The sequence below is a fragment of the Calypte anna genome, chromosome 4A, assembly GCF_003957555.1.
Source record: "Calypte anna isolate BGI_N300 chromosome 4A, bCalAnn1_v1.p, whole genome shotgun sequence".
NCBI lineage: Eukaryota > Metazoa > Chordata > Aves > Apodiformes > Trochilidae > Calypte > Calypte anna.
Window position 1 is genome coordinate 22,297,486 of NC_044248.1, and position 144,179 is coordinate 22,441,664.

At 39.1% G+C, this 144,179-nt stretch overlaps 4 protein-coding genes and 1 long non-coding RNA gene across 8 annotated transcripts; 1 reads left to right on the plus strand and 4 right to left on the minus strand.

Annotated features, from left to right (window-relative positions):
- Positions 1-2,219: 2,219 nt before the first annotated feature.
- LOC103526735 (coagulation factor XI) lies at positions 2,220-18,128 on the minus strand. The gene is given in 23 exon segments (XM_030450211.1): positions 2,220-2,820; positions 2,852-2,924; positions 2,927-2,950; positions 2,953-2,988; positions 2,991-3,000; positions 4,364-4,505; positions 5,883-5,976; positions 6,240-6,415; positions 7,432-7,618; positions 7,960-8,075; positions 8,205-8,364; positions 8,453-8,562; positions 9,373-9,532; positions 11,929-12,038; positions 12,618-12,652; positions 12,654-12,701; positions 12,703-12,726; positions 12,728-12,780; positions 14,317-14,426; positions 15,046-15,187; positions 15,190-15,207; positions 17,433-17,491; positions 18,060-18,128. Coding segments are annotated over 23 exon segments (1,896 nt in total). The 5' UTR covers positions 18,068-18,128; the 3' UTR covers positions 2,220-2,819.
- A 188-nt stretch (positions 18,129-18,316) lies between these two features.
- LOC115598246 lies at positions 18,317-19,417 on the plus strand. Its single transcript, XR_003987524.1, has 2 exons — positions 18,317-18,451; positions 18,546-19,417. It is a non-coding gene; the product is annotated as an uncharacterized LOC115598246 (long non-coding RNA).
- A 5,000-nt stretch (positions 19,418-24,417) lies between these two features.
- LOC103526736 (cytochrome P450 4V2) lies at positions 24,418-40,364 on the minus strand. Of its 3 annotated transcripts, none has more exons than XM_008491851.2 (11): positions 39,991-40,364; positions 36,767-36,879; positions 34,809-34,894; positions 32,437-32,627; positions 31,956-32,025; positions 30,866-30,992; positions 29,269-29,460; positions 27,829-27,931; positions 27,356-27,490; positions 27,012-27,191; positions 24,418-25,342 (listed from the first exon to the last, which is right to left on the minus strand). In XM_008491851.2, exons 1-11 carry the CDS (start codon positions 40,199-40,201, stop codon positions 25,167-25,169), a joined length of 1,584 nt encoding a protein of 527 aa, XP_008490073.1. In that variant the 5' UTR covers positions 40,202-40,364; the 3' UTR covers positions 24,418-25,166. The 3 variants fall into 3 exon arrangements, with proteins under 3 accessions (XP_008490073.1, XP_030305647.1, XP_030305648.1); XM_030449787.1 differs by lacking the exon at positions 39,991-40,364 and adding an exon at positions 37,679-37,810; XM_030449788.1 differs by lacking the exon at positions 36,767-36,879 and having other exon boundaries at positions 39,991-40,068.
- Positions 40,365-45,350: 4,986 nt separating this feature from the next.
- FAM149A (family with sequence similarity 149 member A) lies at positions 45,351-61,691 on the minus strand. 2 transcript variants are annotated; one of them, XM_030449856.1, is made up of 14 exons: positions 61,600-61,691; positions 59,001-59,111; positions 58,408-58,540; positions 56,869-57,011; positions 54,597-54,722; positions 54,272-54,448; positions 52,277-52,467; positions 50,853-50,983; positions 49,704-49,807; positions 48,748-48,975; positions 48,309-48,429; positions 47,454-47,582; positions 46,953-47,031; positions 45,351-46,688 (listed from the first exon to the last, which is right to left on the minus strand). In XM_030449856.1, exons 1-14 carry the CDS (start codon positions 61,668-61,670, stop codon positions 46,615-46,617), a joined length of 1,818 nt encoding a protein of 605 aa, XP_030305716.1. In that variant the 5' UTR covers positions 61,671-61,691; the 3' UTR covers positions 45,351-46,614. The 2 variants fall into 2 exon arrangements, with proteins under 2 accessions (XP_030305716.1, XP_030305717.1); XM_030449857.1 differs by lacking the exon at positions 47,454-47,582.
- A 14,564-nt stretch (positions 61,692-76,255) lies between these two features.
- Positions 76,256-82,670, minus strand: TLR3 (toll like receptor 3). Its single transcript, XM_008491852.2, is given in 5 exon segments — positions 76,256-76,484; positions 77,156-77,489; positions 77,492-78,980; positions 80,620-80,811; positions 82,227-82,670. Coding segments are annotated over 5 exon segments (2,685 nt in total). The 5' UTR covers positions 82,668-82,670.
- Positions 82,671-144,179: the final 61,509 nt, after the last annotated feature.

Sequence of the window (144,179 nt, forward strand, 5' to 3'; positions counted from 1 at the left end):
TTATAGAGTTCTAAAAATTATTTTGCCCCAGGGAGGCAGTGAAGAAGGGAGAATAAATAAAGGTCATAAACTGCTTCTCATTTAGTGCAAGATATCTAATAATACCAGAGAGTCTATCCAACATAATACGTAGTTTCTGTCTGTGGGTCCAGAAGTTTCAATGAAGTACATATTATGCTCGTGTATATAGCCACAGAAAGGGCAGACAATCCCTCACATAATTCTTCTTAAATGAAATTATAAAGACTTTGTATACCTACCAAGAACTCCTACATTCTCCACATAATATTTATCCCTGTTATTTGCCTTTCGCTATCAGGAATTTGTTACGTATGCACAGACAAGTGAAAATATATTGGAGTAAGATATTTTATTAGGTCAACAGCTGCTCATGAAGGATTTATTCAGTCACTGAGATACCTTATCCTTTCCACAGGGTCAGCTAAGTTTCCTTTGGCATATTGGTCAGGTCACACCTCAAGAATCAAAACATGTAGACCTGAGGTCTACAGAGCACTCCTGAGGTGCCATTCCCCATTCTTCTTCATTATTCCAGTAGCCACAACCTGGAGAGCTGTATCAGAAAACAAAATAAAACAACACAAAACATAACAACAACAACAACAAAAACACCAAACAAAAAAAACAAAGAAAAAATTAATAAAAGGCAATGCCACAAAACAAAACAAAAAGCATATGCATTTTTCTTGCATTTAGGAAAGAAGCTGATGACAGTAGTTATAAGAAAGCATTAAAAGGTTATCAGTTTGACATTGTGTATGCTCTTTAGCAAATACCCAGCTGGTGTATAGACAGAGAGTTATTTTGGGTGGTCTCAAGATGATCCTTCTTAGAGAGTTCCAGTCTGTTTTCATCCTGAAGCAATTCCTTTGTTTCTTCAGCAGCTCTTTTCCAGCTGTCTTCATTCTTTCCCCATGAGGACATGAACCACATTTGAATGCCAGGAAACTTTCTGGGTTTTTTTCATTTTCTATTTTTTCCTACTCTTTCTCAGGCCCTTACTTAAGTCTCTCAGTTCTTGACACCATGTCTGAGATGTGCTGATATTTAGAGCGTTTGTAGAGCAGAGCATGAAAAAGACATCAGCCCCCACCTTTATCTCCTATTCTGCTTCTGCAGTGTTGGCAAAAAATCCCAGTAGAGTGATATTCATTCCCAGTACAGTGATGTGCTTTCCCTCTCCTCCTTGATCCAACCCCCTCACCACATGCCAGACGTCACTTGTGGCTCCCTGAGGAGCCTGCGTGGGGGACTCCCAAAGCAGGAGATTGCACTGTGCACCACCAGTGTTGACAGATCACATTCCTGGGAGCCCACTATGGAAGGCAGCACACTTCTTTCCCAAGATGTGCCTGCAGCAGCACCATTCCCTCTCTCCTCCTGTTACATTTGAACCATTTTCATATCTGCTTTGCATTTCGATTCTTTAAAAACAGACAAAACCAAACAACCCTGCCTTTGAATACAGATTTGGAATTTCAGGTGTGTTGGCTACAGTCATTTAACACTGCACACCTTGAAAAGCTCTTTGGACACTTACCCAGAGATACAACTGTCTGTAAGCTTTTAGTTGTGGAACTGTATTTTTCCAGGGTGTTATTTACAAATAAAGCATAAAAAAAATTAATGCAGAAGTAATTTTTAGCAGCTTGATTGTTTTCTCCCAGAATTTGGCGTTTCATTTCTAACACTATGACCTTATTTACTTGTAAAGCCAGTCCTGCTGTTCACCTCCACAACATACAGTGTGTGTGTGTGGCAGTTATGAGTAGCCCTCCAGAACACATTCCAGCAATTAAGGTAACTGTGATGATTGGAAAAGAGCTGATGAAGTTTGGCAAAGACAGTGCTAAGTCCTGCGCCTGTCTTTCTCATTCAGTGTGAAATGCTCCCTCTCACTATGGGAAAGCAATAAAGCTTTTAGTTCTGCTTCTCACATTACTGTTAATTTTGGCCATGAAGTGCATTTGCTACCTGACACAAAATAAGGAGAAAAGAAAAAAAGGAGGTAAAGGAAAAGAAGAAAGCAGTTCCTTTAATCAAGAGGGTTAGGGATCTGGAAAATAAAAATATATTGTGTTAAAAATCAATGACATAAATTTATCTAAAGGGATTAATCTTTTATTGACTTTTTGGATAGTCTGCTTCAAGGGAATTAGACCCACATTATCAATCCATCACAAAACTTTCCACTAAAATTAGAATAATGTAAGTGAAAGACAGCGCTGTTACCACTTGGAAAATTGTTACCAAAAAACTTGCTGAGGCCTCTGGTTTTGTTCTTTAGCTCAGTACCAACATTTTTTCAGCTAATTCCCTGAGGAAAAAGTTTATACAACTATCTAGGCTCTCCCTTCCTAAGCTTCCTTACCCAAGCCCCTCAGCAATTTTCTAACTGGTTGGCCCATTTCAACCCAATGGCGACAAGGGAAAGAACTCTTCATTGCTGTGTCCAAACCTCAGAAGTCAGAAGCAGTTCCAGAGGTCCATACACTCCCTCCAGCATCATCCATTTGCATTTTATGCTAGCAAGAACAGAAGAAGTCAATGGTTCAGACATTTTTTTTTTTCTCTGCCAAATCAGTGACCACGGGGTTTATTTGTATTATGGCTTTTTATTTAGTCATAGCAAATGTCACTCATTCCTGCTTTTCTCCTGTTTTTTTTTTAATCAAGTCTTATTGCATTACAGGCTAACAGAAACAGCATTTAAAAAGTGCTACTACACTTCATCCCATTGCTCCTAGGGTTATTATTTCACGACGTCACTTTGAGACAGCAGGTTACTCTCATGCTAGTACGGTAGATTTTTGGTATTTGTTTATTTTGCTAGTTCTTTTTAGAATCCGTCCTGGAGTATTCAGCAACTTTTGTGTAGACACCTGGCTGCCTGGGGGGCGAGCGCCCTTACCCCAGCTGGTGATGCCACCAGGTACCACACCTCCTCGTGCTTGCATGATAGCGGCCTCCTGAATCTCCCTGGGTCACAGGAGAAAAGACAGAGCATGCAATGAAGAGCCCACATCAGTAAAAAAAGTGCCTGGATTAAACCCAGCATTATTCAGCCTTAATGCCAGCATAACTCCCTAGACTTAAATAACTTTCACCTAAGGGTAATTAAGAGAGTAGTGAGGAAAATTTTCTGGTTTTCAAGTAAATTGACTTGTAAATATTTTACAGTCATTGCAAATGATTTCCACTTACTATGAAAGCTCAGAACTACTGTTTTGGGGAGTTTTTTTCTATTGGTCTATATTCACTGGTTTAAAACTCAGTGAAGGCTACATGTGCAAGTGAGAAAAACAGTAAATTTGCCAATATTTTCTCTGATGATCTTGCTTTTAGCATGCAAACCTCAGTTATTGATGTGGCCTATGATGTTTCAGTGACCCCACCACCCTCAGGATAAAACTCCTTTCTTTTTTATTTTCCTATTCCTAACTGATCTTTCTGAACATAAGATTCTTTACTGTATTTGTTATGAATAGCTGAGACAACAGTAAATATGTTATTTTTTATAAAATGGCATCTTTCTGGTACACTGTATCAGATAAAGAAAGCTTAATTTGCATAGAGGAAAAATTACTTCCCAGCTCCAAGTATTTTTCTTCCTTATTACTCAATACTGATCATAGTAACAGAAATTTTTTTAACATAAAATTGTAACTGGTAAGTGCTTAAAGTGAAAATACTGTATGTTATAGAAAATTCAATCTTATTATTCATAGTATTTTCTTCTTGCATAAATTAGCTTCAAATATGTAAATTAATGAAAGTGTATGAGTTTACACAAAAACAGATAATTTGTCTCACTGTTGTGACATTTTCAGCTCTTAACAATGAACACGCCAGTCTGCTCACCTGTTTGCCTTCCATTCCCCTTGCATTTTAGTAGTATTGTTAGCAGTGTCCCTTCTGGTTTGTACCCAGTGAATACTCTAAAATAGGCTTACTTATACTGTATTTCATGTCAAGAAATAAAATCATCACATAGAATATATGGGTTTTTGAGAAATACTTTGAGATGCTATACTTGCTCTCTTTGGATTTCTGATACTCTGAAGGAATACTGATTTATTCCCAAAATATATGCTTATTTATATATACACACACTCCGAGTTTCTTATCCAGGGAGCCAATCCCTAAAGATTTCAGTGGCACATAATAAGAAATACTTTGTATATACCTGGTTTACAGTGCTTTTGACACACAAAGTGACAAGTTAATCAACTGCTCTATTAATAACCATATTTTTCTAACTGCAATTTAGAAATACAGAATTCAGTTACACATTTGAATGAATGTTTGGAGCATATTGCTATATCCTAGTTCTTTTCATTACCTTACAAGCATCCCTTCCACCTTCATCGTATCCAGCACAGATCACTTTGTCACCTATTCTGTGCTTCCGGTACCTTGCCTGGCATTCTTCTTTTGACATGAGGGGAACAGTAGCCTTCTGAAGAATATCTCCTACACGACCTATGTAATAGGTGGTATGAACAGAGAATATTTGCTTATAGGTAATAAAGTTAAAATTAGTTTCTAGAAATGCCCATAGAGTAATATGACAACGAGGCCACTGCTTTTGGAGTGATTTTAAATGTTAATGACACTGCTTTTTCTTTTTTTGTATTAGTAAGCAATCTGAATTGTCTGCTATTTTGAATGTTTTTATGATGCCATTCCAGGTCTCATGACTGGGCCAGCTTCAAAACTCCCTTGTAATTTGCAATGTATACTTGTACTATAGCTGTTAGTACGACCTTTGGAACATGAATGCCCATTAAGAATGTTGCTTTGGGTTATTAACAAGTATTTCTTAGTCATGTCTTACAATAGATTTGGAACCTTCCAGCTGCCAAATCTGTGCTGCTCCATGCCCTAGAAGTTTACAGGATGGAGAAATTTGCACGTAAGGTAAATAACAGTATTTGAGAGCATCCTTTTAGTGGAAATCAACAGAAGAAATCAGCCCAATATGCCTAAACTTTTTAGATTTCACATTGAACTCTAACCTGAAAATTGAAGGTGTATGAAGGAAAAATGCTGTTTAAATTAGGTGCGTGTGTATGTATATATATTATTATGTATATACACACACACACAATACTACACATAAAATATAAATGAATAAATGCATGTAAAAACAGACTTTGATAATTTACAAGTATTTGGTCTACATCCATACAAATCAGAGGAGTTTAAATCCCACCTGCTATCAAAACACAAAAGCCAGTGGCATTTTTTATGATCAGTCTTCAGAATCATAAAAGCAACATACTTCAGTCTCCAGTTTCTAAAGTCATATGAATACAACCACATAAAAAAACCCAAAACCTGGGTTCTGTGCATACTATAATTCAAAACGTCACAGTTGAGTGTTAGGCCAGTTGTCTTTTTTCAGCTGAGAGCATGAAAAGGAGGATATGTACTGTTTTTGCAAACAGACTAAGCTAGAATCTGTCCAGAAATACTTTAAGAAAAAAATTTGATTGCTGTACAGGATATTTTTAAGATTTCATTCTTACAGATTTCAAATTATTGTATCAAGCAATTTAGAAAATCTAAATTTTGTCTCAGAGCATGGGTTATTACATCTTCCTTATATGCTTTATGATGTCTTACTAGAAGTTAGGAATTACATTACATTAAAGTGCTGACCAGATAGCAATATTGTAGACAAGAGCATAGTGGAATTTTCTATTAAAAAGAAAAGGGGGTTCTTTTTTTTCTTTATTTTAGTTTATGGGGGTTTTTTGTTGGTTTTTTTTTTTATTTTTTAGAGGGGGAGATGTTGGGATTTTTAACTACCTGAATTTTGCCAAATACAGAACTCACTGTTTGAATATTTTTGTGTACTTTTTCTTTACTGTACCCATCCAGTTATCCAGCAGTCATTATAAAGTACATTAGTGTCTTCTTTTGATGGCAGGCAAATAGGTAGTTGAAGATCTAAATATGATTAAAATATTAGTCTGACCAGCAGAGACCAATTGCAACATTGAGGTTTTGTGGGCACATATGTGACCCCTCATGATAGCCTCCATGTTATTCTGTCTTCCTTGCTATATTACTCTCACATTCCACCCAGTTTCTTTTCAAATTCTCCTCTAATAAGATTTACCTCTAAATAAGATCCCAAGTAACAGCAATTAAAGGAGCAGTGCCTGTGTGTCTGAACATTTTCAGAATTTCCTCCGAAAAACACCACATACCAGTGAAATTCATAGGCTTATCAAGTTTCAATAAAGCAATGTCATATCCAGTCTGTGCATATTTATACTGAGGGTGAACAATAATCTCTTCCACCTTGAAGAAGGGTGTATCCTCATTTATTTCTGATTGTTTTAAAATACCAGCATAAACACGCCAAATGTTGGGATTCTCAAGGCTGAGGGAAAAAGAAAAACAATAAATCTGTGGCAAAAGATATGCACTGATTTAGAAGTTGTATAAAGACTGAGTGTACAGTGAACTGTTAGATTTGTCTGTTTCCGTCATGTCTTCTTCTACCTGTTCCTTTCCCTATTCATATTTTCATCCCTACGTCAGTTTTCTCTTTCCTAAATGTTCAGATCAGACTTCCTACCTTCTTCATCCTCCTCTACCTTCTGCCCTCTCTTATTCTCTCTCTTTTTTTTTTTTTTTAATATGTATATACCCCAAAGTAGAAAGTGAAATTCTTTCCATCCATTCCAACACAACATCTTTTCTACAAATTAAAATAGGGTTGGGAATATAAGCTCAAGCAGAGCCTATTCTGACACTTACTTGTTAGGGAAATGACACTAGCCGTGTGTCATACTGATTAGAGCATGTAATTTCATGGGCCTATATGAAAAATTCCAGTTAATCTTTATTATTTCAACCTCACTTTGAGTAAGTTTACAGGATATTTCACTGTGATATTCTACCATGATCACAACATAGAAGTTTTGGCACATGCAATAGAGAAGATGCAAAACTTGTCTTAATTAAGCTTTCCAAATATATCTGAATAATTTCTATTACTAAATACCAACTAGTCTTATTAAATTCAAGTTTGACAGAAAGACCTCTGAGATACATTCTTTGAAGTTCTTTGAAACAGATTTTCCTTGATAGAAGGTACAGTATTACAGTAAGAAAAAGCTTATATTGCCTGAGAATGTCATCTATCTTGGTATCTGCTTTATAATTTAGTCTTCCAGATGTATGCAAATACTTTATCATCAGTAGGACAGTGCTGTGTTACTGTGTACGGAGTTCCAGTTACATTAAGGATATGAGGTCTACCACAGAAGCTACATAAAAGAGCTTCTTTTGTTCTAGTACTCATTTTTATTTTTCTGAAAGGTGGATCTCAACTTACCTCACACACTGGATGAAATTTTTGGTTTTATTTGTACCTGTCCATTCAGGCCTCACCTGATGACACAGTGAGCAGCTGTAAGAATCCAGAGGCTGCTGATGATAGAGCCCCCGCAGAGGTGTCTCCGGCGAGACAGCTTCACATGCAAGCTGACCTGCCAGGGCCATTCCCCAGGGGAGGAGTCTGTCCCTCCAATAATTCGAATAGTTCCTGCTGCATGCACACTGCAGAAATAATTTAAAACTGTGCTTAGAGATAATTTGCACTCACCAGTGAAAAATGCAGATGACACTACTGCTGGACACTGAATAGGGACTTACCTATTTCAAAGAAAGTGATACCCGATCCATTACAAACCTTTTATGATATATGATAATGAAGTTTATGAAAACCAAGTTTACAGTGTTATTGTTGGTGTTTACAACTTGCAGACCTGTCTGTCTTCACTTTGTCAGAACATTCTTTAACTTCACAAGGTGACCCATTGTGACAGGGCAACCAATGCAATACGACCAAATAATAATAAAGAAAAACTCTACTGGAGTCACTTAAGCCCTTTTTTACATGAAAGAGATTTTACTTACCAGTACTGGCTTTTTTTTTACATAGTCTTAGTGAGTATCCAGAGATTCTTCCTGGACCGTGTACTATTTTCACTGGAGATCCATTTGAGGACATTCTTAGGTGGCACTCACACTTTCTGGCAATAAATTTATATAAATATTTTGTTTGTACTTTTTTTTTTTTTTTTTTTTTTTTTTTTAATGAAGAACACACAATACTCCTTCACCAAGGCAGTAATTTGAACATTTTAGAAAATATGTCTCACCTTTCCTCATTGCATGAATCTTGGAGTGGAAAGTAGGTAAAAAATTGGCAGCGGATCATGTCTGTGCAAAGCTGCTGACAGGCCCTATGTCCTTTGGCGTAAGTGACATTGAGTTCATGTCCCAAAAAATCCATATGCACGTAAATGCGAGAATTGCAGGCTGTAAAAATGAGTGCATTCCAAGCGTCAGGAAGTCTATTGATTTGATTTATTCAAAATTAGCATTTGAATTGTAATTTATTGTTTACCCGGAAAGGATCTTCTGCAGTTTAGGAGACCAAAGCCTGATACAGCATTTTCTTGTGATACAAGTGCCTCTGGTATCCCACTTGTTGATGTCTTCAAAAGGCAAAGATTTCTAAAATTAAATTTTTTTTTTACAATAACTACATCTGTTCTCACATCCTGAAATAGATTGTTTAGGTAGTGGTAAGGGAAGGTTCTTCCTTAAATGTGTTTTCTCTCCCAGGTCTCAACTTGTGAAAGTATTTCATGTGAAAACACGTTCACTAAAGTTCATTAGTTCACAAAACTTCATTGAATTCACTAGTAAATTTGTCGTTTTGTGAAATGACATGTGACTATACTGCTAAAGGTTGTACACTATTTAGGTATATTTAGAAGAGGTTACTTCAGATAATACAGATCATCTCATCTTTGCTTCTCCCTGAAATTCCCTTGAAACTTTATTCTTCTGTGTGGAATGCAGATTTTTAATGATTCTCTCTCTACCAAGTCTGAAGGAAAGAAACTCAATAGAAACATTTTTAAACCTGTTAACTTCATGGAAAATCTTTTCAAGTAAATAACTTAATACTGCTAGGAAAACCAATTACTCTTAATAACTTAATGAAATTCAGCTTTAGGTCTTTAAAGCAATCTGGAGGCTGACTCTCTCTTTGATGTCTACAATTCTTTTCAGGTTGACAGCAGACATACAGCTGCAAGACAAAATGCCTGATTTCACTAGAGAACAGATGAAATGCTCACAGGAAATTCTAGACTTAGGAATTCAAACCATAAAAAGCTCTGCTTTACTGAAAATAGCCTTTTAACAAAAATATACAATATATAATGTATCAGAAAATAGTGGTTAAAAAAAACCCTGTGTGGTCTTTAGAAATAAAAAAGACTACATAAAGAATTAGTTAGTTAGTGTCGTAGTCACCTTTGGGATTCTATTTGCCATTCCTTGGTAAAGAATGTAAAGAACAAGCACTTTGGAAAATATGTACAAATAGTTTGGCAGACAGAGATATCGGGAGTGAAAAAACTTGTAATATTCGTTCCTGAGAATTCTTGATCTTCAAAAATGTCCATTTGACAATCTGTATAAAATAAGAACAAAATGTAAAAATTCTGAGGATTTTATTATTTCATCATAATGCTAAAGTTTAAGGGTGAATAATTTTTATTCTTATTCCTATTTTTCTTCCTTTGTGACAGATAGGCTAGAAATATAACAACACATATAAATCAAAAAATATGTTGCAAGAACATTTCTAAGTCTGCAAATTCATGGAGAGGATTAAGAGCAGGTAGAATTTTGGTATAAGAAGTGACATATAGAACACAGAACCTTGCTAATCCAGAATGGAAGGCTTTAAATTAGTAATAGTGGAGATCAGTGTACAAATTCTAATGTTAGGAATAAATAATATTAATCTAGGCAAAAGGCAGGAATACAGACATTTTGGTTATGGATATGCAATAGCACGTGTGCATGAAGACAAAGTCAGAAAGGCAAAGCACAAAATAAAAGGCCAAATCAGAAGGGATAAATTACTGAAAGAAAAATATTGAATAGCATTCAATTGTATTAAGAAAGGAGTTTAAGTTTGGCTAATGGGAGAAAGAAAGTTAATGGCAAAGGGCACAAGAAAGGCTAAAAGTGCTAATCTTTCTTTCTTTTTTCCTCTCTTCTTGTGAAAAAGGCTGCAGTTAGAATGGGTCAACAGTATTAGCATTACTGAGCAGAGGGGAGAGGGAACAGTAGAACAGGAAGAGAGAAGTCTGTTTAATATTGGTATTTTCAGTGGTCTTAGACTCTAACTGAAGCAATCTCAGTTTTTCTTGGTTCAATCTGGCTTTTGGTTGCCTGTGATTTCAAAAAACTTTGACAGGAATGCCTCTATTTTTTAAAGTATTACACTGGAACATATACAATGTAGGATTACATTGTATCTGAATACAGTCATAGAAAACCTAGAACAAACATTATAATAAACACATTTCGTATGTTCACCAACACAACAAGGCACAGGTGGTACTGACTTTAATGACTACATTTGGCAAATCTCTGTCTGGACAGGTATAATTGATCTGTCTTGGATTAGGACAGATAACCCTCTTAGATGACCTCTTTTATCCATTAGTACTGTCTAGGCTTTTATGATCCATGATTTATTTCTTTTCTCTCCTCTTGCCTTTCTCACAAGACACAGAAAGCAAGGATAGACAGGGAACAAGGGTGACATCCAAGTTGTTTCAGAAATTCTGGTTTGATTTGTGATGTATCTGTACTGCCATGTGTGTTAACATGTCATAAAGTGTAAATGTCTGATAAAAGTCTCAAATGGCTTTTAATATTTTTTTTTTTTATTAAAAATGTATAGTTTATACATATGGTACAGTGCCCTGATTCTTCTCAAGATCTGGGAGCAGGACCCTTCTGAATACTGTGATTTCATTTGGACAATAAATATCTGTCTTTCTAGTAAATCTTAATGCTGGATTGGAAAAAATAATCCTGCCTCCATTCTTTTTCATACACATTGTGAGGAAACAGCTATAATTGGTTTATTCTCTGTAGAAATTTTTCTTCCTTTCCTATTTTTTATTACCCTTCATTATTCTTTAAGTGACTTTATCATACAGATCTGAACACAACTTCTTTTTCAATAGCCTTCCAAAGCTTATTCTTTCAGTAGGACTAGCAGAGGCTGAAGAAAATATATTGATACAGAGGAAAAAAAAAAAAGGTGCAAAATCTCTACAGAATGTGTGCCAACGGGCATACGAGAGTATCTGTGAGCTAAAATAGGGCTATATGGAAGCACCAAGAACATTATCACTACTAAGAAGGGAAAAACACTGCACAGGATGGGGTAGATTTAAAAAAGGGAAAAAAAAACCCACAGAGAAAAAAAAACAATTCAAAGATGTTTCAATTGGGAATAAGAAGGTGTAATACAAAGTGTTTGATCTTGCACTCTTGAGAGTTTTGCCTGAGTAATGACTGCAAAAAGAAGCACAAACACTGCTTTCAACACAAATCATCCACAACACAGAATACATCCCTTCCTCTTAGCTAGTTGTATTAGAAGGCTGCAGGTCTTCATTAAAATTTCTAAGTGCTTACAGAGTATACAAACAGAAGTTAGAAAGCTTTATATTCCTCCTGATCTTTGACCTTTGATGGGCTTTTATCTTTAATTTTGTATCCACACTATAAAGATAGAATTCAATTTCATCAAGCTAACCTTATGAAAGAATTCTTTTAGATCTTCAAAGAGGGTAAATGTTTTTGTGAGACAAAAGATAAAATGGAAAAATTAAAAAATATCTGACCTCCTTTGTGCCTGAGAGTACTAACAAGATTTTCAAGAATAAGTTTATATTTGAATTATTTTACATAATGAAACTTTTATATGTCATGGATAGACTGCACCTCATCATCCATAACTCTTAAAACTAAACTGAATCAGAGATTTTAAATAGTTACCTATTTCAGAAAGCTGGCATGGCTTTAAAGAGAATCCAGACACAACCCCATCAAGGACCCTTATGCTGGTTGGAGTTCCTACACTGGTATGTTTCAAGAAGCATTTTTTACTGAGTGACAGAGAATAAAGAAAGTGGTAAGAGAACAGGCCATTTTCTTTGGTCTACACCATCCTGGCCCAATAATTCCTACCATGGTGCATGTTCTGGCCATGAGCCAGAGCAATCTCCAATCTCCAGAACAATCTTTAAATGAGGAATAGGACTGTCAGAATGTTGCTTAACTTGTAAAATTGAGCAGATTAATGGCTCAAAAATAGGCCTGATAAAAATAAAAGGATTTCTCTAGCTGCTCTGATGATGCTACTTTAGGAGCAATAAGCAGAGCAAGATTTAACAAAACAGTAATGTTGCCCACCTGCCAGTATAATTTGCATTTCAATATCTTCAGAGTATTTTAATCTTTTCAGTGCTAATGATAATCAAGCCTTATCTTTCTCACTGATGGAAAAATGAAAACCAATTTACTACTGACATTTTTCTATCTCTAAGTTTGAATAAAACATTGAAAGGATGACAAGTTCAAGGAAAAATTATTTCACTGAGTTAGTTCTCACACCTTAGACTGCTCTGAGATTTATTCTACTTAAGCACAGTACTCTCCATGGAAAGATATCAAACTGTATTTACCAAAAGCTTGCATTGTGAAACATTTCTGAGGCATATGGTAAAAAAATGGCAATGCTTGTCATTAGTACACCTTTTCTGGCACATGTTGATAGCTGTCAGCCACAGTAATAATCATAAATTTCCCCTTCCATATCCAGTCCTATGTGAACATCTGGGCTGCAAGCTGTGAAAAAGAGAGATGAAGTTCTGAAAACATGCTTGGATTCTTTTCCCCACCTCACACCCAAGTTGCTCAAAAGAGAAGACATTGTATGACACAGCCCTCGTAATCTAGATTCCACATTCAGTTACATCATACTGCACATATACTTCCAGTAACAAAATCAGAAATACCTTTGACAGTACCTGTGCCTACATAAAGGAGGAGCTCTGACCTCTATAGCCGAGAACATGATCATCATTAAAGCAAGACCTCATGATTCATACTGAAACATTCTCACAGAGTGGCTTGAAAGGCAAAATCTGTCCTCATAAGCAAAAGACACCTCCCATTCAAGTTAGAAGATTTAATTTACATTTCACAGAGGGAGAACGGTGACTGTGGGGTTTGAGCGAGCTATCCCCCATGAGGGATGCAGGGTTTGCCTCATGGTCAGTGGGGTCTCTTCAAAGAACATGAGTCAGTCATTGGTGGGATTTTTAAATGTATATGGTTAGGTTTTCATTTCAGTGATGTTAGTCTAATTCTAGAGTAGTTTCAGTACCAAGCAGTCCCATATAGCATGAAAGTAACATCTCCCTGAAATGTTTTCCTGGGACAAAGCTACTCAGAATATAAACGTAAAAGGAGTTGGCAGGGGAAGAGCATTTAAAAGTCCTGCTCCGACTGCTCTGAAAGCCAAGTGGCAATCAAAAGCAAACACAAGTTATTTGTCAATATCTGCAATGGAGAACTTGCATATAGTAAGACCCTCAATAAGCTCTTATTGAGGTGGTGTATCAATAAAACTAATGAATTAGCCAGAAATTCACAAAAGACACAATTTCTCCTCAAAGTCAGGAAGTGAATTATTTTGCCTTATTCTGTTTTCCTGCAGTATCATGTGATGCTTCAAGCTGATCTCTTGATGACATCAGATATGAGTTTAAAACATTTAAAAAAAAACATTTAATAGGATTTTAAATAGGTCTGCTGATAACTCACACTTCTTTTTCAATAGCCATGCTGACACAAAGACTCACTGCACAGCAAACATACACTAAAAACGGAGCTGCTGATGAACTCTTACAGAGAGTCATGATGGTAGCAACATGACATAGCAGTCACGTTGTGACAGTGCCCTTCTGCTTTGCTGGGCATCTGCTCCACAGAGTTGTAAAGCAGGGTCACACATACCATGTGAGCAGGTTGCTGGGAGTGGAACTGTAGCAGTAAATTAATTAATCTTTAGAACTGGAGCTACCAGTTAAGGCATGTGCTCCTATCTGCCAGTAGACACCAAAGTAGTGACTGGAGGAGTGTCCTTTCCCTGTTGCCTCCTCTGGGAACATCAGTGAGGGCTGGTGGATAGTTGGGTGTGAAGGGTGAAACCAGTGGGAGGTCTTGTAAGATGTGTTTGAAAAAGATCTGGCAAAAACCAAACAAACCACTGCTTGGCTGCTTCCCTGATTCTGTTACTGTTCTCAAGATGCTAATTCTCCAACATCTGTTAACATGATACAAAGCATAAATGCATACATGTGAAAAAATGTGTCTTACCACTAATTTGGATGTCACACTGTTTTAAGGAATGTTCCGGAAACAGGCTCCTTCCATACCCACTTTTGGCCAGCATTTCTGTATCACTGTCTTTTAAGTAGCAGGAAAACCTGTGTTTTAAAATGCAGCAACTCACAGCTTTTGCAGTGCAACACAGACTTTTGATTGCTTCTGGGGTGAAATGCAAAGCTGTCCAATATCCCACAACATTAAAATTTAGAACAACATGTGCAACATGGAGAAAAGGCAGGGTAAAGCTGTGTCTGCTTCATTGGCACTGGGGACAGATGAGCTCACTCAGTGATATAGGAGCTCCAAGAAGTCTCACTAAAGGAAGAAGCAGAGCCAAGGTTTGGAGGACAGAAATTACACTGTACATAGAGAGGGACAAGAACCTCAAACCTCTCAGGCTCCTGAAGCTCTTATATAGGAGAAAAATATGGGAAAGAGAGAGGATGGGGGACAGTGGAGGGGACCATTGGAGATGTGAAACTGCTTGCATTGCTCCTCAACAACAAATATGTGGCACAGTCAGTTCCATCTCCTTGAAAGGGCTGGTATGTGGGTGTGAAAGATTAAGCATTACCACATTATCTTTAAATTTAAACAATATTCTCTTTAGATCACTGGTTTTAAAGATACTTGACATTGCTTTACATAGAAAACCTGTAGTTTTCCTAAAATTAGCATAAGAGACCAGCAAAAGCCACAGAAACATGAACATTTTACCTTTTTGCAGGATCTTTAGTCCACCCCACTGGCAAATAGGTGAAAAGCAGACAGGTAGGATGATAAGTACACACCACCTGGCAATAATTGGCATTTGGTGTAAAAACCGTGGTGAGGTCTCCTCCTTGGAAGTATGTATTTCATAGATCTGAGTCACACATTCTGACACAGAGTAACAAAATAGGTTAATTATTAGGGATGGGAGCGCACACTGTTCACTAGGAGAGGGTGAAGTCACTGAACCTCTTTGTCACTGCCTCTCAGATGGTCCTTTGTCAGGAGAAGGGGGTCAGGGAGGTAAGTAACACAGTTCCACTGAGAGTCTCTAATTTAATCTCCACCAGAAATAAATCTCCCTGGCATGTCTCCCCCTGATCCCACCTTGTGCCCGATGCTGGCGCTGGAAGCTTGAGCTGAAGCAGAAGGTTGAGCAGAAGGATGGGCCACAGAGCAGACTTGCATGGCAGAGAAAGGAGAGACCTTCTCATGACAGGCCTCAGGAGCACCAGAAGCATCTTCTGAGAGAACCCACCCATGCTGCAGAGCCCTGCAGTGAACATCCCTAAACAACAGCGTCTTCCCATCGTTCAAAACAAAGGTGCTAATAAGATCTCTTGGTAAACACACAAGAGGCCTGACTCTACAGACAGGCCTACTCTTGAAGGTGACCTCTCAGGGGTAGCAAATATTATCTGATAAAGTGCTTTTTCTTAGCTAAAAGATAAAGAGGAAATACTGTTTTTACAGGGTAGAAGAAAGCCCAACTGAACACATTTTGTTTAGCTGCTTAACTTGTTACTCTAGAACTACGGTACTGTACCAAAAGCTATTTACAATAAAACAAATGGAACTATCATATTGGATTTTACAGCTTTAAAAATACCGCAAGTCAATTTTTTTAATTAATGTGATTATAAGAGATACTTAGGTAACTTTGTTTCCTGCACAGGGGTAAAACATAGAATGTATCCTGAAGAAAGTAAACAGGAAGAAATTATTAGACATGTGTGCAAGATATGCTAATACCTTTTAAAAGCTTGTTTCTTGTAAATACAAAATTTGTAGGCTATGAACATCCACATTTAATATACATTCAAGATCTTTCTTTAAAAATTGGTATTTTCTTTCTTTGCATAACTGTCATTAAGAGAAAAGCATTTTCTATTACTTAGAATATTAAGTGAATTCTAAAGTCAAAAGAATACTGCAATGATTTGCTGTATCACATACTTTCTATTTTATTTACCTTCTTTTAGTATAAATTAACACCAAAGAAACCTTCATTTATGCTGTAAAACTATGTCCATAAAAATGTCAGTACTGAATACTGAATAAAAGCATGTTTTCTAGGCCTCAAAATGTGCCATGATTCTAGTTTTGCTGAGAATTCAATGCATGTAAACAATTTCCTTAAATAATACCTCATTAATCAAACAGATTTTGCTAAAAGCTGAGTTATCTAATTGCCCTCTGAGAAATAGTTAATACATCACTGAACATAAACCAGTGTTAGGTCTTAGCTATCAGCACAGGCAACTTCAGGGAAATGCAATGCAATTTTTGACTTGCTAACTGCACGAGGTAAATCATTAACACAGACTGACATTGAAAAATGTACACAATCACCAGTTTTCCAGAATGTCAAGAGCATTCTAAAAAATAATTTACAATGAAACAATTGGTTCTGGAATTATTCATGCTTATGGTAATGCTCTTTAAAGCATGAGGGTAAGCAGGTTGTACACAGATACTTTAAATATCAGTAAAGGCAATGGGTGAGTAAGACTGAAGGGTGCTGAGCTTTTTTTATTTAAAAAAATGAAAATAAAGAGGGGTGTTGGCTCTGAAGCTCAGCTGCTGTCCTCATGTGAGGCTGCCTGGGGAAAGGGCCGAGGCTCCAGCAGGCAGCACACACTGCTGCAAACTTCAGAGAACTCTGACCTGTGCTGGGAGGGATTCAGGCGAGAGGAAAGTCAGAGGAGAAGCACAGGGCATCTCCCTGCTTACTGGGCCCACCATCAACTGCAAAATTCTCCTTTTGTGAGCTGCTGCTAAAGCTGCTAACCTTGCTGTTGGGTGCAGGGCACTGAGCATCACTGATTTCCCAGTTACCATCTGAATGCAGCCTCAGACAGGGAAAACTCCCCCAGCGTGGTTGTGGCTGAGGCAACAGCACGGGGGAGGTGGCAGGGGCAGCATCAGTGAAACCCCATTGGAAAGATCCTGGTCACAGGCAGCAGGGCCATCTGAGTTACCCAGACTTAACTTGGAGTGCAACACAGCAGAAGCATGACAGCTCTTGTGACTAGGCTACAGTTAACTCCCCTTCTAGAAGACCTGTACTGCTCTGTGTATCTATCTTAAGAATTATATATATATTCACTTACCACTTTCAACAGAAGCAAGTAAGAAAATGAAAGAAAAAGTCTGATAAATCCAAATCATCCTAAAAAAATATAAAATCGTTCTTCAGGATACATTTAATAAAGGGCATATAATTAGTTTTATAAAGCAATGCAAGGCTTATCACTTATATAGACTTTTACTCTTATATCACTAATTCAATGACATTGAGAATTACAAATGACAGCTTTGATGGCATATATTAAGTAGCATAGAAGTGCAACAAAGGTTTTTCATTTACTTACAGTTGCAGGAAGCAATAAATTTTATATAAACAGTTGGAGAATTTCAGCTTCATTTCACAGCAGAATATTTATTCTTGCTTAGACTGGGAGCAATATTCCATTAAAATGTCATTATCAGTCTTGACTCTGTCCTGGTAGTTGAGTTGATACTATTATCATAATAGCAAACTAATTACTTGCACTCATTGCTTCTGGTATATTAGAATTTTTAAACTTTTTTCTTTTTTTTCCCAAACATTACAACTTAAGCTGTGAAAGACTCAGATAAATTAACCCGACAGCATAATCCATAAATAGATAAGTATACACTGTCTTGTTGCTATGAAAACTTTTAACTGAATATCAGCTGCAATATTAATTACATACCTGAACATAGAGTAGTTCTGGATGAATGGATAAGATTTATGCTCTAAGAAAAAACAAAAAAACCAACAACAACAAGCATCAAAAAAGAAATAACCATCCAAACCAACAGGTTTTGTTAAACATTACTGTGCCTGCAATGTTAACTTATCTTTAATATTTACTTTGGGTACTCTTCGTGTCAATATTGTTACTCACCTTCGCCCACATTTTCAGAGAATACATCATTCAGACTGCACTGAAATCCATGTCAGGTTTTACACCATATCCGCCTCTCAATGACATTTTAAAATAAGAGGCAAATCCCTGTTTCAGAACAGCCAGAGTATCTGCTACAAGCACAAGAACCTATATCGATGGGAATTGAGATTCATCTCAAGCAAATCCTGAGCCAGGTTGAGTGGGGAAATCCACATGAAATAACTAAGACAGTGACTCAGCCCCAAGTAAATGATAACTCTTCACACTCTTTTTCTTCTTTTCTTTTAGATTGAATATGCTGGAAAGACAGATACATATGCTCTACTCAAACGAAAAATCAAGATCAAAACATTTCACCCATGACCCTTTTGAGCATCCTGACGATTAAAATGACTTCCCCGTGTTTTATGGGCCAGCAAGGTCTCCAGCTCTTTCTTACAGAGGAAGAACTGTCTCAGAGATGGTCTTCATGCTCTCCTATGTATCGATTTGTTTTGCCCTGATGTGCTTGTAGGAGAGAACTCTAATGTTTTCAGTAGAGCAGCTTTCATTTTTATGTACTCTCTTCTGTTGTAAATGTGCAACAGTAACAAGGGTGAGTGCTAGAAGGCTTTGCTGCAAAGCACATTCCTGGTTTATTGCTGTAGAATGAAGTGTTTTGAGACTAAAATGCTTGTACAGTTCTGACCTTCAGCACAGAAGAGGAGATTTTCCATCAGCCGCTGTGTGGTACCACGGGAGCAGAGCTCTGGGAAACCACACCAGTCCCAGTAAACAGCATGGAAGCCTTCTGTATAAACACACGTGTGTCTCTTCTTCTCTCTTTTCTCATCTATAAAATTATTAAAATACATTATATCTCCGGTAAAATATCACATTTACTCGAAGCTACAGAATTTTCATAATCCTGAAGGTAATCACAAAACCTACCATGTATCTGACTATTTATAAAAAAAAAAAAACAAGCTAAAATTATTAGATTTTGTGTTGCTAAACCCACACTACTTTTTAATTTTATTTTATTTTGTGTGTGTGCCTGTGCATTTCATTTGGTGGTACAAAGGGATTAGAACTCTCCAAGGGCTTTTAATATCTTCTCTTAAGTTTTCATCTGGGCTTTCCAGCTCAAATACTGCAAAGTGTTATTCCAGCTCATTATTGGCTTATTAAAAAAACCACAAAAAATCCCCAATAACTAATAATAATAATAATTTTTAAAAATCTCCACCACCACACTTTTGGAAAAATATTGGAAAAAGGGTTACTGTTCAAATTGTCAAAAAAAGCCAAGGTAGATTCATAGTAACGTGCACCGAGATCATGTGTCTCAAAATAAAATATGAAGTCAGAGCCATTAATCAGAAGTTTCTGTAGGATTTAATTTCTGTAATCCATTATCTCTGTTTCAGACGTTTTTGTCAGGAAATGGAATTTTTTGGTTATAGCTGTTTGTTTCATAAGCAAGCTAATATGGGGAAGAAAAAAAAAAAAGGAACAAAAAAATACTTTCTTAAAGCTGCAGTTCTCAAATTTAGATACCACAGTCCTTTCAAAAGCATGCATGAGTTTCACTACATCTGCATGGGATATCAGTAAGTTCACAGACAACACCAAGTTGGGCAGAAGTGTTGATCTGCATGAAGGAAGGGAGGCTCTACAGAGAGACTTGGAGAGACTGGATCAATGGGCAAACCTCAACACTATGAGCTTCAACAAGGCCACGGGTCAGGTCCTGCACTTGGGCCACAACAACCCCATGGAACACCACAGGCTTGGGGAAGCATGGCTGGAAAGCTGCCAGGCAGAAAAGGACCTGGGGGCTCTAATTAACAAGCGGATGAATGTGAGCCAGCAGTGTGCCTGGGTGGCTAAGAAAGCCAATGGCATCCTGGCTTGTATTAGAAATAGTGTGGCCAGCAAAAGCAGGGAGGTGATTGTCCCCCTGTCCTCAGCACTGGTGAGGCTGCACCTTGAGAATTGTGTCCAGTTTTGGTCATCTCAATCAGAGATATCGAGGTGCTGGAGTGAGTGCAGAGGAGGGCAATGAAGCTGGGCCTGGAGAATAAAAGTTATGAAGAACAATTGAAGAGATGGGAGTGTTCAGTCTGAGAAAGGAGAGGCTGAGGGGAGACCTCATTGCTCCCTCTAACTACCTGACAAGACACTGTAGAGAGGTTGGTGCTGGTCTCTGAGGCAATTAGTGATAGAACAAGCAGGAATGGCTTCAAGCTGCAACAGTGTAGGTTAAGACTGGACAGCAAGAAAAAATTTTTCACAGAAAGTGGTCAGACACTGGGATAGGCTGCCCAAGGAGGGGTTGAATCACCATCCCTGGAGGTGGTGGCCTCGATGATCCCAAGAGTCTTTTTCAAGCTGAAAGATTCTATGATTCAATGATTAATTGGATTTGACAGTAAAACGAAGAAATAGGGCAGCAATGCTGTTCAAAAGAATCATAATGAGCTCACTCACTTTGGAAAATAAATGCATTTTCTTTCAGTGAGTCTGCTACTCAGATGGCAAATCTTCCCTTGTTTACACCCCTGCACTGTGGCTCCAATCAGCATGGCTGTGCCTTCTGTATAGAGACACGAATGCTTTATGAACTCTGTTCCTGAATTATTGTTTATTATATATTTGCATATATTTATTACGGAACAAATGACACAATATGCTGATACACAGCTATTATCACTGTTTACTGAATTGCACTAGAATCCAAAGAGTGTACATGATTTAAACTAGAAGAGCTAGAAGTTTAAAATGCATAGAATACCAAAACCATCTGGCACTCCTTAGGCTCATTAAGTCTCTACATGTAGAGCTTTGGTTATCTGAAACCCCTTATTGCATTTATTTAGCTATCAATTATACTTTGGCAACTAAATCAGGATACTGAAATTAAGATTAGTTATTCAGATGGTAGAGTTGAAACTAGAGTTCATGAAGTACATAATTTGGGGTTAATTCTATGAAACAAAATGGGGTTTCTGCTTCTGTTTTGATGGTTTCATTTTAACTTGGTATTTAAAATAAATAAAAACCTGCTTAAATCCAAACTGCCAGCAAATTATGCAAGATGAAATCTCCCTGGCAGTGGAATTGTCTACTAGCTTGATGCTGCTTTCTGCTGATTTGCACCGTAATTTATGCAAAATCTCACTCATCCATATAGGTGGCTGGAATTAACAAGTTGTTTCACCTCAGGAAATGACTACAGTCTGGTCTAGGTCTAATTCTGCCTGCCAAAACAAAATCCCCCATTTCTTAAGACAATCCTATTGGAAAAGTAGCATCAACATGGGAGAAGATTGGAGCCATGACATGAAACAAGGGGAAGAGCAACTCAGAGGGGATGAGGGGAGGAAGGCACCAGGAAGACAGGAACAACACAAGTTCTCATTTTGATTTAGCATTGTGAACATCCTTCCATCTGAATGAGGATGCTATAGACATATCATGAACCTAGTTCTGAATGCTCCAGCAGAAAAAAAGCCCAAATATTCTAAAGGATTCTCTGTGTATCTTTAATCCTGCATGCTTATTATTATGTGTATGAGAAAGGACAGAATTCTAAATACTGACAAATGCTGCTAAAACAAGTTCTGAAAATTACATCTTGATCTTTCCTTCTTACAATGAACAAGCTGGAGCTTTTTCAGATGACACCATCTGAGTGAAGAATTCACTTTCTCACTAGGCCAAAGTCTTCCAGTGCTTGACCTCATTCACCCAAAACAGCTGCAAAAAGATGGCTAGGATAAATTATTCACTGATTTGTGGAAAGTGCTGGATTGCATACTGTATTGGAATAAAAGCAGTATAGTAGCTCCATACTCTGCAGTTACATGTCACCAACAGGTTTCCTAGAAACATAGCCCAGAAATAATTCCACATCAAAAGTCAAGTAAGAAATAAATGCAGATCAAATTCAGTTTCATATTAAAAATTAGAAGACAATTGCAAATCTTAAACAGCAAATTATTACTTTTTTTTTTCTACCAAGGCCTTTTAAAACACTTTTTTTTCTTATATGTAGATACATTTTTTTTCTTAAAAAAGGAGAATAACTTAATTGCCCACGGCCTTGCTCCCTGAAGCTAAAACACCTGATGCTGGTTATTGCGGGACATCAGAGAAAACAAAATCTTTTAACGTATTAAAGCATTCCAATGTCTTCAGCAGGCCCTCTCAGCTGCCAAACATCAACTCCTGAACAAGTTATGTGTGTTCCTGAACTACTAGCCTGGAGCCAGGTCAGAAGGTTTGGCCATAAAGGTTTTTTGATAAATTCCTGTCTTTCTTTATGCAAAATAATTTGTCTTTGCAATGAACACTTTCTGTCTCTACAAGCTACAGTCAAGGCAAGCATCAAAAAAGTCTGCTGGTAAGCAAAAGATTGAATTACACTTAGCAGAGAACTCACCTTTTTACGAAGTATCTCAGTATTCTTTTTTAATTTTTTTTTTCAGGAGAAGAGTTAATTTATTTTTTAATCCATGGAAATTATGAAGATGATCTTCTAAATATGACCTGTGAACTGTGGTAGTACTATCCTGGGAGGTTTGCCAATGAGTAACACCAATACAGAAATCTACCCTGCAGGTAGAAAGTTCCTGTTCTTTCAGTATCAATTTCTTCAATATTTACTTAGTAGCCTTAGGTTGCTTCGAAACTAGTTTTCACAACAGGTGAAGGGTCACTGCCTTTTCAGAAATGCTCTGAACACAGAGACTACAACACCAGTAATCTTGGAAAAGATGCTGTGTACATCATTAAATAGGGATTTTTGGTAGTTTGCTTTTGTAACTCTGTGCCAGCATTTGAACTTGTGGACTTTCAAAAATATTTTTTTTTCATTAAAGTTTTGTGCAGTTTTTCTCTCAATTATTTTTCTTGTTCCCATTAGGCATTATAAAAATTTACAATTTACTTGGGAACCCACTACATAAGAAGCTATCATATAAAAAAAACCACAAGCAAAAATAATAGTTGGTGAGATGTCACATAAAATTACTTCTTTGTGGAGATAATTGTTGTTTCCAAAAAACAGATGGAACAGAAAAAAAAAGAAACAAAAACATGTAATTTGTTTTATCTGAATTCATGTAAGAGGGTAATCTTGAAAGTTTTACCTTATCATAAATTACCTTATCATAAAGTTTTACCTTATCATAAATTACCTTATCATAAAGAATATAAGTTTTACAACCAGCCCCATAAACCTAAACTCTTGCTATTAACTATCAAGGAAACCTCTTTGAAATGAATATTTGATTTATGTAGACTAAGCAGTTCAATCCTCTCTTTATAAGATCATCAGAAACCGGTAAAACCTAGGTTTAGCAAAATTTAAAGAACTTGTCATGTTCAAGGAAACCTCTAGTTTACCTGGAAAACATAGGAATTATTGTCTCTCTATTCAGATGTCCTACAAACCACAGCAGTATCCCAAGTACTAAAACACTGAGTGTTGTTAAAAGGGCACAAGGAAACAAAAAAAGCACAGAATTTGTAAAGATCAACAAACTGAGTAATGACAGATTACTCCTTTCTTACTTTACTTTCTTACTTTACAGTAATGACAGATTACTCCTTTCTTACTTTACTTTCTTACTTACTACAGATCAATCACTAGAGGAGGACCAGCCCACAGTAGTTGTATCAGCTCTGACCTCCAGCTTTTTAACCCATCATCCCTCTCTGCAGGTCACCCACAGCCCCAGAACAACCTTAAAGGTGATAGCACACCTAAAAACCCCACCAGCAGCCATGGTGACAAGAGAAACTGTTGCTTCAGCACATAAACAGAATTATGGCTATTGGAGTGCACCCTTCTTGGTGAGGACCAGGGGTCACACTGGGGCAGTGCACAGAAGCCAAAAATAGTGCCAGAGCATAGGGTAGAAATAAAGGGCAGCTAGAGGACCTCAGCTTAGTCTTGCATCATCACCTTCTTCAGTGCTTACAGTGCTGTGTGGCTTGTTAAAAGATTCTGATCTGTCCTGAGGGTAAAACCAGAAACTTTCACAAGAGCTTCATTCCATCACTGTAATTCCTCTTTAATGTCAATTAGTAATTTATTCTCTTCAGGACCCTAGAAGGCAAGAGCAGATTGGCTCATTGTTTCAGCTTCAACTAACTGTAAAATATGGTTGACTTGACAATAAGATTTTATTATCCATCAGTAATTTACCTGAATCCAGGCATGTAATTTTTACAGACATAATTACATTCCATATTGAGGCATGGTAGAAGTTTATTCTCAATATTTGTAGCAATAGAGTATTTCTGCCATTATGAAATCCTGTGTGTAATTTGCACACATGGTATGATTACATAGGTTAATGCATATGGTACACTTTGCTAAAAAATAATTCAGAGCACTCGTGACTAAAGAACTACTGTAAATGGTTACAAAGGAGTGACATTATCAGAAGATTTCTGCTTTGTCTTCACATATACAGCTATTGCCAAAACAGAAAAAAAAAACATGTGCCAAGTGGAAGAATTGATCACTTGTACCTCTCAGAACTCAAGTATCCTGAAAACTATACAAAGACTGAGACCATCCATTACTTCACAAATGCTATGGGATATAACCAGATCACTCCACCACTACAATAATTTAAAGGGTTTTTACACTGTTGCAAGAGAATAGTTTCATCAGAGTAGATAAGGCACCAAGATTTGATGTTTAAAGACTTGCACTTCAAAGACAAACATGAAGTTCACATGTACTAGAAAAGTAGAGCAATTTAGGGCTATTACAACATCTTCTTTAACGAAATGATCAGTAACAACCTTTGTTTCAACACATTGCTGGACTGCAATCAAAATTTGATTTTAAAACATATCTCAGTCTAATATATTGGGTGTTTTTTTAAGAATGAAATCTTGAATTTCCTTTCATTCTGATCCAGTGTTTGGCCTTCTCTTCAGCTTAACCCAGATGCCCTTATTTGGACGAAGAATCAGTTCTCCAGTTATACGAAGCTCTTCTGGCTCATGACACGAGTCCACCCAAAAGCGCCGCAGGATGAGGGCTAGAAGAGTTTTCTCCTCCATTAGTGCAAAGCGCTGACCTGAGAGTTACAGGGCACCAAAAGAAAAAAAAAGATGGAACATGTTCTTGTCAGGTAGCATCAACAGCTGCTGCATTTGCATGCTCACAGTTATACCTCACAGGAACACAGGACAGCAAGGACTGTGCATCTGTCTTGAAAACAGAACTGGTCAAAATTGAGGTCACACAGATACTACTGAAACTAGCACCTCTCTCTGCATGACAACTCTGGCCTTCCTGGGACAATCCACAGCACACCTTCCTTCCCATAGTACACAAAACTCAAAGACCAAAGAGAAAACAGTCAACACTTTACATGGAACTCAAACAAATGTAGACTTGTCACATCTCTCAAATGAACTAGGCAGGGGGGAATGGATGACAGAGCAGCACAAGAGAAAGTGCAGCACAGGAACTGTGAGGAGAGACAAATCCCACTGTTCCAGATATGTAGAAGGGAGCAAAGGAGATACAACTGCAGAGAATTACAGAAAGACCTTTATTCAGTGAACGCGAAGCATCACACACCCACTGATGACTTGGTAGCAGAGAAGGCAAAGTTCAACATCTCAAAGAAAGGTGGAGGAGGAGAGGAGAGAACAGAGAAATATGAGGGAAACAAAACCAAGTCACAACACAAGCAGTTCACTCAAACTGAAAAGGGGAACAGGACATAGAACTCAGTGCTCAATATTTTTTCTGCAGTCTCTGTGTAATAGGCACAGGTGGATGTCTGTACACATGTGCACAGTGATGATGAACATGATATACACAGGATTAACAAACCACCTCTCCTGCACATGTTCTTGTCGTGGTCCAAGAACCAGCTAGAAATGTAATATTAAATTAGATTCCTTTTTGGAAAATGGGAATATCTGTTCTGCTGTTCTTATGGAAAAGGCACTTGCATCCAATGAGGCAAATTAAAAAAAAAAAAAAAAAAAAAAAAGAGAGAAAAAAGCAATGCCACCCCCACCAAAAGAAAACAAACAGAACCAAAATCCCCAAAGAAGTTTTATTTCCTATTATTGTGAATGGCCTGGCAACTGCTGAATGTTCCTTATTTGCACTTAAGATCAGTGCAGGGACAGCCCTTCCATGTGCTCTGCAATGTGAACAATAATGCCTCTTCTATAAGCACAGATAAATGTCAGGTGTCTCGGTGGCACTTGAAAAGCTAACAAGTTTTGGGATGACAGGGAAAACACCAGAGCACCAAAGGTCTCAGAAAGAGGGAAAGAATTTATCAGTTGCAGAATGCATATTTGGGAACATACATTCCAGCCACGATCATGAGATTGACAGACAAGATGTTTCCAGAGCAAAACAAGTGCAGGACATTTGCTTTCTCTCATGCTGTCTTGCCAGCACCAAGGATGACAAATTTTAAGTATTCCTGTCCTAACATAGGAGCTCATTAAAATGCTGCCAGGCTGCACCGACAGTGAGGAGGGAACACCAGTCTGATCAACATTGGCTCCTCAGAAGAAAAGAAACCCTTGGGAAGAATCAAACCATGGCAGCCCAAGCACCTGGCTTGCAGGGGAGACTGTGCCCAGAATCTGAGTGGAGGGCATGAGGCAAGGAGCCAGCAGGTTAAGGCATCTGATACACTCACAGCTGCCACACATTTACCACACCAAAAGCAGCACTGTCACATTTCAAGGGCTTCCTCTTCAGCCACCTACCAATACAGTTCCTGGGACCAGCTGAGAAGGGCACATATGCATACGGGTGCCTTCCTTTACAATTTTCAGGGAAGAATCTCTCGGGTCTGAACTCATCTGGGTCAGGGAAGATTTCGGGGTCTCTGTGCAGGGCATAGGTTAGAACAAGAGCAGTTGTGCCTTTTGGTACTTGAAATCCTCCTGAAGAGAAAAGGGAAAGGGAGAAGGGTCAAAACAAGAGCAAGTGACCTTTTATACACAAGAGCACAGTCAAAAATAAGACAGTGCTGCCCTCTGCTTGGGAAAGCCCTCCACTGAGGTGATGCTATCAGGACAAGAAGTGGCAAACACAGGACACTACTTACTAATACAGCAATCCTCTCTCAAGGCACGGGCAAACATTGGAACTGAAGGGAAGAGTCGAAGGGCTTCTTTCACAACACACTCAAGGTATCGAAGGTTCTTCAAATCATCCGTTGTAACAGGCCGTTCAGTGTTGCCTGTGGAAAAATAGGAGGATTAGCAAAGGCAAACTACCTATTTTTTTGTTAAACAAACTCATCCCAGCTCCCTCCAGGAACTCTCATCACACACCAAGATCACACAGAAGAGGGTTCTACACATACATCAGACTTGCATACTTGACTCAGAGACATGAGGTTGTCTGTGCTCTCCTACAGCACCCATCCCATGCATCTGTAGCTGTTGAAAGCTCCAGAAGGGCCAACAAAGCATGTTCCCACCTCCCTTTCTACATCTCGGCTTATCATGTACCACATTCCCATGTGCAAATGGGATCGACACCACAACCCCAATGAAGAAGGGAATTGTAACATACCAAACACCTCATCCAGTTCTCTGTGGACCTGCTTCTGGGCTTCAGGATTACGTCCAAGTAAGTACAGGGCCCAGTTCATAGCAGCTGCTGTTGTATCATGGCCCTGAAAGTCCAGATTTAAAAAGACATTTCCTTTAAGACTATCCTCGTGCAGTTAGGTCTCATAAATACTTAGGAGTGCAGGTAGTATGGAAAGTGAGATTACTAGTTCCACAAACACAAGAAAGAAAAAAAAATAAAATCAAGGGTAAAGAACTCCATCCAACTCATTAATTATCAGGATGTAAGATGACCCATCATTCTGTCAGGTGCCTGAAAACTGACCAAAGGGAAAATGTTGAGATAATCCAAGGAACAATTAATCTCCTCTGTCTCCCACAAGATGCATGAACTATCAGTACCTAGGCAGTGAATCCGATGCATACTCATTGGTTTTGTACTGTCCAGTGTAGGGGACCAACAACTACTGCAGCAGAGAGACAATAGACACAATCTATAACCTTTATAAAACTTCCTAAAGAAGGGTGTATGAAGACACAGTACAGGGGCCATAGGAAGAAATACTCCTTGGTTTCCTACAAGAAGGGGATCAGCTGCTACAGTTCTCAGTACCACATAAAATTTAGAAAGGAAAAAAAAATAAAAAAACAAAAACAAAAAAACACCAAAACAAAACAAAAAACACCAGATAACCAAAACACACAAAAAAGAGGGAAACAGAAAAGGGAACAGTTGACCAACAAAGGATCACAGTACCAATAAAGCACACCTGTTGTATAGTTTAGAATGCTGCATCTCTTCAAAATCCAGCATGGAAGAGTTTATCTAGGCTACAACAGCAATAATATAGCTCTGATTTATGCTTTTTTGAGAAAGAGTTGAGGTCTACCTAATAGAATTGTGCAAAAAAATTTGTATTAGTCTTGTGGAGACCCTTCACTGGACAGGGAACCAGACATGACAAGACAGTATACAGCTGATGACAGAACTAAGAAGTTACAGCCAACACGGCAAGGGACAAACCATGAGGACAGCTGACAAAATGAAAATCAAAACAATGAACAATGAAACCATTTAGAGCTCCCTTTAGCATTAATGAGGTTTACAGCAGGAGTTGACAGTCCATGGCCCACATCAGCCATTAAGCTCTTATTAGAGCTTGCATTAGAACCTGCTTGCATGGCAGGGCCTGCCACCTGTAATGCCCAACACTTTGCCAAGGCACACAATTCTGGATCAAATGCTTCTATCCTACAGAAATTTCCTCTTGGCTTCCAGGGCTAAAATTATGTTAAAAGCAACCTCCTTAACTAAGAAAAGGAGGAGTCACCACCTGCAAATGGTGAATCTTGAGTTCTGGGAAAACCACAGAAAAAAAAAACAAAAAACAACAAATCAAACCAAACAAAAAAGCAACAAACCAACATGTTCCTTGGGTACCTCAAACATGAAAGTATCCACTTCCTCACGAATGTCCCTGTAGCTCAATTTATTCCCTTCATCATCTGTTGCACACAGCAGCATATCCAGGAAAACTTTTCTCTTTCTGAAGCCATTTTCTTCACAGTTGCCATCAGTATCACATTTCATTTGCCTGGTGTTTTTGAGTTCTGCAGCTTTTTCAGCAATGACCTGAAATTAGAACTATTACATTAGATATGATGCATGCAGCACATGTGCACAGTTTAATATACAAACATTTCTGCAGCTTATTAAAACAAACATCCACCTGTAGCAGTCCACATGAATAAGTTAGGATAGCTGTTACCATTAACTCATGAACTTTAACTGACTTTTTGTGTTAGCTTGTGAAATACAACCAACTGCTCTTGTTGTGAGCAACAAACTGAATCTTGAACAGCCTTTATGTGACCAAAAAGACAGTCAAACTATGTAAATATATGTAGAATACCTGGAATAAGCCAATAATGAATGCCAGCACTAGCAATAGTGAATTTAAAAATATCACCACAACTTGAAAACACTGATCACCAATAAGATATTCTGTAAACTACCCAATAACTAAGGAAAGGATCTCATCTCCAGCCTCTGGGGAATCCAAGAGATTGAAGAGAAGCAATGGCACCCCAAAACCCTGCCTTAGGACTACACCTAACACACCTAGAACCACTATGCTAAAGCTTTCCAAATTTTCTTCAGTATGAGAGCAATGGTTGAACTTCCCTTTTCTAGGTGAAACCACAGCCCCAGTGACAGACACAGATTTTGTGCTGTCACCACCACTGTAACAGCAAAACAAAACTCTGCAATGAACCAGTATGGCTACCAGCAAGAAAATAATAAAGGCTCTAGAGTATGCAATCCTGTTCAGAGGAAGCTCTGAACAGGAAAAAAATGTGTATTGCTCATGAAATGAGTTTCCCTTACTGGACTTACACAGAGACACACATTAAGCCACCTTCTCAGTGCTTTCTCTCAGCACTACATGAGGTGATATTACTATTACTGTTCCTTTGTCACATATTCAGGACAGCAACCAAGCATGGGAAGACAGCAAGTGTTACTGTAGGTCCCTTTAAGAGCCTCTCTCAATCCCAGTAAAAAGAAGCAAAACATCAACTACTTAAGAACAATGCAGAGTAATTGTGCGTTATTATATGTAGCGAAAATTCAGAGATTATTTCCTTTGTTGTGGGCATTGACACAATGACATCACAGTGTACATACCTGTATTTCAGGGAAAGCAGCCTCTCTAGTAATATCCTAACAGTAGCTTTAGAAGGGCAGCCACTGGCATAGGAACCATTTGGTGAGAGAAAGGGGTGTTACTTGCACAGTCTGACACAGCACAAAATGTGTCAATACTTAAATGTGACAGAGCTGCTGACATAGAAGTCAGTTCTTTTCATCTTTTCAGGGAATTCCTTGGCATCCCAAAAGAGATAATTTTCCTCTTAGTAGATATGTACAAGGGGAGGCTGAACCTCATCCCCATTTGGAAGCTCTCTACTGAGTGTAACTTTGCTCCAACAACTACAATGTACCATTAAAAAAAAAGGAAAGTAAGAATCTATACTGTATCTGTAAAATTGTGAAGGATCTTGAGGCTCCTCTCATGCTCTCTTCCTTCCTTTAACCGCATATATACAAGATCAGGCCAGAGCCAAGGGCTCATCTGTCGCCGTTGGATTAGATCGCTCATCCTAGGGGCACAACAATTACATTGTGTAATGCAGAAACCAAATTTATAGCAGCACACTTTCAAGAACTATAGAAAGAGTTATATATGCCCCAGTGGAGCTGAACTTTACAACTGTATAAGTTTAAAACAAGACATCTCAAGGAAAGTATGTTCATATTTGTTTTCTGATCTAAACCATCTCAAAATTTGTCACCTGCCCCAACTTCACAATTTCTATCTTTAAGTATCGATCTCCGAGATGGAGAGCATGATTTCATTTAGTCAGAATCCTCCTGAAACAGACATACTAAGTCAACCAGTCCAGTCCCACTCCATTAACCATGCTGAAAAGACATTTACATGCTAAAAAGACTACTCATGCCAAGGCTCCAAAATACCTGCCCTGAGACTTCCAACACCTACTTGACTGTCCAGGTAACATGTATGCTAGACGGCACACAAAAAGCACTTAAAGGAAAAAACATTAGATTTCAGGTGTGTTCAAACACAAGTATATTGCATTTGGAAGGGCTGATTGTCATTGATATGCAGTTCTTGCACATGCTTTTTGTTGCAGAAAGACTGAGGAGTAATTATTACAGTTAGGCCAACTTCAAACTCACTTGCAGGACAATTTGGGAAAGGTCAAGGAGCAGATGACAATTAAATCCTCAAATTCCATCCCTTTTTTTGTAATACACCTGTCTCAGAAAACCCCAAGGGCTAGGGGTGAGATGCCACAAGCAGCTACATCTCATCTAGGCTGACACATCAGCCTAATGTCCTGTATCAATGGATTAACTGACACCTCATCAAAACCTCAATCTCCCATTGCATATACTCGTATGAGAAAATACATCAAAATCTGCAGGAGTTCTTCCTGCTTTCTTGGCTTTCTTTCTACCTCCATCTGTGAGCTTCCAGCTCTCCTTCCTGACATGAGCAACCCTGAACTACAAAGTGGCCAAGGAAAATTTCTGTTTACCTGTAGACAGCACGGACATACTCAGAATCCTTGTTCTGCTGAGCACCCACGTTCTTGCCCATTGCCGTTTCTAGAAGGAAGAAATGATCAATGAATCACAAGTGCAAAGTGAAATGCAGTGTGCCTATACACAATGAATTACTACTTCTAGTTTCTGTCACCACACCATCCCTTTGATGGGTGAATATACCCTTTCCAGGTTATGACCTCATTAGTATTTCCATTTTCAAGAACCCTGCTTCTCAACATGACCTCACTTCAGACTGCTACCTCTGCCCTGGCCATCCCCCAAACTCACCTGCCCAGAGGCTCACAAGATACACTAAAGAAAAGGGTGCCCTTGGAAGGATGGAAATGCATTCACTCAATACACAGAGACATTCCTCTTCAACTGTCTCCTCAGTCATGGAGCACGATACAGCTGTACTGATGAGCCTCTGCATCATTCACAGCCCCACCACAATAACTGAAGAGTACATACCACAAATGATATCAAGGGCACACAGAGTGATGTCCAGAAAGATATCAAATGGTTCCTTGTCAACATGCTCCTCGAGTTTCTCCAACAAAATACCTCCTTGTTCATTCATAACCTCTAGGAAGTCAGTTAAGATTGCGAAGTGGAATGTGGGAGTTATCATTTTCCTACGTGACCGCCACTTGTCCCCAGTGCTGTGAAATTAACATGGAGAAGGGAGGGTTAAAAACTCCAATTCAGAAATAAAACCCTCACCATCACAAGAAGCACATAGTAAAAACTGCAGACTGGAATACCTTCACAGATAGACATATTGTACATGATCCTTCAAACATTCCACAGAACTCCTCAAGAAGAGTAAAATGGAAATATTTCTTGCTCCCACACCTCTGAAGCACAAGCCACCATTTCTATAGCTGCTCTCAACAAAAGGAGGTGTCAACAAGCCTTTAGGCAACACAGCTTCTTGGCTGCCCAATGCATAGGATCAGAGGGATAGAGCAGAAGCCATCTACAGGACAAGCTGGCTATACAACAGCAAGGTCTTGACTCATCACACTGTTTCTGTGAATCAGTGCCAGCCTTCACCCACTGACCAGGCAAAAAGGATTGCAGAGAAGTAGGGTCCACAGATATTACACACATGCCTGCCCTACTCTGTACTTTCATACTGATTACTGTCTTAAGGGCCATGAATGAAACTCGGCATAAAAAACATTTCTAATCCCCTCACATAAACTTGCACATGCCACACCACATGATCACACCTAGATTTCACAATACTGTGACTCCATCATGAAGCATCAGTTCACCTCTGAGGTTTCCAAACAAGCAACAAAGCTCCACTGCTAACAGGGGGACCACCTTCTTGCAGAAAACACAGGAGATGCACAAAGGCACTGGAGCCACTCTACACTCAGCTTGCTCTGACTCTTGAATATCTGCAGCCTCCAGACCAAAGATTCTTTGACAGATCCGGGACTGGAGAACACCAGATCATTAAATTACTGCTCCTCCCTTTGTCCACTCCTGACTTGTGCTCTTACCCAGTCTCACACCTTATGAACCTCCACTTCATGAGGGAAAAGAAGGACAAGGTGCAGATACTCTCCCATCCTACCCCAAAGCATCACCAGCCTTAGGCCCATTCTACTGATCTGCAGCATCACCAGCTAAGACAAGTGATACACACAGTCACAATTCTGCCACATTCAAACCACTTGACACACATATCAATGTTAAAAATATCCAGTGTGCAGAACTGCAGACTAAATGACACCACTTGCCAGAGGATACAGCTTGCCCAAATTCACATTCATTTGAAGGCTCTGGACCAAAAGGTAAAAAAAGCCAAATTTGCCAATAAACAGACAATGCCAAAGGAAAGGTGGGCCCATGCCAACCTCATGAAGTTCAGTAAGGCCAAGTGCAAGGTCCTGCATGCAGATTGGGGCAATCCCAAACACAAATACAGGTCGGGCAGAAGACATATTTGGAAAAGCCCTGAGTAAAAGAACCCGAGGGTGTTCGCTGATGAGAAGCTCAACATGGTCCAACAAGGTGAACTGAAGCCCAAAAAGCCAGCCCATAGCCAGGGCTGCATCACCAGCAGCATTGCCAGCAGGTCAAGGGAGGTGATTCACCCTCTCTACTCCACTCTTGTGAGACCCCACCTAAAGTACTGTGCCCAATTCTTGAGCCCCAACGCAAGGAGGACATGGAGCTGCTGGAGTGAGCCCAGGAGGCTCACAAAGATAATCAGACAGCTACAGCACATCTCCTGGGAGGACAGGGCTGAGAGAGTTCGGGTTGTTCAGCCCGGAGAAGAAAAGGCTCTGGAGAGACCTTATAGTAGTGCTTCGGTATATAAAGGGGGCTTAAAGAAAGATGGGGACAGAGTTTTTAATAGGGCTTCTAGCAACAGGACATGGGATTATGGTTTTAAAGTGGGAGAGGGTAGATTTATATAAGATATAAAAAAAAATTCTTCACTGCGAGGGTGGTGATACACTGGAAGTATATCTGGAAGTATATACTGGAAGGCTGCCCAGAGAAGTTGTGAATGCACTCTGGAAGTGCTCAAGGCCAGGATGGACAGGACATCAAGATAACTGGCCTAGTGGGAGGTGTTCCTGCCCAAGCAGAGGGAGTTGGAACTAGATGATTTTTAAAGTCCCTTCCAACCTAAACCATTCAATGATTCTATGACTTTTATTGGATATTAGCTGATAAAAAGGAACTAAGAGCATTGCAAGGAATAAGATTTCTAAATCTCTATCCAGGGACACTCACAGCATCTTGACCAACAAGCTCTCTTCCTATTATATAGCCTATGAATTTCAGAAAGATGGCAATGCATCTACATTTCACTATACCTTGTCAGGAGTCCAGTGCCCAGCCATGGATGCATGAATGTATACAGGTAAGATTTTTCAATATGTTTTGAACTATTCAGAATAACCTGTCAAAAAAAAAAAAAAAAGTCACTAGTTAGGTAGAGAGAGATTTCTTCAGATGAGATTACTTCACAAAACCTCAAGTTCCTTCACAAAAACGCTGTAGTAAAATGCACAGTATTTCCATAAAACCTGGTACATAGGGGTGTGTTGGGTTAGTGCAGTGCTGTTTGGGAAGTGGCGGGGGGCACTGAGGTGGCTCCTGCAAGACGCTGCTGAGAGCTCCCCTAGCTCCAATTCTGGACCTGCCTCTGGCCAAGGCTGAGCAGATACAGGAAGCTGGATGTGCTTTTGCAAGTAACATATTCAAGAAAGGGAAAACAAAAGTGTAAAAATAAAGAAATAAAGACCCGCAGAGCAGAAGAAAGGAGGAGGTGAAAGCAATGTCAGAGCAAAGACAACAAGGTGAGTGAGGAAGGAGGGGGACGAGCTGCCTAAGCAGAGATTTCTGCCTGTGGCGAGATGGCAGCTGTCCCCACACAGCCCATGGAGGACCACAGTGGAGCAGTCCCTGAAGTACCATGGTGGGAAACGTGTTTTTGCAGCCCCCAAAGTATCGCAGTGGGCATATGCAGAGCTGCAGTCTGTGCAGGATCATGCAGAGGGGCAGATATGGATCTGCAGCCATGGAGGACCCGGTCCCAGAGGAGGTGACTGCTCCTGAGGCAGCCGTGACTCTCTGTGCAGCCCAGGCTGGAGCAGTTCCTGAGGGACTGCACCTGTGGGAGGGACTCATGTCAGAGGGTTCATGAAGGACTCTCCCATGAGAGGGACCCTGCGTTGGAGTGGGGAAACAATGTGAGGAGTCCTCCCCCTGAGGAGGAAGGAGCGGCAGAAACACCGTGTGGGGAACTGACCCTGACCCCCCCCCTGCCCATCCCCTGTGCCCTGAGGGGGAGGCAGCAGTGAAGGGATGGGGACCGGGAAGAACAGAGAGGTGGGGTGAAGGTATTAAATCTAGTCATGTTTTCTCTTTCTCCTGATAGATTAAATTATGGTTTTTTCTTCCTCAACTGAGTTGGTCTGGTTTTGCCCAGTGCTGTAACTGGGGAATGCAAACCCCCCAGTCCTTGTCTCACTGAAGGAGCCTTTGGGTGGATTTTCTCCTCCTGTCCCACAGTGGGGATGGGCAGTGAGTGAGGAGAGTCCTGGTTGGTACCGGCTGGGCCTGACCTGCAGCAAGGGGGGGGGGGAACACTGAGTTCACACCCTCAAGTCTTTCATCAAATATCCTAGCCCTAAGAAACAATGAAATACTAAAAAAACTATCACTCCCACTCTCCACACCTTTCCGAAAAAAATAATTCTGTATTACAAAGTCTGAGGCACAGCTCAGAGAAAACATAATGGTTTCCAGTCTTAACCAAACTCACAATTAGTATCATCCCTTCATCAAAACCTTCAACAGAGAAACAGCTCTCTTTTTCCAGTTCCCAGTTTCACTGTCAGCAGCAAAACTAAAGATTACATTTCATAGTATCAAGACAGATCCATTAAGTTCTCATGCAGAATTCAGTCAGACTCAAGCACTGAACCTGAATTTCATAATGTTCTACCCCTATTTCAGTGGTGCCATCTTCTCCTTTCTGACCTTGGGAGAAACAGCTTTCACTCATGTAAAAATAAAACTAACAAAGTTGTTTCTTTGCATAAAGCACACAAACCCACTGCTTTCATTTGTTGACAATCTTCAGTATTTATTTTTTTCCAAGACTGGCCTTTTTATATTCTTCCACTTTCAGCCTCTCTTTAGCATCGGGCCAGAGAACAATCTCAAGTAAAATCAGTCCAGATCCTTTTTTGCAAAAATTACATTGAGAGAATCAAAACTAACAGGTTGGACACTGCTTTGCCTGGCAGCAGACAAACATACTTACCTCCACACTGTCAGGGTGATACAAAACCATGACAGGCACTGGTCCTAACCAAAGTTTGAACAATGGCCTACTTCTGAACTCTTCAACGTAAGTCTGTATTTGTTTAAAAAAACCTGGAATAAAAAAAGCAGATGACAATTTTTTAAAGGAGCTTCTACTAAGTAAGCAAGACTTCTATAATGAACTGTTTTCCACCATTTATATTGTATTTTTATCATGCTACTATGGCCAGCATATTTTGCACCTACCTATTAGCTGTACTGTAGGAGCATTTCTTCATGGCTACACTCTTGAAGGTGCTCTATTCTAGAGAAATCCCTCTAAGCTGTAAGGCAGTTTGATTCAACTTGTGTCAAAACACTGCATCATGAGCCTTCTGTGTTGCAATGGTCACCAGTAGAGCCAAATCAAACTTTATTAGGGCTATGCTTACATTCTGGCATGCCTGACACTAGCCAAAATGCTGTAAGCAAGATGTTTCCTTCCTTTTCAAGTACAGCACCAAGCCTTTACCATCTAAGACATCAGTGACAAGTACTACATTTGTGGTGCACACACACGTGCTGCCATGCACAGCAGTAGCAGAGCATTGTGCAAGAATCAGTATCACTAGAAATTGCTGCTTGCTGATAGCTGCACCTCTGAAGAAGTCTTTTGACCTCTTATACTATTACTGTTTCTCTGCAAACAAATTAATTCTCACTCCAACATGCTTAAATCATCTCACTCTCTTGCAGCCCTAATGATCAGTGATGGTATGCAATTCTAGACAGAATTAAAGTTCATTCTTCTCCTTTTAGAACCCTTGCTGAAGAGTAAGTCACCACTTGCAGAGCCACTGTGGATCTGGCAGCTCATGTCCCCATCTCTAGTTGCACAAAGACTCCTAGGATTATTTATATCATGAGTTACCTGAGAGATACCACTATTGTCCAGATGCCAGTTGGACTTCATACCAGTGAGCTCAGCAATCCAGTGAGTTCTCCAATCAGACAGGAAAGCTGGAAAGGGACTTTTTACAGGGGGATGTAGTGATAGAACAAGGGGGAACAGTTTCAAACTGAAAAAGGGTAGATTTAGATTATGTATTAGGGAGAAATTCTATACTTTGAGGATGGGGGGACACTGGCACAGGTTGCCCAAGGAGGTTGTGGATACCCCCTCCCTGGAAGTGTTCAAGGCTAGGTTGGAAATGGTTTCGAACAACCTGGTCTAATGGGAGATGCCCCTGCTCATGGCAGGGGGTTCAACTACGTGATCTTTAAGGTCCCTTCTAACCAAAACCATTCTATGATCCCATGATTATCCAATTTCCCAGTCCACATCTTGTCAGTTTAGCTATGCATAAAGCATGGGAGATGGTATCAAAGACCTCACTGAGTCAAATCAAACACCATCGACTGCTCTTCCCTTGACCACATATCCAGTTACCTCATCACAGAGGGTAATCAGGTTCATTCTGCAATTCTAGAGGAAGTGGCTGCTATCAGGATGTTCAATGCCTTCGCCCTTTTAGAAACCAGACTAAACAATAAATTACTTCAAGGGAGGCAATAATTGAATTTTCAACTCTGCAGAGTTGAAAACTCAAAGGTCCCCAAATCAAAGGGAAAAAAAAAAAAAACAAGTGAGAATGAAAAGAACAAGATAGTTTCCTAATAGATACCCAAACACAGCGTTTCCTAGACTCAGGTGAAGTTATAATGACAGCACCCAAAAGTCATGAGTGTCAATTATTTTGGTGCTTTTAAAGTATATTTTTCCAAACTTTGCTGTGATTAAAATATCACAATTTTCAAGCATTTGCCTACTATTATCAATAAATAAAATCACCAGATGCAACAAAACCTTATCCTTTTTTCTGAAACCTATTTTTAGGGGTCACATTTTTAATGAAAAAATATTAGAAAGCATAAACAAACAAGAACAAAGATGAATGGTCACAGACTCAACTAAAGTTTGGAGGCTGTGCGGCTCCTGCTAATAAGTATTATGTAACTCCACAGAACATAAGAGTCTCCATCAAATTGCTTTCTGGAGAGAGAAGCAATTTTGGGTTTTCTGGTTGGTTTTATTATTTAAGGAGAAGAAAAAAAAAAAGGAAAAAAAATTTAAAATAGTAAAATAGTTTGATTCTCAGCTCATATACACACCGTCACTATTATCCTGCTACTGTTTCCCCGAAGTCAGCTTCAGGAAAAGCTGCTTGCCCTTGCTTCCACCCAAGAAAAATCTCTTCTATCTATATTGAGATACAGGGATGGATCCAGAGGAAACAGGTAAGCGTATACCCCTGTGAAGAGAGGACCATGTCTCTGCATGTGTCAGCAGTGGGCAATAAGCACAGTGCTGCAGTTGTCCCTGGCTGCATCATACTCCCATGACCCAGTTCTCTTTCAGTGGCACACCTGGCAGCAGAGCCAGAACAGGCATACACAGGGCAGCCCGCTTTACACGGCCATCACAAACACACCCCGAAGAGTCTGCTGGTCCACTGACAGCACAGCCAGAGGTGCTTTCATACCACAGATTCCTCAAGAAATGTACTCCTGTGCAAAACCAAGTACCTATCAGAGAGGGAATATGTAGCACCCTTGTGCGTTCTCAAGCACCTGGCAAAAAGGTACCACTGATCAATGTAAGCACAGAAAAGTTTGCTTTTGAGGGATGTACTGTAAATATGCAGCAAGTTCTTTTGTAGCTAATGCATCAACCTAAGGCACAGCTAATTCCAAAAAAACTACCTGATGAAGTTCTTTGCACATGCTCACTTGGGGAAGATCATTGTTTACAAAAGTTTTATTTCTTCCCAACCTAAAAGCCTTCTTCACATGCAGCTAGTAGACAGAGGGACACAGTATTCTGTCTTGTGAAACAGCACTTCCTGCAAGAGCACCCAGCTCGCCCCCTTGTCCCAAAACTTTCCACAGTACCCATGCTCTATCTCACCAAAAACTGGAAACAGGTCCAAGTCCAGCAAGAGCATCTGGAAGCCACTAGCAGACTGATCCTCTAGCTAATCTTTGATAATAACCCTGCATTTTTGCAGTTCCTTTCCCCTCTGCTGCCCACTTCTCTCACAGTTCCTCTCTGTAGATAGCCCACAGCCCCAGAGAGACCTAAAGCCCATGCCAAACTCCCTCCCCAGCTCAACCACCCAAGCAGCTCACCAGCTCTTCCAGCAAAGCCCCATGCAGCGCAGGGACCTCTCCAGCGGCCCTTACCTTCTCCATCCCGCTCTAAGAGTAGAGCATTTCCCAGCACAGGATAGCAGGGACTGACACCGGGAATCGGCTTCATCATCCTCCATTGCCTCCAGTAAGCCATCAGGGACGGCAGGGCACACGCAGCCACAACCACCAACAGCAGAACGGCAACACTGGACCCCAGGTGCAGCAGCTGGGGTGCCGCAGCGGATCCCTGCAGGACCTCCATCGCCGCCTTCCCGCCTCCTGCTCCGAGCCTTGATCCCTCAGCTGCCTGCTCCGGGCTCTGCCTGCCCCGGGCTCCGCCTGCACCCGCAAAGCAGCGGCTGCCCCAGCAGAGTGCGCCGGGACCCGGGCAACAGGAGCGGGAGGCGGAGCTGTCACGAGGCCCCGAGACACAGCTTACTGCCAGGAAAATAAACAAAGATATAAAACACAGACACGCAGAGAGGCTGCCTGCAAGTACTTGATGGCAGCAGAGCGGCTGCAGGGAACAGTGCCGTTTCCTTACCCCCACTTGGCTACTCTGACTCAAGTGAAGAGCGAGGAATTTCTCCACAGGCCTGTGCAATACCTCAGAAAGAAAAGACAAACCGCTGTCAAGAGAAAAGCCATCTTTCTCCTGATTTGGGGAGGATGGGTTTTCACAACACTGCCTTTTTCCATCCGTTTTCAGATGTTCAGGAACACCACCACATTGCCATACATAACTGCTTCAGTGCTCTCCAACATGATGCATGAAGGGTTTCAAGTGCTTTGGATGGAGAGCACGTTCCTTAAGCTGGGGTGACGATTCAAACGGGTTACACAAACCACAGCCCATAGAGACCCACGATCAAGAGCAGCACTGCAAAGCACACTGATGCTTCTCTGCTCAGCTATCCTTTTCTGATCTCAGTGTTAAACTCTCAGTCACAGCCTACTGGGTGCCAGCAACACAACTGGCAGCACCAGGACATGTCACAACTTGCGAAGTGTTTGGGTAAAGGTGGTGCTACCTGCCACAAACCCGGCTGCCCTTCCTGTCTAAGGACGTACACCAGGGTTTCTTCTCAGTGCTGCAGGGCTGCTTAGCACCCGCTTCTCAAAGCATCCAGTGATTAGAAACCTTGTGGTCAAACAAAGACCTCTCTTCAGTGGTCAAACTGAAGATGCAAACCCAATTTACAAAATTTCATCCCCTAAATATACCATAGAAGCTTCTTATAGCGATGGTAATTTTTTTCCCCTATTTAGTACCAAAATTGACTACACCAGCATTTTTAGTAAACAAACAAACAGCATAAATAAAGAAACTAAGACAGAGCACTGGAACATGCTGCCCAGGGAGGTTTTTGAGTCTCCTTCTCTGAAGACATTCAAAATCCACCTGGATGTGCTCTTATATGGCCTGCTGTAGGTGACGCTGCTCTGGCAGGGTGGTGTTTGGATTAGATGATCTTTCGAGGTCCCTTCCAACCCTTAACTTTCTATGATTCTATGATAAGAAACACAAATAGAGAAAGTTCAGAACATCAGAAGCTAAGAAGGGCTGATGACCCTTGGCAGCAGAGGGGAGTAAATTTTGGCATTTCATTTCTGCAATCTCCTAGCAACCACTTTATCGTGAACACTGACTGTTGCATTTTTCTGGATAGTAAACAGCTAGAATTGAACTTTGCTACTCCTGCTGTTATTTGTAATGGTTTATGGCAGAAATTAGCAGATACATACTCTGTCTTGTAAACACGTGAGGCAAGCTATGTTGCAATCCATCTCTTTTGTTCGGATGACATCCTGCAAAGGAAGCAAGCACAAAGGACTAAGAAACTTAACTTCCGCCTTCATAACATGAAAATAAGCTGGGAAACTATGGGCTCTTCTTTATAAAAACCTTGCAGTATTTTGTCTTATGGAGTTGATAATTACATGAAGAGGAAAATTTTAAGTCAAAATCTGTGTTTCTGACTGCTGATAACTTCTTCAGCAGGAAGAAGTGTAAAAACCAGTGAAACAGTAGCAACAAGGAGAAAAGCCACAGGGAAAGCAATAAGGAACACAGTAGAACAAGCACTACAAAATCCTGCCAGCAGCTGGCAATGGTGAAGCTGCTCCTAACAAAAAGCAGCAACTATGCTGGAATAAGATGTAAAAGATATATCGCAGAAAGAAGAAATGAGAGGTCGGGCATCTCTTAGGCTTAATTATGTCACCAAGACTCACTAACATCATAAAACTTGGAGGATGTTCTGTAGGAAAGGAGTCTTCTACCAGATTGTGATTAGCATTCCTTTTTCACACAAAAAGCTATTTGGTTGGTATTGAGTTTCAGCGGGCATCCCCTTCCTCATGAATCTTTGCTTTTGTGAATGTGTGTAACATTGCAAATCTACAGTCACCTAAGTGGAAGCCTATCTGCCACGCTGACAGAAGGCATGCACCTTGTCAGGTGGCAACATCAGCCCACATGCATAGGCTTGTGCTGCTCTCTATACTACAGGTCTGGATGCTTTGAAGCCAATAAAATCATCATTATTGCAAGGAAAAAAAAAAAACAAAAGCAAAGCAAGGCTAAAATGGGTCTGATATAACAGAAGGACAAAAGAGAAAATACAGAACTGAAAAAACGTGGTGTACTCTTTACATTAGTCCTTCACCTCAGCCAAGACATACTTCAAAAAACATACAGCATCCAAACTAAGAAAGACTAATCAGCTGCTAACTTAGCAATGACTACAATTAATTTGCCATTAGGGAGGGTTTTTCTTCAGAAGACTTTCCCTCTTTCTCAACATACACAATTACTACGTGATTAAACTTTCTATAGAAAGTTACCTGGACTGGAAAAAATAAGTCAATTTGCAGTCCACAACAATGATTATCTGCACAAAGAAAATATACCACAGCATGTCTCCATTTGAAAAGACAGCACCAGTGGTCACCAGCTCAGAGATCTACCCCATCCTCCGTGGAATGTTAGGGCCCAATGCTGAACTTCACACCCCTGCAGCCCAAAAATTTAGGCTTCTAAGCCCAAAGCTTGTGGAAGACTCCATTTTCTATGGATTCTCTTTCCTCATACAGGTAAAATAGATCAACTGCACTGGGGAGACAAAGACCACAGCTATGTTTGTTTTTCAGAGCCAAACAGATAGCTGGAATGCTCTGTCAAGTTCACCTCAGCCTTGCAATGGTTTCTGCAGCCTGGTCTTCACTGCTGTGTTCAGTGGCTATCATTTGAGACACTTTCACATCAAATTTTATGCAAATGAATTATCACAGAATACAAAAGTTTTGCTGACCCTTTAAGAAATCAGAATCTTCCATTCCAGGAAGATGCATGCCAGGATAATAACATGCTTTGTAACACAGCAGGTTGTAACTTGGGCCACCACCCGTTCCCCAAACAAAGCCTCTTGTTGTAAAGCTATTTTGATAATTCCCCAGGGATGTTGTCATTAATACTAAGCAGCTAACAAAGGATCACATCTGTGCTTACCATTTGTGTGTCAGGGGAAACGCATACACCCAAGTTAGATGGCTGCAAGCCATTGCACAGTCACAGGTGGAGATTCTGTTCATTGTTCAGTGGTTTGGCTAGATTCTACAGGGTTCCTCCTTGCTAAACTCTACCGAGTTTGAAGGAAACATTTAGCAGCATGCTATGCACCATGAGGCAAGCCAGAGGTCATGGAGCATGAATAAAGGGTCAGCTTAAGATATGAAGATATGAAGAACTCCTGTGTCTGGGTTCTGGGGGGGTTGCCCTTAAATCATTTTCACAGAGACACGACCAGCCTGGCTGATAGGCCAGTCCTGCAGAAGGTCTGTGATGGAGCCTGGAACTGGCAGCATTTCTCACAGAGGCAACCTGAGCAGCAACCCTGCTGCCAACACTTTGCCACCTACACCCAGCTGAAAAGCTTAATGCAAAACCACTGCAAGACTGACAGAGAAAATGGAGGTGAAATTTTCTCCACATCACTCCTTAGTGAAACCAGAGACAACAGCTACAAAAGGATGGCTACATAGAAACTATCAACAATGTTAATCATCTGGAAAGTATACCTTTCCTTACAATTTTTCAGGGAAGACTTGCTCAGGCCTGAACTTTTCTTTGTCAGGAAACATCTTGGAGTCTCTAAGCAGGATATACCTTACAACAAGAACATCTGTGCCTTTTGGTACCAGACCTCCTACTGTGCAGAAAAGGGAAAGTGAGGAGAAGCCTAAAAACAGCAGCAAGTAAGTGACTTTCTGTAAGTTGCTACCCAGAAAAAAAGAGAAAATCCCTGCCCTTTACTTGGGAAACCTTCTCAGTTATCTTCCCTGCAGACCCTCCAGTACCCATCCCAAACACCTCTAGCTATTTAAAGTGCTAGACTGGCCACAAGACAAGTTCCTACCTCCAGTTCTTCAGCCTTGATAAAGGAAGAATGGAGTATGTACCAAACACCTCATTCAGTTCTCAGTGAACCTTCTTCTATGCTTTAAGATTATATCCAAGTGAGTACACAGGCCAGTTCATAGCAGCTGCTGTTCTATCATCATCCTAGAGGTCCAGATTTACAAAGTCATTCACTTCAACACTCTTCTGGTGCACAAGCAGGCTTCATAAATACTTGGGTGTGCAGGCAAAGTGAGATAATTAGTTCCACAGTCACAAGAAAAAATAAAATAATGAGTGAAGAACTCTATCCAGCTCATCAGGATGTCAGATCATCCATGACTGTCAGGTGCCCAAAAACTGACCGAAAGGAAAAAGTGTTAAAATAGTTTTGGCAGTCAGCAAACATTCCTCTTCCCTCTCTGCTGCCACCTGAGGGCACCCTTTTGCAGCTCTACTGATGAGCGAATCCTTCCTCTCCTTCTAAGCTTCAGAAGCAGATGTTTGTTGCTCTGCTCTTCTCTTCATTCAGAAGCCCAGTGACGGAATTCCAAGGCTCTGCAGTGCCTGGCAATCTTTCCTTTCACAAAGTGCTAGATGATGAACCACTCTCCAGTGTGTGGTTCCCACTTCGGCTGTTACAGAATCAAACTGTCACATATTCATCTTTTCATTTAGTCCACAATTTAAGATCTGGGTTGCCATGAAGTGCCACAAGATGGTGAGGGACACATTTTGCCATCATTTCTCTGTATTCATGTCAGTGTCCATGTAGTAGAGGAGGGAACATTTCTGAGATAAAAATTACATTTTGGACATATCTCTGAAGAAGATTTAAATGCGAATTTTGAATATTTTGTCATCTTTGACCCAAGATTTCTGAAGAAGCTGCATCACACTGACCTGCAACTACATGAAATCAACCTGCAACTCCAGACCAAAAGCATTCTGGTTTCTCAGATAATGTATCACAATACCACTAGTGAATGAACGCAGTATATGCAAAGGAGAAAAATACTAAGCAAGTAAGTAAAAAATGCTTTCATTTACTCAAAAGAATGAAGCATTTGATGACCATTTACACAAAGCAGAAATTTGATAAACCATATACATACAAAATGTATGTTACAAATGCTTTGCCTTGAATTATCAGTCCTTGAACATTCATAGAAAGAAGTGAGGAGAACTGGGAAACTGCACAACTTGAGCAAATAATTCAAGCTTTTCTCCTTCTCCCTCCTTTTCCCCTTCAAAAGCTCTTCAAATACATCTACTTAAACTGCTGGCTATCTGGTGCAAAGAGGAACCCCTGACTGCAAATGCACACAAAATGCCACTCGCTAGGGACCTGATCTGGGATGTGATCTCTGGGCAGAACGCGATTTCAATCTCCTCTTTGATCTTCTCATTTGGGTCTGCACAAAAAGGTATTGTACACTGCTTTCATCAGTTAAGTACATATTTCCACTTTAAAACTTCAAAGGCTTGGATACTAAAAATTATGATTAATTTGTACATAAACATGGAGTTTGTTATAAAAAACTCAAGGAGTAGGAATTGTCTTACTGACTGGTCAGCACACGGATTCAGTTGTTGAGAAGCTAGAAAACCCATTTGTCCTGACATGGAAAACATTGCTTCCTGTATAAAGCATATTCCAGCAGTTCCCATAATAACTGATGAAAAAAACATAAGCAGAAGCAGTGAATTAATTCCATCTCACAATAATTAAAGAAAGAAAAAGATAGGACAGATAATATTTAAGAGAACAACTGCAATAATTAGACAGACTGAAAAAAGCAATATATATTCAAACAGAAGTTAAATACCACAAACTCCCTCTTAAAAACATAGATTTTATATAGGATGGACATTTGGATCAACTAGAACATCTTTAATGCTGAGGAAACAGAAAAAAGTGGGAACTTCACAGCCTAAACATACCTTATTTGCTTCTGCAGGCAGAATAACAATTCCCTAAGAAAAGACAGAAAAAGGAGGAATGCCTGAGAAGAAAGTACAGCTGCAGCAGCAGCATTTTGACTCTGTAAACAGAAGTGATGCCCAAAACTCTGGGATCTCAACCATTTGATTTTATCTTTTAATCTGGTCAGGTAACTTCAAAATAAGGCAATGTAGGCATCAGGAGGATTGCAAGGCTCAGAAGAAACCAGCATACTGCAGATATTCTTTGCTACACAAGATACTAGCTGGCAAATTCAGTGCTTCAGTCTCCCGGTCAGTGCAGAGGGGAGTCTGTTTCTTCATCAGCTGGGTTAAGAAGCAATTGGAAATCTCTTCCTTGAGGTTGGAGGATTTCTCTGAAGGGATCTGTAATAATGGTGTGAGCCTAGAAAACATAAAACATTGTTTGTTAATTGTGGTAGTATCACAAAGATAAGGGGGAATCCTTTTCCTTCCCAGGCATCACAAAGCTTTGCAGGGTTCCTAATAGGGCTACCTCAGACCAATTGAAATTATATTTCAAAACCAAACAAGTGATTTTGCCAAGCACACCTACTCTTTCATGCCAAGATTGCCTTCCCTTGGCACTTCTCAGCTGTACTATGTTTTGTTGGCCTTTTCCCTTTTAAGTGGTTCTTACTTTGCCTACCTATTAATAATCCTTGACCTGTCCCTCTGTGGTTATCAAAATCCTTTGGAGTCAGTGATCTCTTCTGAGGTATGTCTGTCTGTAAAAAGGAAAAACATGCTGTCAGCCAGTATGGTATGCTTATCTACTGTTGTTCTATGTTGTATGCTTATCTATGTTGTTCTATCTACTGTGATCTATGTTTGATCACAGTTTTTATGATACAGTCCTAGAAAGCTGCCAAGCTTCAAGCAGTATGAAAACTTCACACTTCTAGTGCACAGACACCCTCAAAAGAACTTCCTGATGCATTAGACTTGAAAAAAATCCCTTCTTCATACACTAGTTGTCCTTTTAAAGGTTACCGCCCCCTATCAAAAGCCTTTCAACATTGTGCTCTCTACAGGTAGCAGAAATCCATGTACACCAGGAATCAGAAGAGGCTCAGTAAATGAGACCCAACAGTGGGCATAAATGGAAGCTTCTTCACTTTCCCATGTCTCTGCTTACACTGTAACATACCCTGAATGTGTGAGTTGTGCTCGGCCTTGAAAATTGAGCAGTAACAACAGTCCTTCCCCTGAGTGGTCGTTGCTCTGTACCACCAGGCACCGCACTTGACACTCTGCTGTGAGCATATTGTCCCCGACACTGAGAGAAATTAAGAGCATTGAGAAAATGTAGCAGTTTAATTGGTTATAATAGCAATCTTTCCACTGCCATACCAAAAAATACAAAATAAGTACATTATAATTTCACTAACCAAAGGCACCAATTTAAGGTAATTTACATGTACTAATGTTTTTAAACAGATTTGAGACTGCTCCCTAATACTAGTCTATAATCCCAGAAAGACATATTACTTAAAATAATAATAGCCTTTACATGTCTCTCAAATCAAATTATCATTCAGAGGCAAAATATCAAAATGCCAGTTTGCTTTCACTTGGTGACTTACTACTTCCTTATTCTTACAAAATGTGGAAGTATCAGTAAGATTTATATCCATTTCTCCTTCAGTCAAGACAATTTTCTACTTCTTATAAACTAGCATTGGTGAATAGAACACTAAAAAGAATTATATAAATTCAGGTGAGTGTAAGTGTAAGGTCCCTATCTGGTTGGGTGGCTGCTTTTCTCTTTTTTTTTTTTTCTAAACAGATTTTTCTGTTTTCAGTGTTTTCATTCTGATGTGTTTGTGACCTGAAGCTTTAAAGTGTGTCCTAGTGGTACCCCAATGTAACACATGAGAGCATATTAAGACCACGTATTTAATACGAACCAACACAAACTGTAAGATTGCTCATTTCAACACACAGCAATTTACCTCCAAAGAGCCTGAAGTTTTTCACCAGTACAAAAGTGAACAGTACTTACAGTGCTCTGCTGCCATCGAGGTAGTGAAAGACACCGTTCAACAGCCTCTGAATTTATTGGTGGCAGCTTGTTCTGGGTTGTGGGTGTGCGAGCAGAAGATAAACGATCTGAGCTGCCAACCCTACAGAATTTTAAGAGTTCCACTTTTAGGAAAATTCATATTAAAGACCTCTTCACTGCAGTAATATGAAGTTATTAAACAGTGCAATTCTTTATAGAGCTCAGCTACAGAAAGTAACAGCAACTAATATAACAATAAACCTCAAACAAACCAGTGCCTCTCCTCAAAAAATATTATTTTGCTTCCTTTCTTATTCCCTCTCAATTCTAGCATGAGTAATTAACCCCTGGTTAGTTCTCATAAATTTTGCAAAATCCTTCACTTGTAAAATTTCAGTAAAGTTATGAGGAAAGCAAAGAATAAAATGAAAAAACTCACAATTTAGTCCCCCTAAGGATTTCATCATTGTATATATTAGGAGCTTTTGAGGAGAGTTGGTCAGAAGTGAGAGAAGGTAACCTACAATGGTTTGGTAGCTTCCTAGAAGATGCCAGCAGCACCCGAGACGATGAGAGAACACCATTATCTGCAATTCTACCCAATCTAGTGTGCACTGAATTTGGAGCACTGGAGACAACACTATGCTGCTTGTTTTCTTGCTCATGCCTAGGGAAAAACAAAGAAAAACAGGATAGGGAATGAGGACAAAGACAAAAAAAGGAGAAAAGATTTTATAAGAGGGTCTCATTACAGCTTCTACAATTTAATGTCATATCTCTGTTTACACACAGTACTGCCTTCTTTTTGTAACTGTAGAACACCTTTTATATATTAAAAAATATGTCGCATGTAGTGAAATGAGGCAACCAGGTGCCACTAATTGCCAGGGAGTGAGCATGAGCTTGTGTTAAGCCCACCTGTGCCTGATTAGGGCAGGCCCCCAACTGCGCATGAGCAGGATTAGGGGGCCAATGAAAGGCCTAAGGGTGAGGCTCGAGTGGCCGGTTAGCACGCGGTATTTATACAGTAAACCTGAGCAATGCTGAGGCTGGGGGTTCGAGCCTCACCCTAAGGGTGAAGAGCTCTGGTGGCACAACCAAGTTAGTGTGGTGCTGAGACAAAGCTCCAGTGTTGCAATCAGGTTAGTGCGGTGCTCATAGAAGCAGTAGAAAGCCAAGCAATGCCAAGGTCCTGAGATCAGGAGTGAGCCAAGCCTGTGCTTCAAGTCTCACCTTTTACTGACTCCCTAATCCTGCTCATGCGCAGTTAGGGCCCGCCCTAATCAGGCACAAGTGGGCTTAACACAAGCTCATGCCCACTACCTGGCAATTAGTGGCACCTGGTTGCCACATTTCACTACATCGCATATTTAAAATGTCAGTACCAACACCTACTGTACTTTTTCTGCTATGGCAGCATGCCTCTTCTGGAGTGGTTTTGCTTGAACTGTCATCACACCATTCAAATCAGTACATAAATTGCTGGAGAAACGATGAACCTAGTAGAAGCAAAAAATACACATTAACCACAAGATTTTTTTGAAGAAAGACCTCAAAAAGTCCACAATTAGCAGATATTTCCATTTTTTCTTAGGAGAGTTTATGTTAAAATGATTCAGCAGAATTCTCAGCACTAGGTGGAGCAAATAGGTTATTTTGCTTATTTTAAAGATATTCCTACAAAGAAAACTTGGGCAAATAGGTTATTGAATTAGAACTCTATTTTCAATATAAGCTTTAGTTGAAGCCAGAGTTCGGATTCTCCAAAATTTCACTCTTGCCTCAGCATGGCACAGATCAGGGGCACAAAGCCTGGGCACTGCTTATCTAAACTTTTACTTTTGGCTGCTGGGATCACTACAGAACCTAGAACACCAACAGGGAGCACCAAGTTTGCTGTTAACTGGAGACAGGAGAAAAAAACAGATTAACAAAACCCCAACAAAACAGAAGCAGTGGCTGAAAAATTAAAAACATGCACAATGGGAACCAGGGAACAGAGGAAGAAGGCAGCAAGCAGGACCAAAAAGGCCATTTTACCAATACAAACATGAGCTTCCACAGTGACAGGTAAGGCCTAGTGCCAGCAAGCTTCTAGACATACATCCATGTCCCCTTTTATAAGAGACAAAGGAAATGAAAAGGAAAGTCACAGGGTTATGAGTAAAGCTCTCCACATTGCAACTTTGTATCACTGCAGTTCACAGAAGAGACTGATTGGTTTTCTTAATTCTACCAAGAGGAATAGGCTGGACCACATCAGAAGCAGAATTATGTTGTAAAGAAAAAACACAGTCTAGCAAGTGTTTATGGTAAGCCAAGTTGAGTAATACCTTTACAGTTCCTTTATGAACCACCAAAGAACACGAATAACAAACAAGTCATGCACATTTAATGAACCTTCTTTTTCAATAACATAGAAAATATTAACTTTACCTAACTGGAAACTAAACTAAACTAATGAAAGCTTTTCTAGTTTCAAGCAGGACTCTTGTTCAAGGTTAGCAGACAAAAGAACACCATTTGAAAGAAACATATTTTTACCTGTGAAGAAACAAAAGATACAGTTCGCATTTCAGAGCCTCTGGAAAGAGGAATGATTCCAGCATCTGCTGTAATACGAATGACTGGCAAATGGGACAGTTTTGTTGTAAGAGCTTTCAGTTTTTCCATCCCTTTGTCACCATAAAACATCAAAAAAAAGAAGAGAATAAGAAGTATTTTGTACATTTACCAGCCATTATTTGGTGGGATTCAAACAATGTAACACTTCACAGTAAATGAAGACTTTCATATAGTTTAAAGTTTCCACGATATATAAAATCTATCACAAATGTTTTTCTGAAAGTATTCCCATTTGATTATTCATTCTCTGCCACTGACAAACAGGTTGGTTCATATAGGTAGAGTTGGAAGATGTTTAAGAAAAAAAAGCCTATTGATCTTATCCTTATCTGACAGCAGCTACACCCTCTTTCATTTTGGGTGTATACCATCATCTCATCTGTATTATAAACCCTAATTTTTTTAACATTCCTAGTTGATATACTTTGGTTATATATATTTGGTTTAAGTTTATGCCCTTCATAAAAGATCACAACTACCATAAAACTGCAAAGCTATCCACCCTAAAACTATAATATGGAGTGCAACAATTCACTTGTAAAGAAAAAAAACCTTTTATATTTAAGTAAAACCTGAAATACTAGGTTCTGATGCTGCAAGTGTTCTGAGAAATTTTCATAGAATCATTTGTCATTTTTTCCTTTGTTGTAGACTTACGTTTGAGGATTAATGTACCTTATAAGTGAGATAATTTCCAAAACCCACCCCCAGGCATTCTTTTGTTACTGTCCTCTCAAAATACATTGAAAGAAGAAATAAAATTTGTTCTCAGCTTTTACAGACAACACATGCACACTTACTAGAAATTCACTTCTAGTTAATTTGAGTCTTTTGCTTATCACCACAGTCCATTAAAATGCAAAATCATAAAGTAAAATTACATGCACTATCGTTTACTCATTCTCTAATGAACTCCTGCACTGTCAGCAAGGCTGTATTTCTCATTTTAACAATCTGACTACCTAAGGGTTCTTTTCATTAACAAAGCTCACACAACAATGACTAAGAGACTTTGATTCCTAGGTTCCAGGCTCAGAGGTTCAGACCATGCTGTTAGTGATTCCCTGCAAACAGCATCAATTTGCATCCTGAGCCAGTGATTAAGAACTATGATTTTTAACATGCTCTTCTATAATGCTGCTCTTTCAATCAGTATTTTAACTCTTTGTTTGTTTGTTTGTCTTTTGTTTTCTTGGATACCTCTCACAAAAAACTCCAGATTTCCCAAACTTCAATTAAGGGAGGGGAGTGGGGGAGTGGGAATATATACAATTAAAAACAAACAAACAAACACTTTTCTGAGTTAAGAGTCAAAAAATACCATATCTGAAAATATCAGGTACCTGTGAGACTAGTTTCCCAATTTTTTTTAATCAATTCCTCCAATATTCCAATTACAATGCTCCAGATATGATCAAATATTTCAGAAGCCACAGCATCTTTCATACAGGCACTGGGAGAAACAGGGGGCATGCCACGCTTACTCCTCTTCTCAGCGAGACGTATTTGCTTTTTTTCCCATCTCTCGTCATCACTAATAGAGGAAGGAAATTCAAATTAATTTCCGTTGGTTTTTACTTCTCTTTCCCCTCCTTCTAGCACACCAAACAAACAGAAACATACATATGGAAAAAAGCCAGTCAGGTGTAGATCAAAAAAAATCCAATTGAAATGTACAGAGTACTTATGGGAAGAGAAGCTATCCAGTACATATGATTTCTTTTTTCTCTTGCTAGCAGGTGAAAAATTAAAAACTCCAGTCAGGGCATTACCACAAAAATCTGTAGCTGTAGAAGGAACAGCTCTCTATGTGGTATTTAGTCATTTGAGACTAAATTGTATACTTTTTACCATAAGGGAAGTACTGTCAGTTGCATTTGACAGGAGGATTGTCACATAGAACATTTATTTTTTATCACATCCTGTGTGCTTGCACACATCTGCAACACTCTGACACTGATCAAAGACAAACAACTTTAAAGGATTTCTGCGGCCTGACAAGAATAGCAGAGCTCATGGTCCTACACTCAACTATTCCCCTTCTGCTACTATGTGGACAGTTAAGTTTTTAATTTTATTCACACACACACACACACACACACTGCCTTCTCCCTGCCTAGGATGCTTTTCCTAATTTGCTCTTCTAACACACCTCTCAGCAAGAAAGCTTTCACCTATTTCTTTTTTTAATGCCATCATACCTCTTTCTAAGGAAATGCAATTTCTTTTTTTTTTTTTTTTTTTTTTTAATTACACAGATGTTCCCAAATTCATTCTGGTTTCTACTATCTCCCTTTCTCTTCTCAGTGACTTCTTCCTCAAATTGGACTGCAGACTTCTTAACTGTAACTGGGACTTTGCTGAATGTGAGCTGGGGCTCACAAAATGATCAACCTATTTTCACATCAGGCTTTGTAACACCTAATGTTTTAGTTATGGAGAATGGAAGGAAGTTTCAGAATGGAAGGAAACACAGAACAACACATAAAGGAGGCCCAAAGGAGAGAAACACACCTACAGTCAAGTCTCTCTTTCAAATTCAGTTAGCTTACTTGGCAAAATGAAGAAAAAAAGAATCCTAAGAAGATTCTTAAATCCAAATCCTTTCCAAAAACAGAACCACCCAGGTCCTCTTTCAAAAACAGGCTTGAAGGCTCAGTTTGGTACTAGAGTTCTTCTGAACTCTTTTTCCTCCAATTGCATCAAGCTTTAGCACAAAAAATAATGCTTTGCACCCCACTGGTCCTACAGCACATTGTGATTGGTCTTCCATCCAATTAGCCTATCTGCTGGAACACTCAGCTGGCTCATAGGAAACCTAGGTTGCACTGTCAGGATGACAACTGCATGACTCATGTCACTCACAAGTGTGCTCTAAATGCAGGTTGTATGCTGCACCTCTTCTCACAAAGCTGTTATATACTGCACAGAGAGAATTTAAGATCTGTTTAGGTAGAAAATTACAGCATCCATAGAGTAATGACCCTAAACAACCTGGTGGTCAAGACATTCACTTGGGGACAAAGGATTCCCTTCATTCTACTCCCTGTGTCAAACTTTTGTATTAATTTCACTGAATCTCCATTCACAAAGCACCTCAAAACAAGTAGTGGTTAAGACACATGCCTCTGACACAGGAGATGTGAGTTCTGAACCACTAGAAAGTCAACATACCTAATCTGCTACATGCCCAGTGAGTGCTCTGACCACTGAACTACTGAAGACAGGGAAAGAAGGCTCTGTACATTACAGAAGAGATATACAGTTTATGAACCTTGACTGGTTTCACTGATAATTTTTCACTATATTTTTCAAAAATACATAGATCTGTTATTTACAGCTCCTTGTTGTCAAAGGCAAGATATTCTTCTATTTTTCCATCCACATCATAGATTTCTTCTTCCAGGAATAAATACTTGGATAAATCAGAGGCAGAAATCCCAGTGGAGCTTGAACCTAGGGATTTATGTGCTGGAGATACTGTTGGGATCAATTTAGAGCCTGAAATGCAGAGCCTGAAAAAATATCAACAAATGACAGTTAAATATTCAGAGAAAGAAGTGTATATTTAATTAAACTGAAATGTTTCAGTAATACAAAGTATTTGTACACATTTCTGAAGAGGGAAGACCAAAAAGAAATCTTAAAAAAAAATTAACATACTCTTTTATATTACTAGTACATTCACGGACGCCAGGTAAAGACTTAGTATCCACACAGGTATCACTTCTGTTCTGAACATGCTGAACACCTTCATCATTTGGCAATAGAAGCTGCTTTCCTAGAACTCTGAATGCAAAAAGGAAACAGTGAGCGATATCTTAGATGGAAATCCACTTTATATGCAAATATCAAGAATACAAATACCTGCAAACAGCAGGCAATGAGAAAGTACACTTCACATTTGCTTTCAGAAAGCAATTTAAAGAGGAGCCATGGCCTTATGTAATACATTAACTCTGCCTGGTATTTCAGTCATTAAATTTAACACTGATTTATACAAGATGAGATTCCAGCTTATAATTTTTAAAACCAGCCAAACTTGTTAGGTTGTTCTAAAGGCAGGTAAACACACTTCTTTTCTTATCAAAATGCCCTAAGGAATGTTTAACTGGATGCAAAGGACAAATAACATCTGTTATGACTTCACTTATACAACTCCAATATACATCAATTTGAGCAGAAGTTCTAATCCAAAACATTTACATAAACAGTTAAGGCTGGAATTAATGCTCAGAAAATGCCCCAAATCCAACATTCATAATGCACAGAAGGAGACAGAAAAGGTAAAAGCAACTTTATTAAAATGTACACAAAATTCCTAAGTTTTCTGAACACATCACCTTTTATTGAACTGGCTTTCACTAGAATTCACACAGGATCTCCAACAAATTTGCCAGTCGCATGTCTAGTGCAAGCAGGAATGTCCAGACACATTTTTTGAGACTATCATTTAAAGAACAGCACCTCATGCCACATGAAGCTGTAAGCAATGGTCTTTTCTACGTTCTATTTTGTAAGCCAAGAGCAAAAAGCTTTGCTTACAACAGATCTGTTCTTTCTCTTTTGATGACAGTACTGAAGTATATTTATTTCTACATGCTGAGCTAAGAATTCATATATCAACATACCAGGTTTTCAAATAGTAAAAGACAGCAAGCATGGAATTTGAAGCACAACTCTCAGACATAGATCTGGCATCCAATAAGCTGTTGTTTTGAGTAACTAGTCAACACAAACTGAGTTCTAAGGTTCAAGCTTAATAATGAAAATAACTTTCCTTTTTAATCCACAGGATTCACTATATTTTGCACCAAATTACAGAGCTTACAGATTGCTTCAGTTCACTTTCAACCTCCTGGACCTGGTTAGAACTGCCAGCACTAGATTTGAATCAGAAAATTTTAAGTACAGGAATCACTTACTTAAAAACAAATTCCAACTAGTGAAAATACTCTAAAAATATAGTGAAATGCCTTAATGTTTTTATTAACTACATAGCTCAAAATCCTGTCTCCATTTTATGCACATCCTATTATATTTCACAGTATTTTAAAAAAGGCAAAACATGTCTTAATGCTAATGCAAGTTACCTCAGATTTAAAAATTCTATCTTGTTCCTGAAAAAGCATGACAAGCCTTGTTGATTTGTTTATATTTGCTATTAATAAGTCTACACATTACCTAAAAGCACAGAAAGCATACCAGTTATTGACAGCATTGTTTTTGATGGTATTAATAAACTATTGACTAGAACACTAGTCCTATGTTTAGAACAGCTTAGAGCCATGAAATCTCACTAAGAATGACATGTTATTATTTTTGAAGGCAGGACAGTACAACCCAAAGCCTCTGTCCCTGTGTTACAAGAAGCAGTCATCAAGTTGCCTAGACAATTTGCACATTTATGCAAAACAATTCTCATTAATCATGCTTGTATCTGTTGAACTAGTTATTGTTACGTGAAAATCACACATTGTTTTACACTGACTTACACAGCTTAAGAAGACATTATGGCTATGTAGTGGATATTAAGCATTCAGTTGCTTTCATTTTTCATTTATTTTTAGAAGAATCTATAACAGAATTAACACTGAATTTCTTGGAATTTCACAGCTTGTCTTCACTTACAAGATTCTTTACAAGATGTACTCTTTAATTAGAAAAACTCTTTATAAAAAATGGTGCATTATTACTTTCTCATTACATCCTCCTAAAATATCTTTGCCTGCAATCATTATATTAAGCAAAATAAAGGCATCAGCTGTTAGTACACCACTCAGGCTTGCTCTGTAACTATGGCACAGCTACATCACAGAGATCCAGATCTGAACACAAAAGTATTTACTGATGCCATACATCAAGAGCAATTCATGAGGGTACCCCACAAATTCTAATTAAAGTGATAATTGATATCAGCAAGACACTTCCTTACCTTAGATGAGGAAACTGTTTAATCCAGTCTGCACATTCTGCCTGTAGGTTCTGAGTTTGGGAGGTCACTTTTCCTTCAAACAGCATTTCATCAATCTCCCAAAATAACTGATGCACTCTCTGGGTGCTTGCTTTATCAAATTCCTAAATATTAGAAAATTAATAGCTGTTAGTGAATATGTATACATATTTCTGCTAAGATCCCCAAAATAGTTAAAGAACAGGACAATGCAGACCAATGTGGGGACACAATTTCTATAATGCAGCAATAAAAAAAGCAGGTAGCTGGCCTGAGCAAAGTGCTTTACCAAAAAGGAACCACCTGCCTAGGACCAGCTGACAAAAACCATCAGTTATAAGGTGCATGGACTGCTGGCTCCCTCCCTGCTCCAACATGAGTGGGGCATGCACAGTGCACCTCTGCCACCCACAGCACCAAAGCTCCCTGCTCTTTTGAGCAGTGCCTTTCTTTCCCGAGTCAAAACAAGCTAAGAGGGGCAAGAGGGGGCACCTTCCTTCTGCATTACACACTCTTGTGGTTAGGAAACAACCCTCAGTGTGCATCATGGCCTTCCACACTTGCTTCACTGAAGTCATATCTCAGCACGAGCAGAAATGGGCAAGTGCAGTGGCACATGCAAGTAGCAGGGAAGTGCCTGGCTTTAACTAGTTATATGAAAAAGTGCACTTGGCTGAGGGTTCAGCTGAGGCACTGCTCATAATGACATTTGGCTACTTGTATTAGACACTTGGAAAAACAAAGAGGTAATACTCAATGTTCAAATGACATCTGTTCACTTCCAGCTGAGTACCCCAACCCAACTCCTTCAGCATACAGAAAGCATCACACTGAAAAGGAATGGGAAAGTAACTCTCAACCAGGTTATCATGTGAACCAGGGTCAGGCTCTCTGCTGGAGGACTGCAAGTGACCATTGGGGTCGGTATCTTAAAGGTTAGGTATGACAGAACTCCCACTACCAGCTACGGAGAGCCTTCTAAAATGCAAGTGGCAGTGATCCCAAGGATTTATTCAAACACTGCCAGCCTGCAGCACATATGCCTCAGAGATTAGGGCTCCATAATGGGATTAACCTCTCTCTACATAATCTACAAAACAGAACTGTGTTTGGGTAAAAGCTAATTATTTACTCTGACTTGGACATTCAGATGCATGCTCACGAGTGTACTTTATGACTCAAAACACTGAAAAAAGTTAAATTTAGATACTACCTATGCAGTATTTGAAAACATACTTTCTTGGACTCATAAACCTAAACTTACCTTCTTTAGTTTGCTTTCTCCAAATTTTATTTCATATTTTAATTCTATTTTTCCTTGTTATGCATCACCTGCACTGGTACCCACTTGCAAACAGAACTATTTTTTAAAAGATTCAATTAATATACTGAATCATTAGACTACAAAGAATGAAAGTGGCTAACTTCTACAGCACACATGCTGCATGTCCATTTTCTGAAAAAAAATAGTGATCATACTGCATTTAGGTAAAGTGCACTGTAAAAATTTCTGTGACATACATCATCCCTCCAGGAGTAAACTGAACTTCTTTCAGTAGACAAACCAGTAGTATAGCTGTTTATTCCAGACCCAGAATTATTCAACTCCGTGGGTGTTGTATGACCACTGGATGAAACCGATGTACCAACTTCACTGTGAAAAGAAGACAAACTAAAATAAAGACCACTATGCTTTCCTGTAAAAAATTTTTAAATAATGCAACTGATCATATTAATGGGCAAGCAATACATACTCCTGTTGGATGCAAGATTTTCAGGACATGCTGTTAGAATTTGCAGACGTATGTGTTAAGTAGAACGCAATGAGTACATGCCCCTATTTGTAACATTTACTGCCTTAAAAGCTAGTCTTCCTAAGGCATTTTGTTTATATATATATATATATAGTCATAGTCATAGTAGAAGCCAGAAGCAAAGTTCAAACCCTCTAAACAATGGGTTAGGTCAATTTATATTCTGCATTATATCCTGCAGTAGCTCTCATCCATGAGAGCAGCTAGAACCGTGACTAGTGAAAATTAATACCAATCCTGAAATACCTATTAAAGCCAAGAGGCCCTTGATAAAGCACTATTTGAGGAGTGAATACGTACCAAGTATAATTGTCAATGGCTTCCTGTACATTTCTCTCAAAAACTGCTGGAAGAGACTCTCTACTTTTTCCAGAAAGACACTGATTTGTGGAACCTCTGGAAAGTCCCTTCCTAGAAAAACAGAAATACATTATTCAGTAATATTAAAATAAGATGAACTCACACCTCTGCTGGAGGAAAAAAAAAAAAAAAGATATTACAGCAATTCTGTTGAATTTTTGAATTCTATCCATCACAACAAACATTTGCTTGAAACATACTACCTTGTTTTAAAATAGTTTTTAATTTACCTTTTACTTACACAAGTATTTTTCAGGAAAACAGACATTTAATCTAAGACTTATTTTAGTCCACAGGCATTTTCCTTCAATTTTGCACTTCTAGATTTGCATGAAATGCACACAAATGAAGCAGTACCTCATTATTGCATGAACAGAGCAAAGACACAAACCAATAACTGTCCAGACAGTAGTTATTTAACCATGGCTTTCTGTTTAATCATTAACGTATAATCTGTTTTCTCAGATATCTCTCTGCATAAAAACAAGTTACAGTTATGACACCAACCAATTGGTGGTCTTCACTAAAATATGAACTTTAAACTTTAAACTGGTTTAAGTGAACTGAGATATTCCAGTACATCAGGAAACCTTTTCAATTCATCTAGAGGCCACAAGGCATCAATTCTGCCAGTGCCAAAGGCTCCTTAACATCATCTTAAAAACCAAGCCCCAAACTTTCTAGCATTAAGCCTTTCCAACATAAGAAATGCTAGAAATATTGTTTGTCCATATAAATTAACACATGCTCAAATTTTCAACTGTCTCCTAATAATCACAGGAATTAAGATGCAGTAAGTCACAGGAATGTCTTTTATCATTACCCTTAAAGGAATACCTTTTAATGAAGAGACTTTTTTTAAAAAACTGTTTAAAATAATTCATTTTCATAATCCTCCTAAGTTATCATAAATATGTTAAACCACCTCTAAAGAATAGATATATACAGATGTGTTAAAACATTCCACAGAAACACTTTTACAGCAACAGACTACTTCATCCGTGGACTCTCCTATTTTCATCCCATAACATCTCATGCCCTAACTTTGAATAGCTGCATGATTGTATCACAGTACATTTGTGAATGAGTAACTGTAAGGCAACACCTCACAGTCCAGTAAGTCTAGTGACTTCCTTAGCCAAGAACTGTAGATTGGCTTTGCAACAGTTCAGATTGATCTGCCTTCTTCCTATCCTTTCTGATAATTATCTTGCTTTTACACAGACTACAGAGATGCCCATGTCAAAATCTAAGCCTCCACTCGGGTGATAGCATACATCCTACTCCTACGCCTTGGTTAATAAGGCACCAAAAACCAGCACCAAGTTTAAACTTCTCACCACAGATCTTGAATTGCAAATTCTTGGAGGCTGATACAACAGCAGGGGAAAGCATCTCTATGTGTTTGCTCTAAATATCCTCCCTCTCTCCTAGGCATGTGCTTTTGCCCACTATCAGAACAAAGAACGCCTGTGAAAAGAGGTGCACACCAGTCCTAGGAAAACTTCATTTTTTCATACACTAGGATCTATCACCCAGGCTTTGGTGAACTCAAAGCCCATCCTCTACATGGTAAACTGGTTGCTTCTGTTTAGGTACACAGGTACACCACCACCAACCCCTGCCATTTTGTTTGCCTTGTTACTGTCCAGGCAGCCTTTTCTGGTCTCTCTCTCTCTCTCTCTCTCTCTCTCTCTGTTTTTTCTCCATGGCTGACTCTTGTCCTCAGCATTTTTTCACGAATATTACCTCCACACCTTCTCACTTCACTGCTCACCCCTTTACCTGGTCACCTTCCTCAAACTGCCCAGGACAGACCCCTACAGAACACCAGTAGAGAAGGAAACTGCTACCCTCAGTTCCTCACTGTAGTTATTTGCCTGTTCAAGAACACTCCTTTGGTATTCCTGCTACTCCATTTACTTGTCAGACTTCTGGCAACCCAAGCTAACTATACTGATGGGATTCCCTGTATAAAGCTTCCTGACTTCTCAAAGATCCCTAAGTGGGGTTCTTTTGTGGCTCTGAAGGAAACCTGAATCTCCAAACATGAAAAAAACAAATACCTCCAATAAAATTTCACAGACTTTCTCTGAGAACCAAGGCATATGCATTTTATTTAATGGCATAACACATGACGTGATGATGAAGCAAAAATTCTGCCACACCATCCCACTGCAGGCTGCGAGACTACTCCTCCTGACTTTTTTGACCAAATGCCATTAGAAGATGAGCTAGGAAACGACTTCAATAAAATAAAACGACAGGAAAAACCCCTCCCAGGACACCCATACCACACTTCCCCAGCGCTGGCAAGCGAGCGCCAGGGACCGCAGCAGCCAGCTCCCCGCAGCTCTCAAGCCCCAGCAATCTCAGGCATTAAATGCTGTGGCTACAAAACAGGAGCCCTGCACACCCATCCCCGCCGGGGCTCTCCGGGAGCCGCTCCGGGAGGGTTGGCCAGCCGGCCCCAGCCTCCCCTGCAGGGGGATGCAGCCCCCCAGAGCCGGCTCGCAGCCCCCCGGCCGCCCACACTCACCCCACCACAAGGAGCCCTCGGCCGCCTCCGCAGCAGCCGCTCCGCGGGCCGGCGCGCCGCGCCCCGCGCATGGGGGGAGCGGAGCGGAGGTTCGGGGGCCCCCGGGCAGCCCCTCGCACCGCCCCCGGCGGTTTCAAGGAGGCGAAGAGGAGGAGGAGGAGGAGGCCTGGCCGTGCCCGCCCCGCCGCGCCTCCCAGCCCGGCCTTCGCCCCCGCTGGTCGGCAGGGCCGAAGATGCTGTGCAGTCGATCCCCCGGAGGCAAGGGATGGCTCTCCCTGGGGCTCCCGACACAAAAATGCCGAAAAATTAAGTGGCCCTACGCCCTCGGTCTTAATGGAAGATGTGCACGACTCCCCCGCCTGAAGGCGCAGCCGAAGAAGGCTCAATTTGGGGCCTTTCTGCCCGCAGAGGTTTCCCTCGCTTTTATAGATGATTAAAAAAGTGACCCAGTGCCGGACAACTGAGTAAGAGTTTTCCCTGTTAATTATATTAGAGTTCCCCTGAAAACCATCCCTGCACAAATGACGGCTCTCCCGGAGCAGGGGTGACAGGGCAGAGTGCTGCAGGCTGTCAGCTGCAGATTGACACGCTACACATTCATCTCTAACCACAGTATATAAATTACGGTGTCTGCATATTTTGTTGATAGCCTCTCTCAGAGGAGGAAGTACAACTGTCCATAAGATAAAAAGAAGTATTCTTCCTGGGAATGAAAAAAGGCCACATTAAAAATGCTGAAATTTAAAACTGAAAAAGTATGGTGTATGAAACCTCTTGTTACAGGGGGGAAAAAAAAAAAATCAGCATTCATATGATATTTAAAGTTTCATGACCAAAAAAAATATTAGGAAAGGTGTATGGAAAATAACTATGCATTTTTTCCCGTTATCTTTAAAAGACTTCTTGACAAATAGCTTTTAGAAAAAAGGTTCCACATTCTTCTGACCAAGTAGAATTAAGAATTTGCTTCAGTGTGTGTTCTCACAGTCTTCCTTGTCCTTGACAATTGTTCTTTGACAACAGGTTTGTCAGGAAACTCAAACCCATGAAGAAGACTGACATCCACTGGCATTTTCTATGCTCCAACTGACTGCTGTGGTTGCCTCAGCTTTCTCCCTTCAAAACATAAAAAACTACATTTCTACAGTGGAAGAACTCCATTTTTGTGTTACCTCCAGAAGCGCAACACATTCAAGCCAGCACTGGCTGTTACTTCAGCTCAGCAAAAGACATTAGAAAGGGAACATACTAGCACAAACATGGCAGCGGGACAGCCTTTTCTAGCTGAAAACATGAAAACAAGCACATCTACAGTGCAGACAAGTGAGAAGAAAAAGAACCCAGTGTTCTTTTCCCAAAATCCCTAAAGCTTGTGGGACAACCATTTCCAGTAAAAGCTTATTAATAAATAGGCATATAATATAATAATGAAGTGTGTTTGAACTTGTTCTACTACATTTAATTTGTTTATTTTAAAAACAACATTCACAGCAGAGGCAATATACAAAAATAATCCTACACTATGCTGAATTACCCTCAATCAAACTTCTGGGTCTACTGGTTTTTTCAGACTAAATCACCACACTTCCTTACAGGAGATAAAATAATAGTCTCTGAAGCAAAATACTGTCAAAACAAAGAAAAATACAAGGCTGCTCATGAGATTGAATGATGTGAAAAAAAGGTTCTTGACTAAAAGAGCGTAAAATAAGAACACCGAAGAGTAAAATGGAAGGTCTGAACATATGAAGCATGTGTCTTCAGTCATATTTTGAGGTGGTTTTGTGCATTGAAATGAGAGGGAGAGTCTCATGGGCAGTAAAACAGTCTTAAGTTTGGTCCATCTTACATTTATTTATCATTATTTATCATTACAATAAACATTTGATTTCCCCCATCCCTTACCTGATGCAGCACACAATTTTTTTCTAGTTGCTATGGTCAAAAAGCAACAAAATATAATGAGCCAGCAAAGCACAAAACCCACAGTTGCATTTAAAGGTCAAACTCTGCTACAGGATTGTTTATACCATTACCTCACAATGCTGTACAGAGGTAAGAGAGCCCTTTGGTCTACAGTAAGAAGAGAAAAGAGCATCAGAAACAAGGAAAAGTAGAGTGTACTGGAAGAAAAAGTAAATGTGTGCAGACAAAAACCCCTATTTCTTTTTTAATGAAACATTATTAGACCTTCAGGTTTCCTTTCCCATTACAAGTCAAGCAAAAAAAAATCCCATTACACAAGAAGAGCTTGATATGAAGGCCTAACAGCAATTTAAGAGAGAAATTCCAAGTTTAGGAGAACACAAAGGCAAGAGAAATAATGAATATGGAAGGAGAAATGTTTTGAGAATAATAGAAATATATAAAGTATTTACTATAAATAAATATTAGGATATGAAGGAGACCTGATAGAAGATGTACAAGCCATTAGCCTGCATGAGGTTTTTAAGACCAAGACCTTAAAGATGATATGGGAGGCCAGTGTTCTGAAGGGAGATAGGGCCTATCATGTCATCAGTAGCAGATTATTTTCACACCTAATTTGAACGGTAACCAAAGAGGAAAATACAAGATGTTAGATACAAGGGTGTCTTCCAAAGTCAGGAAAAAACTTGAAATAAACAGCAGACTGTGAAAGCCCTCACTTCTGCTCTCCAGAAGTCCTCCAGTGTGGCATCCTTCAAATGTTATGTGCAACTCACCTTATCTCTCCCCTCTAAAAAGAAGGGAATATAAAACTATTTTACAAAGGTTTACTTAATGTTATATCGATTTTGGCCTTGGAACATAGCTCTTAGCCTTGGAAGCTCTTTCCACCACCTCTGTGTACTCACATGCATATACAAAGCCTTTTAGTTCAGTTCCTCCTAGCTGTAACTGTTACCAAGAAATGCTCTACTGGATCAAAGTGATACTCCTTTTACTCCAATATTTTGTGTGACAGCAACAATAGGACATACTGTTTAGGGGAAGCACATAAATCTCACTTTCATCTACAGTTTATTTTCTCTTTCTCCAGCAGTGTCCACTGTCATGGGTTAACAAATGTTAAGAAAGTACATTCCTGCTTAAACCTTTCATATTCCTCTGTGGCTTCTTGTCCATCATTTTCTTGCAAATCTTTCTGTACATACTGATACTATTTGCCTCTAAAACCTCCTGCTGCAATGAATTCCAGAAGGCACTGCCACTCTGTTAAAAAAAAAAAAAATTGAGAAAAAAACATTTCCCCTGAGTAGTTCAGACTACTAGTTTTTCATACATGCCTTTTAATTCTAGTATTGCAGCACCTTATGAGTAAACAGGTTCTCAACCTGGGTGTCCAGCACACAACCTCCACAGTTCTGTGAGCATCACATCTGTAGTAACCACATCCTGAGCTGTCTTTCCTCAAAACTGACCGGTCTGACTTCATAACCTCTCTTCTGAAAGCAGGTAGTTACTTCCCCCATAACCCATCCCAGGTGCCTTTCTTGAGATGTGAAAACAGAACTGCATGCAGCACCCAAGATGTAGTATGCTGTGGTGAAACAGTCCTTTCTACTCTATTCTTAATGAGGAACACGACTTTACTGCTTTTCTGGATACCACCATCCTTCAATCCTTCACAGAGCTCTCAAGGCCACTGCCAGGATCTCATTCCTGAGTCATAACTGCTAGTTAACTGCTAGTTAACCCTAATGTCAAAGGTAATACTATAAACTGTTAGGGACTATTTTTTTGTTCCATCCATCTAGAGTAATATTGACTTCCATAGTACCATGTAAAATTAACCTTTTCCTCTAAGGTAATTTACACTTTTTTGCAAAGAAAGAAATAGGCCATGGCAAAGCACCACACTACATTTACTCTATTACATTTACTCTATTAGACCAGTAAAACAATGGAAATGAGAAGCTAAGTAACACTGCAGTGCTTTATCTAGGTTAGTATGAATTACAGCATGAAAGAGATCTATTGCTTTTAGTAGTCAAAATAGGAAAAAAGGACTCCAAGTTTCCATCATCTTCTGCAGCTCATCAAGTTACTTCTATCCACATTTTCAAAATCAATTGTATTGAAGGCCAAAGCTTGGGCTAGAAGACACTGACATTTTTACACCATAGATAAAGCTACCCTTCTTGTACCGAGTGTTAGCAATATCCTGAAAATGGGGAACACTGCAATTAAACTCTAAAATATTACCGACTCTTAAGCAACATAACTTAATCCTTGCCCACTTAATCTTTAGATCAGCTGTTATCTCATCTAGTTATTGTAATATATTAGGGCATCAATAATATTGTTTGTTAAAGAGGAATTACATATTTTGGTGTCACCAGCATATTGTGGGAGATGTAGCATAAGACATCTTACTGTTCTTCCAAGCAATTTCATTATGTTATAAAGCTGAATATTTTTTTTTCAAAGAATAGTAATAAAAGGGGATTTCTTTCCTCCACTTGAAGAATTTTTTTTTTCATTTCCATTCCTTCAATTTGACTAGAAGGATATAAAATCACTGTAAATAAACAGTAACCGTAAAATCCTACAACATACTGCTATAGCTCAGCCTTACACAGTATTAGGAGCAGTTGTGTGTAGTTGCAGAGCTCAGAAAATTCAGACAGAGGAAATACAGGAAAAAAATCTGTGCCATATTTTCACTATTTTACTCTCTCGATGTATTTTCAGTTTGTCAGCACCTGAGAAAAAAACTGTAAGACATATTGTAGATTCTTTCAGTTATTAACCAATTACTCCTAGTTATATTGCTAGTAATGAAGGTACAGTGGTCATCGACAATGTCTTATGAAACATTTAAACACCAATAAAACTTGTCTCAGAGGAATTTCATTTAGGTTAAGAAAAACTTCCTATGTGTATCTATCAATGATCTAATATCATATTCTGTAACTCACAAATTCAAATCTGAGCTCTAGGCAAGGAATACTTAAGTGTTCAATATTTAATTAAGATGCTTCTTCTAAAAGCTTAAGTGGAACCATCTAATTAAAAAATGCTAATGTGGAGGTATAGACTTTCCTTGTCAAACTGATGTATCTTATTCCTGCTTCTACATCTTTCTGGTTTGGTTTTGTTTTTTTGAAGACACACAATACCTTATTAGAATAAGCTTGACTGCTATGAATAAAATATTTGAAATGCCACCATGCATACAAAAGTATAACTGTTAGGAGATAATAAGGGGATATCAGTTGGAAGTGTTTCAATAGCAAGCTGAAATAAACATTTTGCCGCACAGTTTTAATGAAATAGGGCTTACTTTTCATCCTAATACAATCAGATAGTTTATTTTAGAAGTGAGTTTCATATATTAATTTTTCTAATTACAAAAGTCATCAGTCCTTCAACAGGAGTATCAGCTCATACAGCATTATACTCAGATTTACTTCTGGTACTAAAAAGAAAAAGAAACAACTTAGTGGGAAATTACACACAAAAGAACACAAGATTTTTCTGGTATTATTTATATACAGCATCAAATGCCTTCTAAACAGAACTCTCTCATTACACCTCATACCAGAACAGCTAATTTTCTATACAGTTGCAAGAAACACGTAAGCCCGAAAGAGATCACAATTTATTCTGATGTAGGAGAAAACAGAAGTAGTATATTAGGGAGGGCTTGTGTTCATAAATCTCACAGTATTCCATAGTTTAGTTATCAGGCAACTAGAGTATTTCAATTATTTACTATTTGCCAAAATAAATGTACAAATATCTAGATAAAAGTATACTTTTATAAATACCTACCAAATCCAGGGAAAAATTATCTAAAAGAACCTTTACATGGTGCTGACATTGGGACTGGCAGTTATAGGTCAGACAGCAATCCTGGAGACATCATGGACTCTATACAGTAACAACCAAGGTCATCAACAAAAAGTTGGTCAGCATCAGGAAAGCACAGAGACAGAAATGGTAAGCATCCCTTTGCCACTATGTAAAACCTTACTGTGTCCACAAACTGAACACTGCAGATCTTGTGCCTGCAGCTCTAGAAAGATGCACTGGAGTAAGAGAAGGGCTACAAACACAAGAGAGACACTTTCAGAAGCGAGGCTAAAAAGGCTGGGAACTTGGATCAGGTTAAGCAATGCTTACAGTTTACATGAGGTAGATAAATGAGAATGTGAATGAATAATTACTGCACCTCACAACACAACTACTAGATACATGCATTGAAATCAGCAGATCACTTTAAAAAAGCATTTTAAAAAAGACAACTTTTGTTTTCAAACCAGAGTTAGCAGTGACTTTGACATCACTAGTAAAACTTAGAGGCAAACACTACCAGCAGATTAAAAACCACATCAGCCACACTGACAGACATCAATCCCATAAACTGATTCCAAAAGGACAAGATAGGTGCCTACCTTCTAACACATCTACTCTAATGATGCTGGGGTGCTGGATGCTGGGGAATGAGAACAATTTCTCCATCAGACAAGAGCTAGAAACTGATTAAAAAAACCAGAAGACTGCTTTCAATACACTACATGGAAGCTATATGGAAAACAAACTAAAAGTAGAGGTTCTAAAGTTCATCTTAAAGTTTAACAACATAATAAAGAGGTATCAGTCGTGAAGAGATAAAAACTTTCAAAAATATATTCAATCCTATTGGTACCTGGCAAAATACTAGTGTCTTTTCTGATGATCAGTAATATAAAATAGCATAGTTTAGTATTACAGATTATAGATGAACAAGTAATATATACAGTGGTGCTTTGTTTCGGGTTTTTTGGGCGGTTTTTTGTGAGTACAAAATAGTATACCAATACAACTATTATTGACTATTACTGACTCCAACAAGTTCTCCTGCTTTACATATACTAAGAAACTTTCAACTTTACTATATATTTGCTTTAACAAAACATCACCAATTGAATCCTATAGCGGGTATACCTAACATATACCTATACCTTCTTTTACGTTAAGCAAAACCGAAAGACTCTCAAGGTGTAGCATGAAGATTAGGGACAGAAGCACCCGAAGTTTCATATCCCCCATATATCCCTTATTCATATCACTTAACATTTTTAAGAGGCAGTGACCAAATGTTTGCTTTGATGCACCGCTGCAACTTCGGGACGGACTCACACACCTGCATGCGGTACCTTTACGATTCCTACTCGAGCTCCGCACCCCTCCTGGCTGCTCTCCCTACAAGCCCGGGGCGTTGTTCCCCCGAGGACAGAGCAGTTTTTTCTTCCATTTTCACCTCCATTCCCCTCAGCACCGAGCCGTCCGCCTTACAACCGGGATCCCGAGCACAGCCCAGCTCTTTGCTTCCTACCGGCTCCGAAGGCAGCCGCTGCGCACACCCTCGCTGCTGCTCCTGAAGGTGCTTCCGTAGAGCCCCTGAGCGAGGAAATGCCCGCCTAGGAAGGGATGGTCAGAACCCCCCAGGACACGCAGAGGCGGAAAAGTCTGGGTGGAAGGGAGGTACCTCATGGAGAAGGAGAGGACTCGACAGGAGAGTGCACACCTTCCCCCCGCCCCAGGTTTCAGGGGACGCGCACTCACCCGAGGCGCCGAGGGCTGTAGGGTTGCTCCTCGTCGTCGCTCTCCGCCGCCGCCGCCTCCTCCCCGATGTCGGGCAGGGTGATGAGCAGGGCCTTACCGCCCGTCCGACCCCCAGGCTCCTTGTCTTCCGCAGCCGCTCCCGGGCGCGGGGAGCGGCCGCTTGCTGCCCCCGGCGACACTGCCCTGCCCGGGGCGCAGCCCGCGCCGGACGTGGGGCGCTGTACGGGGGGCGGCGGGGCGCGGGGGCCGGGCGCGGCGGGGCCACGGCGGAACTTGGCGAGGAGGGCGCCCACGTCCAGCGCAGCCACCTTCATGGCGGCAGGGAGCCCGAGGATCTCGCTTCCCGCCCCGTAAGCCCGGCTGGAGCTGCCCGTCCCGGCCCCGCCGGCGTTGCTAGGCTAAACAAACCCCGCCGAGGGCGGTGCGCGCCTCCGCGGGGTGCGAAAGGCCTGCGGGCCGCTATCAGCCCACGCTCCCGAGAGTCCTGCGAAAGAACAGGGCAGGATCCTCTTGCAGCCTGTGAATTAAGGATCTAACGCCTGGCGTGTTTTCTTTCAATTAAAATCCCACCTAATATTAAGGGACAGAAACCAAGGGGAAGGGCCAGGGTGGCACACTCCTACTCCGCACCTTCCTCTGCGTGGTGCAGGCGTTTGTGTGCCGAAAGGGTTTGGCAGAAACCAGGAGCCAGATTGACCCAGTAAGGCCTTTTTGCACCACATCAGGTGCAGAAGGGAGCTGCGAGGACGAACAGCCGCGCCTGGAGAGATGCTACCAACAATCCCAAGCAGCCTGGAGACCAGCAGAGGGTCAAAGTCCCTTTCCTACTACAACTAACAGGTAGCGGGCAGGTTGGGACACACACAAGCGTGTACAAGATTGAGATTCATAATCAAGATATCCTCAGCCTTTTTTCTTACAAAATGAAATCAGTACATTCTGACCAAATCTCATGGCACAAACCCACGTAAATTTAACAGCAGTATGAACTCTGTGTTTACTCCTCTTGCTGCCAGAAAGCCTTGACTGAGACACAATGAAAGTAGCATAAGAAAGTTTTATATCAAGTATAATTGATGATTACCAATGGCCCTCTGCTTATTGCTTTTGTGGGTTTGTTTAAGATCAGTCTAATTCTCATTGCTAGCCTTTATAATGTCATTTTCTGTTGTAAATTATTTTAAACATAATGTAGATACTAAGATACCTGCTTAGAAAGCATCAGCATTTTTTTATAGTTACAAATTATTTTCACTCAGTAGCCAGTCCCTTTAGTTAGTATTCTTAGCAGTTTTAGACAACTTTGCATCCATAACACCTTTTCTCAAGATTCTGAGACTAATTTTGGTGGCATTAGTAGTAATTAGAAAAAAATCTTCGTAAAATTTAGACACACTGCCATTTGTCATGGCTTAAGGGCTAGAAAAAGACATTTGATCTAGCCTGACCTTTTTTACCACATTTTACCTCAGCATTTCTCCATGTATTCTCTGCATCTTTATGTATTTTTTAATATTCATGTGAACTTCTAGCATTTTCTAGCAATTTATATTGATGTGGAGTGAGAAATTCTGCTACTATAGATTTAGGAAACCTGGGGACCGTTTCACATGTTAGTCTTTAAATAAGAGAAAGAACAGTCGACATGATGCATACCTGGCACCCCATCCTTAGTGATTTGCCTCCTCAAATTTCATGGCCTAAGCACAAAGGAAGAATTTGTCACTTCACTTGTAAAGGTCAGAAAGATGAGATGAAAGCATCACAATGGGAATAATCCTATTACTGTAATTAGGGAATCATCATCTATCACTTCAACTGCAAACAAAGCCCATTTTGTTTTCACTCAGGACTCCTGAGCAAGTGAAGACAGTCTATACACCCTTCACTCATCTGGCATATGCAAAATCTATTTCATTAATTATTTATCTCATTTACATTTTTTGTCACACTAGGATGATACAAACCTATTAAAACCTAACATTTTTTATCTATGCATACAACAAATCATGCAAAAAGCTGCTTAAAATGCAAAGTTTTGGACACTCTGAGAGCTGTTTTCTAAAGCAGTAAAACAGCATTTTTGGAGTAATGGTGGTACTGAAATTGATGAGGGAAATACTAGAGAAAAAAAGCTATTTAAAAATATTCCTGAGATACAGAAAGATTGCACACCTGCTAGAAATTGTTGATGTTTTATAAGGTCCTTGGAGAAGCAGTTAAATATAACAGGAACATATAAGTAACAGTTTAGTGTCTAATTTACAATAAATTGTGCTCAAACACTCTAATAGATTCTACCAGTTACAAACATTATTGATTGTATGGCTGAACCTTAGTGTTCTGGCACTTGTCGGCTAGACTATGTTTCTGTAAAGTGTGTTAAGGAAAATCAAAATAGGTTAGTATACAAGAAACTGAAGTACAGAATTCTGATTTCTTTACATTTTATTTTTTTAGTTGTCAAAGGCAAAACTATATGCAGTCATAAAAAAAAGGAAACAAAAATTTTAAATCAGTCTACTTTTGAATTTTTTCTCTCACTCTACCTGTAACCTTACAATCACTAACATTTCTGATATTCAGCTTTTAGAAGAATTTGTATTATCTTTTTACCTTTCTCAATGACTTCTGTTGCTGTGTTACCCCACACAATGATATTATCAATGTACTGTAGATATTCTGGAGCTCCACACCTTTTCAGGGTAGCGTGTGGATCAGTCCATGGCAGATGGTAGTGCTGTATTTCCTACCCCTAGGGCAGCCAATTCCAGGTGTACTGAACACCTCTTCAGGTGGCAGCAAACTGTGACCTACATTCTGGTGCTAGAGCAATATCAAAAGATGCATTAGCAATGTCAATAGGAGCCTATCACCTGGCTGCCTTTGACTCCAGTTTGTACTGAAGTTGTCCATGTCCAGCACAGCAGCACTTAGTGGTGGTGTAACCTCATTTAGTCCACAACAGCTCACTTGTGGCCTCCACGCTCTGTTAGGCTTTCACACTGGCCATGTAGGACTGCTGAAGGGTGAATGAGTCCTGCTGATCACTCCTTGGCTCTCTAGTTGCTGGATCAGCTTGTGAATGGGAATCACAGCATCTCTGTTGGTGCAATACTGCTGTCAATGCACTACTGAAGTAGCAATTAGCACCTTCTGGTTTTCAACTTTTGGCAACCCCACAACAGGAGGACCATCTGAAAGGCCAAGCAAAGTATGCAGCTCTTCTGTATTCTCAGCCTTTACAGCTGCTACACTGGAGAACTACCCTTTTGGGTCCTTGAAGTCATGTCCCTTGAGGTAGTCTACACCAAGGATGCACAGCAGCTGGGCCAGTCACTACAGGGTGCTTTCGCCACCTTACTCCAGTGAGACTCACATCAGCCTTCACAATACTCAGTTCTTTAGATCCCCCCATTGCTCCAGATACAGTGTTGGATTCTGTCCCTTTCTAATTCAATAGCATTAGGGTGCACTGTGCACCAGTGTCCACCAAGGCTTTATACTTCTGTGGCTCTAAGGTTCCAGGCCATCAAATCCACACAGTCCAATAAGTTTGGTTGTCCCTCTCCTCATGGCTGAAGGCAGGGCACCTCTAAGCTTGAGCACATACAGCACTGGCAACACATGCATTCCTGGGGCTAGCATCCCCATTACTCATACCTGAGATGTGTAGGGATCTTGAGTCACCAACATACTCATATTGGGTAACTCCATAGTGGAGACTGGAGCAGCTGTCATTCTAGAAGGACCTCCTTTTTTAGTTGCTTTACCTACTAGCTCACATACTTGTGTCTGTAGAGCAACAGTAGGTTTCTTATCCCACTTTTTCATTTCCTCACCAAACTGAGGATTGACCATAGAATACCTCTTGCAGTATTTTGTTTCTCTCAATTTGGTCTCCTAGGAGGGTGTTTCCTCTTAACGGCTGCAATGTGTCCTCCTACCCCTGTTTGAGAAAAATGGGGTAGGCATTTCCTTTCAGTCATTTTCTTTACAGCTGAGACTCAGGCCCGACAAGAAGCTGTAACAGCATCTTCATATTCTGGTGCTGCTTTAATCACATCACCCACAGTTGGTTCCATGTCTCCAGGAACCCATAGCATTACCAATAGTGTATGGTTAAATGGGGATGGGGCAGTATGCACAAAACTTTGCTTCATTGGCTTAGGGCATGGCATATGATAAGGGACTAGAATCTCATCCATATAAATTATATCTCATACAGCTAAATTCTTTCAGCTATCTGATAGCTTTATCACACGTGGCTACCTTGACCTGTGGACAGTCTATTTCCTCTTTATAGGGATATCTCTTCTTTACAGCTGGCAAGTCATCTTCATAGGCTGGTGGTTTTAGCCTTTTCACCAACTTCCCGATCAGTACCTGCATCTTTGGCCAGGGATCCCAAATGCCTGGCTTCTCTCTGAGTTAATGTTACGGTACCAGCCTCTTCATTCCAGCATCAGAGTAACCAACTGAGGAATGGTTCTCCTAAAAGACGGCCAAAATCCTTTCTCAGAGTACACAGGTCCATCATGGAATAGGACTGAACGTATACTTCTGATTCCGAGTCCTCCTCCTCAGGTAACTCTGCTTTATCTCCTTTACGAGGAGAGGTTATGTCCTCTGATCACCCGGTCATCTTGTGCAGACTTTGAAGGATTAAGGCTAAAATCTGCTTTCTTTTATTTTACTTTTCTCCTAGTCACAGGGCCGATGAGTAGCTGTGTGGATTGAGGGGGAGAGGCTGTGGTGTTTACAGCGGTAGCAGGGCTTGCTTTCTGAGCAGCAGCAGTGTCTGTGTGTGGGGGAGGCAGCAGCTGCAGCAGATGGGCTGGTGATGCTCACCGGCCATGTCCGAGTTGTGGCTTTGCCTGTGGGGGCAAGCAGTGGCTGTGGAAGCAGAAGCAGAAGCAGCAGTGCTCTCTTTACAAGGGGCAGCTCTTGCTCTCCGAGCAGCAACTCTCAATCTCCAAAGAGTTCTCATAATTCTCATAATTATGGTTTTTGTCTTGCTCCTCAGCACCATCTGAATTATATTAATAGTACCCACCAGGAGGTTCACAAACATAAAGCAACACTAATCCTAGCTACAAAGGCACGTATCACATACCCTGAATAGCAAAGGTATAGCATGATTGGTTTAATTTCCAACCCTGTAAAATTTCCAAAGAAAAAGGTCTGATTCCCACCCAGTGAACCCATCTTGGTATCCTTCCACTGGAGCTGGAATTCAAACTATTCAGGTAAATAAGTCAAAATTTTAACTGGGCTCAAGCTAATTAGCCTAAGCCATGTTTGGCACCATAAATCTGTCACAGTTTAATGCTGGGCTGGCAATCAACTGAATGATAGATGCTCTCTATTTAGAAATCCCCCTCTCCTCCCTCATAAAGAAAGGAGAGAGAATAAAGGAGAGAGACTTATGGGTTGGAAACTAAACTGTACAGCTTTAGTGAAACTAATAGTAAAGAAGGAAAAATCATTAAATATATACAAATATACAGAAAAGCAATACTAGGTTCCTCCCCCCAATAACTCTCACATCACCACCAAGGCTGCAGGGCAGCCCTGGGAAAGTCCAGGCTGGACTCCTGGAGTCATCAGCAGTCAGAAGCTGGAGGCAGGAACACACAGATTCAGCCTGGCATGGATCAGGACCACAGGCAGACCAATGGACATAATCCTCCCAGGATGTTAAAATAAACAGGAACAGGTGAAGAAGGGCGAAGGGCAAAACGGAAGGCACAGAGGAAAGGGCTTGACCCTTGTGATGCCTCAAATTTGTACCAAGTATGACCCATATGGGATGGAATACTCTGGTCAGTTCTGGTTATTTCTCTTGTCTGTTCCTCTCTAAAGGAGGGTTGCAGGTGTGACTACTACACTCCCTTTCTATTTCCAGAGCAATGGCTTTGGTTTTGAACACCATTCTCCATCTGTAACCCTAAACATCAAAAGTTTTCAGTCCTAAAAGCAGACACTGACTGAGAAACTTGCTGTTAATTTCAGCAAGTGCAGCTACTTATGAGACACATCTGAAACAAAAATTACAAGACAGAAAATTAGCTCTATCCTGGCCCAAACCAGGATATGCTTTAAAACTGCTTTGGGGGGATGTTTATTATTGCTGTTTCACCAGTAACAAAATTTTCAGTAATGAAATTATAGCAGCATCACCTTCCCCACAAAGTTGTTTTTTGGTTATGCTACCTAAATTTCTGTGCCTTTACTCCTTCTATATGGAGGCACCAGCTGTTCCTTGACCACATTTTATATTGATTCCTAGTTCTGTTTAATGCCCTGAATATAGTTTTATGTGTATTCAAAGAATTATTGGATATCTCTCAGTAAAAATATCCTTCTACAAGCTCTCTGAATTTCAGTATTGAAGAGTAAAAAAATTTTTTATCATGCCACATTTATTAAATCAGTTACCTCATTAACTGGAAAATGTGTTTTTGATTGTCACCAGTACTAGCTTACACAGAAGACATAAGTGTGTTCAACTGCATGTTCTGAAAAGCCTGATCATATGGTGAAATTTGTTTCTGTGGCTTTCTCTTAAAGGTTTTCAAACTCTGCAACTCTGATGCATTTCTGGGTTTCAACTATATAAATAATTTTACATGTTACTGTGCTTCACATGGAAAGCTTTCCAGTTTGAATTTCACTGAGTCTCCCCTTTTGTTATGAAAGCAAGCAGTAGTGTCCACAATATCTTCTACACAGAATTCACTGTTTTATGATTATTGCATTCTCTTTTACATATCCCTTTAAAGCAGAGAGTCTGTGTCTCTTCTGGACTACCTCAGATGGACATTCTTCTTAGAACATTGGTCATTCTCACTGATTTTCTGAATTTCTGCCACATTTTCAGTACACACTGAACTTACTATCAAATCAGAATCCATTTTATCATGACACTTCAGTGCAGGTGAATTAAAATATCAAGAAGCACATTAATATAGACAAGTAAATTTAACTTACAGTGACGCTCATTTTTCTAGCATGACAAACTTCTAAAAGTTTTTTCTGAAGACTTGATAGTTTTTCAGTAGTAGAAAATATGCAACAAAGGGAGTCTGTAGTTCAAAGCTCCGTTTCAATTTCAATTTCAATGCACTTAACTATTAGATTTAAGTGCTATCAGTAATTGCTGATGAAATGCACCAATTCGTTCTTTCTGGACTGGCCAGTTCAAGATGCAACGAGACTTGAACATTCCTCTTCTCAGGTGAAGTGCATGATATAATCGATAATCTTGGATATCATGAAGAAAGATCAATATAATGGAGTCTCGACTTTGTTCGATAGCTTGCTGAAGAGCATGATACACCTTAAAACTGGAGCAAAAATAAGACAAAAATGCATGTTTTCTTTCATGTAGAAGGAAAAAATAACAAAGTTCTGATAATTCACATAGTAGCATATTGCTAATTCAAGGACTGAAATTGAACAGGGGTCTTAATATTTACTCTATGCCATTAAATTGTCAAGAATGATGTTAAATTAGTTACCTTATACCTAAAGAAAAATAATCCTCTAAAAATATAAACTGAGACTACTGGTATTGATATAACCTTATTTAGCAAAGTTTGTCTTTTCAAGATCAGTACATACGAATGGTGAAAGGATGTGTTTAAAGACAAATACAAGTAATATTTGGATTACAGTGATCTCACCCATTATTGCTCCTTTTCAAACCTGATTTTAAGGAAAGCAATATGCACAAGTGACATCCTGAGCTTTTGAAAATAAATACATTGATTGAGAGATCTCCATTGACAGAAATTTCCATTAGTGTATATGTGGAGCAATTAACTATTAATTTAGGAATTATCCAGAAGTTATGATACATAAGTAAATATATTAAGTAGATTTTGCATGGTATTTTTTAATAAACAGTATTTTTAATTAAATTACTTAGCAATAATAATTTCCGTTTAAAAAAAAAAAAAAAAAAAAAGTCTTAGAAATGTTATCCCTTACATGTAAAATTGTATATTCTACTCACTTTTTGCACCAGGGATCCTCTAAGAGGTGTTCAGTCACAACAAAAATAGTCTTTCTGCTCATTCTCATACTGTTAATTATGGCTTCAAATTCAGGTATGCCTGCTTCAAAGTCTCGTTCTTCTAAACAAAACTTAATTTGAAAGTGGTTATTTTTTTCCAGAGAAATGAAATTCTTAGACACCCACTTCTTGTCCTGTTCTGCATGAATAACTTAGGCATCAAAATAAAAATTTTCCTGTTTTCGGTCAAGTCCTTTAAAACCAAGTATTCGATTTACTAAAATATTCCAGTAAAAAGTTATTCTCCACCCTTCAAAATGGATGATAAGAACAGAAAAATTACTAGCATCACAATGGTGGTAGTGATCACAAACAGAAGTTTAAATGGAGCACTGTCTTTGCAGGCTGAGCTATCAAAATGCAGCACCAGGTTACTGTGATATTTAGGTGGAGTGTTGCAAATGTACTGAGACCTCAATCCAGGTATCTTTGCTTGGGTCACATTAAGCCAATCAGCAAACCAAGCAATGCTTTCACAGGTACAGTCAAATGGATTGGAATCCATCTCCAGTATTCTCAAGCTCTTGAAAACTGGGCCAAACACTTTTTCTTCGACTGAGGTTATCAGATTTTTCTGAAGGTTCAATGACTTCAGAGAGGCTTGGTCAGCAAACAGAGTTGCTGGAAGCAAATTCAAATTGTTTGAGCCTAAATCCAGGTTTTTTAATTGAAACAGACCCTTGAAAGCCTGAACTGGGATCTCATCAAGCCCATTTGATTTTAAATTAAGAATATGCAAGTTGGAAAGATGTTTTAAAAAATTAACAGGGCCACCTGGATTTGCATGTTTCCAAAGTCGGGCTAAATTATTGTGCTGCAAATCCAGAATATAAAGTTTGTGAAGTCCATCAAACAAGTCTTCTCTTACGTTTGCTATATTGTTATTGCTGATGTCCAGGACAGTCAGATTTTGTAGAGGATGAAAAGGTGAAGGGGAAATTGCCAGGTTACTGCAACCTACTTTCCTCAGCATCAGTTTTCTAAGGCTTGGGGTAAAAATGAATGATTCACTTTGCAAAGTCAAGTTTTTATTATAGGAAAGATAAATATCTTTGATATTAGTGAGACCTTTAAACTCATGACCTGTGAGCTCTTGACTAATTTCATTGAGACCAAGATGAAGAACTTTCAAGTGTGCCAAGGAGGAAAAAGCTCCACTTCCTATTGTTGAGATTCGTGTTTTCGTGAGGTTGAGAACTTGCAAACTGGAATTAGCAAGTGATGAAAATGTTTGTTTTGTTATCCTTTGTAAGTTTATGTTGCAGTTACAGAGACTCAGGTGTTTCAGTTTGTTCAGGCCTGTGAACGTATTAGTGGTAATTCCTGGAAAATTGTTATTATCCATTACAAGGTACTCCAGGTGGGATAACCAACTAAATGAAAAATCTTCAATTTTCCCAGTAACTGAATTTGTCAGATCCAGATGTTTGAGGCTGGTTAAGCCGTAGAACAAACGTGAAGATACATGAATGTTATTATGCTTCAGGCTTAAGTATTGCAAACTTGAAAGCCACTGAAATGAGTCATCTTCAATCAGAGACAGAGAATTTTGGGAAAGGTTTAAAACTGTAAGATTTGTTCCATGGAGTCCCTGGAAGGTTGACTTGCCAACATATGAAAGCTTCACATGGCTCAGTGAGAGGTTCTGAATTGTTGTATTTGATAATTCCATACAAAGTTTCTTTGTGTGATTTTCACCGAGTTCAACGTCATTGAGTATGAGGCCAAACAGATCTCCAATTGCATGGAAACATCCTCTGTGAAACTGAAAGGAAGAGAGTGCTGACTTAAACAAGGAGATTTTAAAAGAAAGAAACTCTGTAAAGCCAACATTTGGAAAGGTTTTCAAACAAGATTTTCAGAACATAACTCCTACACATATTTTTCCTACAGCCATCTTCAACCACTTCTTGGAGTTTATACTCACTGTAATGACACTTCCAAAATTTATTACATGGTTATCTTAATTATGATTATTATTCTTTTAGAAGATAGAAAATTAACTTCATGAGATGCAAGTTAATTACAATTGTATCTCCAGCTAGTAGAATTCTTTCACTAGAAGTAAAATCTCTTCAGCTTTCTTATACTGGTATCTCCTAGGGATACTAATATACTACTGCAAAACAAGGAATACTGTAAAAAAAAGTTATTTATACCTTAAGACTGAAAAGAAGAAAGTCATTGGGATTTTTTGTTTGGTTGGTTTTCAGGGGAATTTTTGGGTTTGTTTGGTTTTTTTGTGAGGAGAAGCTACACTCATGAAATGCGACACTACACACTTGCTTCCCAATATAAATCACAAGCTTCCATCACAGTGCTGGCCCCTCATTTGATTCAGTAACCATCTGAATGCTCAAATACTCAGTTTTTTACAATTATTCAAATGCATAAATCTTCTTTTCACCTAACAGTACTGTCAAATCAGAGCAGGTTAAACCAGCATAAAGTAGCACTACCCAAAAAAGGAGCAGTCCCATCTACTTACTGCTACCATGCACTGTAACTTTGTGCCAGTCAGGCCATACATGCAGTCACAGGCTGAACCAGGCAGAGAACAGCCTGACTACAAGCTAACTGAGTCAAGAAGTCTGTAGAGTTTCTCCAGGGAGCAGGTGCATGGCATTGTTACAGCTTGTACCAGAAAGAGGGATGAAAGAAGCCAAGGGTAAGAAGTATTTACAAGCTTGTACCACTGTGAAGTATTACTTCAATATAAATGTTCTTTACAGATCAATAAATTAGGGGTAGGGGATGGGAGAGTAGGGGCCAGGAAGGAAAAAATCCACAAAAAACAAACAAGCAAGTTTAATGCAAATTCAATCTAAGTTCTGTGTTCATATCCTGAGGGTCAACCAGTCTAGAGCTGCAACACTTACCATTACTCTTCAAGAATTATATTCCAACACTGAGAAAGGGATCAGGGAGAACAGCCTGTGAGGTAGGTGGCAGAGAAAACACCCACTTGTTTTAAAGAGTGAGTATCCATTTCTGCAATTATTATTTCTCTGGGTACCCCACAGGTACAACTCATAAACTAGGAAGTGAGACCTAGATTGCATAACCAGCCTAGCACAGAGAATAAAATGTACGTCAGAATAAAATGTTCACCTTCAGCATCTGCGTAGAGATTACTTTGTAAGGACTTACAGAGCTACTTGAGCTAGCTCTTGCTTGAGATCTCTGATCTGCATGGAACCAGCTCTTGCTGATTTCAGTGGAAGAAAAATAATTTTTTCTGCCCTCACTGGAGGTCAGGAGCAATGCTGTGTACAATAAAAGGGTTTTATCTTTGACCTCGGGGGAACAAAAATGCAATGTAAATGTCATTCAATCAAAGGATAAATCAGGATAGTTCCATTTCATACTTCCAGCTGCTGAATTTTTGCCAAAATGCTTCCTACCTCTTTCAATGGATTTGATGACACATCAAGTCTATTCAATGAGGTGTTGCTAAGAAAACTGAAGTCTTCCCTTTTTAACACAGTGATTTGATTTCTATTAAGCATGAGCTCACGAAGGTTCTTCAACTGCTGCTGCAATCCTAAGCTTGCTGACTTCAAAGAATTATGGGAGAGGTCCAAAGTCCTCAGGTTCTGGAGAGAAAATTCAAACAGAAAAATATAAAAGTCTTTTTATTTCATATAATATGAAACCATTTTGAAATTTTGTATTAGACTATCATTTATTAGAAATGAGTCGCAATACTACAATTAAAGTAACGTTGTGATACAGAGATATGGCAGCTTTCAAGCTCCTGCAGGAAAAAGCCTTCTATATCCTCCACAACTATAATTTTCATTGTGTTCAGTCTTAACCTACTAAGTATCTACCGCCAAACCAAAGAATTACTTTATCTAAAACTCCTTAACTCACTGAAGGCCCTCCTGATCCAAATAAGTGATAACAGCAAAATCCTAGAGCTTGCTGCAGTTAAAATCACTGCAGTATTAAACCTCGTCTTCCACCCCCATGAATGGAAGTGAGGAGGCTGCACAGTAGCAGCCTATGGACATTAGTCCCCTAGGCCTTGGAACACTCCAGCTTGTGCTCAGGTGCTCAGGTTCCTCCTGCCCCTGCAGGGAAATGCTATCCTAAAGGTGACTCCACAGAATGTGTGTGCCCTGAGGTGGCCCAGGCCTGGCCTTCACCAGTAGCAGGACAGCAGCAAAGGGAGGAAGGCCAGAACTTTAGTCCTGCTCACAGCACTGAAGGTGGCTGCACTCGTCTGGACTCTGCTGAGATTCAGCAGCCCTAAAATGCAAGCAAGTACATTCTGTGCAACCAAACTGGAAAACTGAGTTTAACAGAAAAGTTCAAACTTGTTCAAAACAACATGGATGCTCATTAGAACACTGTAAAACAATTAGTAACCACACATTGTTTCTATTTTCTTTTATCCATAGGCTCTTCCTTTTCCATGAGTCTCTGCTTGGTGCAAAGACAATGCAATAGTCTTTCCCTGCCTCCTGTGCTTCTTCCCCAACCTCATAGGTGCTACAGAGAAAAATATTTCACATGTAAAGTCCCAGGAAAAAACAAAGGTAGAATAAAAAGGCTTTTACTCTTTCTAAATCTCCAAAGTCCTGAGAGACACTACATTCAGCCTAAGCACTGGCCTTCGTGGTCCGAGTAATTACACCTTGACCTCGAGGATTTAGGCTAGCTACCTCTTTTGGACCACAGATAACTGAGATTCCACACCATCTACTTTGCGCTATACACCATCTGCTGCTCCTATTCTCCCAGCACAAATCCTAGATGGAAAGGATGTAGGGAAAAGCTCCTCAATGGGATGCTATAGGGATGGAGAGCATTAACTTATAAGGATGGATGAGACTCCAGCATGTACTCACAAGAAAGCACAAGGCTTTTCTTTAGAAAAACAATGAAGGTTATATATGCTGGGTATTTCAGATGTAAATAGCCAGCTGTACACACACTAGAAAATACAACCAATTGCCCAATTACTTTTTTTTTTATATGAAAAGGTCCATTTCTAAAAGCTTACCTCCAGGGTTTTGAAAGGTTCATTTTTTATATATATTCTGTTGTATCCTAGATAGAGCTCAGTCAGGTTGGTGCAGGAAGCAAAGGCTCTTTCAGGGAGCTTATACAGTTCATTATGTCCTAACTTCAGAATCTGCAACAGGGGCACATTTTGGCACAGTTCTGGTTGCAGTTTAGAGATGCTGTTGTAGCCTGCATTCAAGTAAACCAGCTGGCTGTACTTGGTCAGATTTGCAGGACCAAGCTCTCTTAGCTGATTATGAGAGATGTCCAAACCCGTTATATTGTCTGGGAGATCAGAAGGAATTTGAGTCAGCTTCAGGTGACTGCAGTCAGCCATTTCATTTCGGATCTGACATTGCTTTCCAGCTGATGCACACAGCAAGCAGACAGACACCAGTCTGACAGAGAAGCTGCTCCACCAAAGAATGGCACTTCCCATTGTTTTATCTGCAAAGGCAAAAATAAAATTTGCACAAATTACAGTAATTTGTAATTTTAACAAAACTTCTATCTTAAACTGAAGGATATGCAAACCAGGCTCAGGAAAACAGTTTTATAGTGAGCAAACACTCAGTAGTTTTCACCCATAAAGTAGTGACATTTCTGCATGTCTTGGGTTAGTGCAATTGTGTTTTAGAAGTGGGGGGCTGGGGGGCACAGGAGTATAAAAATGTCAGTATTTCCATTAGGATATCAACCTCTGTCCACTGGTGCTCTAATCTTCAATGGTTCTGCCTATTCAGACATCACATTTTTGTTTAATCACAGACTTTTTCATTGTTTACTCAGTTTTGATTTAGTATCTGTAAGATTTAAATTCATCTAGTGATCTTGTGATACAGATTTACTGGATAAGGGAGAAAATTCCTTACAAGAATAGACCTTTAAGAGTTCAGAAAGGTATGACTGGCCTGATGAGTCAGAATTTGTCTAATTAAAATAGCATTTCTGCTAATCAAGAGAAGAGTCCAAGGTATCTTCCATATCATTCTCTACTGAATTATTCTTTAATAGAGGGAGAACAAATACTTTGTGAATGCTTGCCAGAATATTTTCCATGTAAAGCAAAACCACTAAGCTTAGGCTCTTCTGCTTCATTTTTTTTTTCTTTTTGGAAAAAATAAAATGCTTATATTTTCATCTTTGAAGCTTCAAGTGACTCCACAACCTCCATATACAGATACTTGTATGGTCTTCTGCTAACAAATTTGGAACCTACCTGCCAACCTCAGTTTACCAGCAAGTTAAGCCTCAGCTTCATGGGCTGCCATGTAAGAAGACTATCAGTGCCCCACTACAGAAAAGGCTATAGAAGGCAATGTTATCTTACTAGTTTTATCAGGAATCTACAAGAGCTTCTCTGATGACAAACTCCTGGGAACATGACATTTCTTAGTTGTGCAGCTCCCCTTTTCCTTTGCTCATAAGCTGTGTTTAATTAGAAGCATAAAATCAACATGATCTAGCTTTGAGGACATTGGGTTATTGCTCAGGAGCAAACAATGAAACAAAAAATCAAACCAATACATCTGTACAGAAAATAACTTTGGAACAGATGTTTTCTAAGGAGAAGTTTTCACTACCCTAACAAAACACTCTGAGGAACAGACACTGCAACCTGCAGACAAAGGGAAGTTCTGCAGGTCAAATCCCAGAGGAGTTTGGCTCCATAAGTGACCTGCCTTTTCAGAAGGCACTCATTAGGACCACTGCAGTAACAAAAAGCAACATGGTAGTGGCCAGAGAGGAACACTGTGTGTCTCTGGGGGAGCAACCTGGCCAGCTAGGAAGAGCCATCAGGAAAATCCACGTGAGTGGGGAAGAGGGGCCTAAAGAATTGCAGAGGCACACACAAAGGACTGCAAAAGATGATTTACAATGAATCTTTATGAAAAAACAATTTGCTGTTGGACTCTATATGTGAACCTGTCCCATCTCCTGCAGCTTACCCAGCCTGGGTCTCCACTCACCTCCCACCAGCAGACACAGAAGGGGACAATACAGCAAAGACCTGAACCTGATAGTCCTGCAGACAGCTTGACCTGCTACAACTGCTACTGACCACAGCGTCCATGTCCCTGTAGATGAGCAAAATAAATGACCACTTGTCCTGCCTAATTTCTCTGCACCCAGGCTGCTGGAAGAGCTAAGGAAGACAAAGGGGGAGTTTATATGTAATGAAATTCTTACCTCTGGCATGCATCCTTCCAAAGGTTTGTTTTAGGGAGATCAGAGAGAAGCCAGACTCCTGGGCAGCAGTTGACAGCTCATCTTTAAGTGTGAAAGACCTAAGAAACTTCCTGCAGAAATACCAACCTTGTTCTCTGTCTGACTTCCAGGGCCATCTGAAGGACTGCCTTTTCCTGTTGTTCATTGCAGGAAGTCTAGAGTCACCTTCAGGTATTTTATGCTTTGCTTGGCGATCCACACATCCATTATCTGACTTAAGGGACAGCGTTACAAAATACTATTCCACAGACAAAAGAAAGAACACCAATTTTAGTGCTACGAGCAAGAACTTTGAAGAGCTGGAGAATTTAGCAAAGGAGCCTCCAGCATCTCCAGCTGTACTTTAACTTTGTACCCCTAGCATCAGCATTTATTACCAAGAAGCAAAGAATGGCATCCACTAACTGCTACGGGCTTTACTTGCTTCAGTTTGGGGACTTCAAGAAACTTCAAGAGTTTCTCAGGAAACTAAAACCATGAAGAGAAGTGCTTCCCAATGCTAGCAGAAGTGAAACCGAAACTGTGGCCAGGCTGTCTGGAAAGCCGGGGGAGTGGCGGGGTCAGTGGGACCAGCATCCCCCAAACCCAGGCTGCCTCCTCTCCTTCCCACATGGGCTGTCCTGTACCGAATTCGCTTGCCCTGAAATGTTTCAGAGCTGGTGGCGGTGGAGATGTCTTCTAAGGTGAGGGTCCAGCTGGCACTTGTGGTTTGCTGACAGAAAAAGATTTAAGGACACAGATGTTGCACAGATGAGCAGCATCATACAAACCTACTAGTAACTCAATTACAATTTATTTCTAGCTAATTCTAGTTTCTCTGTAAATCCTTGGGGACGTATCCCAGAAGCAGATACGCCAAGTGACAGATTACTGACATAGGAATGCTCCTTTTTTAAATATAGAATCATGGCACCAATACGTTCCTACTGAGCTACATACAGCATCATTTTTACACAGGAATTTCTTTATGTGAGAATGTAATGTATTACATTCTTAAGAGAGATGATAAAATATCTTCTATTGTATTAAAATAAGAAATTGTTTTCAAAAGTCCAAATAAAGGTTTTAGGTACAGTTTTAATATGCATCTCCTTTTCATACACTGGTGAATTTGCATGTCCTTGCTTTCCCAGGGACCTGACCATCAGTGTCTTGGCTACAACAGAAAGTCCTCCTGCTGCAGCTTGAGCACCAGTGAATGAATACTCTACAGGGCTCATCCAGACATACCTAAGACACAATCACAGCAGTGAGTTCTGCTGAAATTTTTAAGTAGTAGTGCCCCTCTTGAGTAGAGAGTGAGTGTCTGGAAACTCACCCTGAAAGTCAAGCAACCCACATGTCCAGAGAATAAATTAGGGGAAAAAAAAGCCAGCACAAAATTTAGTCAATGTTTCCACAATCACAACTGAGGAAAGCAACTTGAGTTGGTTCTGAATGGTGACAAAAGGCAGCCAGATAAAATTCTGAAGTTGTAACTATATCACATTTATCTTTAATAGCAGAATAACCAGTTGCTACACAGATCTAGTTTACGCTTATCCAATCTGTAAGCACTGAAGGGTGGGGACACCAAGTGCAATACCTTACAGAACACCCCCAGAGCAAACATATCACAAAAACTATGGGCAAAAAGGAAATCTACTGATCTTAACTGGATCTCCAGATATAAACAAGTTAATTTACTTAGCACATGCCTAATTGGACTTCAGTATTCTTGTAAACTGCAAGTCAGACTGCAAGCATCAGGCATAAGACCCAAAATAAAAATACCCATGCCAACAGTTCCCATGGTTTTCAGCCACTCAGACTGTGAAAGCACCATATGTTGAGGGTGGATCCAGACACCCCATGCAGCAATAAATGGTTCATGCAAATAGAATTGAAAGGTACCTGGAAGTAAGTCTAGCCACCAGGAAAAAGCCAGGAAGATCAGAAAGCTGAATAGTTAAGATTTTAGGCAAGTCCCGACAAAGGGACATCCTGCAACATCAAGCCAATATAAGGGAGGACAGTGTGGCAGGTGAGTAAGCTTGTATTTACCTCTTGAGACAGGAAAATAGATGCTTATTCTGTGTTGCGACCACATGAATTCAGCCAAGTTTAGTTGCTCTGTTGAAAGAAACCAACAGATGAGGTGCTTGTTGGGTGCAATAGTTTCTCTAAGGCTGCTTACCCATTATTGATGATTTAATGGTTGTACAAAACTGAATTACAATAGGGTTTTTGTGGGAAAAAAAGTGGAAAAAGGTATCTGAGCAGACATGCAGATAAACGGTAAGGAGGTCTGTGCTCCTTGGCATTCTCCCAAATGTCTGGGAATGTACCATGGTGTACATTTTCCTGAGATGGGTTGCACTGACTGTAAAAATCAACTGCAAAGCAAGTTACGTTATCTGAAAAATTCTGTCACAAAAGCTCATTTTGGCATGATTAGGTTGCTTTCCTTCGCCTCACCAGTACATGTGCTATGTTAATACCTTTATTTTGCCATCTATGGAAATTGCAATTTCTGCCTCTATGACTTCACCCCCAAAAGTGACAGCCTCTTGAACATCTTCTCCACCCTTCTAAATGCACAAGCATTTTTCATTTTCAGTAGTTTGTATTTCCCAGCATCTCCCCATAGTATTTAATTGTCTGGTTTCACAATCCCTTCCTTTTTTGCTGTTCCACCTTTGTCTGGCACATTTTTGTGTGTTTTCACCGTATATTTCCAACAGAAAATCTCTAACCCAATGCAGATCATATACAGTTGCCCCCATAGGAGGTGATTGCACTGTGACCATCACAAACTTTAATAATATAGTAGAAATGCCAGCATTTTATTTACATTCATACTTGCAATACAGACAGCAAACACAAGCAGAAGTCTGCTACTCTTAGAAATATTTTCCCACTAAAGACTATGCCTTCGAAGGCAATGTGATCTCCAGCTTCTAAAGATAAGCTGTATTTAGGAGAATCACAGCTGCATTTGCACTTCCCCTTTAATAAAATCTTTATTCAATTGTGTCCAGTATCTTTTTGCATTGCATCTTTTCTTCAGCAGGCACTGAGACTGGAAGCTCTAAATACTCAGAGCTCATAGAAGGCAAGATGCACAGAAGTGAAGAAACATGAAAACACACCCTCACAGTCCACCCTTTTTTCTTCCCCACCCTCAAGAACTATTTGGCTATGCGGAAAATTAACTTGAAATCAAAAATTTCTTCTTTATGATGACCCCTGCTGCATCTCTTGTCCACACCTGTTCTCTACTGTCTCTCATGAAACTATGGAAAGAGTGGAAGTAAGTTATTCTTCAGGTTATTTCTTTTCTCACTAGAATAAATACATTTTCAACTCTACCAAATGTCAGTGGTATGAAAGGAGACCCCATTAGCTACCAGAGATTAAAATTTTCTAAGATGTATCACAGTAGCCATATATACTAATTGCTCCATTTAATTTCACTAACAAGGTACCAGACAAAGCATGAACATGCTGTTAAATGCAATAAATATTCATTGCAAGCCTTCCAGAAATATCACTGCTTATGTGGTGCCAGTACACCTCAGACAATTGACTCTGCTTCTGTATATTCTGCATAATTATGGGGGATTTTTGGCAAAGTTCTGTCTTATTATGAAGGATCCAGAGCTAGTTATGCACTGCTCACAAAAAGATTTTTTTAACACTTCATAGACTAGCTAAAGTTGTATTATGTTGCTTTGAGTAGCTACAGCTTTCAGCTTGCTTAACACTACAAGAAGAAATTATAACAATTTTCAGAAAACCAGTTGTTTTCAGTTGTTTTATGGGAACAACTAATTGGACAAAGCTTTTGAGTAAAAAATGCCAAATAATTTCAACTTCCTTATGTAGTTTTGAGAGGCTAAAGTAGTTTAGTTTAGGAAACATGACTCCTGTATTTCAAATGTAACGAGCATAATACAAAAATGATTGATCTAAATAAAGGTATAGGATGAAACAACAAAATTTGGCATTCTCGAAACAAAACCTCCATTCCACAGGTTTCTAATTTCTGTTTTTGATTCTGAACTGGGATGAACACAACACCCATTGGAATCCAGTCAACAGTGCCATTACGTAGCCATCGTTCTTTACAAATGAAAGGAGCAGTGAAAGTTACGAAAACATTTACAAAGAAGAAAACCAAGAAAGGCCAACTGTAACTGCTATATAAAATACCAGTATTTAATTATAATCTTGTTAAATTGATATCTGAGCACTGAATCCCAGCACCAACACATTAGATAGTTACCAAGTTCATATGCAGAACTTAAATATCTGTTGCTATTAAGAAGTTATGATTGCGAAAGCTTTTATCTATAAATAAAGTGTGGAACAGTATCTTTCAATTCCTTCTCCTAGCCAGACCAAAGGAACGAAGAAAAGAGAAGTCTATTTAATTTTAACTAGCTAAAACCTCACTAACTTGATACATATTTACCCAATTCCGTCTAATTTGTAAGGCAAATTTTAAGTATTGGAAATATCACTATTTTGAACAGCAATTATATCTACAAAAATCTGAAATACAAGAAAATATTTTATAAACAAAATGTAAACCACTGAGCATAATCTCATGTCTAGAAATGAGTGTGTTTTAATTTTTTCTGTATTGCACAAAATGCTTTCCCTTGGGGTCAGTTTCTTTTTGCCTACAGCATAATGCTTTGAGCATACAAAATACATTGGGAAACATTTGTTTGCAAATGCAAATTGGCATTTGCCCACAAATTACATGAAGCCATGCATGGTAATAGCTGTGCTGTTCTCTATTAGGGCACTTAATTATGCCCCAGTCACTTGTCTATAATTTTGACCCAGTGGGGAATATGATAGAAATGACATTCATTTCTATCTATGACATTCAGATTGATTTGCATTAGGGAAAGTTAAAACTGCAGAACAATGTTAAGGAAGGCTGGGTCTCTGTTCAGCACACCTAAACCAGCATGCCTATAACTTTGGAAACTGGTTATCCGTTGGGTTTCTATATTCTCAAGTATCTCAAGTGGATACTTGAGGATAATATAAATAGGCACAGAAGACAAAAAAAAAAAAATCTTCCAGTGTGTTGAGCATCAATGCAGCCAATGAAAGTGAGATATAGAAATTATACAATTAAAGCATCAGCCCTTCCTGTATCAAATGAGTCTTCACCTCAGGCAGACATAAACCCAGAAGCATAAGGACCAGGGATCAAAAATGAACATATGAAAAAAATCCCATCTAAGACTGTCATCTTGTCCCACAGCGGGATACACTGGGTGAATTCTGACCTAATTTACTAGAAGTAATGATTTATCATTCACTGAGTAGCACAGGGAAGATGCAAGATTACAAGGAAGGACACAGCAGGGATTTTTTTAAGTGTGTCTAATGAGATGCTAATATCCATTTGAAACTTTGTTGTATGCAATCAATTGATAATTTGAATGGTTAATTTAATAGATACTGAGAGATAGAAAGATTCTGCAAGAGATGGTTTTACATTCTGCAGGGAATCCTACCAAGCAACACAGCCAAATAGAGACCTGCTTCCTGCTTTTACAACTGCTCAAAAATAGTTTATATCAGGAGGATCTACAGAACATCTGCACATGCCACTGCCACAGACCACAAAACATGAAGTGCAATTAACTTAAAACCTGGAGTATAAATTAAAAAACAAAATATTACAAAAGTATAGGAGTGAGAGCAGTGCTGGGGATAGTGTCCAGCAATCAGAAAACTTGATATGGGACTATCTATAACACATACAGGGCAAAGAAGTGCAAAAAAAAGCTAAACACCTTACCACAGGGCTTAGCTCACAGCAGATGGACAGTACACTCCAACCTGGGAGAGCTCTATGAACTCAAAGCAGTGTATCCTGCCTGAACACCAGCAGGGACAAACCTACAGTGCTTAAAGAGACAGGAAAATCTTCTGGGTTCTGAACATGTACATATGTGAAAATGGGACTTTGGGACACTAATTGCAGGCAAACTCACTGGCAGTCTAAATTTACAACATACGCCAAAGGTTTTTTCTTAGGCAGTAGGAGCACTGTAAATCTTTGGCCTAATAGTGGCCAATAACCAAAACAAGTTAGAACTTTCTTTTTAATTGTCCAAAGATTGAGCCCACCATTATAAATCTGCCATTGTATGCATCTGTCTAGCTAACAGCTCTATTTGGACATCTAGGAGTTTAAGAGAAAAATTAATTTTCTATATGTCTGAGTCCCCTGTTGAAGTTCATCATGGATGGCCTACCATCAAGCGTAAGGTATAATACATATTGGGAAAGTAAAGCCCATGTTATAATGCTCAAAGTGACATAACATTAACTTGACCTTTGAAATACATCCCAGGTTGCATATTATAAGGTGTTCTTTGTACCAGGTTGTTCTTGACCACACTGGGGAACCCATTATAAAATGAAGGTCACCGATCTATGTAGCATGACCACAAAAGTCAAGTTCCTTTCTCTTCAAGTGAAGCCTGGAAAAGAATCACAGGCCAACAGGAAATCACGTGTACAGAGAGATTCAAGCTCTGTCAGTAAGAATGCTTCAAAGGGCGCACATCTCAAATGCCTCCATGCCATTGCACAAAGCATGGGGAATAAGCAAGGGAAGGTGCACATATCTGCATACCTGCAGGGTTATGGTGTTATTCCTATAGCCAAGATGTGTGGGATGGCTCCCATGACTGGAGCATGGGGATGTCTGGGTATAAATTATTTAGGAAAGAAAGGAAAGGCAAAAGAGGAGGGGGGGCGTCACCCTCTACATCAATGAACAGCTGGAGTCCATGGAGCTTCACCTAGGGATGGGTGAGCTGGCAGAGACCCTGTGGGTTAGGATTAAAGGAAAGTCAGGGACAGGTGATATTGTAGTGGGAGTCTGCTACAGGTCACCCAACCAGGATGACCAAGTGGATGAGGCCCTCTTTAGATACATAAAAGCTGCTTCACACTCGCAAGCCATGGTCCTCATGGAGGACTTTAATCTCCCCAACATCTGCTGGAGGAACAGGACAGCAGAGCTCCAGCATTCCAGGAAGTTCCTGGAGTGCATCAATGACAACTTTCTCCTCCAAGTGGTAGAGGAACCAACCAGAAAAGAAACTTTGCTAGACCTTGTTCTCATGAACAGCATCAGGCTACTGAGTGATGTAAAAATTAATGAAAGATTAGGCTGCAGTGACAATGACACCGTAGAATTCAAGATCTCTAGGACAGTGAGAAAAGTGTGAAGTGAGCTGATGACACTTGATTTTTAAAGGGCAGACTCTAGTCTCTTCAAAGATCTGGTTGTTGGGTAGAATCAGGCAAAGCCCTGGATGGGAAGGCAGCCCAGGAAAGCTGGTCCATTGTCAAGTATCATCTCCTGGATGCCCAGGACCAATGGAGCTCAAGGAAGAGGAAGGTAGGCAGGAGTGCCAGGAGGTTGGCATGCATGAGCAAGGAACTCCTGGACACACTCAGGAGTCCAAACAAAGTTGGCAGAGAATGGAAGCAAGGACAGATACTCTGTACTTGCCTCAGGGTAAGACAAGCAAGCTTTCAGGTTAAGAAAGCAAAAGCACAGAGAATTGGATCTGGCAAGGGATGTTAAAGGCAGCAAGAAAAATTTCTATAGGCATCTCAATGATAAGAGGAAAACTAGGGAAAATGTGGGCCCATTCCAGAAGGAAACAGGAGAGATTATCACCCAAAATATAGAGATGGCCAAAGTACGCAATGACAACTTTGCCTGTTTCTTCACCAGCAAGGAAGGACTCTGGTCACACCCTCCAGGTTACAGAAGGCAAAGGCAGGGGCTGGAAAAAGGAAGACACTCCCACTATAAATGAAGAGCAGGTTTGAGATCACCTAAGAACTTGAGGAAAAACAAGGCCATGGGACCAGGTGGAATTCACCCACAGCTCATGAAAGAATTGATGAATGGAATGGTGGTGTATCAGAAGCTTTACATGAGCCATCAGTTTGCACTTGAAGCCCAGAAAGCCAACCATGTCCTGGGCTGCATCAAAAGCAGCACAGACAGCTGGTCAAGAGGCCTTGAGCAACCTGGTCTAGTGGAAGGTATCCCTGCCCATGCAGGGGAGTTGGAAATAGATGATCTTTAAGGTCCCTTCCAACCCAAACTATTCTATGATTCTGAGGTCAGTACCTTTTATTTATCTGCCTAATATCAGTACCTATAATGAAGACTAATGTATAGGTGTACAGAATCAGCCAAAGTGTCTCAAAAGCAGTTCTTTTATCCCCCAAAGCACACACCTAAAGTATCTACTTTGGAAGTGATTTCTCTTACTATACTTTGTAAAAAAGCAGTATATACCATGCATCTCTTCTGATCTGAATTCCCCACGTTAAACCAATTGAAAAAACAAAAGCTTTAATTAAAAGCACTGAAACAAAAATTAAATTTACAGTCAGAGAAACTATAGGACACAACAAAACTAGATTTGATTATGTGAGGTACTACATGGCCAAAAACAGAAGTAAAAATACTCAACAGCTTTTGAGACCCTTAACTGTTAGCCAATGATTTTAGGGCTAATAGTTAGAACTAAAATATCATGATACACACCCAATGTATGCAGAGTATTAAATGCTTTTCCACTATGTTACTTATACATTGATCTAATAACAGAAATGAGAGAAATATTGTATTTTAGGTACTATAGATTTAAGAAGGGGGGAATAAATGCATAATTTATCATTCCTACATAAGATAGTAAAATAATTTGAAAAGTATAGAATAGTTATTGGTACTATTTTTTCCACAATAATATTGGATTATAATAGGAAATGTCACAATTTAGTAGATTTTTTTAAAGGTAGCTTCAAAGTATTGGATCAGCAGTCACTTTTTCATTGTCTCCAAATTGTCAGGTTCTTTCTACATGCAGAAGCTACCACCAGATGTCAGCATTAACTTTCGGCAAAATACAAACGAACTCGTTAGTTTCTGTTTAGGGATAGATGCAAACCTAAAGATTGATCCTGCAGCTGGTTCAGCATCATGGTTATATGAGCTATATGGTTAACATAGCTCAGCTTGCTGAACTAAATGTAGATTTACAGACATTCCACGTTCATCTTCTTAATAACTGAACATTTAATACACAAGGCATTTTATTCAGCTGCAGCCAAGAAACCCAAGCCCACAACTTTAATGAATCTGGTATGTGTACTGCAATCACTACTTATAAGCCTGCTACTGAGTTTATCAGAATTTTCTCTAAATAACATAAGGATTAAGATATGGACCTAACCACATATTTAACACCTTTATAACAGTAATACCTGCAAAGCTCAGTTGCATCATTATAACATCAATGAGTTACCTGAAGAACAGGTCTTATTACTCTTAAGATACAAGCCTTAACCTTCCTCAATCCTGCCCACAAGCTATTATTTATCATGTGAGTTCCTGATCCATTAAAAATAATGTAAAACCAGAAAGCATTTGAAATTTATTTGGCAGATGAAAAAAAATCTGAGAATTTCTCTCCTGATGCAGTCATCTCTTCTATCTGCTTACTTTGCTTACTGCCATGGATATAAATGGCTGACTAAAATGTCTTTGCCCTGTTTGTTTCTGAATTCTTGCACTTACTTGTAGAAGCTGGCAGTCTGAAAACCAAGTATAAAAGTCCCCAGTAAACGAACACTGGTACTGGGGATCAGGACTTTTTCACTGTTCCTCAAAGCAAGCTACAAAGTTGTATTGAGTTTGCAGTATCCAAGTCCTTTTTTGGACTTGAAATCTAAGACAGATATTTAAGAGACTATGGATTGAAGGGAGCAGTGCTAAGTAATTCTGGGTTAACACTTCTGTCTCAAACAATGTCACTAAGATTCATGTTGTTAATTTGATTGCTGCTGAGGGTAAGAGCAGTGTGTTGCAAATAATCAGTATACAATTCAGAAGGAATTCTATCCTTTTATATTCTCCTAAAGTGTTAGCATGTACAGGCTATTACAGTACCCTTTTATCCCTTTCATTTTCCTACAAGTGAATGTGAATTTCATTTTTAATTTTTAGGGAAAACTCTGGTATCTGCAAATGAAATATACTGCCTGTTATCATCTGTGTTTGTAAATGCAGTTACAAGTCAACAGCCTAGCATCTCATTAGTTTTTCAGATTGGTTCTTCCTAGGACATTTTTATCACTCGTACTAAAAATGAGCTGACCATGAAATTTGTAGCCTTAATAGCTTCCCTAAGGAAATTAATGTACTGCTATTTTCTTAAGTCTCTTTTGTTCCATTGAAATGGTTGCTACAGGCAGTTGGGTATTGTGTGAAATAAGTTTTGAATACAGGCACAGATGATGCACAAGCAGCATCTGAATTTATGTAGCACTGAACAGCCTTAAACTCTGGGCATTACCATAGTGCTAGTTGAAAGGTTCAAATTTGAAATTTAAAAAAAAAAAATCTGCAAAAGATGAAGAGAACAAGTTCTACAGTCCTTGAGTACTAGAACATCTCAAGGTGTATAAAAGCACTGCACTGGTTTACCTAAGTTAGAACAGCTGGATGTGTCTAAGCACACAGCAAAACTGTCTGAAGCAAATGGTGCTTTTTTAAGCTACACTGTTTAACCTCAAAATCATTTCTGCTATCAAGACTTTTAACATAGCTACTCAGGAAACTATAGGAAAGGGATGACAAATCCTGGTAAAATTACTTCTATCAAGTAGCAAGACAATTGCCAGTGCAGTTTTGTTAAATTGCACACCTTGTAGATCAAGTCAGAGGTGCATTCCACAAAATAAAAAATGAAAAAGGCAGACTAACAAAACTTTAGGGATTTGGAACTAAAGTTAGTGTCATGCCCTTAAAGACAAAACTTTTCAACAGGTAATTTTTACTATAAGTTAAACAAATACAAAAAGAAGGTGCTGCAGAGCAACACATTTCACCAGTATTGCCAATTGCAACCATTACACTAACATGATCTGGATTCCCAGAAATCCTCAACTTGGCTTTAAATTTACCTTACATCCAGAATAAAACTTCAAGGTAAGAAAGCCTTATTACTTTTGCGTGCTAATTAAATCAAGTTGACAAATGGAAGCTGTTACATAAATATAGCAGCTAATTACCTTCCCTCTAAACAATGATTGCTTCAAAAAGGAAGAATACACGAAGACATAGCCTTAAGAACAGTGAGACAAGCAAGAAAGCTGTGAATCAGAATCACCAAGTGCATAAAATAATTTTTCTTTTTTTAAAACTTCTCATATGTTTCTCAATTACGTCATGCCTCCTGTTACAGAGATGCCAGTTTGTCCATTCTCAGAGTAATTATTCAAGAGCAATTTCTCTCCATCTGAAGCCATGTTTCTCACAATATTGACAAGGTCAGCAAGGTCCACAGGAAGTTATTTGCTGAGTAAGTGCTAGTCATGCAATTTACAGCTGCTTGGATGAGCAGTTTTAATTTACAGCTCTTTTTTTCAAGTTGCCAACCTGCTTTAGGGAAAAACACCTGAATTGTTCCCACCAATTTTGTTGTATCCTCTCCATGAGAACTTTTAGTGATGGATGCAAGCAGGATTGTGCTTTTATGTATCCTGTGAACAAAAATGGGATGTAGGCCCACTTTATATAATTAGACACTTTTCTTCCCTGCCACATGTAATATGAGATTAAGAAATAAGAAAGAACTCAGAAAGTAGTTCAGGAACATAATTGAAGCAATGATTAATGCAGCTGCACAGAAAGGATCTTAATAATTTAGATACAGAATAGATCAAGGCTCTTTAAAAATACTTATAGTAGATGTAAGAACACTGTTCTCTGCCAGTTACCCTGCCCCGTTTCACAGAAGTTTTACATCAACAACTTTAGAAGTTGAAAAGAGGAAAAAAGAAGGTTAAAGGATATCAAAAAAGTGATTTGTTCTCCTAAGCAAATAAAACATTGTGTGCACAAATACATTCTTGTACAGTGCCTGGAAACACATCACAGAAGGGTTCTCTAATAAAATGATCATATTATTCATTAACATTTACAAACTCTTCCAGCCTAGTGCTTTGTGGTATGTTCTCAGCCTGCGTTGCTGCAGTTAAGAAAGAGGTCCAAGGTTCATAGGGGAGGGCTTGTAAGCAGCTCACAAACAATGTGCTTGAAATTCCTTCCTTTTGTAGCAGGAGTGCAAAACTACAGTTGAATAATTAAGCTATTGAACTAGGATTTATGCCGAAAAGACTAATTTGTAAGCTGTGCCCAAAGTGTCTGGGTTTGAAGTGATTTGCATATTTCTTCCTCTGGTATTCTAGGAATGCTATGGGAAACTTGCTACCCCAGGTCTCAGCAGTAGGTTTCTCATGCATACCTTTCCAAACTTGTCTCTGAAACCATGAGAGTAACGAGTGTGACAGGCATCAGTGTGATATTTGTGCAACTTATGAATACAGGTATTCATGAAACAGGAAGCTAGCCTGAATTTTCTTACAATGTACAGTGAGATTCTGTTTATCTAGGTTACATTAAAAATTAATCCTAATGATTTATGCAAAGCATAAGGGCTCTGATAAACATAAGTAATGAAGTCCAGCCAAATGTTTATTTGCCAAGATAAAAAACAGACTTTATAACTGTGAAATAGGAAATAGTGATGACACTGCAAAGAACACAGGGTAGCTCTGAGCATTTCCCTGCACACATTTGTTATGCAGTACTGCCCTTGTAGCTGAAACTGAGCAAAAATAGAACTTGACTGTGACACCTCAGTATTCAAATCATTTACCTTATTTCATTCTGTAGTAAATTCATTAATTTAATCATGGGAAGTCATTAAGCTATCTGCTTCAAGCATGCATTCATATGAAATTACTTTTAAATGCTGGTTTAAGGAACACATATGAACCACGACTCAAGTGTTATGTCAGATCAAGTCAAATGATATTGAATGGGAAAGCTAATGTAATGCAGTGGCTACTGAGGTTCAGTACAAGAGACAAGCAAACAAGCTAGGCACTAAAGACACTGTTGGATAGAAATAAGTTTTTACCACAATATCTTCTTTCAAGTTTGACATTTTTGTTTCTTCCAGGTTTTGACATTTTGTGAGGTTTTTAAATTTCGTTTTGTCTTTGACATATTTTTTTAGTTATTGTGAGAAGAATTATTTTTGTATCCCTTATACTGACCGAAGCAGACTCCTTTGGAAGAAGAGTGGAAGACATGCTCCTTTTCTAAGGAGCAATGTGCATGCCTAAGAGAACCACTGTTCAAGCCACTGCAAGGAGCACAGCAGAAGCTCTGAAGGCATTCAGTGCTGCCAAACCTCAGGAGCAGTGAACCTTTCTAGTTTCCATAAGTGTGGTGGGGAATGCATTCAATCATCTTTGGCAGGGCCCTGAGATATGCTGAAGAGACAGCATAACCTCCATCCACCATCAGCCCTGTTGTACAGTAACAAACCTGCTACAACCGCAGATCACCAAGAAGGATGGAACTACATATCCTTAGCTCTGAAGCATAGTACCTTTAAGTTAATTCACTTCAGAAAACAATCATAGTAAGCCTTACACTGTAAAGGAGCCTATAACTAAAATAAATACAGCCTATTAGCTTGTTAAAAATGCTTTTTTTTTTCTCTGCATCTAAAACACTGCTTTAACATTTCTGTTTTCTTGGTACCATTGCTATTTTTGACTTCTCAATATCCAGAAAGATGCTTTCACAGAAGTTGAGACCACATTTGCCTGGAGATGACAGAGGTACATAACAGAATCAAGTTCTTTGCAGCTTGGATGGTGTTTCACAAATACTTGCAGTAATTAGGGCTGCAGGTTTTTTTATTAATCATCAAGTTTTTCCATGATACTAGCTACTTAACCAGACTTTTCCTACTTTTTGTCAGTTGATAACCCACTGAAAATGATTTAGGGCTCCAGATAAGAGCAGCCATCTCATTTCTTCACAGCAATGCAGCCGTATTTTCTCCACAGCATTCCTATGCAAACCTGACACTGCATGAAATGCATATGTTGTGTCAAATGCAACCTCCTTAAAAAGCTGGTCTTTAAACTCTTAAGTTTCATTGTGATGCTACAGATGCTCTTGCAATAATGCACAGCAAAGAATGCTTTTACTTATGGCTATAGTTCTGATTTTTTTGATACTAGGCAAATGAATTACTACTCTGCACTAGCCCTTTTTGTAAAAGAGGGGGAAAAAAACCTTACAGGTACATGTAAATGGAACAATTTTCAGCAGGACTAAGGGAAAATACAGAGAGTGAAGACAGGAGAACAGTGACATTTCAGCGAATAATTCAGAGCAAAAGCATAGCCTAACCTCATGACCAATATGACCTGCATGAAAAAACAGGCTGATCTGGGGAAAAAGTCTAAATACAACACACATCTTTTCACCAGCAACCTGGAAGGACAACATGATTATACAGAAGCTTGGTGGAATTTTTAATGAAGTTACATAATTTTATGTTACATAATGTAACACAGGAAACTAACCACTGCAGTCAATAATAACAGGAAAGAGACCTTAGGACATACCAAAATAGGACATTTCTAATTTTTCAAAGCTTTTTCTGGAAAATCAACAGTCAAAGATCATTACTTGAATGGATTTTGTCAGGGTCAAGGCAAGAGTCCAACAGTACATACCACTGCTACCACTGACTGCACTACACAGCTAAGGTTTCAGAAAATAAAATGTTGAAGAGACGCTTCCTACAAAGCTACCAGCCCTTGCATGGAAACTGCATTTTCTTGGAAGGAATAGGCAAAGGCATGACAAAATTAGGACAAAGTAACAGTTTATAAGTCTGTATAAACTCATTTTACATCTATACTTAACAAAGCTTTGGTTTAAAATTGGGACTTTGGTTTAAAATTTAGACTTGACAAGCTATGATCTATTTTTCTGTGTCTCATAGCCTTGCTCAAATCCAAGCCATCTTGTCAATGAAGCCCAATTTAAACTCAAAGAAAAACAGAGGTTTTAGCAGACATACTTTTAAAGGCTGATCCTGAAAAACCAACAGGTTACAAAGGGAATGCAAAAATCCTGCACCCAAAGGGGAACAAACCCATGTACCCACACACAAAGGTGTCTATCTGGATGGAACGTGGCACTGCAGGGAAAACCCTGGAGGTCCTTGTAGAAAACAACTTGAGCACAAACCCGAAAACAACCAGTGTAGAAAAAAGCCAACAACTTGGGTTATATTAGAAAGCAGGCTGATGGAGGCAGTTCTTTCCCCTATATTTAGCACTGCTGAGACTACATATGGACCACTGACTATAATTCTGGGCTCCCTGGGTAGAGGAGAGATATAGATATAGCAGAGCAAGACCAGTGGAAGCAATTGGGGTATTTTTCATGAGACTGAAAGCACCATGATTGCTGATCCTGCAGAAGAGAACAATCAGGGAGGATCTCTGTATGCATAAGTATCTGATTGGAGGAAGGAAACCATCTAAGCAGACTCTTCTCAGTTGCACCCAGGAAAGAATGAGGCATTGGGCACAAAATGATAGACTGAAATTGTTTAAATGAGAAAGGTTTTACAGGAGTGAAGTCACCCTAAGAAGGGTGATGAAACACTAGAACAGGTGGCTCACAGGCTGTAAAGTTTTCATCCTTGGAGGTACTCAAAACCAGACTGGACATGGCCCACATCAGTGTGCTCTAGGTGATCCTCCTTTGCACAAGGCTTTCACTAATCAGTCTCCAGAGGTCACTTCTTAACTATTTTATGATTAAACAAAGAATCAATGTGACCTCACATCATTCATTTCAAGGAACTAAGGCCAACCTACTGCAGATCTTTACAAAATGCTAATGGGAAACCAAAACAACTTGTGTCAAGAATGCATTTAAGCAGAGCTAGTGTAGATTATGCAATACTGAAACATCCTAAAAAGAATTAGTGCAGAAATGCATGCTCTGTATATGCAAACTTTCAACTTGAAACATAGTTGCTCACATTCTAGAAGGAACAAAGTAGAAGGGCTCTTTTTTAAATCAGGAGTGAACAACTGCTCCAAATGAGCCTGACATTTTGCTGCAACCCATATGTATTGTACTGTTATGGTGCCTCAAAGTGGAAAAATAAATACTCCTTCCAGTACCTGTCTGTAGGTACGAATCAGAAATATGACCTAGAGTATGATCTTCTGTTTCACAGAGCTCTGCATTGACTAGAAGAGGAAATAAGTTATGTAGTGCTGGAGTTTTATCAGCCAAAGACGTTAAGAATTGCTGAAATAAGGAGTGCTGCTGACTGCTCTGGCAGAAGTGCTGGGTCCAAGATTACTTTGCCTAGAACAGTTTCTGCTCAGTGGACATTGCTGTGACTACAATTGCCTGCAGTCATTAGCATATTGTCTTATAATGTCCATCACCTAGAGGTCTTCAGGCTCATCAAGAAAGAAATTCAATTAAATGTTTAAGAACATACAAGTTCACATCATTAAAAATAGGTACGGCTGTCATTTTCTTGCTTTAAATTATCATGCTTGGAAAAGGTGAGGAGGCAAGAGGGATTCCTCCACTGTCATTTGTCAAATAATTTTAGCTTTCAACTAAAATAAGGAAAATGATAGTGTATATGCTAAACCCACAAAATTATTATCTATAAATCAGTATTACAGAATTTGAAGTCTCTTGGATTTTTATTACTTTTCTAATTTTTTTTTTTTTTTTTGGTTACATAAAGCTTGGATTTCAAATTATTTCTAACAAACTGTTACCCATACCTTTAATTATCCCATCCTGAATTAGTCTACTTTTCCCATATGTGCCTATGATCATGTGCCTGAATAAAAATATATTGATGAAGACAAAAAAAATTAGTGAACTTTATACACCTGGTTTTTCAGTAGAAGTAACCAGTTTAAGATTTTCCTTACAAATGTTTCTTACTTCTGAAGAAATAAATTAACTCTTTCAGAGACAAGCATGTTACCTTCTTTGTCAACAGAAAATCCTGACCAGTCTACCATAAAGGACTAGGTGAGCACATGAAAGCCAACATTTGTTTTCTCTTCAGTCCTAGAGGCAGAACACCTGTTCCATCTAATCACTATAAGCTTGACCTGGGAATAAAAATACAGGAAATAGCTTTCCTTGGGGTTCTGCTCACCTAAAGCTTCATGAATGCTCCAGCAAATGAAGAACCACATGTAAAATTACTTGCAGTATTGACCAGGCTGACAATACTTACTGAGCACAGGGAAATTAAACCAATCTTTATTCAGCATCTAAAGTTTGTTGCAAGCCATGGTATGACAGCCATGAAAGAATATTTTGCTAGACTCCTTTACAACAAAACCTGCAACTGGGATAGCAACAGCTCCCTACACAACATCTTACTGTATTGTAAAGGCTCAATGGAGCAGTGTTGGAATCAATGGAGGTTATGCCTATTTGAATCAGCAAAGGATCTGGCTGCAGCTATTTAGGGATCAACAGCACTTCAAGTGTACTCTAAAGAATCAGTTTGTTTTGCAGTCTCCTGACTGTGAAAACTGTTCAGTTCATGTATAAAAACTTGTATTGTTCTAGAACATGAATCTGCTTGCACGAGGTGACTCATTCTTTTGCTGGGGACAGCATTAGAAGTAGAGCAGGCTGAACTTAAGTTAGGAAGGAAATAACAAATACACTGACAGACAGGAATAAAAGGCTCAGTGGTGTCACACTATTAAGTTCTAGAAAATTACTCCATCATTCTGCCATGTGAGCCTAAGATTCTTTCCTTTCTTCTTAATCTCACTCTCTGGATATTATCCAGCTTACTTGATTCACCTCTCAACTTGTAGCCTCTGTTGATCTTTGGAAAAATAAGCTCTTTGGATTTTTTTTTTCTTTCTTCTTGTTGCCAAGGCTTCTGTTTAGAAAGCATGCTTGCTTGACTTTCAGGAATTTGCACCAATATAGAATAGTGATGAGTTACAGCATGTTCAAGAAATGCACACACTTCCAAGCACAGAAAGAACTGAGGACCAACAATGCAGCCATGGTGCGCACCATTTACTTTTTTATTATTATTATTTGAAAGAGTTTATAAATGTTTAGTTGTATTGGTTTTAAAACCCACCAAGATCCTAATAAGCCCCACAAATGTTTCTGTGTGTGTTATCAAATAGAATACTACAAGCCAGGTGGATATGAAAAGCATATCTGGAAAACTGTTAAGTTTTTACTTAGAAACAATACAACAGAGGATTTCAGTAGAAACAATTTTTCACTCTAATACTCACAGCAACTGGAGATGCTGTCAAACATTAGCCCTCAAGGTTACATTTCTGTATTTTATATTCTAGGACTTTTCATTAAGCAAAAGTATAAATCAGACTGTCTTTTTTGAAAGGATGTTTGAGAAGAAATGGAGAGAGAAGCATCCTTCCTTCAGTTTTTGCATCACCTGGGATAGCGACCTCTGCCATCTACAAACAGGCATCTATTCACTACTCTTGGTTAGCATTTCTCCTCATGTCTTCTTCTGGAAGAATTTTTCCTTGACTAATTACTAAATATTCCCAGAAGGAATGACATGAGTCCAAACATCCCAGAATCCTTGGCACAGCTTGAAATTAGATTAATATTCTCACTAGTCATTATTTTATTTCTGACTATTGCTATCTTGGCTCTCAGACTTTCTTCCTTGTCACTCAAACACTTCCTGAAAAACAAAATCTATGGTAAAAAGCCCTTTTGAATTTTAAAATGCAATATTTTCTGCTGAAATTCTCAAAAAATACTCCACCTGCTCTCTTTATTAAATTCAGACTTTCATGCCATGAGGAAAAAGTGCTGCTAAACTTCAAATGAAGTTTGGTTTTCAATGTGCTGTTTCTCCAGTTACTCCAATATGTGAACAATGTTGTCCAGGCTAAATGTCAATACTACCCCTGCTGCTTAGACAACACTTCCTGTTGTCTTGCTTTCAGCCTCTAGATATGTCCAATAGCAAATGCTAGGCTCATGGGTTTAGGTGGAAGGAATTAAACATAGGGTGGTTTGGGTTGAAAGGGACTGCAATGATAATTCAGTCCAACCCATCTGCCATTGATACAACAGTCCCTTCCATAGCATTTATCTTTCTGCAATACTGTTTAAAAATAATGCTTCAGTTTATGGTATAATGACAGTGTTATTTCACTCTCAGGTATGTATAAACCCTCCACCCCCTCCTCACCCCAAAAGTACTACATCAGTAAATTCTCTTCATGGGAACACAGTTTTAAGGTGATAAAAGCATTCCCTCAGAACACACACCTTCCTAATCAATTTGTCATTTATGGAGATTGGAATACTACTGAATCACAATTGTTTTTGTTGGAAAAGACGTTTAAGATCATCAAGTCCAACCCTTAACATAGAGTCCCAAGTCCACCACTAAACTATGTCCCTAAGCACCACATCTACATGTCTCCTAAGTACCTTCAGGGATGGCGACTCAGCCATTTCCAGGCAGCCTCTTCCAGGGTGAAAGTAAAGAAATTATTCCTCATACCTATTCCAAGTCTCCCCTGGCACAACCTGAGCCCATTTCCTCGTGTTCTATTACTTGGGAGAAGAGACCAACATCCACCTTGCTACAGCCTCCTTTAAAGTACCTGTAGAGAGTGCCAAGGTCTCCCCTCAGCCTCTTTAGTGTCACATGGAACAACCCCAGTTCCATTACAAACTCTACATAAGACTTGTGCTCTCAATGCTTCAGCAGCTTTGTTTCCCTTCTCTGGACAAGCTCCAGACCTTGATGTCCTCCTTGTAGTGAGGGGCCAAAACTGAACACAGCACTCAGGGTCTCACCAGTGACAAATATGGGAACATAACACTTCCCTAGTCCTTGTGGCCACACTACTTCTGATAGAAGCCAGGATGCTGTTGGCCTTGGCCACCTGGGCACACTTCTAGCTCACATGTACCTGGCTGATGAGCAGCACCCCCAAGTCATTTTCCTCTGGGCATCTTTGCAGTCCCTCTTCCCCAAGCTTGTAGCATTACATTAGGTGGTGGTGACCAAAGTGCAGGACCCATCACTTGGCCACTTTCTCCAGACTAAACAACCCCAGTTTCCTCAGATGCTCCCTGTAACACTTGTGCTCTAGATCCTTCTCCAGCTCTGTTGCTCTTCTTTGAAGAAGCTGTAGCACATCAATGTCCTTGCAGTGAGGATCCTTAGTCTGTCTCCCATCATAACATAAACTACTAGGCAAGTACAGTAGGCATAATACTTTACAGAAGCAATGCATTTACAGCACAAATCACAAAGCTCTCCCCAACTTCCTTTTGCCAGGGAGACAAGACCAACAGTCCCTCCAAATGATAATTGAAAATAAGTATCTTCCATTAGAATATTGATTTGGCCTGTGGCTCATTCCTTTGCTGGGCCAAGAAATTCTTGCATGGTCAAAAGCAGGGTGCAGGCCAGGTGAATTGCCTTGGCAGTCTGAGACTGAGCCCACAGACTATATTTATACAAGTGTAATGTTATGCAGGGAGAGCAAGCAAACATTTGTGCATAGATAAAGCCTGGTCAAAGCTAACATCATCTTTCACTTTTTGCTGTACCCAGAGCTCTCGTATTTTTCCATGATTCAGGCTATTAACAATACTCTAGATCCACAGAAACAGATTGCCCATGCACAAAGATATACACAACAAGGTACCTTACCATACTAGAACTTTGCATACTAACTCACGGGCTATTCAACTACATCCAGAAGCAAGTCTTAAGCTGTTTTTTTGTGTGTGTGAAATGCGTATCAGTTCTCATTGGGCTAATGACTTTACTTTAAAAAAAAAAGACAAAATGCTTTGAAAAATTCAAAACAGCTTTGAAGTAACACACTGTGAACAACACCTAATCTGGTTTTGTTCTGTGCCAACAATCAGTCTGGAAAATATTGAGGATAATATGCCCAGCTGTGTATTAGATAATAATTTAGGATATTTTTCTCAAATGATATTGAGAGTCATGCCTAAGGGCATGCTCCATAGATCTGAAGGAGCTAACTATGGAATCCCCTCTAGATTTGCTAAAGAAAGCAAACAAAGACATTAAATTTAGTCAAGATGGACAAGAGGTAAAACTATGGTGTAACTCAGAACAACAACAAAATTAAGATGTCTCATTTTTCTTTAGTGGGACATTTGCAAGCCACCATTCAAGATTAATCCATCATCAGTAGATAAGTTTTATTGAGACAAGCACTTACAGCACAGTCACCTTTATCTTTCATGGCAAGAAGGTCAATTGTGTTCAAATACATCACCACCAGTCAGTCATGTTATTAGTCTAAATATCCCTGGACCTTGTTTCCAAGTACCACATTTTTAAATATACCTCAGCAAAACACAGCACGATGTTAAGCAAACATTATGTCTGTTTTAGAGGTTACCCTGGCTTTCAAAGGCAATGTACAACTAAAGGACTACTAGTAAAGTAAAAGATAGCAACGTAAAGGTTAAATCACTGTGTGCTCTACTCACTTTTTCCCCATTGTGTACTTTAGATGTCTCTCCTATTACTTCTCACACTAGGAGTTAACAGTAAAAGCAAAAAAAGGTAATTTGGAATTTTAGGCAAAGGGTCTATTGGTTTCTAAATGCATAACTACATCCAGCCTACAGATTTTATCTCTAATTATAACACAACTGCATCCTTTCTATTATGAAACATAAAAACCATGACTTAATTGCAATGTAAAAATTCTTAATCAAGCACAAACACTTGTAAGTATGAACACCAAATTTAGATTCTTGTAGATTCTACTGCTTCTGAAATCCTGTGTGTATAAGGCACTGTATCCACTGAAAGGTAAGGCTTCAATAATTTCTCTTCAGATGAGTCACTAATTGTGGTACAAAAAGCTCAATCTGGAAGTGAGACATCATATATTTGAGGGCAATGATGCTTTTCATCCAAATTCTACTAAAAGTTTAAGCAGGACAGAACACAGGAGACTTTTCAGTTGAAATAGAAGTGGCTCAAATTCAGCTTTCTATGGAAGCTGCATTAATGCAGATGTAAAGAATCTCAAAGTCTACATCCAGCTCAGAAAGGATTCCTTTAATCTTACTTGGCATCAACAAAAGCAAAATGGCTTCAGAGGAAGCCTGGAGAAGAGGAGGCTCAGGGGAGATCTCATCACTCTCTACAACTCCCTGAAAGGAGGTTGGAGCCAGGTGGGGGTTGGTCTCTTTTCCCAGGCAACTCTCAGCAAGACAAGAGGGCACGATCTTAAGTTGTGCTGGGGGAGGTTTAGATTGGATATTAGAAAGAATTTCTTTACTGAGAGGGTGATCAAGCATTGGAATGGGCTGCCCCGGGAAGTAGTGGATTCTCCATCCCTGGAGATATTTAAAAAGAGACTGGATGTGGCACTCAGTGCCATGGTCTAGTAACTACAGTGGTAGTGGTTCAAGGGTTGGACTTGATGATCTCTGAGGTCCCTTCCAACCCAGCCAATTCTATGATTCTATGAAGACAAAATGAACCCTACTTTCATCTAATGCAAATAGTAGCACAAGATAGGTAAGTGCACGGCACTGAAAGGAAAGATGCCTTCAAAAGCTGGCAAAGATCTCTAAATTTCCCCAAATAAGTTTCAAAGGTGCTCTCTGCACCTTATCCTCATCCTAGTCATTGTAAAAGGGTGAAAACTCCTGCAATTTTGTGCTGGGTCAGGGAGAAAGTCTGATTATTGCAAGTCATTCGTTGCTACTTAACAACAAATTAAGAAAGGGTTTAGGCATCTTCAGCACTATTATTATTCTTACTATTTACCTCACTTCTTGGCTGTTCTCTAATAAGACTGCTGATGGCAGCAATATCTCTCCTTTTCATAAACTCCTTTTTTACTGTGGTTCCAGTTGAGTCATCCACAGACTGTTTTCCTGACAGGCAGCAGCAGACCCTCAACAACTGGCTCATAGGTTTCTATCTGACTCAATGAGAACCTTAAAAGTATAATGAAAGCAACAGATTGTTCACTCTGCTTCTTTTCAGACATAAAACTCTTGATGAGGAAAGCAATCTCTTCCCACAAGAAAATTTCTCACTTAAAAAAACCCCATTGCAGATCTTCCTACTGATTGCTATATCATGAACTGTATCTGCAGCCACTAAAGTTGCTGAGCAGATGCATGTGTAGGTGTACTCACAAGCAAAATTACCAAGGCAATTACAGCTCCCAGAAGTACTACCTTGAAGGCAATTAAATATAAGCCTGTTTTTTTAGTTGTTGTTGAAAATAAATTTAACAGAGCATGCCAATATCACAGCAGTCCACAGTACACAAAACCAGGCAGAGTCAAGCTGAGCACCTCACAGGACACTTCTCTCCTTCAATAAACTGGGTCAGCATCTGCAATTTAGAATCTAGATCTATAAACCCAAATAGCTGAGAGAAGTCTTCAAAATTGTACTGCTGAGACCAGAACACTGAAACTCATTTCTTAAAGATCAGTGGTTATGGAGTAGATATACCACACCCTTACCTGCTGCAGCATATGTCTGTAATTACATCTAAGAGAACTCTAAATAGCCATAAAAAATAACTTTGTGGGAAATACTACTATCTTTTAATGTAACCCTTACAGCAGCATACACAGTACCTTTCAAAAACAGCTATCATGGTTTTAGACATTCACTGGATTGTGACAAATGCCCTATTATTCCCTACAAGAAAAAAAAAAAAGTAGGCTTAATGAGGTAGTAATAACTAATTGCAATTGTAAACACAAATACATATACATGGAGCTCCCCCTCCTCAGCTGGTAATTACCTCCCAACCAGAAAAGTCCCATAGTATGGAGCTGCAGATGGGGGTGCCCAAGTCCAGGGTCTCATTAGCAGTCTGCAATAATCTCAGAACAACAAAGGCAACCTAGCTTGGTGAATGGTGTCTTCTCTGGGGAGGAGACAAGGAATGGCAGGCAAAGGCCACCCTAAGCCAGCGTTACCAGAGGGCTCTCCTCCAAGCCATTTTATACTGAGAACCATGGGAGGGAATACTGTGATTGGTCCATTTGGGTGACCTGACCCATCCTCTCCTCCCACAGGCTCAGCTGCTCCCCATTATCACTTCCACATCACCAGTCTGGCAGCTGCTGCTGGGGTCCCAGGCAGTGTTTTTCTATCCTGGTCTTGTCAAACCAGGACACCAGCAAATGAAAGCAATATGAATTACAGCTTTCAGCATAAAGATTCTTTGTAACAATTCTTCCAGTGCTATATTTTGGTTGGGGTTTTTTTTGGTTTTTGGTTGGTTTATTTGTTTGTTTTTTTGTTAGTTTTCAGGATGAACTTATAAACTATATCTCAAATAGAGAGGATTTAGATGTTAAAGCACCCCACTTGTAAGATTTTTCCCCTTCTCATAATTTTAACTTTTGGCCACCACCTCTTTCCTCTAAAGCAAACAAGAATTTGGACATTAATCAGAAACCTTTGCCCTGACTATGAATATCCCAAATGTAACAGTATGCTTGGCACAGTGGGCAGTATTCTGAATTAAAGTAGCTTCATACCAATCAAGTTAAATTATAACTTGGTGTAGCCTCAGTCCAAATTTAAAAAGACTATCAGCATCAAATGGAACAAAGTCAGGGATTCCTAAACTGGGAATTATAGCCAGCCATAGTACACCCATAGAGCCCTTCAGGCATCACAAGGCTTCAGAGAATCATCTTTGAAAAACCTAACTGCTCAAGTTCCTCTTCCTGGTTCTATCTGGATGTGGCATAAAGGCAGCCATGAAGAGATATCCCTGCTGAGTTGAAGAGAGTGGAAAGAGGTAGGTGCTGAGAAGGGATAGATGGGAAAGGGGTGGGCAATGTAGATCTTGTGCCTCAGCTAGGCAGTATTAAAGTAAAGAATGATGGGAAAGAGAAATGAAAAATCAAAGTGTAATTGTCCTAAACCCAGGTATTCTAAAGCACATAGTCAGAAGAGAGTAGTCAGAGTAGGTGTGATGAGGTGGCTTTGCTGTGAACTTGTTTCAAAGAGGGGCATGAGAGGGTGGAAGGCTCCAGGGAAAGCTGCTTCAGTATAAGGTGCAGCTAAAGAATAGCAGCACTGAAAGAGCCCAGAGAAGGTAAGATAACGTGGGATGTTAACTGTTGCTAAGGTTGCTGCTTACTTTACTTCTCCCTGTTATTAAACCTAAAATGTGGGAAAGGCAGGTGAGTTGTAAAACAACCCTTACTTGATAAGGAGAAGCAGAGAAGATAAAGTTATTGTTCTTGCAGATTGTGCCATCCTTGCAGGCATCTGCAACAGCACCCTGGCTTCTATCACAAGTAGTGTGGCCAGAAGGACTAGGGAAGGATTATGTTCCCATATTTGTCACTAGTGAGACCCCGAGTGCTGTGTTCAGTTTTGGCCCCTCACTGCAAGCAGCACATTGAGGTCTGGAGTTTGTCCAGAGAAGGGAAACAAAGCTACTGAAGCATTTAGAGCACAAGTCTTATGTAGAGTTTGTAATGGAGCTGAGGTTGTTCCATGTGACACTAAAGAGGCTGAGGGGAGACCTTGTCACTCTCTACAGCTACTTTAAAGGAGGCTGTAGCAAGGTGGATGTTGGTCTCTTCTCCCAAGTAATAGAACACAAAGAAATGGGCTCAGGTTGTGCCAGGGCAGACTTGGAATGGATATGAGAAAAAATTTGTTTACTGACAGATTGTCATGCATTGGAAGAGGCTTCCCAGGGAAGTGGTTGAGTCACCATCCCTGAAGGTACATGTGGTGCTTAGGGACACAGTTTAGTAGAGGACTTGTCAGTCTGCTTGGTTAATGGCAGGATTCAATGATTTTAAAGGTCCTTCCCAACAAAAATGATTCTATGATTCTAAGCTTGCCTAAACAAGCTTCACTTTGGTCATGATGCCATTACCACGTCACGCTCTTGCCCCCTGTATCTCACCTCACAATCCCCTGCTGCCCCTAGACAAGGCTCCTCCCAACACACTTCTAGAATTTTCTTGAGGAATCTAACCCCACCCACAGGCCCTTTTTGTAATAGGACATCAAGCCTGCTCAAACGGAATATGCAACCTTATGAACACTGTTGCCACCACATCAGAGCCACAGCAAGCTGAGCCTATGCACTGGCATTAACGCTTAGAGAAGGCTCTCCCTCAAAGACTTGTTCACACAACATCTCTAAACATAATTGAACATGAAGAATTTTTCTTGTCAACACCATCACCAGTGCATGCTCCAAGTTCCCTTTTCTCCCTCAGAGATTTACTGTTCCAAGATTTGACCCTTGGCTGAAAATGCCCTGTTGAGAGTATGAGCACCCACAAACATCACTCCCTTTGCTCCTCAGTCCCAGTGCTGCCACACATTACTGCCATCTATGTCATCTTCACAGAACACATACAGTCTTCTGCTTCACCTAGGTGACTACTCTCCACCTAAGGACTCCTTTCCACAAGGTTACAAGCCTGTTAAACACAAAGGAAGTGCTTAGCTCACAGGTAACCTGTCTTAGAAGACAGGTCCACTGAAACATGAAGCACTCAGCTCACGAATATCATCACTGCACTCTCTTGCCACCCCCACCACCTCCACACCATATGGAAGCCACACACATGCATGTGTGAGTCTTACTCTGACTGCCCTCCCCCCAGCACCTCCCTTCACAGGGCTGCCTGAATGCCTCAGCCCATGAGGCTGTGCTGCTCCAGCACACTTCCCTTTGCCACCCTCAAAGGCATCTGCTCCTTCTGGGAAAACCTCCCCCTCCCATTACAGATCCATTTTCCAGAGACTGTAAGCCCACCCAAATGCCTCTCCTACAAGGTATTTTGCTGGTAAACACTATCACCACTGCACATTTCTGCCAGCTCTGCTGCCCCCACAGACCATTTAAGCCTCACACAGGCATCTGCCCCTCCCTGGGGAGGTCAATCTTTTCTGCAGAGGACACTTTGACAATAAAACCCCATACAAATACCAGTTCACAAACATTGCACCCTAACTCCTGCCACTTTCACAAATGGCAGCAGCACTCAGGTTTCTGCCCCTCACCCCACCTCCAACCCCTGTGACAGGTCCCTTCTGCTGACATGAAGCCACCTAAACATGAAACATGCAGTCTGCAAATGCAATTGAATGCTCCTGATGACCCCATCACTCTCACAGCACATGGAAGCCATGCAGGCATCTGCAGTCCCTGGACAAGGCTTTCTCCATCCTGCAAGCTTGGGAGATTAAGCTCATCCAAATACCACTCAAGCCAGAGGAACTGCACTGGGAAAATACTATCATCTTTTCTGCTCCACTCCCCCCACCCTTAGCTTCCTCAGTGGAAGATATATCCTTTGTCTGCACCTTTTCTGTACAATGCTTTCCTGTCATCCTCCAGGGACTACTTTCTCCATAAACCCAGAAATCTGCTCAAACAGGAGACAGCCTCTGAACACTGCTGTGGCCACACTCCTACCCATCCCTCAGCAATGGAAACTGCTCACAAGCACAGGTCACTCTTGGGCAAGGCTGCACTCTTTGCTAGGATCTCACCTCTCTCAAGAGTGCAACCTTACCCAAAAACTAGTCCCTTACATTATGACAACACCAGACACTCTTTCCACCTGTGACACCCACACAAGCATCTGCCACTCCTTAAGAAGGATTCTCCCCAACCCCCACTGCACATACACTGTTCCCTAGACTGCAGGCTCCCTTCAAAAACAAGGTATTTAAGCTCATAAGAGTCATTGCCACCACACACTCCTACTTTTCATGTTGTCTTCATAACATACAAAAGCTGCACATAGGCACTGTCCATCCTAGTGAGGCTACACTCTGCCCAGGAGGGCTCCTTTTAAAAAAGGCAGGAGCCCTTCATTTCCTTTTTTTGTTTCTATTACTCCACAATTTGCTTCAGCTGTAGATGCCTTCACACCCTGGGGCCACACCCACAGCAAACTCAGGCCATTCAGGGTCTCCCTAGCTAAAATCCTCTACTCAAGGTTTTTCTCCCACAACACATACCCACACTAATGTCTCCCAACACTAGGACCTTAGCTCAAGAGCACAGGCTGCACCACACACTGTTTCTGACAACACTACTGTCAAAGTTAATTACAACTCCCAGGAAAGGCTCCCCCTACCACAGGGCCCTTTCTGCAAAGATTCCAGCTGCCAAGACACCCCCAAAGCATAAGGCAAGATGTTTGTGGAACCACTCTCACTGCGCACTCCCTCTTCCTCACCACCTTCAGAGCATACAGGAGATGCCCATGTGCACTTCCCCTTCATAGGAGACCTCTCCTCCTACCACCCTTCAAACTTCCATAAGTACAACTGCAGGCTTTATAAGCAACTCTGCACCCTCCTGCATAACTAGAATAAGTTCATCCAAATACAGCTGTGCCACTTCCCCAGCAAACAGAGGCAGAGCTCTAAGGAATCCACCAAGCTTGGGCATAGCTTGGTTGTTGCTACTAGAAGTTGCCTTTTTGTGTCATCACAAGAACTTCTGAAGGTACTTTGTCTAGTCAGAATAGATCCTCATACTCTCCCAGCACCTTTCCAGCAAGCAGGATCAGGCACAGGTGCCCACCTCAGCCACCACTACCAAGGATAACTTCTCAAAGAGCCACAAGCCCACACCAACAGCCCCCAACACAAGGACCTTTACTCAAGCACACCACTCTTATCACACTCTTAAACTCACCTACCACTTCTATGAAGGCTCCCCATGCCTTAAGTCACTTTTCAGAAAGCTTTGAGCTATGTAGGCAGCTGTCATTCAGTCTGCAAAAGCTCCATGCCAAACCCTCACTCACACACTCCAGCACCCTCCTTCCCCAATGAGCCTCTGCATTAACAGACTGCAGCCCCCAGGAAACTCACCCATAAGAGTGCTGTGCTCAGCACCCTGCTGCAGTCATGTCCCCTATTCCCAGCTCCTTCCTTGCAACAGACCTGTGTGGGGCTTGACTTCCCCTTTAGCTTTCTGAGAGGACTGATGGCCAAGGCACCCATATCCACTGCCCCCACAGCTGCCACCCACAAAAAAACAGGTGCACAAATCTTCACCTGCCCTCTTATAGCTGACCTCCCCCTCCCCTGCCCCCATGGATCTCTTCTCACCAGCTTACATAGTGATGTAAACAGCCTTTACAAAGTGCATGCTGGCGGTTGCTGCCCTATGCTACAGGTAACCATCCTGATACCCCCTCTCTTGTTATGGCAATGCATGCCCTTCATTCTGCCCATCTTCTGGTGGACTTCCTCATGGACGCCCAAGCCTCAAAGAGCTTTTGCTGGTATGTAATTTAGTTTCAATTGTGTAGGGTATTTTATGTTTAGTGTAGGATGGCAGTGGAAGTTCTAGGAATCCGTGTTGGTTTTAACTAAAAATAGTTAACATTGGTCGTAGGTTTTTTCCCTCCTCTGTTTTTTTGTTTTGTTTTTTTTCATATGAAAAGGCAGGCTATTTCTGGTAGAAAAGGTTTATGATTGTTGGGGAAATGCTTCTTATAGCTACCTTAATCATACAGGCCTATGACTGTGGTTCTGGTCTGATTTAAGATAATTTTAAAACAAATTGTTGGCTTAAATAGACATGGGCTATCATGGGGTTTTTTTTCATGTTTGGTTCCTACTATTACTGCTCAAATTGTTGAAGATGTTGAGGTACTGCTTCAATGCAAATTAATTATGTAGGGCTTTTTGTTGTTTCTGTGTGTGTAGTTGTGAAATAATCATGGTTACAGAAAGCACAAGAAGTGAGGCAACTGTTAATTTTCAGCTCTTCTTGGCGTGCTAATGAGTAATTCTTTATGTGCCATACCTCCCCCTTAAAAATCTTTAGTACAGGCCTGAGAATTTCAGAATGGAAGAGATAGCTCCTTGATAACTGCTATTGAGCTGTGATTTTACTGACTCTGACAACAACTGAAAGGAAGTAATCAGGATAGACAATAAAAGCTTGTTTTGGAGAGTACTTTATCTTACTTCATGGGAAGGTTCCAACACCACTTCATAGCTTGCTTCTTCTTGTCAGCTTTCTGACTGTTTCTTTAGCATTCATGTGCCAAGGCTAAAACATTGGCTCTGGTTAGAAAGCATTTTTCTGACTTTTTATCCTTTTCTTAGAAGCTGGAATCCAGCAGTGATGTGAGGGCCTAAGACTATGAGAAGCTTAAATATAAGGGAAGATATACAGGTATTGTTTGAGATAAGGGGCCAAACCAATTTCTATAATCTAACTGTATCCTTTAATTTCTGAAAAAAAGGGGAAGTGAACTTGCATTATCTTTAAAGAAAGGTGACATATCTTTACCTCTAGCAAAATGGGATTTCTCAGTGAGGACTTAGTGGGTGTTGCTGCAGTGTTAAAATACAGTACATGTTCTATTCTACCACAAAGCAGAGCATTTAACTTGGTGATATTTGTTCCTTGTGAAAATGAGTTTAAATGTTTTCCCAATAGTGCACAAATTCCAGAGCATGAATAGCTATGAAAGCTTGGTTTCAAACCTCAAAACTCTTAACCTTGTGATTGAATAATAGGTATAGCAGAAAATGCAGCTTTTACTGTTGCTCTAACTGAATTCTTTAGTGTGAATAAGACAAGCTTGTTTCTGCCTATTTCCTTATTTTTCAAGTTATTCGTCTGTGTAATTTTATTTTGTAGGGTTTTTTAGCCACACCTTCTTAATTATGTTGCTGATGAACTTGAATAGTCTTGCTTTTCTCAGGAGAAAAGCCTTTATGAATAAAAAGTTAAATGTATAGCATAGTAAATTTTTAATTTTCTTGCCCTGGTAATTTGACACTCAAATTTCAAATGCTTTATTGAAAGCAATCATTGAGAAATTATGTGAGTTTTCAATGCAATACTGAATTGGTGATAGAATATTTGAGCTGAACTGAGAACATAGTCAAGATGTTGAGGTTTTATTTTCTTTTTTTAAAAATTTGAGTTTTGGGGTTTTTTTTTTCCTTTTTTTTTTTAAAGAAAAAAACACAGCAGAAAACGCCAAACAAAAACAAACCACACAAATGCAGCTTGTATGAGAACAAGACCTGCTTCAGTATCTCTTCCAGACTTTTCCTAACCCTTTTATTGCTTTCATAATATTGGGTTAAAGACAGCAGAGTCAAATAAAAATACCACTCTTTGGATACTTACCAAAATGTAGTAATCCAAATTATTGCACAGAACAAGACTATTTCACACTAGTAAGAATTTAGTACAGATAAAATTGGTGTAATCTATCAAAAAACAGTCAATGTTGTAGTAAAAAGTACAGCTGACTAAAGCATCTGTAGAAAGCAGTTTTGTTTACCAGTATGGGCTGTCTGTATATTCTGTGGCAAATGTGTTTTAAAAACTAGCTGATCATTGCTAGGAAAGTGCTCTTAATGCCTATGGCCATTATAAAGCTGAACAGATGTTTTAGTGTTTGTGATGCTTATAACAAAAGTGAGGGAATACTAACAGAGCACTCTTACTGTGGCAACTTAGTGAAAATGTGAGCAATGCTTGGCTCATAAATGGAGGCAGAAGTTACCCAGACTGAGAGGCTCATGAGTGTAGCTCATTTTTTATCAAGTAGCTAAATCTTAGTGGAGAATGAGCTGGAATTACTTGCATGATCTTACTTGCACACAGTTAGAGAGGAGTTTGGTTTTCGTGGCCACTTCAGCTTTGGAAGAGATACAGAATTGTTCCTGGATTTCTGGAGAATGTCTGACATCTTTAATATTTCTCCTTTTGTGTAGGCAATGAATCATTTCACTGCAGATTTTTAAGTGTAGTGTATGTGCAAAAATACCAAGCCAATCAAATACCAGCTAGATGCCATGCTAAATTATAGTAACAGCTGCATCTACTACAAGAAATGTAAAAGTGACCTTTCAAAAAAAAAAACAAACAAAAAACCAAAAAAACCCCACACGAAACCCAACAAAAGACCCCAACCAAAAACAAGTGAACAGCCTCTGTAGTGGCACTCAGAGTAGGTATCTTTAGATATTTCTAGGTGTGTATGGCTTAACTCAAGATCCTCCAGCTCTGTTGGGAATACATTTTCAGTCATATTGCTGTAACCAATTTAGCTGCATGCTATTTATTTCTTGGGGGTACAGTTTTGAAGTGACAATTGTCTTGGTACAAGCCACAATGAGGAACTGAGACAGCAAAGAGTCAAACTGCAATGGTAAAATAATTCCATATTAGATTTGATAGGATGAGCAGTTACTGTTAAGTCTTGGAATCTGCCACAGTGTCTGCTGGAGACAAAGGCAGACTTTGCAGTCCTGGTAGCTTCAGATAGATCGCTTTTGTTCAATAATGTATTTAAATATTACAACTACATCTTTCTCATTTGCTGCTTTCACGAATCCCTTTCTTGAACATCACCTATCTCCTTAGAAACTTCCCATTTAAAACATTGAGAAGCTGCTGAACAAAGTTCCTGCTCTTAATCAGGAAATACAGTTCCTGGCAAAAGAAATGCCGAGTGTCTTTTGTAGTAAAAAATGTTATTTCAACACAACTGCCTATAAGCTTCAACTGATACACCACCAAGGTGTTCCTAACAGAGACAAAGTACTAGAAATAGGCATATTTTGAAAAACATCTTTCACTCGAATAATGGAAATTAGGGGTGCATAGAGATTAATATACCAGCTCTTTCTATATTGAAGGTAATGGTAGTGCCTTTATAGATAACTTATTTTTTGTCATGATGTTTGATCTCTATAATGAACCTGCGAATCTAACATTTTCTTCAGATTCTATAGATGTTGATCTTATCTGAGCAAAGCTTTTTCATTTCACTTAATGTACTTGCTTTGCACTATGGGTGTTATCACCGGACAATACTGAACTTCATATTCTGCACTGCAGCTTTGTTGAGTGAATAGAAGTGCACATATAATCTACCAAAGGCATATTTAGAAGGCTAATGCTAATCCCCCTTCTTTCTGAGAGCTGATGGAATTCAGTCTTTGTGAATTGTACCCCTGTTAGGTTTCAGTTCAGTTACTTTTAATCCTGCTGGACAGTCAGAATGTGCCCAGCTGTTGTCAGTGCCCTGCAGTTTGGCAAATGTGTCCAAAGTTTGAAACGGATGCCAGCTGACCCAGCACCGCTTTCTTTTGCATAGATGTGCAGGGAAGCCTTCAATTACATAGATTTGTTTAAATAATTGATTGCAACTTGTTACTACGAGGTTACTACGAGGTTACTAAAATTATTTATTAAATCTTAAAAAGGCAAGGAAGTAAACAAATTGACCTCTGGTGACCTTTGTGTTTTCTAGTTCAGCAGATCTAATAAAGATGTCGAAGTTATTTGTCAGTTGTACATTAAAAATAGGTGTCTGTTCATTTACTTTCAAAAATTGAGATGCCGAAAGATTTTAAATTTTAAAACTGATGCTTACAAGGACAGAACTTTAGATATCGGGTGTTTCCATTGGATTAAATTGACATTTGTTTCAACTTCATGTTGGGAATCCTTGTAAGTAATTTCCAAGGTGGTTGCAAAATGGGATTTATTTGAGTATAGACATCTAAATTCAGAAAAGTGATGCTGGGAGCCAGAGCTCAGCTGTTACTTGATCTTCAGTTAACCTTGGGAATTGGGATTTGCTAGTCTGGGGATTATGGAGTGGAGCAGGGAAGGGTTAAAAAGGGCTATCATATGTCTCTTGTGCATACTGAGAAAGCATTGTAGCTTTGGCAAATCTTAGCCCAATATCCTCAATTCACACCAAAACTCAAACAAAATCCAGAAATTGTTTCTCTGCCTGGAAGGTGGTTCCAGCATGTTTAACACTACCACCTGGCTGTGTTTCTAAACACCCTGATGTTTTCCAAAGGCGAAGGTGTATATAGATGCCTTTGCAAGATAGTCCTGTGCTAAAAATTTACCTAGTGTGTATGGGTTGAGATTTTTTTCTCCATCTGATACGGCGAGGCACTTAACCGTGTTCCCACTTCATTCGTGATTCCATGCTCCAGCATTCTGTGAGCTGTTCTGGCTACTTGCTCAAAATTTTTTTAATTATCTGAAAAATATTTCACAGACAGGAGCCAGAGTATCAGTACAGGAGTAGAGGCTTAAGTTCTGGTTCCTACTCAACTTGTTGTGTACCTCAGCCAATGTTGATCATAGATTCTTTTATCATAGCTCCTGTGGCCAGAAGGAGCCTTTAAAAGTAACTGTTGCAAGTATGAAGATGAGATGATTTTGGTTTCAGTTTACAAAGGTTCATAGTAGTGATGTGTTGCAAGCTTTGGAGGGCTTGGACCTTTTAGGGTTTTATGTACCTCTGAGAAGTCTACACCAGAATGCAAAAGTTTTCTTGGCAGAATTCTCATTCTCACTAAATAGATGCAATATGCTAATTTATAATTTGCTGGTATATGGTGCTCGTTGGTGAGCATTCAGTACATACTGCAACATCAGGGGAACGATCACTTTTATTTTTAAAAGATCTGTATGAATGCCTGTTCACATGAGGAAACATTCTGGTTGTTCCTCTCAGAACCTAAGGATAATAGATACACATTATACACATGCCATTTGTTCCATTGTGTTGGTAATTTTATTTAGTCTTAAAATCTAAAATGGATACAAGAAAGCTATTCTTGTTTAAGTGATGCAATTCATAATACCCTTCTAAGATGGATTAAGTAACCTTATTTAACTCTATCCTCTAGAGGTCTTTAATAACCTTAACATATCTGTCATTCCCATCTGTTTTAATTTAAGGCTGATTTTGCTTACATGCCTTAAAACTGGAAACCACCTGACCATTCAATATTGTTCTAAGCAGATACAGCTTATAGTACTTTCAGAATATAAACACAAAGCTTACTATTGTGACACAAATTCATTTTATTAGGCTTGTCCTTGTTTAGTCTACATGTAAGCTTGGAAAGCTATTAACCTTTTTTTGAGAGGCTTTTCTTGGTGTGGAATTTCCCTTCCCCCAAACCAGCTCTTGCCAACCTGCTTCTGCTCTTGTGACAGTTTTCTGAATGTGTCCCCTGGGAAATAACTGAGCCCAGCTGAAGAGTAAGGTGGGAGCAGGGAGCTCAGCAGCCACCCAGTCAGACTTGAAAGAAGGTAAATATTTGATGCTTCCCAACAATAACAGATTTGATTATGCTTCTTCATGGTGCATGAATGCAGCAGAAGCATACACCTGCTGTATATGCCTTACGTATACATCTGCTGCCATGCAGATGCTAGAAGAAAGGGCAACACTAGTGGGGTGCAAGTTGATGCTGTATTATATAACCCTATAGATGGACTGCAACATTTCCATGCTGAATTGTTCTCATTTCAAGGTATTGTTATTTTCATTACAATGAAGAGCTTCATTGCAAATGGAAGGGTTGCAGGGATAGTCACAGTATTGATGCATTAGGGTAAGTGGTGTATTTCAAGAAATCACTTCTGTTAGGTAAACAATCAGTTTTCTAAATAGCTAAGTTACATATAGTGGTAACTCTTCTCCAGTGACTGTTTTAACTTCTGAAATTAAAAATAAGGCTCGAAGAGCTGGTTAGTCACGGAAGTCTCTTGGGTTTGCTGCTTTTATAATTTGTTTTTGTGTATTTCTGTGGACAAGAGGCATGCAGATGTGTAAGCGGAATGAAGAAGAAACTTCTACTATTGCAAAAAGACATCTTATTGCTGATCTACATGAGTGTATTTAAGGAATGGTGAAAGGGTGACTGTAAACTCTAGTGTCATGCCTGAGTTCAATCATCATGTTTGTACAGTGGGTCACAGTTATGCAAAAGGAAGTTCTGTGGAAATGGACTCCTTTAAATATGCACAGTGGTAACAATGAGCAAGCAAATATGAGAGTGTTGAGTATTTTTGTTCTTTCCAGGACAGTTTAAAATACAACTGAATGAGCTAAAGGTAAATATCCACAGAAATTTATTTGACCAGGAGTGCAACAGGGTGTTTTTTCTCTCAGTGAATGTCATCTTTTGTCTTCTGCCTGTAGCATCCACCTATCAGCACAGATAAGTGTAGTGCACTTGAATACAGTACTTTTAAACTAAGCCTGATACTTCTTTTTCTGATAGTTTTGTTCTGGCACTGGACAGAAATAACAATTGTATTTAATACAAGTGTTTATGAATAAAACATGATATATAGTAAATTGCATTGAGTCAGTCTATGTGTGCTACAGCATGGGTTGTGGGTAGTGAGTTTAGGTACAATACAGAAACTGATGACATATTCAGAAATTATACAGATAAATCAAGAGTTCTGATCTTTGCTAGCTTGCTATGATTGCATCTTCTAAGCTTGTCAAATGTGTATCTTATGGGTCCCTCTCAAGAGGCTCTGCTCAGTGAATGGCATATAGAACAGCCGAGCAAAGATGAGGAAAATGTTTTCTTTATATGAACAGCAAAACATGCAGTAATGAGGCGGTAGAACAATAATAAGCCAGTATTCATTTAATGTGTTTTGTAGATATATGAAGGAATAAATTGGTGAACTGGTTGCATCCATTATTCACTCTCTTCTTGCCACAGCGCTGGCATCTCTGAAGCCAAAACTCTTACCACACGTTTTTGTTGCCTTGCTTTACTTTTGCTGCATAACCATTTCCTCTTGTTCAAGTACTTATTGCTTTCTGCATATTTTTATTCGTGGATTCTCTGCAGAGGGAAAAAACAACAAGAAAAAAACCCAAACATACAAACAACACCCCTCCTGCAAAAAAAAAAACCCAAACCAAAAAAACCCCACAACAAAAAACCAAAAACAACAACAACAAAAACCAACCAAACAAACAAAAAAACCCCATGGTGACCGTCTCATGCTGGTAGTAAAGGTACAAAGAGTTAGAGATACATCAAATAAAAAGTGTGAGACTTAGACTATCAAACTGAGTTAGACAGTGAAACCTAAGTGTTAAATTTGTTGCCTTCAAATATTTTTAATTGTTAAAAAAAAAAAAAAGTGTTTCAGTGTTTTAACAGCTGTTCTGTAACACTTGGACTATTTCTGTTTCCCCACAATGGAAAAAAAAAATATATATATATTGAAGACATTGAGATAGCAAAAGGGCTGAGCAAGTACTTTGGTACCTTTCTTTTATTATTATTCTATTTTACTGAGTTATCAGTGATTTACAGTTAAGAAAAGCAGTGCTTGGAAGAAATTTCTTGAATTTAATAACTTCGAACTGCATAATTATGTGAAATAAAAGTATTTTCTTTAAACAAATCCTTGATGCTTTTCTTCTCAGAGTAAAAACCTAATCTTAAACACTAAGCAAAGTTCTGCATAAGCCAGAAAACTGATTTCCTAGGGTAGTTGTGGTAAGAGTGAAGATGAGTTCTTTAGGTAGACAAAGATGAGAAAATAAAAGTACCAATATTATATAGAAAAGTTAATGTACTTAATTTTTTAATTGTATTTCTCTTGAAATGTTTTTCTTGGCAAGGAGACAAGGTTCATGGCAAGTTACTTCTGGGAAAGTTCAGAAGACTGATAGCTCCTAGGTGAGCCTTGGCAGGTAAAGAATCTTGAAGCCACTGCTCTTATTAAATCTGTAAATACTAAGAGCAAAAATGTTTCTTTATGGAGCTAGTGAATAGCAATACGAATATGAGATCCCTCTATGAAAGGTACATAAAAAATATTTCATAGAAAGGCTTTGGCTATGTCTCCATTAGTAAGTAATGAAGCTAGACAAGATGGATCTATAGAATCAAATACACGATGCCATGGACCTGGTATCTGCCCTGCACATAAAGTGGAAAAACTTCACAGGTTCATGTTAGAACCAGCCTGACCTGAGTGTCTCTGGAGCATGTACAGAACTTTAGTGACCTTGTGTCTGCTCCAGTGTGATGTGCTGTAGTGGGATCCATACCCCATGGCTATGTTTGAAAAGAGAAAATGTTGCATTCTGTATTTCTCTGCTTACTAACTTGTGAAACTTGGATTACACTCAGACCTTAGATAAGCATTCAATAGAACCCTTGCATTTCTCTCCCCAAAAGTATTCCTTGCACTGTGGTAAGGTATCAATTTGTCTTTGCATAATAAACTGAAGAAACTATCTTTTCAGGAAAAACTAAGCCAAAACAATTTATCTACACAGAAAATTCTATAATTTATGTTTTTGAGGGGTAATTATCAATATTAGATAGTAAATAGATAAAATCCAGACTTCAGAGCCTATCACAAAATAAGGAAATCTAGTTCTGGTAAAAAATAGTCTTTTTAGATTTCCGTGTGTTTTCTTGCGTGTGTACACCATCAATTATATTATCACTTGTATCTCTATATTTATACATATGAGCTGATATATCAGAGACTAAAGCCTGTTTATAGTTGGCAAATCTTTATGTAACCAAATTAAACATAACTCACAGGTGATCTCAGTTTAGTTGTGGTAGCTACCTAGTTTGAGGGGAGATACAAATAGATGGCCCCTAGAAATAACCAAAAAATAGCTTCTTTTTATGGTAGTTTTTCATACTTAGTGGCTTTGCAATGCCTTTGTAGTGCTTTGTAAATGCCTTGCTTGACCAATACACAGTTTTTAAGTAATTTGTACAATTAGTAGTTAAAGGATAATGTCAGCTGGGGAAGATTAATCTTTAGACAGAGAACTTAAGTATCCATTGCCTTGAGGCTTTCAAATAAATACTTTACCTCAGTTAAGATGAAGCTAGTTTTTTAATAAAATTTTCATTTTAATTTCTAGTGCTTACAATTAAATCAAAGTGTCATGTATCTGTATATACATGTGTATATACATATACACATTGTGTGTATCCTTATTTGGATATTGAACACGTGTTCTTTTTCTGTCAAGATGTGGTTTCTTGCAAGTCTGACTGGTATGGCATACAAAACGTGCCAAGCTGGTTTTGTATGAAGGCAGTGATTACAGCTCAGCTTGAGAACTGCACCCTGTGTTTCATGGCAACAGGCACAGAGGAAACAGAGGTGTGTAGCTCTTGCCAAGAACTCTGTGAAACACACAAAATATATCGCAAAAGTATGTGAATAATATTTATATAGACCTAGTGCTCTAGTGAGTCTGGAGATCCTTTCATAAAATCCTGTTTGCATTGGACACTGGTGACTCTGTAGTGGTAGAACCATCAAAACTGTTGTTTTGATATCAAGGCATTAATCCTCAAGATTAGTTTATGGAATAACTATTAGGAATAATGTGCAATTATTTATATTCAATATCACTGTAGCAATGAAAACTTAGGTGCACCATGGAGATTTAGCCATAATAATCTAGAATCTAGAAAAACAAATCTACTTTAATAGTCTATGAAAGTGCTGTGTGCTACCTGGGATAAAACCATGAGGAAGGTTGCCAGTATTGGTCAGAAAATTATCTGTGTCTAGGGATTCTCAAAGTATTTCTCAATTGTTGGATCACTTTACTCTATTGGAGTGGTTGGGTAAAAGTGTATTTGGGAGGAGCAGCGAATGAATGGTGTTCTTGATGAATGGTGTAGCAGTTCTTTCAGTTTTCCCAGGTGAGAGATGATGAGCTTATCTTGAGCTTTAAGGGATGTGCAGAATGATTCAAATGTGACATAAGGTGTTGCCATAACTTGGTGGAAAAAAAGGTTGGTGCTTGTACTACATTTCAAGGATTTGGGGATGAAGGGGGAGGAGCAGCAGGCAGGGGGGAAGGAGTACAGTGTTGTCATAGACACCTTAATTCTCTGCAAAAGTGTAAGTTTAACCAGTCTCCAATGAAGTAAGGAGAGCTTTCATTTGAGTTAGCCTAATGTGTTAGCTCAGATTCTTGAAATAATTGGAATTAATATTTTGCTGAAAGTCACAATCCTTGCAGTATTGCTGAGAAAAGCTAAAACAGACCGAACTATACAACAAAATTATAACAAATGTTATGGTTAACTTGCAGTACACTGAATATAATCACATCTTGTCAAATTAATGGTCAATGCTTTCCTGCAGTTTTCTAATAATCAGGTTGTTTATTGTTTAGTTTGCATTTCCCCAGAACACATTTTTTCCTTATGCTGTGTTCAGAAGTGTATAAATTGTGCTCTGGCAGGAGCTAGCAAAAGTTACTGTAATGTATAGCAGACTAAGCAGTAACGTATTCCTAGCCTCACTGTTAGATACAGCAACATCACAGTGATTCAGGCTGGTGTTCATACATACACTGAGTTTGATTATATAGGTTCATATACATTTTATGTAGTTTGCACTGGCCACGTGCAGGCTGTGCACAGGCACAGAAGTTTCAAGTTGTTGCTCTTCCCTAATGTTGCAATGCCTTATATACTAAAAGTTTATGCCTTGCTTGTAAGTCTTCAGTGAAGTATTTTACCAAGATAGGAAATCAGAAGAAAAATTAAATAGAATGTGCCATGTACATGTATACTGGTTTATGTAGATCCTGGTAGTTTTGTTTATAGAAACTTTCTAGATCATTATTAACAAATACATATCAATGTAAGGCTCGGTTTTTCTGTTGGAGTAATGAATGGATGTATAGCAGCTACCCTGATGAAGTTAGATGACAGTTTTGATTAGAATAATTCTGTAGAATACTATAGAGCTCACTTTCACCTCCACCACAGCATTTTGGACCTAAAACCACTGAGGATTAAAGTCACACAAGAGGGGGGAGCGTTTTCTGATGGCCTAGTAGAAATGATTTTATCTAAAATAACTGACCCTCAGCATCCTGTCAATATGTTGAAGTGATGTAAGCACACTGTGAACATCATGTAAAACTGATTAGATTTTTTTGACCAGAAATGCAGAAGTATACAACTGGCTGAAGGTTAAGGGTACTAGTGACTAATGGCACTAGTAATTTCCATTAATGTGCAAATACTGGTTTGTAATGAATAGTATTTTAAACAGTTCTCAGAAGCTCAGTTTAGTGCTTTGTGATTTTTTTTAAGGGTTATTATTTTAGGGCTTTGGCTTCTATATAGCTGTTGATCTCAGATTTATTTTTTTTTTATCTCCCCTAAAATTTCACACTTGTTATTTTAAATTAAGTACTTTAACTGATGTAATTTCCTATGGTTATTTCACTTTAAAATACTGGAGAGAAATAATATTTTGCAGGCTCCCATTAGATGAAAGATAGTGTTTTGGAAAGCTGAACCTGAAAACAATTTGCTGCTTTCAATGAATTGTGAATTGTTGGATTCAGATTACTTTAAGTAGCTGTGTAATATGTTGCAAAGGTGGAGTGCTAATGAATGCACAGATTCCAGGACAGAAGGTACTGTGTGCTGAAGTAAACTGATATTCTCCAGCTTCTATTAAACTATTGCCCTGAAAAGACCTGAGCTAACATCAGAAATGGTGGGAACTGGCCTGTGTTCAGGGTTTTGTTCGGGTCTATTCATATTTTGTGAAAAGGGGTGGATTGAGAGAAGCTTTTGTGTGCACTGTACTGGTTTACCCACAAGGTATGAAAAATGAATAAAGATTTATTGAATTGAGATTACTAAATGAAAATACATGTGCTTTTGAGACTGACAGTAGCAAACATCTTCTAGCAGTCAGATAAACTCAGAACTAGCCAAGCTTCATACAAGCTGACACAGGACTAGAAGCACTTAAATAGATTTTATGCTGTTCTGCTGCTAGATCGAATAGTTTTATTGACATCATCAGATGCTATCCAGTCCCTGAATGTGTCACCTCTGAGAACAAGAGGATAGGTGACTCTTTGGAAGGAGTACTGTGGAGATTCTCTCTTCAATTATTCGGTGCTTGCCCTCAAGGCGTACCATTAATCAGGTCAAAACCAACTACTAACACTACCCATTGGTGCTGACTCATTGTTTTAGTTTGGAGCATAAAAAAACCTTCCAGTTACTTAAGGGAGCTATTTTGTCATTCGAAGAAGGCAACATAAATGATTGTTTCACAATATGCCTCTATGAATTCATGAAAATGTTTTAAATCAACAGGCAACTTTACACATGTGTAAAATCAAGGAAGTAGGTATAATGTTATCTTGAGTCTGCTGTCTTAAGCAGACTTCTGTATTTAAATATGATAGATTTGTTTTAATGAGTTGGATTAATTTAATGAGTTGAAGAAATCTTCACAATGGTCCACTTAGACATTTAGGCATTTTATTTTGGTCTCACTTTATCAACATGATTGTTTACAATTCTGACTCTAGTAACAGTGGAGCTTTTGGTAGGAAATGCTTATTGGAATGAGGATATTATTTTACTAAATCTGCATTTACCAAGAGATTTATTGGTGTGAGTTATGTGCTAGGAGTGTTGATTATTCTGTAATCTGATATCATGCCACCTATCATCTTCTTAGTTTAATTCCAACTATATTAATTAGCTGCACATTGTAATAGCCATGCACTTGTGTGTTTCTGAATAACATCATTAAACTTAATGTCACACCTCACCTCAATGTCCAGATACAGTGTACCTCAATTTGTTCTGTAATCAAGTCTTAAACAGGCAGGCTTTAATGTTCAAAAGGGAAGCAGAATCTACACAGTTGTGTATCTATCATTAGATTTGAATTTTCTTCATAAATCCTGACATTCTTAAATTAGCTAATTTAAAAAAACAAAAAAGAAAACAACAACAAAAGCCCCACAAACCAACCTGGAAATACATATAACTCATGCTGAGGGTTTTTTCCTGCAAAGGGTATAAAATCTACATACAGCTTTCTGAAGTATACTTACAACTTTTCTAGTTTTAATTATTTCTACTTCAGGGGAATGTGTATCTTAATTGCAAAAGATGAGTACAGTAGAATCAAATTCCTAATTCTGCAGTGCTAGGTAGGGGGAATGGGTTATAAAGGAGCTGGTGATCAATGGTGTCATGAGGCTTCTTTCCCCTGGATATTCCCTCCAGAAAGGTAACTTGATCACAATGATGATAGCCCTTCAAATGCACTAACTGGAATATGTTTCTGTTAAAGAGAGTGACTTTTGGTGTTATTAGTAATTTAATTCAAGATCAGGATTATGTTGGCTTCTGCTGCTTCTGACAATGAGAGTACAGCAGAATCTGTGAAAACTAATTGAGACTGTGGTAGACACCTGAATGGCCTTTTACTTTCTCAGTTAATTTTCATGCAATGATTTCAGCAAAAGTGGAAATTGGGCAACTTGTAATTTCCAGCGCTAATTGTAATCAGTTGAAACGTACTCTTTTTTTCCTAATGTGAACAGGTCCCAGAAGATAGGAGGCTGGGAGAGTTATAATCATAGTAGACTAACACAGAAATGTTGGGAATGGGAGAGAAGGGAATTTATTTGCTTACATAACTTGCACTTTTCCAACAAATTTACAATTTCCCATCTGCCTTGCATAGCACTGAGCAAGTTGGGATCCATAAAAAAACGTAATAGAAAATGTATCATCAATAGTACATTGCTTCAGGGAGTAACTAGCTGAAAGGTAGTGCTAAACAAATATCCTGCTCTTCAGTTTTCAAATTTATGCTCTGCCTCAATCACAGTGCTTCCTGTTGGTCTTAATGCTTTCGCTACCCTGTCCCATCTTTGCTATCTGTTCTCTGTGACCTTGGTTATCCTTGGATGAGCTTAATGCTTATAACCTTGTCTCATATAACAGTGAAGTATCTCTTTTTATGTCTATTAGTTTTCTTTGACCTCATTTTAGTATTGTCTTAAAGATTTTTCTGTTGTATTTTTGCACAACTCTTATAAAGCTGTTTCAGTTGGTTTTGTTATTGCTAACTGGTCTGTAGCTTTCCTGCTAGCATCAGTGTATGTTAGGAGAAAAAATTGTCCTACCTTGAATATGTGGCCTGTATGTCCTGAAATGTAATTCCTCTGCCTGCTGTCTGATTATCCTAAACTTAAGACTCAGTTGTCATTTGACCAAAAGATTTTGAGTACTTCCCGTCCAAAACAAAGGGCTAAACAATGCTGTTCCCTGAAAGGATATTCTGTTAATGCCTTATATGAAGGTAGAGCCATGAGAGCAAGAGAAATCTAAACTCTTCTTTCCCCCTCCTGTGGGCAGTGTGCTGCTCAGTATTGTTCTCACAAAACAGAAACACAAGAAGAAGGCCTGAACAAGGCCATGTCCCAGGTTCTCAGCTGTGCATGGTTAAGAGTCTAATTGGCCATTTGGAGCTTTTTAACCAGCAGATGGGAGGAACTCAAACTTTTGTGATGGTTGGAGGGGCTGGAAACCTGTGTGACATAGCTGCTGGTAGGGAAATGGGCAGACTTCTACTGGAATCTCTTTTTGATCTGGGGAAGCTCATCAAGTTCAAACTATTACTGTCAAATACCAAGGCATCTACTTTCCTGAGTAAGAAACTAATTATGCTGGAGAACAGGTATTTGAAGATATTCTTGGATGCTGATGTGTGCTATTTACTGATTGAAATTTGTACTTCTTTGAGTTTTCATGCTGCCTTATGCAATATAGCTCATTCTGAAAAGTTCTCCTGCTTACTTTTGACCCAAATAACTCTTTGGTATTGCTCAAATTCATGAGTTAATTCTTCTCTAGCATAACAGTGGATTTAAATTGAGCATTTTTCTCATGTTCTATTTATTGTACAACTCCTGCAACGGCTTAACTTTTTAGAAATTATCCAGAACTTAGTTTCATTTTGATAATCATGTCAGCTTTTTACTGGAACTCAATTTGTGTTTTGTTTTACTTTCAAAAAATCAGTTTCTGACTTGCTGATGTCATTTTGACTACTTTTTCAAATGAGCAAAGCAGTATCTGAAATTAAAACTCGGTTGCATTTTACAAAAACCTCAGTTTTTTCCTTGTGTTACTCTAAGAAATGAGGTATGTAACGATAAGGTCTTGATAGCTTTATAAGTGAAATGAAGTTTCACTGAAGTTAGTACTTCCAGTATCCTTCCATGAGTTTGTATAATCAAATATTATCTAATTAGAAATGTAATACATAATTTCATTTGAAATTATGAAAACTGCTATACAGTTCAGAGGTCACAGCATTGTAAAGGCAGTCAAAAGAGTCTAAAGCATAACAACTGCTAAAGAAGAGAGATTCTGCTTAACTATTTTATTGGCTGGTTGTGGTTTTTGGTTTTGTTTTTTTCTTTTTCTCCCCACAAGCCACCCTGAAATGGTGATTATATACTTCCGAAACATTTGACTAAAACTCTTGCATAGACAGAAAAGTTTGGATTTTTTGTAGAGTATTAAATAATTCTTTTATTAAACTGTGCATTTTTTTTTTTTGCTACATATAGAATTTAATATTTGCAGTTAAAAAAGTTTTGACACTGAGTTTTGTAGCTCTGTTACCACAGAATTTTGATCCAGCATGGAAAAGTAGGAGCTTTCACAAGCTTGGGTCTTGGGGCAAAACTAACCTGAAGTATGAAGCAACACTTTGCCAACTTCAGTTAAATGGTTTGCTAGATATTTGTACACTGAACTTGGCAGCTGTCCTTACAATCAGTGGGTCAAAGTATGTTCTTGGCTATGTTGACCCAGCTGTGTGCTGTTACAGCATGTGTGCAAACTTGAAGGAAACAATCCCATTACACACAGCTTATAGAAACACTGCACTTCAGGCAAGGGACTCGATTGCCGACGCCTGCTTCTTCACAAGGTGGATCACAGCTACCAGAGGGGTTAGAAGGAACAGGCCTTAAGAAAAGCCAACTGCTGTTGAGGGGCACAGATGTCTGCTATGGTTACCATTGCTGACTGGATGGATTTTCCTTCTGATCAGTTAGCCAGCTGTAAAGCATATCGTAAGTATTTTTATTTTCAGTATACTTGAGAAATTATTTTGCTTAATGACTGAAAAACTAAATAAATATCCTCCAGTTATGCTCACATAAAAGCAGTGATTTGGATAATGAAAGTAGCTCCAAAATAAAAACATGTCACAGAAGCAGTTACTCCAGTGTATGCCTGTTCACCAAGTGTTGCTGCAGGGGTGAATATACACAACATAGAACTTTTTGGAGTTTGGGTTGAAGAAAGGTTCACCAAGGCTAATTAAAAACAAACAAACAAAAAAGCAAGGTAGGCAAGGGCTTCCATGTGGAAGAGGTAACCATGTTGATGGCTTAATGCATTTTCCCTTCCTGCATTTGAACACTAAATCCAGGAAGGACAGATACTCAAATAAATCAGCTCTGTGGCATGCTAGTAGGCTTACTTCATAGTACATTTATAAGTTAAATAACATTAATCTTGTGAAGGAACTGTATGCTGGTGTCTAGCAGTCAAAATTCAAGTCCCCTATGTTTTCCCTTTCTGTAAACAGTAGGTTTCTTTAGGCTGACATTTCCAGCAATGAAACCAGCCTGTTATTTTTGCTACGTTCTTTAAAATATGATTTCTCTCTGACTCAGGTTTATCACAGACATACTACTTCTGTGAAGGGATTCTTTGCTATAGGGGCCTTTTTCTGTAGGAAATAAAGGAAGCCAGAAACTAATATTTTTCACTCTGGTGTGGTATCTTATCTTTGTGTGGGTTGTAATGACATGGGTGGTTTTGTAATGATGTGTGTTGCACTGTGTTTGCAAGAGAAGATAGGAGGCAATATTAAGTAAACTTTTGTCTAAACAGATATATTTAGGCTTACCAGTAGGACAGAATATGAGAAAAGGCTGGCAAATGGCATAGGAGAAAAAAAGAAAAATAACAAGTCAGGAATTTGAAAAATATAATTACCTTAACATTTAATAAACAGTGGCAAATGTACTCAATAAAGAGGTTGCTTTTGTTTCATAATCAGGCTTTTGATTTTAGTTTTTTATACTGCATATTAAGTTACACTTGGTAAAAAGTCTACAGGCCCCTTTCATCGACCTATATTTCAAGGATCTCTTGAATCCTTCTCCTGCTTTTCCCACTTTTCATTATAGTTCATCTCTTATTCTATATGGCTCTTAAATTTGCATCTTGTCTGACCTGGATTATAAGAGCTTTTGGTAATGTCTAAGTGTCAAGAATCCTCAGTGTTTACATGTGCTCTATAGGTGTATATTCCTTCTAATTCCTTAAGAAAGCCTAAATCTAGTCCTGCTCATAATCAGGCTTCACACAAGCAAAGCCAATATGGGTACAGTACTTTGCAAACAGTGCAAAATTCTTCATGCAATTTATTTGTTTTAACATTTACTTATCCACTAGTGTCCCTTCAGAATCTTTAAAGACCCAACTGAAGTCATGTTGAGAAGAAACTTGTCAAATATTCTTACTACTGGTATTACACAGCCCTTCAATTATCCATGCACGTTTTCCCTTTCCAAAACATGAAAATCCCACAGCCTTTATCTGTATGTGTGACCAGGCAAACTCCAGAGGTACCCTTCAGCTGGCATTTCACTGACTTGTTCTTCAATTGCTGCATTGAGGGATGCAAAAACTGCTGGTGAAAAATACTCATACTTCTGTATGGAAAAACTTAGCAGGGCATGAAAATACTGATCTGATAGTTTCAGTAGTACTTTCAGCTGGTTATTGCTAAGTGGATAACTTGGGAAAGCCATAGGAGCTGCCATAGATACTTCATAGATAATGAAATAAATGTTGAAAAATGTTCAGGAAACCCTGACATAGTTCTGTGGGGTTTTACAGAATATTCTCTTTGAGTGAGTAGCTTAAATGCTGTAATACTTCAAGCAAAACTTACATGCTGAGTTTGCAGTACTCATGGTGAAAAATATTTGCAGTAATTGAGCCTTGTTATTTTGTTGGTTATCCTGAAACTTTTACACATGAATTAGAAGGCTCAAAAAATCAGGCTTTTATAAAGGCTTAAGAAGTTTTGCTCTCTGTCCTTATTTTGTTTAGTTTTGTGTGTGTTGGAGCCTGGTGCTTGCAAGCTGGAGGGCATGTAGAGGTTGTATCAAATACATGCCTTTTTGCAGATCAGGAAACCTTACCTATGCTTAATCAAGTTAGAAAAAAACCATTTTTTGCAAGTAGACTTCATAAAATTGTCCAAAATTGCTATCCCACAGCTCTAAAAAGCAAAGTATGAGTTTGCTTTTTTCCTGCAAAATTACTCACTTGCTTCAGAAAAATATTTTAGCCACTCAGGACTCAGAACTTTTCAGCTAACTTCATGCTGTAATGTGATAATTATCCAGGTCAGGCCACCGTGTTTCCTTTGCCTGACTTGGAATTAGTCCTGAAGACTTAGATAAATTTCTTTGGATGAAGAAAAGTATAAACGTAGATGTGAAGCTGTAGATCCTGTTCTGGAAGGTCTGCTGCTTTTACAGAGCTGGAAGCCATTGAGGAGAGTACTCTACACAGCATACACAAACACAGCAGTCACTCTGCTTTGGCAGCTGGCAGAAAGGGATTTGGGGAGATGGCAAACAGTTACCAAGTGTTCTTTGTTAAACTTATTGCAAACAAACAAAATAAAAAATGCCTTCTTCACAAAGCTTCTGCTGTTTTCTTGCTGCCCTTCGCACAGGATTTTTCAACTATTTGTGGTTAGCTGAAGCAAGTAATTTGTAGGTGGTGAATTGTTTTAGGCTGTGTTCATCATGCTGGAAGGTGCACCTGCAAGCAGCTGGCTGCATATGGGTTTGTTTATTGTTATTCTATGTTCTTCTCCTATGCACTTTTATGTTTCTGTGTTTAACATGTGGCTGATTTAAAGGCTGTTATGTAGCATACTTGATCAAACAAAATATGTACTTGGTTCAGTATCTGGCTTCTTAGTGTCATGGGCCATCAGGGTCATACCTTCCCACTGCCTTTTCATCCAAGTTCCTTCCATAGTCACAAGATATTTCCAGCAGGCTGCATTCACACCACCAGCAGGAACCAGCTCAGTGTGGAGCGCAGGGGTTTTCCACCTCTCTTGCAGAAATCAGACTTGCTGTGCCGTTGTGAACGCTTAAAAAAATAAATGGAGTGAATCCAAGTGCTCTTTCCTCTGTGTACCTAAACTATACTGTATTGCAGTACTGAACTCTTTGCTTAATGTTTAACTATTTCAATTTTGTACCTGGTTTATTGACTATATAGGAGGGTTTACTGGCTGAAGATTTAACTAATAAGTGAAGTGAACTGAGGGAAGTAACTGGAAGATGAAATGGTGAAATATTTTAATTTTATTTCTTTCTTTCAACTATGGATCTCTGGCTGATTAATAAACAGTGAGCTGATTCTAGCCTGGTAAAAATTCTTTTAAAAGGGCACTTCAAAAAAAGCAATTTTGGAAGCTGTTTCTCACTTAATCCAAAATAGCTCATGCATCTTGACCTTTGGAGATCACTGCTACACACACTACTCACTTCACTGAGTTTTTTGATTAATGGCGATTGATGGGACAGTACTGATCATGTAATATTTATGAAACATAATTGGTAAATATAACAAAGACAGGAGGAGAGTGTGAAGTGCATCACTAACTGGAAAATGTACTGGAATATAGAACAATTGATTAAAGTATTAATATATTACCTCTTCAGAAATTATTGCATTAAGCATGACTCTTGCTCTTTTTATCACACCTTGTGCTTGGCTACCCCAAATTTCAATTCATTGCTTTCAAGCTAGTTGCTTTAAAAGCTTTGATTTCATAGTTCATCTCAACTTTCTTTCTAAAGAACTAATTTTTTACTTACTAATTTTTGTACTTACTAAACTTTGCAAAATTACACTTTGTTTTTTATCATAAGTAAAATATCTCTACTTCTGACACTATGTAGCTATTTTATTTCAGCCTAAGCAGCCTGTGCATTCTCCGCTATGCCTCCCATAAATGGGAAAAAATTATTTTAATCTGTAGTTTCTACACTACTATAGTATTCCCTTTGGCATTTTTAATTAACTTTAGAAAGCTAATTTTTTACCCATCAGTTCTTTGGCTATCACTTCAATTTGTTCTTATTTGTCAAAAAATATCTGTGAAATATGAAGACTGGTGTTTGAATAAAACATTTGCTCACTCTTCTTTCTTTCCTGGTGCTGATCTGAGTTTCAGAAATTGTCCAATTCATTTCAAAAGCTTTTTAAAGATACTGTCAGTGGTCAGCATGGAAACTCAAGTTCCTGATAACTTCTGTGGTTATGAAGGGTTATGAAGGCTTTCTGAACTTCATTTAATGTACAATTTTATCTGTAGCCTCTGAAAAACATGTTTTAAAAACATGTGTTACCATCCAACAAAAGACAGTAACCCTTGTGGAGTGTATACACCTGGAATAGTCTTCAAGTATAGCATGGCTGCCTGAGATGGGACTAAATAGACCCTTTATAAGAACACAATTATGAGAGTTTAAATAGCAGAATAGTAGAATGATTCATAGCATCAAAAACAAAGACTGGTTTCTGAAAACTTAAGGAGGTGAACTTTGATCTATAACTGCTTTAAGTGTGTGACTACATGAGCTGAGGTACTCTTATCTAATCACACTTCAGGTGATTTTCCAGGGGTAGTCACAAACAGTTTCTCATAGTTCTTAAACTAGAGTGGACAGATTTTAGCAAAGATTCATAAACTGAAGTGGAAACAGTTTTTTGCCTTGGATGTGTGGCCCAGCCTTGTGTATGGCTGTTAGTGCCCAAGATGGGAGGTCAGATGCTGAACTGAGATTTACTGTGTCTTGACAAGGGTAAAGTAGACTTAAGTTTTGTGTTGAAAAGATAAGGAAAGACCCTGGCCTCAAGGAAAGTCTGCATCTCTGCAGTGTATGAACAGTTCAGATTCTGTTCTAATGACAGGAATGTATGAAGTAGTGAGGAAATATCAACAAGCTATCTGAAAGAGATGCAGATCAGATTCTCTAGAATAGAATAATGTCTTTTTTATTCAGATTGTCATTTTTTCCTTTTTATGGATACAGTTGTATAGTGGAGAGATATTCTTTTTGTTTGAAAAGTGGGAAATTTAGTATTAGAACTGGAATGTGTATAAATGGAATCAGGGAAGTGGTGCAGTCACCAGAAAAATACGGATCTAGCACTTGAGGACACAATTTAGTCAGCATGATGGCATTGGATTGATAGTTAGACTTGATGATCTTAGAGGTCTTTCCCAACTTCTATAATTCTATGATTCTATGAATTCTGTATATTGATTGTGGAATGCTATGCCCAGGTGAAACTAAATACAGTTAAAATCCCTCTGAGAGGGTTTTTATGTACACTGCAATACTGGGAAATAAGATAAAGCTGTGTCTTGTTCAGAGCCAATATCTATAGGCTCTGAGTGTGTCTGTGTGTATATACCAGCTCTGAACCTATATATTCACCAAAATAATAAGAAAATACCTGATTGTTGTCTCCTCAGAAATGCAAATAGTAAGTTCCCTATCGTGGGGAATATGTTAAGTCCTGTTTAAATGTCTTTATTAGCAGATGCAGATCAGGTGCTTAGGAAGAATCTTGTATGAGAAAGTATGTGGAAAAAAATACAGTAAACTAAAGAAGAGACTAAATTCATAATGGCTTTATTAAAGTAATAATAGTAGTAAGTAATAATGTAACAGGATATTGCACAAATTCAGTGAATTGAAGGTTAAATTCCCCTTTTAAAATATTTTGGCAGCAAGCATATTTGCTTCCTTTTTTCTGGCATAGAACTGTAAGTGAAACAATCAGCAAAACTGTGGGGTGTCTTAATCCTTCATTTGCAGTTGCTGGAAATGTAACCTTATGCATCAAGCACAATGAAGGCTTAAGGCTATACTTTGCAAAAGCTTGCTTCCATTTAATTTTGTGTACAATCCAGTATTGGAGAAAACAATGCTTGTATAAGCAGTTATGAGTCTAGTTATCCTATGAATATTATCAGATAAATACTTAAGAGGCACAAATAAGCATTTGTTTTGCTGCTTTTTCTTTCCTGTTCTTGTAGGTACGATCTACCGGATATAATATGTTATATAATTTGGAGACTTTATATAAAGGTACAGCAGTTCCTAAGGTATATTTGATGTGGGAGATAAGATAAAGCTACTTATTTTTGAGCTTTATATTTTAAATGTTAAATTTAAAAGTGTATGTAGTGCTAATTGTTCAGTGGCACTTTCATAAAAACATTGATATCCTCCTGCTGCATCTGCTAGCACAGAGCAGTTCAGAATTGTGGTCCTAGGATATTAAAATCCATGACTTTGAACTATCTTGTAACTGTGAAGGTCAGCTAATTTTATTCAAATGTAATTTTTTATGGTATTGAGGAAGGATCCCTTGATTATTTTTTTTTAATCAAAATTTTCTGCTAAATGTTTTCACACCAAACTTGATCCTGAGGGTTTTATTTGTTCTTCACGGTATTTTGCAATGCACTAATTAATGTGCACTCCAAGATTTCAGTGGCTTATGAATGCTGTCACTTCAGGAGTGCCACACTTACAGGCACTTTTCGGATTTTGTTTTTTTTTACAGCTTTTCTAGTTTGGTGTCTATTGGTCCAATAATGCTGAATACATAAGACTAAATCCTGAAGAAGGATATAAATCAAGTTTTCTCAAAGTCATGATTTGCCTAATCAATCACTCCTTTTTTTATACACTGCTACAAAGAATCACTTGACAAACCTCTTGGTCAGAGAATTTTTCCATCATTCAAGCACAGCAATTCTTTATCTCTTGGATAAACTGGATTTTTATTAATGCAAATTTTGTCTGCTTTATAGAGATGCACCTACTTATTTACACAAGGAGAATTAACCTTTCTAGTTCACTTATTTCTTCAGCAGAGCCAATAACTGAAGCATTTGCTGTGTTCTTGTCCTACCCAGGCTTCTGGAAAGGCAGCCTTCCCTAAGCCTGTCCTGTGAGTGAGGTAAATCAGCAGGGTGAGCAAATTAAGAAAGATCTTTAAGGCCAAATAAATGGCAAGACTGGAAATGATTCATTTAAATGAGTAAAGAAGTCAGTTCTACAGTATGTGCTAGAACAGCTACTTAGCAGCCAAAGACTTGGGTATAGTTTAATTCAGTGTGGGGGTTATCCAAAGGAAAATGCTGAGGGTGGGACCAAGCTTGCTTCCCTACAATCCTGAGCAGGGCCTGACTGTACTCTAAGCTTGTAACTTTGAGGTTTTTCTGGTAGTGGACAATTAACTAAATGCAGTTAAAAATAACTTCTCCTTCTTGTGTAGCAGTGTAGTGAAATGAGGCAATCAGGTGCCACTAATTGCCAGGTAGTGGGCATGAGCTTGTGTTAAGCCCACCTGTGCCCGATTAGGGCGGGCCCTAACTCAGCATGAGCTGGATTAGGGGGTCAGTAAAAGGTGAGGCCTGAACTCACAAGCTCAGCTCACGCTGGAACTCACAACCTCGGCATGCTTGGCTTTTTACTGCTTCTATGAGCATCGCGCTAATCTGACTGCGCCCCTGGAGCTTTGTCTCAGCACCGCACTAACTTGGTTGTGCCATCAGAGCTCTTCACCCTTAGGGTGAGGCTCAAACCCACGGCCTCAGCATTGCTCGGGTTTACTGTATAAATACCATGCGCTAACTGGCTGCACCATCAGAGCCTCACCCGAGTGCCCTGACTCTGCTTTCACTTTATGATTTTGATTTGGTACATATTTAATTTGGATTCATAAGCCTAACAACTTGTCTGACATTTGATTGTCATTCAGTTTTATTAGTTGATTCCTGATGTGAAAATATTTGTAGACTTACCACTTAGAATAGTTTTTGAAGCTATTAGTTTTTTTCAAGTACACTAAATTATCGGAATCTCAACCTAAAGCACCCATTTAATTAAAGAAAAGACTAAAATGCACAAGAGAGAGAATTCCCCATCATTTAACATTTTTTCCACTAAACTTGAGCTCTTGGGGGCCATGGCTTCCCACTCATTTTCTAGAAAAGATAGTCTAGATTTCTCTTTTTGCCACTGAATAATTATGCAAAAGTATTTTGAAATCCTGGCTGTTTTTTCCCAAACTGTGCTTAAAAGTATAAGCATTTCTTAGTTCCCAAAAGATGAAGTGTAACAGCCTACACATAAGCAGTAATTCTTGTGTGGATTCTGAGTCTTCTATAACACCAAGGCAATAAATACTGGTACATGAAATATGGAGGGACATAAGGACTCTCATGTGTTGCAGGTTTTTTCTGTCATCACTGTCTTCCCTTGGGCTGACATCTTCTAACATATCAGGTCTGATTATATTGTTTGGTTATGACAACTTTAAAAATATAAAAGCTGTGTCTGGTTTAACTGTGATAACTCTTGCAAGACTTCTAAGAAAATGGAAATATACCACGTGTCAGTTATTCCTTCTCCTAATTAAATAAAATCACAGGAATCCCTGCACTGATCATCTGAAGGAATATAGGTATAGTCTGAAAAATTCAGCAGTACAATGTGGTTTTCTTCCAGGAAAGCTCTGTCAAGTTTATAAGTCCTTTAGTGACCATATACCATGCTTAAATACCTAATTATCAAATGTTGCTTCTGAAATGGTTCCCAAGTGAGGCATGTGAGGCAAGTGAGGTACCACTGAGTTTACTCATATTCCGGTGTGAATTCTATATAGGCTATCATAGGCACTGCACATGGGTAGAAGACAATCCTGATTGTACACACCCTACTCTTGGTAGTCTCGGAGTAGGTAGGTACTTGCTCAGACTTGGATGGTAGTTCCCCTGAGGTGAATCTTTATGGTTATTTGTCTGAAGTAGTAGCTTGATTTCCAAAGTTCAGAGAATCTTTCCTTGCTACTGTTCATATTGATTGGTGTGGCTAGTTTGAATTCCTGTTAGTGACTTGAGCTTATTTTTCAAACAAACAAAAAAAAACCTGATTTTCATTTCCTCAGAAATGAAGAGAATTAAGGTTTAATAGGCATGAAAGCTGAAACAACAATGCAATTTGTCTTTCTGGAAAATACAGTCCACTTCATCTTCTGTTATTCAAATTAATTTCTCTGGGTTTCTCACATTATCACTGATGCAATCACACATAGAAATTCATCCAGGTTTTCAGACTTGGGTGTTGTTTTCAGAATGAGGAGCAGAGAAGTGGAGCTGTTGCCACACCAGTGGCTACCTGCTGTGAAATCTGGCATTCATTTGCATTCATTCCTGGAACTGCTTCTGTAAAAGCTGTGCTTCTGAGAATGGCAGGAATGAGCTGCTCAGCCAGGAATGCTGATTTGCTCAGCACAGTGATATACTCCCTAGAAAAGCTGCTTTTGTGTTTAAGGGATGCAGATTAGCAGAGATAAGAATTTTTAGTAAGCCACCTAATACCAGTTGTCAGTTACACACTTAACTATATATCACATGAAAATGCAACACTCTTAGCATAGTCAACATAAAGCACTGAAAAGTGAAAAGAAGCTGATGTGTCAAAAGGTCTGACATGATTTTGGACCTACACAGTTAAATTTCAGTCCTACAGAGTTGCTGGATATCTCTCTATACATGCTGAATTTCCTCTATTCACATATGCTTAGCTAGGTATAAAGGATATTTGTCTTAACTCGAGCAGCCAAATAGCCTGACATTCCACAAGGCAAAATAGACTCTGTGTCCATATGACCCATCACTTGAGCACAAACAAAGATTTTAGTGTGCTTGCTCTTTGTGTCTGGGTTCTGAAACATGTACATTCTTTAAAAAAATATGGGTTTAATGGTATAATGTCATTGTTTGGTAGTGATTTTTGAAAGCTTTCAGGTTTGCTTAATTTCATTGTGTATCTTAGCACTGGAGGCTTGCTGGAAGCTGAACATCCTCTATTAATGTACCACTGAGATGAGATTAACTCAGAAATAGCAGCTTTAGTTGACTAGAAAATGGCTCATCAAAACATTCTTAAAATATTAGTGTGGAGGGGAGTGACAAAGATTAATCTTGACTGAGGAAATGGCTAAACACCTCCTATGTCAGTATTCTGGTTGAGATGCTAACTCCTATGCAAAGAAGTCTTGGTCATGATTTATGATAATCACTGGTTAGAGCTGTCATAAACTACAACTCCATTAGTCCAATTACATAAGTGATGAGAAGAATCCATGATAAGGGATGGTTCCAGCTGAGGAAAGGCTCTTACAATTTATTTATTAATAGAAAATTGTAACTAGATATCTTTGTGATGGACTGCTCAAGTGTTGCTGTATCAGTAATCATAATACTGGGAATCCTATGACCTTAAATCTGTAGAAGATGGAGTTTTCTTCTCAAGGAAGTGAGCACATTATTGCTTTATTATTTTACGCTGGCAATACAGAACTCCTGAGGTGAGTTCCTATTAAGAAAGGCTAAGTTTAGCTACACACTTCAGGGTTTATTTAGTGATGTTTTACATGTTGGGTGTTTGGTTGCTTTTTTTTTCAGATTAAGATATTTCAACTCAGAATCAGAACTAGCTAGGTTGAAATAATCACTGAGGGCTTCAGTTACCTTCATGCTGAAAGTTACTCAAAGATCAAAGACTTTTGCTCATCATTCCCATTTTCTTTTCCGAGAAGCACAGTGCAAATAAAAAATCCTATAAATTAATGATGTTTGGGAAAACTGTTTGGTATGCTAGAAATTGTTACAGTTAAAGCTTTGTGGCATCTTTGTTTTCTGACCCTTATCTGCTGTGTTACCTAAAGATGGAATTATAACTCTGTAATTTATAACAGCTGAATGTATTTGTCATCTGTTAAGGCTTAAATCCTACCTACCTCTTGAGAGCTGCAGCAGGGAAAGAGAGTTGATTGTTGGTTTTTTGTTTTTTTTTAAATATTTAATATTAATTTTCATCTTATTTTGAGTTTACAAGCTCTCAAAAAAATGAGGTGGTGATTACTTACACAGCAAGTAAGGGATGAAAAAAAAGTTTTCAGTCTTGTTACTACATAAGACCTAGCATTTTAGAAAACAGCTGTATTGATAATCAGTGCTGGAAGCGATCCAGAATTAAAATGGAACCTTGCTTGCAATATTACCTTTTAAAGGTAATATTTCATAACTCTCACATTTAGAACACTAACATGAATGTTGGATACCTACTGTTGTTTTTCATTGTATTAGTAATGCAAAGGTTTTGTTAATAGAGCTGTAACTGTTTCAAGTGTGCATGTGATGATATTTAAGGGAAATAAATTATTGGTTTGGAAAAATGCAGGTATATTTTAGAATAGCATCAGCTTTCAGTTATGCCACAGCTTTTTATAGCTTAGCTAGTGTTGATGATCTCATTCTCTTAACCTGATGATAATAATAATGGAGCTTGATTAACTTGAATGGCAGCTCATAACAGATATGATGGTTAAAATTAACAGCAGTGCAAAAAGTTGCCACCCTCTGCTTTGTCTCACCTTATGCAATCAAATAACTACAAAAAGAGGATATACATTTTTGTTTGGTTTTGGGGGTTTTTTGTTTTGTTTTAATTATAATTGCAGGGTGTCATAATAAGGCAATGTACAACTTCTTCAGAAAAAACCTGCACTCTTTATTCTTCATAACATTAAATAAGTGAGACAGATCTTTAACAGACAATGTGACCAAAAATACCACCAGTATTTTTACTTCTCGCCAGACCCTATATAGTGCAGACAACAGAAGCACTACTGCTCTCAAGAGTAGCAGAGCTCCCCTGAGAGGGAAACGAGTGGATAAATTCATTCGTAAAGGGAAGTTGGGACAGTTTGATCTCTATAGTTCCTTTAAAGCAGGTGAATAGCTTTAGAGATCTTAGAAGTACTCTCTCTTTGGCTCATTACTGTTAGCTTAGTTTAAGTTGACATAGATGGAGAAAGATTAGCATGTTGTTACAAGTTCTTCAGGTTGACTGCTACTCTGAAGCCTGTCCTGTCCTCTTTCATGCCCCACCCCAGCCAAAAGAAACCAATGGGAAAGACTTCTTAAATTGGTAAGATACCTGGTTGCATTTCTGTATTTGCAAGCTTTGAGATGTTAAAAATGCAAATGTGAGAGTATAACTTTATAGGCAATTTATCAGTATTGAACAAAATTCTAGTTAAAACAGACAAGGCACTATGAGAAGATTTTGTTATGTTTAAGCTTCTTTTAGAGCACTTTTCTGCACTTGAATTTACTTGAGTGTCAATTCACTATAGGAAGATGTCATTAAGGAGAACAGAGACTTAAATAGCTTCTTATAATAGGCAGAAGGGATCTAAACTACATCACCAGTTATTCAGCTGCAGTGTTGACCATACTTATAGTGATATGTAAAGTACGAAACTGTGAAAGGCAAATACGATGTCACCCTTTTACAGTAACTGAAAGGTTTACAGGTGAGTGCAAAAGGAGACACTTATTTCTCTTGCTGAAATCATGCTGAGAGGAATTTTGTGAGAGATAAATGGCAAGCATCAATTAACACAATTCTGAAGGGTGAAACCTGAGGGTACGAGAATTACAGCAGGGCTTTCGCAGAAATTCAGATTACATCCTTTAGTGTTTAGCATAGCAAACACTCACTTCTCATCATATCAGTTTCCCATACCCTGATTTAACACCTTACACAGTTAGGGCTCCTACCAACCACGTACCCAAATGCTCATGCTAATTCTGGCATCTCCTGTAGGTGGGAGCCCTAGCAGTGGAAGAGATTTTTTTTTTCTGTGCTCTTTCAAAGTATGTTCCTAACAAGGCAGTCTTTGAACCGACTGTATATAAATTAAGCTGATAGGCTTCAGAAACATAGAGCTTCAATGAATGTTAAACCATTGGCAAAGTGTGAAACTGTGACTTTCTGTCTAAGAAAACTGGATGTCTACTCATTCGTTTGGAATGTACAGTATGTAATCACATAACTTGCTGAAAAGGTGACATCATTGATGAACAGTCAAAAATCCCCACACTTCTGACTATGATTTCTATTTGTAGCATTTCAAATATCAAAGATGACCCTATATATTTAGCGTAGTGTTTTTGTGGTAGTATTATCTACATAAACTGCATTAGTGTTTGGAATACTTCTGACTTTGTCAACAAAAGTTTTATAAAGTTCTCTCACTGAGTTCTGACTGCAGAATATTTCCAAGAGGAAAAGGTAAGAAAAGCTTTCAAGAAGTAGTTATTCACTAGGATCTGAGTAATTTAGAGCAGTCTTCATTTAACTCAACTGATGCTGTTAGACTTGTTCCTCAGGATATGGCTAGTAATAAATGGAAGGTTTTCTTCAACAGTTAATTTTCTAGAATAAAATCAGTGTGGAGCAAGCTACAGTAAGCAATAAGACAATAAATTATTCAGTAAAGCTATTGCTTCAAAAGCCTAGAATTTTATTTTTCAGACTTTGGTTTCTTTGAAAATTCCTTGTGTTTATCACTAAATTTCATTCCACTGTCATTTAACCTTCTAAACACTACAGCCTTCAAGGATTCAGTGTTCTTTACAAGGACATATTTTATCACTCACACTTTATTCTCTTGTAGAATGCCTCTTGGCGTACTTAAGCCAAGGAACTAGCTGAGTATTTTCCAGCTCTCACTGGAAGTGTTAAAAGGGCAGCGAGGTGCTGTGCTTCTTCAAGGTTCTGACTCTCAGCAGTGTTCTCAAAATATGCACATTACTGCTGTATAAATAGACAAGTTCCCAAAGCAGATGCTTATGGGCAGACTTGGTCACCAGGGTCCTGCTGATGGAACACGGGGCACAATCATGTTATTGGTAGAATATGAAAGAGTACAAATAGAATGTCTATATTCACACTCCACATATTTTGGGCAGGATCTGATGCTAGCTGTTCCTACTCAGGAAATAAGGAGCAAACAGCTCGTTAGGAAATACA

Bases quoted from the DNA above. Each gene is read 5' to 3' on its own strand.
- LOC103526736 (XM_008491851.2), bottom strand. From the start codon at position 40,201: ATGGAGGTCCTGCAGGGATCCGCTGCGGCACCCCAGCTGCTGCACCTG. The intron at 34,895-36,766 runs GTAAGTATGTTT...TTTTTTTGACAG, and splicing joins ATCACCCTGACAGTGTGGAG to GTTATTCTGAATAGTTCAAA. The intron at 27,932-29,268 runs GTACCCAAGGAA...CTGGACTTTCAG, and splicing joins TGGATACTTTCATGTTTGAG to GGCCATGATACAACAGCAGC.
- FAM149A (XM_030449856.1), bottom strand. From the start codon at position 61,670: ATGCGCGGGGCGCGGCGCGCCGGCCCGCGGAGCGGCTGCTGCGGAGGC. The intron at 57,012-58,407 runs GTATGTCACAGA...TCTAATATTTAG, and splicing joins TTTACTCCTGGAGGGATGAT to GAATTTGATAAAGCAAGCAC. The intron at 46,689-46,952 runs GTAGGCAAAGTA...TATGTTTTCTAG, and splicing joins AGGTCAAGGATTATTAATAG to GCTCACACCATTATTACAGA.